This window comes from Taudactylus pleione, unplaced genomic scaffold, assembly GCF_031769625.1.
Source record: "Taudactylus pleione unplaced genomic scaffold, aTauple2 ptg000019l, whole genome shotgun sequence".
Classification (NCBI taxonomy): Eukaryota; Metazoa; Chordata; class Amphibia; order Anura; family Myobatrachidae; genus Taudactylus; species Taudactylus pleione.
This window is the reverse complement of record NW_028284421.1, coordinates 13,708,003-13,852,181: the sequence shown is the minus strand read 5'-3', so window position 1 is coordinate 13,852,181 and position 144,179 is coordinate 13,708,003. Positions and strand designations below refer to the sequence as shown.

The window sequence follows — 144,179 nt, the reverse complement described above, 5'->3', positions numbered from 1 at the left end:
CATTTTATACCAAATTGGATCACAATGCATCCTCCCTATATCAAAAGGAGTTTAAGCATATAATGGCATTGAATGATAATATAATTTTGAAGGAAGAATGGAGGTTTCTATTTGTGAATTATCCTATCACTCCTACCTTTTCTCACTTACCCAAAATACACAAGTCCCTCACTGCACCTCCTGGGCGCCCCAACATTTCAGGTGTTGGTTCCCTCACAAGCAATTTGTCACACTATATTGCATTTTATTTGCAACCTTTAGTTTTATCACTTAGATGACATATTAAAGACTCCACTTTCCTACTCAATTTTATCAATTTTATCAAAGATTTCTATTGGAAATCCAGTTATGGATTTCTAACATTAGATGTGGAATTTTGTATATGAACATTCCACACAAAAAGGGATTGTGTGTTATTAAAGACACATTAAGAACAAAAAGTGACTTTTCAATAGCACATCAAAAATTTCTGACAGATGGTATATGGTTTATTTTGATACATAATCACTTTCTTTTTGATGACACTCATTTTTTACATGTGATGGGTATGGCCATGGGGACAAGGTTCATGCCCAGCTACACCAATCTATACATGGGTGACTTTGAGGATCACCACATGTGGGGCGATGGCTTTGGTGCGAACCTTGTCTTCTATGGCCGATACATTGATGATTTATTTATTATTTGGAATGGGGATGAAACTCAAGCTCTTTCATCTGTTGATTCCCTTAACACAAATCTTTATAATTTAAAATTCACTCATCACTTTCACCGTACCTCTATTTCCTTTTTGGATCTAAATCTATATATAGATGATAACACCTTAGTTTCATCTACTTTTCGTAAAAAAGTGGATACTAACAATTTTTTCACTACAACAGCGCACACTATAAGCCATGGAGGGATAACATTCCGAAAGGACAATTAATGAGATTGAAATGCAATTGTAGTTTAGATACTACTTTCATGAGTCAATAGCAAGAAATGATAACTAACTTCTCTTAAAGAGGTTATCCCAAAGCTCTGTTAGAGAAAGTGTTTTCTGATGTTAGACAGATGAAAAGATCGGATCCTTTCAAACCACTTGAAACTATCAAAAATTATAAGTATGAATTTTCAAATTCAACTAATAAAGTAGATTTCATACCATATATAAGCAAATACAATAAGTCATATTTTCAAATTAAAAACCTCATTAAATAGAACTATTCTTTGCTCAAAAAAGATCCCATTTTAAAAGATATAATTGCAGAGCAACCAGTTGTCATTTTCAAGAAGAACCAAAATTTAAAGAGCATATTAGCTCCTAGTTTTCTCAAACCCACTACTACACCATTATCCGGACTGACCACTCCTTGGCTTTCCAATGCTCCTGTTGTTTTTTTTAGATGTGGCAGTACGTGATGTGTTATGTGCCCTCATGTTCTCAACAAAACCAAATAAATGCATTTTAGTTTCTCTAACAAAAAGTATAATATAAAAGAGCTCATTAACAGCAGAACCAATTAATGTGATATATTGTTTGAGCTGTAGCTGTAAACTAAATTACATTGGTAGAACTATTAGAAATGTAAAAATTTGTTTTGGTGAACATAGAAGAAACATCGTAAATAGGTTAATGACACATAGCGTTTCTCACCATTTTGCATTTCATCACAATGGGAATAATAATTGTTTGACCATAATAGGTATAGAACACATCAAGCCTACAAACAGGGGAGGAGATCGTTACAAGCAGCTTTGCAAAAGAGAAGTGTTTTGGATCCATGAATTCAATTCTTTACTTCCAGAAGGTCTCAATGAGACTGTGGATCTAAACTAAGTTCTTTGATTTCCAGCAATTTAACCACAAACATGTTTGCAGTTGCTTGTCTGATCTAGATTACCACATTCAACATTGCGCTTATATCCATACTTTCTCTATGGATTCATGAAGTAGTTCCATTAGCACCTACACCACTATCGACGACAGATCTCTGGCGAGTTCATTCAGTGTGGGGAAGATGGTCTACCATCAGGATTTATATAATATATTGAAGTTGGTTCAATGGTCTATAAATAGGGAAGAACTATAGACATCCAACTGACCCAGATTGAGCATTCAGTTATTGGGGATAGTAGTTAAAACCCATATACATAATTGACAACATCATAATTTGAAGTCTTTTAACTAAAAAATGTTTTATGGGGTTATATGTGCATGTATGTTAAACTGGCAAATGTGATATAGGGGTGTATGCTTATACATATACATATATTATTTTTTTAGTAGTTATATAGTTATTTATACATAAATATGTGGGGTTACGATGCAGCCCTCGAGTGGTTTTGAGGTTTTGTATGTATATAGTCAGTATTGCAAAAGTTATGTGTCACTATATTTGAATTTCATCCAGTAGTCCCAATTTTGGTGTTCTTGTTAGGATACAATATTTCTAATAAGATTATGATTATATTTGCATTTCATCCAGAAGTTTTCTTTGTACTGATAATATTTTTGGTAAAATATATCATCATTTATGAAATTAGGGTTTTATAATATTATCATATACAGTACTTTATTTCATTTATCAAGTATATTAGGTTATAATCATTATAATACTACATTTTTGCATTAAAATATCCACCAACTACTGTTTTTAATTAATTTTACATTGATATTATTTATTTTTTCTTTATTCATTAAGAATTTTATTATTTTTCTATTAATTTCTCAATAAATTAAGTTCATAAAGAACAATTATAAACATAATATATCATTAAAGATAATATAATTATCAATCTATTTGAATGTGCCTTCCTTATTTGACATATTTAAAATATTTTCCATATATTTAATATAATTCATTTTACTTTTGTATTATTGCATATTTATATTTATATTTATTGTGTTATAATTAAAATATTGTTTAAAACTTAAAATCTTTATTCCAATTATTTAATTGATTGAATTATTTAATGGTTTGTTAATACGTATAATTTTAAAATATTTTCTGTTGTCACAGTTATAACAATTAACTATAAACATTATGCATCTTTTAATATGTATCATTAAGCAATATGTGTGGTTGAACTGTGTAAAAAATATATTTTTTAAAATACTAAGTATCTCTATGCGTGACTGAATTCAGGTGCTATGAATCTCCTAATAGAATGCAGTATAAAACAGGAAGGAGTATTGCCTTCTAGATACACCCCTCTGAAGAAATCCCTAGCTGGGGAAGAAACGCATTAGAAAGAGACACTTGATTCCTTTTTGTTCTTTTGATCTCTGGAACCAGCGGGACTGCACACTACACCTAGCTGAGCACAGCCACTCTGGACATCTAAATATGCTGTCCCGCTACGAGCGCAACCCAGCACCACAGCTGGCTGCCCTCTTTTAAATCCAACCAACATTGGGATATACACACCTGGATCTGTGTACAGCTATTGCGGTGATGGAGATACGGCTCTCGCCATCTGCATATTGCACACTGGCCCCTCACACAGCCCCCCCTCACAGATCGTACTGTCCACTCACAAAGATCACACTGTGCCCTCACACAGCAGCCCCCCTCACACAGATCACACTGGCCACTCACACAGCCCCCCCTCACAGATCACACTGTCCTTTCACACAGCAGCCCCACTCTCACAAATCACACTGGCCCATCACACAGCAGCCCCCATCACAGATCGTACTCTCCCCTCATGCAGCCTCCCATCACAGATCGCACTCTCCCCTCACACAGATCACACTGTCACCTCACACAGCACCCCCCCCTCACACAGATCACACTGGTCCCTCACACAGCCCCCCCCCCACAAATCACACTGTCCCCTCACACAGATCACACTGTCCGCTCACACAGCAACCCCCCTCACAGATCACACTGGCCGCTCACACAGCAGCCCCCCTCACAGATTGTCCTGTCCCCTCACACAGCAGCCCCCCCTCACACAGATCACACTGTCCCCTCACATAGCAGCCTCACCCTCACAGATCACATTGGCCCGTCACACAGATCACACTGTCCCCTCGCACAGCAGCCCCTCCATTACAGATCACACTGGCCCCTCACACAACAGACCCCCCTCTCAGATCGCACTGGCTCCTCACAAAGCAGTCCCTCTTCCCTCCCAGATCACACTGAACCTTCACACAGACCCCTCACACTGCAGCCCCCCCTCTCAAAGATCACCCTGGCCCCTCACACAGCAGCCCCCTCCCCCTCACAGATCTCACTGGCCCCTCACACAGCAGCCTCCCCCCTCACATATCACACTGTCTCCCTTACAAAAATCACCCTATCCCTCGCACAGCCCACCCCCTCATAGATTGCACTGTATCCCCCTGACACCTCTAGCACTAACCTGCTTTCATACGGTCTTCTCTGGATGTGACTCCGCCCCTGTGAGTGGCCCCACCCCCATCCCACCAAGTGTCTGCAGTCAAGCTCAGGCAAGGCCAGGGGTCCGAGATCTTCTTTATCAGTAGTACAGGTGGCATCTGGTTGCTGGAGGCCCCGAGAGATAGCCTGTCAGCCTGTACCTACAGCTGCCCCTGGCTGGGAAGCAAACCCCCTTGCGGGGGACTAAGCCCCGCCCCATAAGAAAGGGGCATGATCTAAAATCAGTGGGCCACACCGGGGAAATACCGAATCCCTGGTGGCCCGGTCTGAGCCCGTATATATATATATACATACTGTATATTAAGCTTATGCGAGCGGCCAAAAAGATGGTCGCGATGGTCAAGACCATCGCGACCATCGGGCTTGCGACGAGACCCTGCGGTAGGGTCTCGTGGCCACAAGCCCTGGAGTGATTTTGGCTAGTGATGTCAGTGGGGCCGGACCCAGACGGTAGGGGTTCCCATGGGAACGCCTCCATCTGGCAGCCACGCCCCCAGCATGCCCACCAAAGGGGGCGTGCTGTCACTCACCATCAACAGCACTCCCCCTTTGGTGCGAGACCCGTAGCGACAGCTTGACTGTCGCTATGCGGGTCTCGCGCATGCGCATTTGGCTCCCTCCGTCGTGCGCATGCGCATTTGGGTACCATCGACCCGCTTGCGAGCGTCCTGCGCTCGCGAGCGGGTCTGAATGAGACCCACAGCCCCTATGGACAACAGCAGTACCAGCACAACAACCCCCACCCTCCCTCTTCACTGTCCACAGCCAGAGTGAAAAATGGTACCGACACGGGGACCTTTTATAGAGTCCAAAACCCGTGAGAATCCGACAGCGCGAGGATGAAGTTTTGCCTTGTTCCCTTAACCGTCTGGCAGGTAAACCCGAGCCGGACTCGTTTCTCGTCTCTGATAGAGGGGACTCGGGGGGGTTCGGATTTCTTAAATCTGAACCCATTCATGCCTAATATATATATATATATATATATATATATAGTTGATATATCTACAGTGTGATAAATAACAAAACGTGAAAACAAGTATAAATACACACTCCTGTATTTATTTCAGGTGGCAGCTGTTACCCAAGCGATATAGGGCTGTGGTTAACCAGCCCTTAGTAGGAAATGTGTGACGATGTATTTGGGTGTTAGCGCCTATTAGTGTTGAACATATATATCTGGAATGTTCATTAATACCTAAAACATATATTAGGTATGAACAAACCAAAAATTGTTACGCATAATGGTGCCTTGTATACAATTGTGAGTGTTTCTAAAAGACAGTGTTAAAGTGCTTCATTACAAAATATTTAGTGTATAAGGATAAACACAATTAAATTAGCTGTATATAAAGTGTCAAGTTAAGAAAAAGAAAATATATATATTCAATAAATATAAAGTGCCAGAGTGCCATGTACCAAAGGATTAATCCAAATAAATTTCTATTTGTTTAAAAACAACTCATTTATTACAATTATTTCACAAAAATACTTAATACATCATACACATAAAAATTACAAAATAATACAAATGGATGGATAAAAAAAAAAGTAAAGAAGGAAATACTATGTTATATAGAACCGTATCTAATCAGTACTGTGAGTACTTAGAGAATTAATTAAACCATTTTTCCATGCAATAAACAACCAATGTTTTTTTTTTAAATATGCTTTTATCTTATTCTCATCAAGTTCATCTTAGGTAGGCAAGGTTAACTCCCAATATATATTATATAGCATACTTGCCGACATTATTGGGGAGATTTCCGGGAGCAGCAGGAGGGGACCTGCTGCTCTCCTCTTCAGGGGGCGGGGCCAGATGATAAACGACATTAAGCCCCACCCCTTTACAGAAAACACTCGTGATTCGCGGGTCCATGAGGAGGGGGCGGGGCTAAATTACGTGATTTGTGCCATTTATCCCTGCCCCTTCCCTACGGACCCGAGAATGCCAGGTAAAATCTCCCCATCCTGCTCACTTCACTAGGAAGTGGGAGGGATGCGGGAGATATGGTTACTCTTCCGGGGGTGCGGGGGGGTTACCCGAAAAATCGGGAGCCTCCCGTGATTCCCGGGAAAGTAGGCATGTATGATATATAGTCATATTGGACTTGAGGAGCCTGTGCAAATTCCAATAAAAAAACATTTTGTCTCCATGGTTCATAAACAATTCCTAAAAGTATATTTATCCCATCTAGTAATTTTTGGCTTGAGGAGCCTGCACACTACACACGCCGAGTGTCAAGCATCTGACTTTTCCTTTATTGCTCTTCTCCCTGATATCACATTGAGATAATATATACCTCAGTTACTTTCTAGGTGACTAAGCTATACAATATTGAATACACAATCCAAATTCATCCCATAGTTTTGTGTGATGCCGGAACGAACAGATAAAAATTCAGAAAAAAAATGTTTTGTCTCCATAGTTCATATACAGTCCCAAGGAGTACTTCTCTCCCCAAAAAAATTTATGTAAAGACACAACCATTACAACTTTATAATAAATATAAAGTTGTGAGTTTTATTTTACTTCATTATATAGTAATGTTATATTTAACAGTTATCTAATGAACAAGGCCACAAATATTATGCAGCGCTTTACAGAGAATGTTTAGTCATAAGCCACCTAGAAGTTCAGGGCCGTAAATCCAACATAGAGCTTTTCAAGTGACAGAACCAACCCACATAGTTTAGTCAAAATAAAAACCAATGCACAAGATTTTGCTGAAAATGAGGCCACATCTTTTTTAATTCAAATCAATATAATTTACTTCTCAGGGTTGCCAGGAAAGCATGTAATAGAGTCCGAAAACATGCAAACTTGCATATTTTTCATACTCAACAAGCTGTCACGATTTAAACTCTCATCCAGATGTTTTCTCATTTTTAAAAAAACAACTCGACTAATGTATTAGTGTGAGAGTTTACTGTTAAACTCTCACATTTTCTAAACTCTCATCCTATTACATTTGGCCCTAGATTTTGTCGATTTTGGCTTTATTGGTTGAAATTGAATAATAATTATTTCTCATGGTGGCTAAGAATGGAACAGCCAAACCTCCACCAAAACAAAAGGGGAAGGGGGGAGGGGGGGAGGTGGACAGGGCAATCCCTGCAACAGATGCAACCTGGGTTGCCAGAGAACCACACCCCTTACTTGGCCAGTACTTCCCCCATACTTAAGACAGTGACCCATCTTTAATATTGTATCTGTCACTCTGAATCAAAAGATTAATTTCTGGCAAACAGTTCTTGTGCCCAATCTGGTGGCCAAAGGGCAGTGCCTTTCCCACAAAACCAGGTTCATAGAACACAGACTGCCACCCTGTGCTACATCACCCCTGAAAGACAATCAAAAGAAAAATGGATAAAGCACAAATCAATCATTCTACAATATGTGCACGTCTGTATGAATCAGAGTTTCTGTCTATGCAACTTAGTGTTCCTGCCATACAAGCTCCTGGATGAGCTGCACATCCCTTTTCAAGGCCCATTCTAGGCCCCAGGAATGGAGGATTGGCTTCCCAGTGTCTGCTGGGAGTTCTTTCCCCAAGTCCTGATTGACAAGAACTGACCTGCGCTCAGCCCTACTCTTACCTCTGCAGGGTCTCATGGCTCACGTCCCCAAACCATGTGGTCTCCGGCTGATATGGCTGGCTCTCCATCTGAGGCTTGTAGTATGTTGGACACATTAGAGGAGCTCCACTCTGTTGACCTGCAACACCATCAATCTGCTGTTGATCCTTGCAGGAAGGCCTGCTCAGATGCTTGGTTTTGTGGGCTGCTGTGCACCTTTCTCTGATCCTCAAGTCTAGTGGCCATCTTGGATTTGCCATCCCTTCTACCTCCAAAGCTGCAATTTCCTCCTAGACTCGGCCAGTGTCCCAACCATGCTGAGATCAGGTAACAGCTTTTCTCCCTTCATCTACCTCAGTCCTGCCTATATCCTGTAATATTTTGGCTTCATCACCCTCTCCTATAGAATTAATATCCTTTCTTTTCTAAATTGCCCTGATTGAGCTCATCCCCTCTTCAACTGGAGCTCTTTCCTCTGGACTTGGGACCTGCTTTGTGGGATTTGCAGCCTTACTGACACTTGAGGAGGATGTGTGCCTTCTTGGCTCCCACTGCAAGTGCTTCTCAAAAGTGACTATAAGCAGTGTCTTTATAATTTCCTCAATCCTATATTTGTAAAATGTACACCAGTCAGCTCTACTGCCAGTCGCACTCCATCAGAAATCCTGGCCAGCTGTGTTTGTTGTGTCTTACTCCCGGGATTGAGCTGAAGCTGAGATCAGTGCTCCTGTCCATAGGCTGGAACATCACTTTTTTTGACAACCACAAAGAGCCACAGAACACATCTTGGGGAATACGGGAGGGACCTCCTTTTCAGCCACACATGCAGTCCACTATCTTCTCTGTGTTCATCCAAGTGTTCATTTCTACTCAATCTCCTTCCCAGTCCTAAACTCCAATCTTCACAGCCAGGGGTGGAGCGGAGACTCCTCTCCACTTGGGGACATGTAACAACAGCACCACCCTCCCTACACTGTAACAACTGAGGTGCCTCATTATGAGGGGATGTGGCCAACACCTGCAACATATCATCCACTCGCTCTCCTGACATTAGTCCCCAGAAAGACAGAAAGATGTAACCAGTGGTTTATCTGGGGGGGGGGGGTTGGGGGTGATATCAGTAACTTCAAGATCTTTCACTTCTTTAAAACCCTTCCCTCCAAAACTGATCTTCAGAAGCTTGAAACAGTGACTGAACTCACAAATGATCCTATTACAAGCTTTTGTAACCCAATTATTTGATAGAATATTTGGTTTGAAAGAGGCCAAGGAAGACACAGATGACCAGATCCAACATTTACAAGAACTAGTGATGTCCCAGTCAATGGGATTCATATCCTTCCATTCGAGATTAGAAGACCTTAGAAAAAGGTGCTGTAGAAATAATCTAAAGTTTGGGCATCCCTGAAGATGTTCCCCCACAGAACAATATCTGTAATGAAGTGATGGTGAATGATCTTGATACTGTGATCCTCTGTGATAGAGCATGTACAGCCTTAAGCTCTGGATTAATGTACCAAGGGACATCATATGCAGACAAGGCCAGACGACTGGATCAATTTGATTTTGAAGGACACAAAATACTGATTTTTCAGGATCTGGTATATCTTTAACTAAGCAACAATACTTCTTAAAGTGTCTCTTGGATGAACTAAAGAAGAAAATATCAGATACAGATGGGGTTTTCCCTTTTGCCTTCAAGTATCGCAAGATGATTTTGAAGATGCCCCTTGGAGCAGACTCTTTCTGTGCCTCTCACAACATTCCCAAAGTGGATCTCGCACTGTATATACCTCCCATGTCTCAAAGTGGAAAGTGGCATACAATTTCTAGATCTGGTCAACCCACCACCAGAACCCATCATCAATCTAACTTGGAGGAGCTGAGAAACCCTTCCTGGTTACTATAATTTGTTCTTTTACCTGTGTGGGCGGACTGCTGGTCTGGTTGGTAGGTTCGCTTATTAATGTGTGGAGTGTTCCCTACAGTAAAACTAGGTGGAGTGTTCCCTGCAGTAAAACTTGCTAAAACTAGGTGTAATACCATGTTTCTAATATTCAGTATTCATCATTCATGTGATATGTACTTTTTTATGTACTTTTGGCACTTTTATTACATAAACATGCCCATCTCACAATATTAAAAAATCATTACCAAAACACCTTAACAATGCTGCCAAAACAGTGATCCTGATGCATTAGGGAGACACTAGAGCTTACCCTTCTTGACTGATTCTGTTGGATTGATCAGTATATGGAGATGGTAGATATTGCACTTTCCGCGTTAGATAGGAATTGTGAGTTCATTGCAACATAGTTTTACTGGTTAGAGTTTCAAGATTTGGATGGGATGTAGTACAAAATGTCTACATTCAGAATGTTGAGATTCAGAATGTCGACACCAGAATGTTGACATGATCTGAATGTTGACATTCAAAATGTCTACATGGATGTTATGTCGACATGCGTGTGTCATCGTGCACAATGTCAACATGGTTATAGTGTCAACATGGTCATAATGTTGACAGTCAGCATAATGCTTTTCTACTGTTATAACCAACCCTAATCCTAAAACTAACCCTAAACTTAATTATAACCACTGCCTACCCATAAAGCTAACTATAAACCTAGACTGGTAATGTTGGCGGCATTGTGACTGTCAACATTTGCAATGCTGACATAATGACCATGTTGATATTATGTCAATGTCAACATATTAACTATCAACATTTCGAACATGTTGACATTCTGAATGTCGACATAATGACTACATACCTTGTATGATTATATTAGACTGAGAAGAGATGCATGATACCCTTTACCTACCTCCAACCCTTTCCTTTCTTTCCTTTGTCTTATTCGCAAAGTTATACATTTATTATGATAAAACATGCTTCTGACCATCTGTTTTTGCCTCCTCTTTGGTGCTTATGTGTACCTTAATACATATGTAGTCTCTACTATGTTTTTTTACATCCTTTTAATATGTACCATTATTCATTGGTAAACTCACTATGTATTCTTACTTACTTATGGGTTTTTTTTGTGGTAACTAACAAAAAATTGCAGTTGTACCTTCCCTGAGACCCACGCCATTGCCAGGTTATCCAGTATCATCAAAGATTCCATCATTATACAGTATCACTAATGGTATCCTCCATACTGTTGTGCAAGGACTATTTCTTTTATAAGGCTAATGTGTATGCATTTGACATAAAAAAAATTATTTTGGCTGACATCTTATCCCAATTCATGAACGTTCTTTGGAGTGTGTGATGTTAAGAGTTTCTAGCAAATGAGCTTAGGCAACTTAAGACAATACTTCACTTACAGTTACTTACTGCACAGAAGGAATACGGGTACTGTAACAGCTCAAGGCATTATGGGACAGCTAACATATGAAACTAAGGGGTACGAGACTAATTATGAAAGTGCAAGATCTGTAATACTGTACATGGAATAAAGACTCCTAAATAAATGATTTTTTGCAATGGCTGTGGAGGGATATAATAATAGCAAACCAATAGGTAGTAGATACATTATTTTTATTCAAATGTTTATGTTCATTTAAGCTCTCCTTTCATTCTGTAACCTTGTGCAGTGATGTATAACAAGTTGATGAAATGATTTGGGAAGCAATTAGAATCAGCAAATATAGCAGAAAATTTGTTGAATCTTGATTAGCAATTTAGTGATTTTCCTTTATCCCATGAGCTTTATAGTGCTCAAAGCAAATTACTACATGAAGAAGTTTACATGATGCTGGATCACAGGAGGATTTTTGTGTAATTTGAGCTGGTATATGTCACTGAACACTTGTGTGAAAGTGATGACAGACTGGATTTAAGACAGTCTACCACTGTACAGAACTTCCAAGGAACACAAGACTAACAATGTACACTGTATGCCTCCCATTAATGAAGTACAGTAATTTTACCAGGAAAGCAGAATATCTGTTACAGGGATAGGCACTGTTTATCCCTGGAAATGCTTCAGTCATTGACAGTATAATCCATCCCTGATTATTGGATAATATTATTTGAGTGTTATGTGACTGTATAACATTGCACTGTCACAGTACTCCTATTGTATAAAATACTCCACTTACAAAAGCCTTCCTCCTGCCTTTCTCATATGAAGAAGTGTCTATGTTGTAGGAAACATATTTGGTAGACATACACTGACATATAGTCATAAGTATCATTGGTGCAAGGGGTGCAGCTGCTATGGGGCACAGAGCTGAGGGGGGCCCATCTTCCTTGTCAAAGTTACATGTGCTATATACATTTTCACCATTGGGTGGTACAGTACATAGCTATGGAGCCTTTAAATACCTAGTCACTCCCCTGCACTCACGTCTCATCATGAGTAAAGCCTACATAATAATACCTGCAATTTGATCATAAATCCACTTTCCTGGGACATACTTTTACATAATCCTTAAAAATGTATAAATATGCTCCAAAATGGGTTAGAAAGATGGGCATAACATACATGTGTAGACAACTATTAACATACTCTTCAAACAAAATCAAACAAAAAGTACAAGGAGGATCTGAACTTCTTTCTTGTCTGTCAACAGATTGGGTGGATTTAGTATATTATATATTATATACACTGATGTGCCAAAAGGCATGGGATAGATGCCTAGTATTGTGTTGAACTCCCTCTAGCCCAGCTAAGTGCATCAACTCGACGTGACAATGATTCCAAATGTGGATGGTAGACCTCTGGAGAGATGTTGATCCATGCTATCTGTACAGTTTCCAACAGCTCCCTGATATTTGTAGGTGTAGGATCTTGGGTGCGAATGGACCTCTCCACTACATCCTATAAATGCTCTATTGGCTTCATGTCGGACGAACATGGTGGCCACACCTTTCGTCTGAACTCTCCAGAATGCTCCTCTAACCAATTCTGGTCAACTTGGGACTGATGACATGGTGCATTATCCTGCTGGAATATTCTATCATTGTGGAGGTACATGAAGTCCATGAGGGGCTGCATATGGTTATCCAACAATGCAACGTAGCAGTTACCGGTCAATAACCAGTGGACCCAACCCATGACACGTGAACACAGACCCACTCCATTGTGGAAACACCACCAGCCTGCACAGTGCCATGTTTACAATTGAGGTCCAAGGCCTCTTGGGGTCTGTGCCACACTAACTGGGTGTGGTGCAAGGTGGCTGGGTAGCTGGCTGGATTGCTACGCTGAGGGTATCTGAATGGCTGAGCCATGTGAAGATGTTGGATCACTGAGGTGGTATGAGTGGCTAGCCACAGGCTGATGGTGCTGCTCCGAAGTAGACTAAGCAGCAAGGCCACGGGTGATGTTGCAGCACTGAGGTGGTATGGGTGGTTGAGCTGCAGGCTGATGTTGCTGCACTGAGAAGATATGAGCGGCAGTGCCACAGATGGATGTCGCTGCACCTGAGGCAGGGCCAAAGTCTAATGCTGTTGCTCCGAGGGTACTGTGCAGCTGGCAGCGACTGCAATGATAACCAAGACTAGAACACCAGGAAAAAGGTTTGCAGGTTCAAGGCAGAGTTTCTGGAAGGCAGAGATTCAGGCAGGCAGAGATTCTTCACAAGCATGAACATGACAGGGTTCTTACACACAAGGTATAAGCTATAATCGGCAGTAAGGCTCAGTCCTCACTGCCTAATAACTGGAACTGCAGCCTATCAGGGAGCCTGCTTGGCCAAGCCTCCCTGAACAATTAGTGGTTGCAGCAGCTGGGCGGAAGCCATAGGTGCTGCAAGTGCCGGGACCCGCCTGCATTGCGGCAGGTGACGTAGCCACCCAGCTTCCCAGTTGCTTTGCAACTAGCGCCCCCTTCAGGCCTTGTTGCCGGAAGCCGTGGTGTCCCGGTTACTTAGCATAATGTCTTCAGTGTGTCTTGGACCTTTGGGGGATGTGTGCCTCCCCACTCTTGCACTGAAACTTGTGTGGTTTACCTACATCTTTGAATTAACTTTTTGTAAGCAGATTCACTTAAATACATTTATGGAATTGTTATCAATAAAATACCTTTATTACGTTTAACTCATGGCCTTTGGATTATGGTTGGCTGTTTTCGGTATGAGGGTCTGATTACAGGATTCAAGTTCCTGGATATTGTATTTTACGAGGGATTTATTGGTTGGACTCATTTCATCTCTATGATTCCAAGAAAATTGCCTTTTTAAAGAACTATTGATGGTGTCTATTTTCTTAAAAACTATATTCATTTAATACCTTTTTTTGGGTTTCTAATGTGGCCATTTCCATAATCTAAGTGTGAGCACTCCTTTGTTTTTTGAAAGCTGTATATTATATATACTGTACAGGATGTGGTCATAATACTGACCGCGGGGATTCCTGCATTCAGAATGCCGTCGCCGGAATCCCAACACCTGTCAGAATCCTGGCGCTGGCATCACGACCTCCAGCATCCCGACCGCCAGCATCCTGAAGCTAAGTAGAAGGATTAGGGAGAGGGTTAGGGGTTAGGGTTAGGCACTAGGGGAAGGGTTGGGGTTAGGCACTAAGGTGGTGGACTAGGTTTATTGTGCGGGGAGTGGGAGGTTAGGTTTAGGCACTAGGGGGGAGGTTAGGTTTAGGCACTGGGAAGTGAGGGTTAGGGGTAGGAAGAGGGGGAGGTTTAGGATACCGACCGACAGGTGTCGGTATCCTAGCCCTGTCGGGGGGATACGGTCTAAAGATCTACAGTAAAAAGGTAGACAATGTCTAGATAGACACCATATGTTAGACAGTCAATAGGTCGACAGGGACAAAAGGTCGACAGTGACATAAGGATGACACACTAAAGGTCGACATGTAAGAATGTCGATGTGTACGAATGGTCGGCAGGGACAAATGTCGACATGAAAATTGTTGCTGAAAAAATGGTTGAAACTTTTTTGTTTTTTTAGGGTTAGGGTTAGGTTTAGGGTTGTTGTTAGGGTTAGACACTTACTGGAGGGTTAGGGTTACGCACTTAATGGAGGGTTAGGGTTAGGCACTAGAAGGGACGGTTAGGGTCAGGCACCAGCCCCGATGGCTAGGGTTAGGCACCAGGAGGGAGGGTTAGGGTTAGGCACCAAGAAAAAAAAAAAAGTGTCGGTAAATTTTGTGTCGACCATTTAAAGGTCAACTTTTTGAACCTGCCGACCATTTGTACTTGTCGACCTTCTTATATGTCGACATTTAGTGTGTCAACCTTTTGTCCCTGTTGACGTTTTGTCCGTGTCGACCTATTGACTGTCTATCTAGACATTGTCTACCTTTGTACTGTAGTTTTTTTTTCCACATCCCACTCTCGGGATACCAGCATTGGGATTCTGACCACCGGGATCCCGAGCGCCTGCATCCTGTACCCAACCCTACTGTACATATATAATTTTTAACAACACTAGGCTTATGGCCACTGAAAAGATATGTCTACTAAAAGGCACATCTAGACATTTTTCACTAAGATTCATCTATATGGTCCTTGTTTAACTTGTACTTGCACACCAGGTCCATTACTGTACTGGACACGCATGGAAACACCCCCAATCCAACTCTCCAGACCGCACAAAGGCAGATACTGGTTTGTAACTTTCACAAAGATTCCTACAAAAGTATATTTCTTGGGTTACAATAATAAAACAAAAACGCATACAAATACTAGCTATATTAAAGATATTATTTAGAGAATTATCAGTTTCATTGTTGCATAACTCCAATATCAGTATAGTATATCAGTATATTAAACTGAAATAATTTCTTAGTTTCCTTTGTAACTGAATACAGGACCTCATTCAGAGTCGGTCATTGCGGCCGCTCGGTCGTAAGGGAAAAGGAGCCGTATATGCAAATGAAGCGCTCGCAAGTTGCATCGTTAAGATGGGATCGTTAGCTGGACGAGCGAGGGGAGGATGCGGCCGTAAGACTAAAAACACGCCCCCTTCTCATTCGCAATACACACCATCTCCGGGCATATAATGATTAATCGAGACCATCGGGAGCCATCGGAGCCGGTCGTAGAGCTTAAGGTTGGCCATACCCTCTCTTAAGCACTACGATCAAGTCAGTATAAAAACCTCCCATGTCACATGTGCCATGACACTACTTAGTTAATTATGCACTCACATAAAACGCTGCTTGCATAGTCAGGCACACCTGTGTTCGGCTTTCTCCACTCCCCCGTTCACAAGCACCTTCCCCTGTTACCACCCACAAACGGCTCAATCTGTCACTCAAACTAACGACCTGGCTGTGTTCAAGGAGAGAGCAATTTCTGATCGTAACAGCTAGTTTGTGCACGCGCATTGCGAATTTTACGCATGCGCAGTTTAGCGAACATCGATGGAGTACGACTGAGCGGCCGCAACGACCGACTCTGAATGAGGTCCACAGTGTGCATGTGCAGTGAGCGTGGCTCTGGGGCAAGGTTCTATGGGCCTGAATCAGAGATGCATGCTAATGCAATCGCAGTCTAAAAAGTATGCTAATGGTTGCAAAGCTTACCCTAGCATAAAGATGGCCACTGCTGCCTTCTCATCATATACGTACGACGTTGCTTACCTGCGTAACTACTGGTAACATAGACGCACATCGAGCAGCTATCTGACCTGCCGCAACTTGGGGAGCTCTTCTGACACGCAGAGCTGCGTATGCACTTGCAGTGGCTAATTTATGCACGCCCATTTAACGGCGTTCAAACGGACAAACACGTCTGCGTTTTTCAGACCACATCCAACCACCCCCAAACGCTGACAACCTGTCACTCACTCTGCGATGGATTCCTCTGTGCATCGTAGCCACAATGCGACCACTGTGCACGCGCAGTGTGGCTTAAACATATGCGCAATGGCAAACAATCACTCGATCTGCGCACGTAATCGCCTTTGCGTCCAGTTCAGATTTAGGCCCTATATCTTTTGAGAAAAAAGCAAGGCCTGGCTTATTATTCACTAATTTACAGACTCAATGGCTGAAAATGTAGAGTGACAGCAGAAGCAATCCATTTGCACAGCTGCTAAATATATGGACACAGAATACAAAGTAAGTATTGGACATCCTCTCATCTCCATGTAAGTTCTTGTACACATTGATGCTTAGTGGCAGGCTGATCCCTGCTATATTCACATGGTGGTGAACTCTGCAAAGATACAGGAGAAACCACACTTCTAACCAAGAACACTGGAGAATGGACCCATTGTGCACGACAGAACCTCCTGTGCGTACAAGACCTTATAGGCTTGTTATTTACAGATAATGTGCCATTGTTATCAATGTTTAGTAATAGATGCAGACAATGTAAGTTTTGTAAAGAATAACTTTCCATTTGCTGCAGACTAACAGATCAGCCTTTCTGCTAGGATCATACACATTATTGTTATCCTCAGCTGTCATATCAGCTAGTGCCAAATGCCTAGCCAACTACATGTGGCTCAAGGTGCTTTTGATGCTTTTTGGGAGGTGGGACAGAGGCTCATGTAGGGTTGAACGCATTTTACGCCAAAAACATAGACATAAATTGCGTCCATAAAAACTATGCAATTTGCATAATATCAGGAGTCACAGATCTGCGACTACATATTTTATAAAATGCATGTTTTATTGTAATTAATGCAAATAGCATAACATATGCTAATAGCATAAGGTATACTATTAGTGTATCCTACGGCTGATTGGTAATATGGCTGAAGAGGCTCAGGACAGTTTTTTTTTATTAGTTATTTATTTATTTTCCAGGTAATGTAAGGTCCATGCTTATCATGATCACCATCATTAGTGCAGAGGGGAGGGAAGTAGATCCACCATCTAAGAAGTGTATAGTCTACCCTGCATGCGATGTAAGGTGTGTTATTATAGCGTTCCCTTACTGTATTCGGGTTTTGTAAGCACCGTCCTTCCCACACAGAGAGGAGGAACAGGGAGCTCTATCTCAGTTTATTGTATATACTAAGACATTGGGCCTGATTCAGAGCCGGACGCTATTTGCGGACGGTCGTTCAGGAAAAGGGGGTGGCTATTCAAATGAACCGTTCGCTCTTTGCGGTCTGTTCACGTCTCCATGTCTGAACGAGCGAACAAATCTTGCGGTCGTTTTTTGGATAACTACGCCCCCTGGCCGTTCGCATCCTACGTCATGTCCGCTATTTATTAGATTAATCGAGTACATCGACCAGCGTATGAACTGCTCGCTATTCTTGTGGTTGGTTTTTCCTACCACAATCTTGCGAGCAGTTCTGACTATAAAATAACCCAGTGACGTGGTCAATGACGCTGCTGTATTAATTATGCACACCCATAAAATGCCGGTTTTGACCTTTAAGCACGCCTGCGTTCGGATCTCCACTCCCCGTTTTCAAGCACCTTCCCCTGTTACCACCCACATACGCCTCATCCTGTCACTCAAAGTAGCAGGCATTCGCTATACAGCGAACAAACGTTTTTCGGCCGCACTGATTGGTTCGCGCATGCGTATTATGATCCGTACGCATGCGCAGAAGTGCGAACATCGCTCGAAACGAGCGTACTGCCACTTACGAGCGGCTCTGAATCAGGCCCATACTCCATTATACTGCACTTGTGTAGTACAGAACAGCACATTTTAGTGCTCCAGTGTTGAATATGTCAAATACTGCATGAGCCCCACAGGTTATATATGCTTTTGACACAATACTAGGTTGTCTATGTACTAAGCAGTGATAAGTGACAGAGTGAAAAGTGATAAGTCTGTGATAAATCACCAGCCAATCAGCTCCCAACTGTCATTTTTCAAACACAGCCTGTGAGATGACAGTTGGAAGCTGATTGGCTGGCACTTATCACAGACTTATCACTTTTCACTCTGTCACTTATCACTGCTTAGTACATAGACCCCTAGATATACATTCGTATGTAATTATTTACATATTTATTAGTAGGCAACATTTATCTTTTCCAAACACATGCTCTCTGCTGTGAACTATTTGATATTTATATGCTAATTCCCTGTTTTTGTGGCTCTCATACGTCCATACATACTTGCCAACTCTCCCTGATTGTCAGGGAGACTCCCTGACATAGCAGCAATCTCCTTGACTCCCTGAAGAGTCTAGCAATCCCTGATTGTACCTTACCTCATACATGCCTAGTCTCCCGATTTGGTCGGGAGCCTCCCGAAAATCGGGTGCTGCTCCCGGCCCCCCGGAAAAGTAGGCATGCCTCCTGGCCCCTCCAGTCGCCCCCCCCCCCCCCCGCAATACCTACCCAAACACCCGAAGCGGGGAGGCTGATGACGTGATTCTCACTGAATCGCGTCATCATGACCCCGCCCCTGCTACACAATGCCGTAAATCTCAGCATTGTGTAGAGGGGGCGGGGCCAAAATTATGCAAGTACGTGGCTATGCCCCTAGCCCCACCCCTAAATGGCATGTAATGTCCAGCCACGCCCCCTTTTGCCAGCCCCCACCCCCTGCTAAGCCGACCTGGCTGCTCCCTCCCGGAAGGGGCAGGCAGGATATCGGCAAGTATGCCGCAAGTATGCGAAAAATTAAATCAGTGGTATATACATTCAAATGGTATAATCAGTGCCATTTCCCTGCACTGGTTGTAAGGCACAATGATCTCAATGCATTTCCATATAAGGTTTCTCTTGCCCACTTTATATGGACCCACTTGTAAAACACAATACACGAGCAAGCCCTGAAAAGTATCAGTGTGTTTTCATCAACAAGTAGATCTTACTAACAGTTTTGGGGATCATTTAGATTTGTATGTAAGTCAGTTTTATGGCACGGGTGTGGATTGAAAGATCTACAGTAAAAAGGTAGACAATGTCTAGATAGATGCCACATGTTAGACAGTCAGTAGGTCGACAGGGACAAAAAGTCGACTCACTAAATGTCGATAAGACGGTCGACAAGTACAAATGGTTGACATGGTCAAAAGGTCGTCATGCGCATGGTCGACACAAAAAATGTTGAAATTTTTCTTTTCTAACCCTAATCTTCACCCTAACCCTCCCCTTGGTGCTTAACCCTAACCCTCCCTCCTAGTGCCTAAGCCTAACCATCGGGGTAGGTGCCTGACCCTAACCGTCCCTTCTAGTGCCTAACCCGACAGGGTCGACACAACCACGGTCTACACATTTTTTAGGCACTTACCGGAGGGTTAAGGTTAGGCATTTCCTCCGAGGGTTAGGGTTAAGATTAGGGTGAAGATTAGCGCTAGAAAACAAAAAAATAAACATGTCGACTATTTCTGTGTCGACCATTTGTGTGTCAACCTAATTAACCTGTCGACCTGTCCCTGTCGACCTTCTTGCTAGTCGATCTTTAATGTGTCAACCTTCAGACTCTGTCGACCTATTGCCTGTCTAACTTGTCTCGACTACCTAAACATTGTCTACCTTTTTATCCACACCCCTCCGGTAAGTGCCTAACCCTAACCCTCTCTCCTGGTGCCTAACCGTCGGGGTAAGTGCCTAACCCTAACCGTCGGGTTTAGTCCCTAACCATCGGGATAAGTGCCTAACTCTCTGGTAAGTGGAGGGGCGTTTTAAGAGAGGAGGGGGTCCGCGTGCAGCCTCCGTTTGGGCTTCCGTCTCTCTGTCGGCACACTGAGCACAGTAGATTGGGTGGGTCTCCGGGAAAATGGCGCCCGCGGCTATATTCCAGAGGACATTTTTTCAGCGCATGTGCAGGTCACCGGGAAATTGGTTGTTGCCATTTTCCCAGTGATTTTTTGCTGCTTTGCAGCACTGGCCCGACACTGCAGAGAAGCACATAGGAATCTGCGGAGAGGTAAGTATTTATTAATAATGGGTGTAGAGTGTGCGGGTTGGGCCTCCCTGGACCCAGGGGCCCGTGTGCACCGCACACTCTGCAACCATTATAAAGACGCCTATGGGTAAGTGCCTAACCCTAAACCTAATACTTACCTTAAAAAAAATGTCTTGACCATTTTTGTGTAGATCATTTTCATGTCGACCTTTTGTCCCTGTAGACCTTTTGTCCCTGTCGACCTATTGACTGTCTAACATCTGGTGTTTATCTAGACATTGTCTACCTTTTTACTGTAGAACTTTAGACCGGATCCCTTATGGCACGCCTCTCAGATGTAGCAGTACACGTCCACTAACGCTGCGCTCATAGGTTGTGCTTTCACAATCTCCCTGAAATGCTTTCTCAAAAGTAGGCAAGAACAGTATGCATATGTCTCTGTGACAACATACAAAGCCCTTTCGACATGGCATTTAAGATACTATAAAGAAGCTTTGTCCAGTGCAGTTGTTAATGTTGTGATGTCACATGACTAATTGATGATTGTGCAGAGTTTTCCAATTGACTAATGCACACATGATACAGCGTAGTGGGCTACAACAAAAAAATAATGTTGTGCCATTGTTCTTTTGGCATGACAAGCACAGTGGTGAGTCTGTTAAAGTGGCAGGAAGACTTTGGGGCCTATTCATGATGTTAATTATCAGGGTCCGAACAGACCCAAATAATTAACATTCTGATTCGCCACGGCTACAGGAGCAATTCATCATTGCCCCGGCGTGGTGACAGCTGACCCGATAACAGCTGTCCCTGTGAGCCGCTTCGTTGTCGGAGCAGTGACGGGATTGCGCATGCGTGACCTACAGGCAGAGGCGGATTTATGCCTCATGGGGCCCTAAGCAAGACCGATTTGGGGCCCCACTTCCTCAAACAATCCATAACACTATATTTTCATTTATGATTTATTCCCTTTACATTATTTGTCGTCTTTCCTCCTTATACTCAGCTTTTTGAAAATGTTTCCAATTCACCAAGCCCTAGTTTAGCAATTGTAGAGGATTAGATAGTAATCACTGTAAGATTTTTTTAGGGCAGGGGTGCTGAACACACAGGAGGACACATCTGTGCACACCAAAGCAGAACCATAACTATACATTTTAGTGCCCTGTGTACATAAAGAGCATTGGTGCCCCATCCACAATTGAAGAAGGCAGAGCGTGCGCCAAAACCATGCGCCGAAACCCCCCCAAAAACACAGGTGTGATCTCGCTGGGAAGGGGCGTGACCACACAATAGCACCACCAATTAAAAATATGCCACACATTAGTGCCCCTAACATTACACCATGCAGTAGTGCCCCTTATTCACGTTACACCACATAGTAGTGCCCATTCATGTTATGCCCCCAACGGCGGCAAAATGTCTCCTTTTTGGGAAATGGAGGCTGTCGCAGCCCTCTCCCCGCTCACAGACACAAGCAGACTGTCAGTCACTGACAGTCAGCTGACGCTCTGCATACGATCATGCAGGACCTGTGCACTGCTGAATGAGGGCCTCTGACAAAGAGTGAAAGCTACAAAGTGTTTCCAAGTGGCATTTTTAAGAAGCTTTTCACTTTTAAATCATAATTTATAATGAAAGTACAACAACACAGCTTTTTGCTGCTAGAGTTACCAATGACAAAGGCAGACAAAATCCAATACAAATTGTCTTTGCAATGATATCCCCATTACACAACTGAATCCTCATTACACGACTGAAGCAGCTGTCCGGCCACCACACTAGAGTGTGCCCAGAGTCTACTGCGCATGTACAGATTGCCGGGGAAATGCCATGGCCTCCATTTTCCCAGCGATTTCCTCACTGCGCATGCGCAAAACTACGGAAAATGGCTGCAGTGGCCATTTTCAGGCGTTTTGAGCAGTGCTGAGACCCCGACACGGGACCTACTCCCAGTGACTGCATGCTGAACAATAAAGATTATTACCCAGCAAGTAGGATGGTCACATCTTACATAGTTCTTGGTAAGACCCGTTCTCCGCCCAAATACACTACCACTAACCATACTCCTGCTCCCATCACACACTAAACCAGCCTTACCCTGCTCCAGCTCCAAGCCCCAACTACACTACCCCTAACCTTACTCCCACTCCCTCTACACACTACACTACCATTAACCCAGCTCTGTCTCCCTCCACACACACTACCACTAACCATGCTCCCTCTTCCAGCTCGCAGTACACTACCCCTAACTCTGCTCCCGCTCTCTACACACACTATAATGCCCCTAAACCTGCTCCTGCTTCCCGCTCACACGACACTACCCCTAACCCTGCTCCCGCTCTCTGCACACACTATACTACCCCTAACCCTGCTCCTGCTTCCCGCTCACATGACACTACCCCTGACCCTGCTCCCACTCTCTGCACACACTATACTACCCCTAACTCTGCTCCTGCTTCCTGCTCACATGGCACTACCCCTAACCCTGCTCCTGCTCTCTGCACACACTATACTACCCTTAACTCTGCTCCTGCTTCCCACTCACACGACACTACTCCTAACCCTGCTCCCGCTCTCTACACTACCCCTAACCCTGCTCCCCCTCCCTGCACACACTACACCTAACCCTACTCCCCCTCCCTCCACACACTACACTACCCCTAACCATGTTCCCGCTCCCTGATCACACAATACACCTACTCCTGCTATTCTATTTTAATACCTGCCCCTCCTCATGTCCGACCCCCGTTTAATCAGTGGAAGTACAGTATGTTGAGGTTGAGGCGGAAGAAGTAACATAAGAAGTGTGTGAGGTCTTGAAATTAGGTTACACCAACAACCTGTTAACGGAGCTGGGTTAGAAAGCACATCAAAGAGGGATATATGTGCCAGAGGATAGTTTCAGTTAGTCTAGGCTAGGCTGTCCCCCCCTAACAGCCACCCTCGCAGGGTGTGGGGGGGTGCGAGGGGGGTATTTGCGAGAGGGGGGGCAGCAGTGAGAGGGGGGCAGCACTTGCCTTCCTTTCATTACTTTCCCTGTCTGTAACCAGGAGGAGGGGAGAGGGGCGGCCGCGGGGGGGCGGCCACGACGGAGGGGTGGCGATGACACAGGACTTACTTTCTATTTCCACAATGTACCCTCTCTGGACACACGCACCTTGTCTACTAGGTTCTAGCTTACATCTCGGCTCCTCCTCTCCTGGACAGAGCGGCATCTGGCTGCTGTCCAATGTGCTAACAGTCAGCCGGTGCCGGTAATATATAACGCAAGCCTCCATTAGATAGCCCTGTCAGCGGGGCCCCTGGGATCCGCTGGGCCCTAAGCGGCCACCTGTGAGGCCTAGCAGTAAATCAGCCCCTGCCTACAGGTCATGCATGCGCACAAGAGCCGTACAGGGGAAGGCGGAAGGAGCCGGACAGGGGCAGAGGGATCCGAAAGGATCCCATCCCAACCTGGACCTTCTTCCCATGGGGAAGGAGCGGGTTGCGATGCCAGAGCAGGAGCATTCGCCATCTGAAGATGGCGAAGCTCCCGCAGTCAAGCTCCGAAAATATGAAATATTCGGAGCTTGATGAATTCTGTCCCCATACTAGTGTATGGGGACAGTGGGCCATTCCGCAAGAGGAAGGTAAGTGGGAGATGTCTGTGATATCTCCTTCTTTACAATCTTGATGAATGGCCCTATAACTTAATTTTTACAATTGCAGGTGAAAATGTGCATTTTCATCTGCTTTTGTGAAAATTAAGTGATGATGAATAGGCCCCTTAGAAAGGATGGATTGTGAAATAAGTGTTGATTTCTTTATGCGTGGCAAAATGGTTTATAATGGTTATAATGTTAGGCTACTTACCGGCCCCTGTCAGGATCCTGAACATCGGGATACCGCTGTCGATCCTAATGACTGCCGGCATCCCGACCGCCGGTCAATTATATATATTCCGTATACTGTTATAGCAGCATAAGTCAGAGTACATAAACCAATAATTTCATAATCAAAACATACATTTAACAATTTCAAAAAAGATATTCCCTTTTTCACTTTACTATGATGAGCTATTTAATAAGTTAGTGAGTTATGAATGAGAAGTATATTGAGAGAGGGGAGTGGAGGTGGATCAATGTCTAAATAGGCTGTGCTTTGACATGGTGCACTGGGCTTAAAAGCCCACCAGATCAAATATAATGCTAGTCGGTCATGTCTAGTCGGTCATGTCCAAGTGTCAGGTCTAAATTAAAGCACAGAATTCACATTGTTGTCTGGTTGGAATTAAAATATATCTTGTAAAAATGTATCCAACAGAAATTTGGATATTTTTATGTCTTACAATTTTTTTCATATGAATAACTATTATTTTTGTTCACTATAATATACATTTTAATTATGTTATAGGATGCTATTTCCATAAACTGGCACAACTTCTGCGAGAAAGCTTGTAGATTTAATGTGCCAATAATTTACAAGCTAAACCCTGGTTTTGCGTTTTAAATTATTGCTTTTTAAGTCCGCTCAGGTTCTCGGAAATTGCACCTTATAACACATACTCCTGTGATTTTATGCAAGTTTTAAGTTGTATTACGTTTTTTTTTTTTATTTGAAATAACTGTTGAATTTAAATGAGATTTGAGGAACCTTGAATTCAGCTGCTGCACATCTACATAACGTCCGCAGTTAATTAATACATTTCCTGTGCTGAGTAAAGGTTGGCATCACATGACTGAGAGTTTTTTACTCCACTTTTAAAAGGCAGTATCGAATTGATCCAAATTGGAATCATTCATTTATGCAGTATGAGTAAAACACAGTGTATGGCACTTTTTAAAGGTGTCCAAATCACTTAATACTGCAGAAATTCTCTAATATTGAAATGATCTATATATGAGCACACTATGTTACTCAGAGTGCTCTGAGTGCTCATTATAAGTTGTGAGATATAAAAGTGCTAAAAGTTTCCAGCTGCAATTAAAATTTTATAAAAATTAGTTATGATCATATGATTCAAATCTGATGCTGGGAAAAGTACACATACGCCATGAAACACTGTATGGTTACTAAGTGGACTCTTTATTAAAGTATACTTGCAGCATATCCACCCGTTTTCAGAGGATACCTTCAAATATTAAGTATCCCAAGATGTAACAAGGCTCCCGCAGTCCCTCCATTTCCGACAGCAGCCGCAGCTCCTATGGGTTTCTGTGGGGTCTGCTGTGCTGACAGATTTACCGAGCTAGAAAATGCTTTGCCCTGTTCGCTAATGCCATCTTCAGATGGCATTAGCCTTTAGTAGTCTCTGAGCTACCTTTCGTAAGATTTTTCAGGAGAGGGATCCGACTCTGCTGAGGGGGCAAAGCAGAAAGTAATGTGATTGCAATGCGTTCACATTACTTCTCACTGAATGCCAGAATGGGTTCCTAACAGGGCTCCTGTCCCGGCGGCTCGGAAATGATATATCTTGGCGAATAAGGATTCCTTATTGTCGCAAATTACGGAGATAAGGAAATCTTATTGTTGGGGCTGGCCGCAAATAATAATAAATATGCACTTATTTTTTTTTAGAAGTTTGGACCGTCCTTTCCAAGAGTAATGATCGAAAGGCAACCAAACAGTACATACAAAAAGTTTGGTGCTTTTTGTTCATTTTCTGAGTTGTAGGGTTTTTATTTAAATTTAATAAGTAATATTTTTATCCTTAATATGAGTACGAATATGAGCATTAATGAAGAGCACAGCCATAGTATTTTTCAACTATAACTGTATGATGTAAGAAAGTTAAGTTTTTGCATCTATTTTGTCTGGTATGTTTCCTGCACCTTTCAAAAAATTATATTAGCCATACTATAGGGTATAGCAAACTAGGTTACACTAGAGGAAGTAACAACCAAAAAGAAGGTGATCTTAGATTAATCTGCTTGTGAATAATGAATAGGAACAGTGCGTTCTCAGGTTTAAGCTGTACAGTGGCACGTCAGCATGTTAATATATAAAGGAGGGTGATGTGGACACTTAAAACTTTAGATGGACGGATTGTTAGGAGATTTCAGTATTTCATGCAGAAATCTCGCTGAAGTTTCAAAATAGTTTTTAGCAAGGATTAGCTGTAATTAATGCAGGGTGACCTCCTTTCTCCATATAAAAGAATGGGTAGATTAATGAGGACCCCTGAAAGGGCTCATTATGCCCAATTGTCTCAATTATGCAAATAAAGTTGAATTTTTTTAAGCAGGGGTAGCAAAGTTTCAGATTAGAAGTTCCAGAGTTCCTTCTGCAAAGTAGGCATTTTTCCAGTTCCTATAGTCACACAGAAGGTTTAACAAATTGGAGATTTGGGCATTATCAAAGTAGATTTGTTGTGCCTTGTTCCACCATGAGATGAAAATACCCTCTGGGCAGGGAGATGGATCATGGGACTGCTAAAGGATTACCTTCAAAGGCAGTCATGAGATTGGCTTGGACAAAGAGGCTGCTCACATGCTTATCATATGAGATTCTCTTCTTAAAGTGGTGGCACCCCTTCTTCTCAGTGCTTCTCATCATCTTCCAGAAGGAGACCAACAAGGCAAGACACAACAGCCTGCCCTTCCAGGACTCCCCAGGTACTGTAGCAAGATATATGCAGACTTCTAGCCCACATCAGGAGGCACTCCAGCTGCCTTCAATCACTGGGGTTAACCTTCTGAAACTTTATGACTAAGTCATATAGATTATAGTGATGCTCTGAATAGCTTCTATATTGTATTTTATTCAGCATGAAGCATGTACAAGTTTTGAACTTCAAAAGGTTGCTCTGGAACATCTAAATTAAACTTTGCTACCCCTGCTTAAAAATGTAAGATTGTTTTAAATACAAAAAGTAAAAAAAAATGGTGTACTTTTGTATGTGCTAATGGTAAGCATCTTCAGACCAAATCAGTCATTTCAGTGTCTTTTATTACTCACTAATATGTCACAAACTTTCTTGTATGATGTTGCTGATAAAACTAAGTGGGCAAGTATAAAAGCTGGGAAAGACTAAAGAAACTGCAGAGTAACTAATGGATATACTACTTTTTTGAAAGGGTAGTGGATGTTTGGAGCAGCTTCCAGAAAATTTAACAGACTATGGGGCATATGTATCAAAGCTTGATGTGAGATAAAATTGTGAGATATATATCACCAACCAATCATCTTCTAAGTTACATTTTGCAGGCTGTGTTTAAGAAATGATAGTTTGGAGCTCATTGGTTGGTGATATATATTTCACAATTTTATCTCACATCAAGCTTTGATACATATGCCCCTATGACCCCGTAAGATTAATATTTATCTGAACCTAAAATAACGCTAAATGTCAGTGGGAGTAAATACTACCTGCACTTACTTAGCATGGATCATGCATACCACAGTACTGTATGTGACTTGCATCTAGGCATTATATTTACTGTCACAAATCAACATTTTTTTTATAATACCTGAGATGTTTTGGCTGGCTACTGTCATGTACAATATATATTACATACATGATATCTGTCTTCTGGAAACATTACATATTGTATTAAGCTGACAAAAAAAGTTTCAATTTGCAACACTTTCAAATGCACTGTTATCAGCTGTGATGAAGCATGAATAGTAGCGATTCAAACATTTAAACAGCACTAACATTCCCTCAAGAATCAGCCCACAGCTATGGATGCTATTACAACTTACACATTCCTATGTAGCTCTATCTATCCTGCAAGCCATTACATTGTTGTACACTGCAGTCCAACCTGTCCAGTATGCTGTATTTCTTATGTAACTATCAGTGTGCTTCAGGTCCCTGACAGAATCACTCATATAATTGTCAGGCACTTTGTTGGTAGACAGATACATTTTCGTAGATCATGAAAAGTGATTTTTAGGTTGTTATAAAATGTCCTTGCTCCATAAAACTTCAATATACCTGTCAGTAAACTAAGATGAATGATAAAGACGCTAATAAAACCTGGAATGCTATAATCCACAATATATATAATTAATGGTCTGGTTAATAGGGTTTAATTTATTGACCTTGAAAGGGAATTGCTGTCAACTGCTGAAAATTAATGCTGTAATTAGTTCCACCATATAACATGGTAACCAGGGGAACTACGCAGTATTGGCTATGGCTAATACATAGAGGTTTGTTTATGCTTAATGTAAAACAGTGTTAGTATTTTACCAGCTGCTTAATTCCATTTCTATTCAAGTTATTTTCAAAAATAGCTTATATGTATTAACAACGCATTACCCCCAAATTTACTGGCATGTGTTATTTTAGCCACTAACAGCAGTGAATGACAAGGCCTGTGTTATTCTCACTGGAGATGAAAGCAGCCTTTCAGTCAGCATCCAGTCACATGAATGATTATGCTCCATACAGGCACAGTCATGTGATTGCTATATTATGTGATTAGTATACAGTATGTTTCTCATCAGTGAGGGCAGATGCAGTTCACTGTCCAATAACAACTATAAGCTCTAAAATGTTTCATGGAAATATAGGGGTCTATTCATCATCCCTTCATTTCTACAAAAGTGGGTGAAAATTAAAAATGATGGTTCAGGGCCATTCAGTAAGCATGTAATGCTGGAAATATCATTGATAACTCCTGGTTACAATTCTCCCCCGATAATTTCCACAGTCCCCATACTATAGTATGGGGACATAGAAATTATGTAATTCATCAAGTTCCGAAAAAGCTTTTTTTTTAGAACTGAGTGTTACTGTACGCCATTCTGAGATGGCATACTGTTGCAGATAGTTTTATAAGCTGCCGTTTAAAGCTTGTGCAGCAGAGGGATCTTTTCAGATCCCTCCAGCTGTTTCTACTTACCTTCGGTGTCTCAGGGCTGTCACTGGAACCCTCCAGGTTCCCCAAGTAGGTTCTCCTGCACTTGTGCAGGGAGGGGGTAAGGGGGTACTGTGACAGACACCACCGACGGCGGGAGAAGTGGTTACAGGTGGCAGGGAGGAAGGAGGTGGTTGCACAGAGCAGCAGCTGCGGGCTGGGGGGAAGGGGAGTTTGGGTCAGACAATGGCAGGCGTGGGGGTTGGTGGTTACAGGTGGCGGTGGTAAGATGGTAACGCAGAGTAGTGGCCGCGCGGGGGGAGGGGGGTAAAGGGACGGACACTGATAGCAGCTGGGGGGAGGTGGAAAATGACAGTGGTGGGGTTAGCTTGGGAACATACAGCGGTGGTGGGGGAGTTGCAATTCTGAGCGGAGGGTGTCTGTTGTTACAGATAGCGGCGGGATTAGCGAGGGGGGGGACAGACACAGTGTGAGGAAATCCTTATGGATACCTCAGCTGTAGGAGGAAAAGTATCACAATCCCGAAAACCTGACAGCACAAAAAGAGCAGTGATACTTTTGTTAATGAGGCATGATGAATGCTTTTGAAAGGTTTTTCACACTCGCAGCAAGTTTAAAACATAATTATCACTAGTGATAATTATGTAATGATGAATAGGCCCCACACTGTATTTATGTCCATAGGGTCATCACAAGTTGCATCCAGCTTTGTACCAGTGGCTGTTTTATGTCAGGTGTACATTTACTCAGGTACACTTACACCCAAACAGGTCATAAGTATAAAATGTTTTTTAACAATTGCTTTGATAGTGAAAAAAAACGCATTTGGGTCCTCTCCGTGAAGGGGATTTAGACATTACAATGATTGATAATAATAATGAGTGTAGGACACTTGGGTTCTCTCTGCAATGAGTTCGTAAAGTACACAAGTACCTTTTGTGACTATAGGGGGAAATGTACTACGCCATGGTGAGAGATAAAGTGGATGGAGATAATGGGGCAGATGTATGAAGCTCTGAAAGTGATAAAGTGGATAGTGATAAACGACCAGCCACTCAGCTCCTAACTGTCATGTTAAAGGCTGTGTTTGAAAATGACAGTTGGGAGTGGCTGGTCGTTTATCACTCTCCACTTTATCATTTTCCAGAGCTTAATACATCTGTCCCAAAGTACCAATCAATCAGCTCCATACTGTCACTTTACAGGCAGTAGGCTAGATGTATAAATCATGTATTTGATAAATGCAACATCAAAGCTGATTGGTTGCCATGAGCAACTTCTCCACTGGCACACTTCTCCACGCTTTTCACTGCTTCATATATCTACCCCAAAGTTTGAAAAATGACAGGGGCTGGTTGGTTGGTACTTTGTCTCTCTCCAAGGCTTAGTACATCTATCCCTAATGGCACTGTACAGTGCACTCTTAAATGATAAATATACATATTTATCCCTTTGCATTGCCTTTTTACAAGGAATATACACCACATAATTAATATGCAGTTTACATTTCATTGTTCCCAAATTTGGGAATAAACAGGGAGCAATCAGGCAGCATGTGAAGGTTTGGTGATGGGGGATGGCCGTGCGAACGCAGGCGTGCCAGTGAGTTTCAACACTGTTGCATGGATGTGCATAAATTATCCACTGCGCTACCAGACGCTGCCTGAGTACTCAAGTTAGCAATTCCTAAGTGAGGTCTGGGCTTCCTTAACTGTGCATCTGGGACTAATGTTACTTGATATTACTGATTGTTTCGCTATGTTGTCCGCTAGTGTACAGATGTGAGTAAGGGGAAGTGGGTGTCCTTATGTCAGGTTGCGTTCGCAATGCGAATGCAAACATTTATAGATCACTGTTCATATTAGCAACGCAGTTGCGTGCGTATAAGCAGAATAACGATCCATGCTGAATCGGGCCCTCAGTCGTAATGAGGCATTCTCACATAGGCCCAGATCAATGAGTATTTTTCCAATTACTCCCAATGGTCACTCATTAAATAATTTTTAATTGTTATTTAACAAATTGGATTAAGAGTGGCTATTTTCAGTGTGTGATTTCATCTCTTGTTTCTGTGGCACTGTATACAGAAATTTATAAATATTAGCATGTGGCTATTCCAGGATGTAGTTTAAATCACGGCTGTTGGGATGCTGGGGCTCAGAATGCCGGCACCGGAATCCGGGCGCCAATCAGAATCCTGGAGCCAGCATCCTGACGGTAAGTAGTAGGTTTGGGGGGGGGGGTTAGGGTTAGGCACAAGGGGGGGAGGGTTAGGCACAAGAGTGGGAGGGTTAGGTTTAGGCTGCGGGGGGGGAGGGTTAAGTTTAGGCTGCTGAAAGGGAGGGTTAGGGGTAGGGGTAGCGTTAGGTTACTTACTGACAGGTGTCAGTTTCCTAACCCTGTCAGGATGCCGGCGTTGGGATTCTGACTGCAGGGATCCCGAGCGCCAGGGAACGTACCCATCCCTGCTATTGCACATACAAAGTCTACATAACATACACATTTTATAAAAATAAGTGACAGTAGTATTTAAGTTATACTGCTATTATTTGTTTTTCTCTCACAGCTTCGCCTTACCACTGCAGTTACCCGTCATATAATCCTTTCTCAATTCCTCAGCTCAACGGTTTTCAGAAAATGTTCACTTTTATTTGCACAGGGATAAATTAAGATCCCAAATTACTGTAATTTATCTGAGTACGGTATGTTGTCAGGGCTTGTAACATTGATCTCTGCTTTGTGCAATATTGAAAGACTGTAAATGTTATTGTATGTATGTATGTATGTATGTATGTATGTATGTATGGGATGCGTATCATTAGACATTTGGTTCAGTAGTTCTGCGGGACATTTTATTTTTAATTTACTATTTCTGATTTGCACAATTTTGCCAGAATTGTTTTATTTTATTTTACACTATCTTTGTTTTTATTTATTTATTCAATAGGTCAGCTGCAGATTATTCTGCAGCTGACATTCAATATTCCAGCACCTATAGTTTAATCACTTGGGGCCAAATGTAATAGGTTGGCATATGTGTCAAAACTTGATGTGAAATAAAATTGTGAAATATATATCACCAACCAATCAGCTCCAAACTATCATTTCTTAAACACAGCCTGCAAAATGCAAGTTAGAAGCTGATTGGTTGGTGATATATATCTCACAATTTAATCTCACATCAAGCTTTGATACATATGCCCCTTAGTGTATTGACTGAAGATTTGGTGGGAGAACATTAGTGGGCAGAAGCTGTTTTACGACATATAGCTGAGGCCCTATAGTAAATATTTTGAACTAAGGGCCTGATTCAGAGATGTACGCTAATGCAATCGCAACTACGATCTCTCACAAATCGCTATTGCGAAAATAGGCTAATTACTCTCCAGCCACCCAATGCTTAGAGGGCCTGATTAAGAGTTGAACGCTCTGAATCAGTGCCCTCCTACCTGAAAATGGAGCGGCCTCCTGGCCGCTCGCATAGCTGTGGGTGACCACCTACAGCATACGCGAGCGGCCAAAAAGATGGTCGCGATGGTCTTTGACTATCGCGACCATCGGGCTTGCGACGAGACCCTGCGGTAGGGTCTCACTGTCGCAAGCCCAGGAGTGATTTTGGCTCTATCAGAGCCAAAATCACTCCCACTTACATCACTAGTGATGTCAGTGGGGCCGGACCCAGACGGTAGGCGTTCCCATGGGAACGCCTCTATCTGGCAGCCACGCCCCCGGCACGCCCACCAAACGGGGCATGCTGTCAATCAACATCGACAGCACGCCCCCTTTGGTGCAAGACCCGGAGCGACGGAGAGCCCGTCGCTATCCGGGTCTCGCGCATGCGCACGACAGAGCTCTCTCCGTCGTGCGCATGCGCAGTGGGGCAACATCGACCCGCTTGCGAGCATCCTTTGCTCGCGAGCGGGTCTGAATGACCCCCAGAGACCTCACATCTCACATCCATCACTCACACACAAAACTGGAAACAATGAAAACATTGACATCCCGCAAGACTATTTCAGAACAAATGACCCAGGGGCAATGGGGTAGATCAGAGTGGTGGCACTGGGGGAAAGGTGGGTGGACCCTTTTAGGGGGCTCCTTGCCGTGCGGTTCTGGACCAGCACGTTGTCCCTGCTGGACCTTTGGTCAACAGTCTTGACACCCGGCAGTGTGGTGGTGGAAGTCCTTGGGGTGGATGGGGTAGCGGCGTCCCGGAAATGTACAACTTACCGACCGGTAGGTGCCTGGGTAGGCGTTGCGATATGGGAGGATGGTGGTGATGATCGGCAGTCTTTTGTAGTTCAGAACGCCAGGTGACTGTGTTCGCTGGCTGCTCCTCGTATGCTGTGGCTCCTGGTGTGGATGTGCCCGTGCCAATGAATCTGGCACTCCGTTTGTTGTGCTGGCAGGCTGGTGGTGTCTGGGTCAGTGATGTAGCCGGACCCGGGCTGGGTCTGTGGATCAGAAGGCTGCAGCGGACTGGCGGCTCCATGGTGTGGGATGCACGCCTAATTCTACCCCATTGCCCCTGGGTCATTTGTTCTCAAGCAGCATTGTGCCTACTTAATAAAGCCTTTCACCCAGCACCATTGCTTCAGCCTCCCTGTTACACATCTCACTGATTATATACCAACACTACACACTCCTTCACCCACTAGAGAGCACACCTTACCCAACTTCTACCAGTCTATATCTCAGGTAGGATCAGGTACTCCTACCATAGGTACAGCACTCTCACACTCCCCACCCCCATCCCTTAAGATACACAAACACTTCCTCTCCTGACCCCTCCCCACCCTCCTCCCCCCACTCCTCTCCTACAGTCACACCAGTGAGCGCGGTTCACCCACCTTTATCCCGCAAGACTAGTCAAGTCCCCTGGAATGGCTGCTGGTACCCCGGCAAACCCCGCGCCAGCCACAAAAGAGGGCAGTCTGGTGGTGCGATGACGCGATTCACACTGAATCGTGTCATCATAGCCCCTCCCCCTGCCTTATAATGCCCCCACTCCACCTACTTGAACCGCCCCCACCCTCCCTTCTGGACGGGCCTGCCAGCTCCCTCCCAGATCCCACACAAGAATTGTCGGCAAGTATGCCCCATTACCTTTTCCAAATACTGACTACCTGCAAGTGAGTCCTCTGTGTGAGCGTAATCACAATTCAGTTGCTGCTCGTACCCAGCGCGGCTTACACGCATGTGCAATAGCAAACACTCGCTCAAACTGCGTAAATATCTGTATTGTGTCCATCTCTGAATCAGGCCCTCAGACAACTACAACTTTATATGAATAATATTATATATATATATTGCCCTGCAAGTGTAAAGATAAATGTTAAAAATAATAAATAATGGGAACAATGTACCCATTACTTTCAAGTATAAGTAGTATAAGGCTACTACGAGCCACTCAGCAGCTTCTAAGTCATGTGACATCACAAGCCACAGATCCCAGATCTCTGTGGTGACTCTAATACTCCTTTAACTTACAGTTAGGGTGTACATTATTCTCATATATATTTTCTTTACAAAATATATGTGTGTGAAATATGTTGTATATGAAATGAGCTTCAAACATCTGTCTTGTGTTCCATAAAATGTCCAGTTTGTGATGATTTGTTTACCAGAAATGTAATTCAGTTTGTTTTTCCTTTTTTTTTCTTTTAGGGTCAAAAGGCTTGGATAGAAAAGACATTTTCCAAAAGAGAATGCATCTACATAGTTGCCAACAGCAAAGACAGCAACAGGTGCATACTATTCTGCTTATTCTATAATAATAATAATTATGAAATAAACGTTATGATCGTTGACATTCTGTATAGAATGCTCACATTGTCTGTAGGATATAGCTGCCCTCTTTCTCCCCCACTGCTCTGGTCAGAGGCTACGTGGCACATGAAGCCACACTTTGTAATAACTTGGTGACACAAGTCATTTAATCTTCTTCCAGCAATCAATGTATTGAGACTCTACTGTATTAGTGGCCTAGAAGCAGGTTAATGAGAATATTAATAATTAGACCACTGCATTACATGAACATGAAGATATATGAAATATGTTGATTCTATTTCCTGTAAATAACATATCGAATGTAAGCAATCAGAGGCGGTTGAACTACATTATCCAGCAGGCTTTACTAATCAGGATAGCTCAGCAACATCTGTAGAGTCATATGCAGCTGAAAGCTATTATTATTATTATACATGAACTCACAAAGGCACAGTATTGTACATACATGTGATCGAATACTTGTGTAATTCTGACATACTACTTTCAGATGTTATTGTGGTCAGCTTATTACTCAGCACATCCCAGTTCCACAAAATGCTACAGCTAACAAGAATGGAGAAGAGAGCAAGCAACTGGAAGCTGTGCCTGAGAAGTGGTCCATTAGCAAACACACACAGCTGAGTCCCACAGATGCATTTGGCATTCTGGAGTTCCAGGGGGGTGGACACTCAAACAAGGCCATGGTAAGACTGGGTAATATCTGTGCTGGAAATGTTTCACATGGACACAGTCAGCATGAAAATATAGTGCTTGGCAATGTTTACTGTCTGAAATGACAATTAATATACGTGTCAGCAAAAATGGCATATTATTAATGCTACAAAATATATAACTGCAGTCTGTAAGCTACTGAGAAATAAAAAAAGAAGCAAAACAGAAACTTGCACTGCAGTGCTAATGTCTAATGCTGGTGTTAATAAAATAAATTCTGATATTTAACTTGTACACTCCCAGGGCCAATGCTGCCATTCCTCAAAATATTTATATTCTATGTAAATGCTCCAAAGATTGCACAAATGGTATAAATCTGGCAAAATATTATATATACATTCAACTCTGGAAAAGATTGAAATCATACTATACTGTAAGAAAGACAGTGCAGGTACTTTTTCAGAGCTAAAAGCGGCCATGTATCTTACTATTTCAGTCCACATATTAGGTTTAGAGGGGTCTGGGCATCTGTAATTCCCTCCTGTTCCTGCCTATGATTCCTCTTTATGTTAAAATACAAAAGAGACACTTGAGGTGTTGTCCATATACAGCCATGCCGTGGTTAATTTTCCATGTGAACTACTGTAGCTCTACAAAATATATCAATGGTTTACAAACAGTGGGCCTGATTCAGAGCCGCTCGTAAGCGGCCGCTCGTTCGATCCGAGCGATGTTCGCACATCTGCGCATGCGTATGGGTCGTAATGCGCATGCGCCAACCAGTTAGTGTGGTCGGAAAACGTGTGTTCGCAAAATTGCGAGTGCCTGCTAATTTGAGTGACAGGATGAGGCGTTTGTGGGTGGTAACAGGGGAAGGTGCTTGAAAACGGGGAGTGTAGATCCGAATGCAGGCGTGCCAAATGGTCAAAACGGGCGTTTTAAGGGTGTGCATAATTAACAAAGCAGCGTCATCGGCCACGTCACTTGGTTGTCTCTTAGCCTGAACTGCTCGCAGTGATTGCGGTAGGAAAATCCAACCACAAGCACTGCGAGCAGTTCAGACGCCTTTCGATGTATTCGATTAATCTAATAAATAGCGGAGATGTATGATGTGAGCGGCCAGGGGGCGTCTTTTCAAAATAGCGAGCGCATGTTTCGTTCGCTCGCTCAGACATAGAGGCGTCAACAGACCGCAAAGAGCGAGCACTCAATTTAAATAGCCGGCCCCTTTTTCTGAACGAGCGAGCGCAAATAGCGTCCGGCTCTGAATCACTGAGTTTGTATTGAAAGTGTAGAAATAGGCAAAGCAAATTTGTAGACCATACATAAAGTTAAAATGAAAACAACTGACAAATATTTTATATATTTGTTTTAAAGATAATCCAAAAGGGTTGGGCAAACACTGTTGTTTCTTGTATATACTTACCTACTTTTGAAAAAGCATTTCAGGGTGATTGTGAAAGCAACACCTATGAGTGAAAGTGTTTTAGTGACGTATATTGCTCCTCCTCAGAGGTGTATCTTAAAATTCAACTGGAAACAAGTCCCAAGGCAGTTACATAGTTTGGCACAGATCTACTTGTTGATGAAAATACACTGATAAGTAGATCCATATAAGTGGGCACGAGAAACCTTATTTAAAAATGCATGTTGCCATAGGGATCATTGTGTCTTATAACCGATGCGGGGAAATGGTACTGGTAATCCCATTTGAATATATATATCTGTGATTAACTTTTTTCCATGTAAATAACAGCTACATAATGGGGTAAGGTGCAATCAGGGAGATTGCTAGACTCTTCAGGGAGTCAGGGAAATTGCTACTATTTCAGGGAGTCTCCCTGACATTCATGGAGAGTTGGCAAGTATGTCCTTGTACAGTAGTTGGTATGCCAGCTTGCATAATTGATCTGCTTAAACCAACTTGAATGTATTAGTTTATATATGCCCTTTTGCAATTTTAGCTAAGCACAGGACATTAACTCTCTGACTTCTTATGTGTGTCTGATGTGCACATATAGCAGAGCTTTAATCTGTGTTTTACTTTATAAATGAAGATCACACACTGACATGACAGCCTGTAGCTGGACCTCTGCTGAGTGACAGTTACAAGGTCCATTGTGGCTCCCAGGAATCATGAAGTGTTGTTCCATTCCCCTCTGTGCTAAGCATGAATTTACATGCAGGGTAAAAAGACCCTATTATATTTATGGGGGATCTGAATCAGGCCTACTATATACATTTTAAATAAGAGCTCCATGCAAAATGAGTCTAAGAGTAATTGTTGTACTAGGTACTATAAGATCTTACACCGATTAGATCTTTTCATTCTGAAAATATTGATGAACAGTGAAGTCTTGTGATTCCTCAAGGTCTCCCCAATTTGGAGAAGAGAAAAAAATAGGGGGGGATTCCTTCCTTTATTCCGTGACCTATAATGACCTCAAATGTTTCTTTATCCAAAATGTAACATTTTAGCAAAATTCATAGACACTTTCAACAACATTTGAGACATTTGGTTTTATAGAAACTACAAATTTAACGGAGATAAATGTCAGTACATTATTCCAAAAACTACTTCACACTATATCAATCAATCTACTGTTAGCTTTTATAACTCCTGTTCCTAACATCACATTTGGCTGAAGACTAGGGGGGAAATTTACTGAAGTGAGAGTTTTTAGATGTGGGTTTTAGAAGAGATGTTGCCTATAGTAACCAATCAGATTCTACTTCACATTTAACTAGCACCTTCTAGAAGATAATACTGTAGCTAGAGTTTGATTGGTTGTTATGGGCAACATCTCTTCTAAAACTCACTTCTAAAAACTCTCACTTTAGTAAATTTACCTCTAGTTGTCTATCTGACTAAGCTGTTTCTGTGAAAAAGAATTACTATTACTTAGAGATGAGCAGTTCGGTTCTACTCTGTCATGTTCGATCTGAAAAACTGCATCTTATTGGCTATCCGGCTCTCACATGGTTTGGATAGGCAATTAGATAAATCCAAACTTGCTCTAATTTGGCAAAAAGAACTGAGTAGTACCGAACCACTCATCTCTACTACACTATATAGACAAAGTGATTGGACACTGACAGCAAATAGATCAACAATATTTTATTGATGTCAGTACTTTGTAGGTCCACCACGTGCAATGATTACTGCAGACACCATTCTTGGCAAACTGTCCACAAGTTCCTGGACAACAGCAGGCAGTATGTTTTGCCATTCTGACTAAAGTACAGTGACCAACTGTGACATTGAAGAAGGTTGAGTCGGCCTAGAAGGCACCCGTACCTCCAATTCATCCCAGAGGTTCCTAATGGGGTTAAGATCTGGACTCTGAGCTGGCCAGTCCATCCGGGTTACCGAATTTTCTGTATACCAGTACAGCGTCACCCTGGAAACAAGACAGGTGGCATTGTCTTACTGATTTATTTATTTATTAACAGTTTCTTATATAGCGCAGCATATTCCATTGTGCTTTACAATTGTAAACATTAATAGAACAAAACTGGGTAATAACAGACAGATATATAGATAGGAATGCCCTGCTTGCAAGCTTACAATCTATAGGGAAACAGGCATTGATACACAAGGATAGGTGCTATATATTGCATTTTGGTCCAGCCAGAATGCACAGTTTCTTGGTGGGCAGCATGATCCATTTACACCGGAATGTCGGCCAAATGTCATGAGGATGTGAGTGAAAGATGATGTGTGAGGTTGTGTGTGGACTGTGAAAGGGGATGTAATTACATATGGAGGCTATGAAGGTTATGTGGGTGGTTCTGGGATCTGATAAGCTTGCCTGAAGAGGTGAGTTTTCAGGGATCGCTTGAAGGATTGGAGACTAGAGGAAAGTCACATTGTGCGTGGTAAGGCATTCCATAGAGTGGGTGCAGCCCGAAGAAAGTCCTGTAACCATGAATGGGAGCAAATAATGCGTGGGGATGAGAGACGCAGATCTTGTGCTAAGCGGAGAGGTCGGGTAGGGAGATATTTTGAAATGAGTGAAGAAGTGTATGTTGGTGTGGTTTGGTTAATAGCCTTATGTGTAAGTAAGAGTATTTTGTATTGAATATGGTAGAAAACCAGCAACCAATGGAGGGACTGATAGAGCGGGGCAGCAGACGATTAACGTTTGGCAAGGAAGATAAGCCTTGCAGCTGCATTCATAATTGATTGTAATGGAGATAGCCTGTTTTTGGGAAGACCAGTAAGGAGGCTATTGCAATTGTCAATACGGGAAATAATAAGTGCATGGATTAGAGTTTTTGCAGTGTCTTGTGTGAAATATGGTCGAATTTTGGATATGTTTTTTAGATGTATGTAACATGATTTTGAGACAGATTGAGGGCCTCATTCAGAGGCGGTCATAGGATGCAAGCGGACGCTCAGAAACAGGGCGGCCGCTTGCATGTCGGTCGTTAGGCTGTGGGTTAACACCCACAGCTCTAACAACCGCTAAGGGAGATGGTCGCGATGGTCAAGACCATCGTGACCATCGGGGCTTATGACGAGACCCTAGGGTAGGGTCTCGTCAACCTCAAGCCTCAGGGAGCTTCCTGCTCAAACAGTGGGGACACCCACAAAATGCCAAGCGTTCCGAAAGGAACGCCTCCGTTTTGCTGGGCACGCCCCCTGCCCGCCCAGCAAACGGAGCAAGCTGTCAATCAACATCGACAGCTCGCTCCGTCTGCTTCGAGCCCGCTAACGACGGGTGATCCGTCGTTAGCGGGGGCTCGCGCATGCGCACGACGGAGCAGTCTCCGTCATGTGCATGCCCTGTGGACCAACATCGAGTCGGTTGCGGGTGCTCAGCACTCGCGACCGACTCTGAATAAGGTCCTGAATGTGGGGAACAAAGGACAGTTCAGAGTCAAGGATGACACCAAGGCAGCGAGCTTGTGGGGCAGAGTGGATTGTACAGTTATCAACAGTGATAGAGAGATCAGGTTGGTAACTGTTATTGGCTGGTGGAAATATAATTAATTCTGTTTTAGAAATATTAAGTTTCAGGTGGCGAGATGACATCCAAGATGAAATTGCAGAAAGACATTCAGTGACACGAACCAGTACAGATGGTGATAAATCTGGGGAAGATAGGTAGATTTGAGTATCATCTGCATACAGATGGTACTAAAATCCAAAAGAGCTGATTAGTTTGCCAAGAGAGGAGGTATAGATTGAGAATAACAGAGGCCCTAAGACAGAGAATTGTGGTACTCCAACTGATAGAGGTAGTGAAGAGGAGGCAGAATCAGAAAAACGAACAGTAAAAGAGCAATCAGATAGGTAGGAAGAGAACCAAGAAAGAGCTGTATCCTTAAGACCTGGGGATTGTAGTGTCTGTATGAGAAGAGAGTGGTCAACAGTGTCAAAAGCAGCAGAGAGATCTAGAAGAATTAGGAGAGAGTAATGGCCTTTAGCCTTGGCAGTGACCAGATCATTTACTACCTTAGTCAGTGCTGTCTCTGTGGAGTGTTGGGAACGGAAGCCGGACTGAAGTGGGTCCAATAAGTTATGTGAGTTAAGAAAGTGTGTGAGGCGGGTGTAGACAAGTCTCTCAAGTAGCTTGGAGGGGCATGAGAGCTGGGAGATAGGACGGTAATTTGAGAGTGTGTTGGGGTCAGAGTTTTGTTTTTTCACAATAGGAGTAATCACTGCATGCTTGAACAGTGATGGGAAGTTGCCAGTAGAGAGAGAGTGATTACAGATTTTAGTTTGGGTTGGAATAAGCACAGGAGACAGAGCTTTACTGATTTGTGAGGGTAAAGGATCTACAGTAGAGGTAATAGAGTAGGAGGATGAGAAGAGGGAAGATACTTCATCTTCGTTTGTGAGATCAAATGAAGAGAATGTGCCAGAGAATTCAGGTAGGGAATTGAGCAAGTCACTAGCTGAAGAAGAGCATACCATTAAATTTCGGATTTCATCAGTCTTGTCCCTAAAATAGGATGTAAAATCTTGCGCACAGATAGTAGCAGGTGGTTTGGGTGAAGGAGGGGTAAGAAGCAGTTTAAATGTATTAAAAAGTCGCTTGGGGTTAGAGGCTTGAGCAGAGATAAGAGATTGGAAATATGTTTGTTTGGCAGTGTCCAGAGCAGCACGATAAGAGTTGTAGATAGACTTATATGTGAGGAAGTCAGTCACTTTACATGAGAGTTTTTGTAGATGCCTTGTTAGGTTAGAATGCCACGGTTGACGTCTAACTCTACGTGGTGTGTGAGTGTGTGATGGGTAGCTGGAGCTACTTCATCAAGAACTTTTTCTAGAATCTGGTTTAGGTGTGATGCCGCAGTCTCAGGAGAAGTGAATGTAGAAATTGGTGAGAGTTGTTGTTGTAGAGAGGTAGATAGTTGTTGAAAGTTAATAGCATCAATATTTCTGCGGGTTTTAGGTTTAGGTTTGGTTAATTTCAAGGACGTTGATGTAATGGAGGAGAGTGTGCAGGTGATAAGGTTGTGATCTGAGAGAGGTAAAGGAACATTAGTGAAATCAGAAACTGAGCATAGTCGAGTGAATACAAGATCAAGGCAGTGGCCCTCCAGATGAGTAGCGGAGTCAGTCCATTGGGAGAGACCAAGAGATGAGGTTAGAGAGAGTAGTCTGGAGGCATGAGGAGATTGTGGACTGTCAATGGGGATATTGAAATAACCCATAACGATGGTGGAGATGTCTGATGATAGGAAGTGAGGGAGCCAGGCAGAAAAATGTTCCAGAAATTGTTGAGGTGGCCCAAGTGGGTGATAGATAACAGCAACTCGCACAGCGAAAGGGGTGAAAGTCCTGATACAGTGTATTTCAAATGATGTAAATGTGAGTGAAGGTACCTGTGGGAGAACTGTGTATGTAACAGATTGGGAGAGTAATATTCCTACCCCACCTCCTTTACAATTACCAGGCCTGGAGGTGTGTGAGAAGTGTAGGTTACCATATGAAAGTGCAGCAGGAGAGCCAGTGTCTGATTGTGTGAGCCATGTTTCTGTTATTGCCAGAAGGTTGAGGTTAGTTGAAATAAAGAGGTCATGGATGGATGTTAGTTTGTTGCAGACAGAGCGTGCATTCCATAAGGCACATTTTAGTGACTTGGAGGGTGAAGGGAGGCATGCAATGTTTATGAGGTTAGCTGGATTTATAGCTCGTTGTGGGTGTGGCATGTGTGTTGGACCTGGATTTGGTGATATGCCACCAGCTAATAGAAGCAGAAGGAGAGATATATAAATATATTGGTGGGATTTGTATGATAGATTTTTATGGCGACAGGTTGTGGATGTCATTGTCAATGTGTATAGATAATGTGTATAGATTGTCTTACTGATAAAAACATTTGTTATTCCCATGGAACTGCAACTGCATGGGTCTCTCGACTAAGTATTCTTATCGAAACCGCCACATTAGTGGCCATTTGGAACTCGTGGTGTGCAATGGTATGCATTTTGCTTGTGCGGGGGTGCCCAATCACTTTTTTTACATAGTATATTAACTCTGTTGTTGGTCTATCTTTACTTTCATGAATTTTATCCATAATGCTTGTACCTTCCTGTGAATTAATTTATAAGCTAATTATGCTTTTACAGTACATCCGCGTATCGTACGATACAAAACCTGACTCTTTGCTTCACCTCATGGTCAAAGAATGGCAGCTTGAGCTCCCTAAACTACTAATCTCTGTACACGGAGGACTCCAGAACTTTGAAATGCAGCCAAAACTGAAACAAGTGTTTGGGAAAGGACTCATCAAAGCAGCCATGACCACTGGGGCCTGGATATTCACCGGCGGTGTCAGTACAGGTGAGAACTTTGCTAAGTGAAGTTTCATTGGTGTGGAAGGATCCCTGGTTGAGAGCCCTGAGAGCTCCTTCCGCCGGATGTTGGGGCTCTTGACCTCTTGTATAGGTCACGCATGAGCACTAGCGTCACTTCTCCAAAGGAACAGTGAAAAGATTCACTGCTCCGGAGCAGTGAAGCTGCTCACGGGACAGCTGATTTTTGGATCAGCTGTCACCACGCCGGAGCAATGCTGAATTGCTCTGGGTTCCGAGGTGTGTTAGACTTAGAATGTTACTTATTGGGGTCAGACCCCGATAATTAACATCATGAATAGACCCTTAAATGATGTAAAATTATGGATTGCTATTAGTCAAACTTTACATTGTATAATGGAAATGGAATTAATTTACCAAATCTTGTGTAGGATTACATTTGCAAATGTAATCACAGTATGCAATTTATTATTCTCTCTTCTCTCTAATCCGGTGGTATTAATCCCCTGCCTTCTATAATTTATTACAGGTGTAATTCGCCATGTGGGCGATGCCTTGAAAGATCATTCTTCCAAGTCCAGAGGACGAATATGTGCCATAGGAATTGCACCTTGGGGTATAGTAGAAAACAAGGAGGATCTTTTAGGAAAAGATGTAAGATATTTAATGGCAATCTTATAGGGCCTGATTCAGAGTTGTACACTATGCCGATGTTTTCACAGTTGAGCAATAACCGTCTGTCTGTGCATGTGTCTGAGTCACATTGAGCATGCATCAAGGTATATTACCGTAGTCGTTTGCAGCGACTATTTTTTTGTATGTGATTGATAGTCAGGGAGTGTATGGGGGTGATAATGGGGGGTGTCGGTTAAAAATGCAGGCATGCTGCAACCGCTTCAGGTGTTTACCACATCCTGTGTATGCAATCCAATAGAAATATGGCTCCAGCGGCGGCTATTCTGCGTGACCATAGAGTTACTCAGAACCTCTGACATTGAATGATCTGCAACTAGTGCTGCGTCTTTCTGCAACCAGTGCTGTGTCTTTGTATGCAAATGCTTAGACTTGCAAAGACGCTGGTGTCGTCTAAATACATATATTTTCGGCTGTGACATTTGCATATTTTCGTACAGCAGTTGCATACAGAATCGCAGCTGCAGTGACAATACCGTACATCTCTGACTCAGGCCCATAGTTCTGCTTTCCAACATATCGGAGCCTTGTTGATGAGTGTGTTTGAGCAGCGGGCTCAATTCAGACCCGCTTTCTAGATGCGTTCGCACGCACCCAGCGCATGCAAATCCAGCAAAGGTAGGCGATTGCACAGCAAGGCATTAGCACGCCCACTATGTTTTGGCACGCCCACTAATGCACGTCATCTCCAGGAAGTGTATGCAATCATCGGTAACATTGAGTACCATGAGAAGCGAACGCAGCGCTTGTGGTTAACCATACCCTGCCAAAAGCACTGTGAGTGCTTCAGTGAGAAATACAATCAAGTGACGTGTACTATGACACTCTGTAATAATTATGCACGCCTCTTAAATGGCGTTAAGACGCTCCAACACGCCTGCATCCGCACCACCACTCCCCTGTTTCCATCGACCAACCCTTGTTACCACCCACAAACGGCTCGTCCTGTCACTCAGTCTAGCGAGCTATCTATGCGTAGCGAGCAAATGCTTCCCGATCGCATGGACTAATTCGCGCACGCACTCTGTGATGCATATACATGCGCACATTGCGAACCATCAGCAGCTATGAGCGAACGCAGCCTAGCGAGCGGGTCTGAATCGCTATACATCACTTATATGGGACAGGGCTTTTCTTGTCATATTTCTATCAGCAATAGTAAGAGAAAGTTACTTTATTTACAGTTATTTCATTCAATGTGAGCTGTTAAAAATATGATAAACTTAAACAATGTTATTGTTAGCTAATAAATGTTTGGATTGGAAATACTGATAATTTGTTCATGTACATTTTATTAACAGGTCACAAAACCTTACCAAACAATGTCTAATCCCCTGAGTAAACTATCTGTACTGAACAACACTCACACGCACTTCATCCTAGCGGATAACGGCACACTAGGAAAATATGGAGCAGAAGTAAAGTTGCGACGCCAGCTAGAAAAGCACATATCTCTTCAGAAAATTAATACCAGTAAGTTTAATCCAATGTGTTGTCAACGTCAATATAATTAGTTGTTTTCCTGTTTTGATCTCTGGATTTGTTTGACCTTCAGTAGCAAACAACAGATTTAAAGATGTCTTGTAAAGGGGCTTTGTATTTGATACATAATATGAGCATCAGTCTATAGTTTCCTTCCTGCCAGTAGGAATCTTTTTGCAGGTTGTCTTTTATCACCTGACAATTTCTGTCTGTGGTTCTAGTTTTCATTTGACAGTATAGGAGATCAGCACAACTAGTGGTGATGTCAGCTCTTGTTAAAAGTCAACAACACATGTTATAACTAGTAATGGCATGTGATTCCTGGCTAAGCGCACAAAGATGACTTCAAATAACCATACACTATGTAGCAGGAGGTGCTTTGCTTCTTGCATACGTGTTCCAAATGAGTGAGTAGATGTGTTCCATTTAAAAATAAATCATTGTCTGTGAAAAAGAAGAGCTTACTCAAGTTTATGTTCCATGCTGAAACTTGTGTATTGTAAGGAGCGGCATTATTCCTACTTTACAATAATTATATGAGAAATGACCTAGAATAATATGAATTGTAAATAAACATTGCCCTTTGTGCAGTCCCAGAAATCATTCATGACTTGGAATATCATTATAACTCACCATAGGCAGGGCAGACCACCCACTATTGTAATTAACCTCCCCCTGGAGCGTTACGCCCTTAACCCTGGTGCTTCTTACCTTAATAAACAGAGGTGGGGTGGCATCCTTGGCTCCGTAGATAGGGATGGTGGCATCTGGCTTTGCCATCATAGCCAATGGCCACAATCTCAATATTGACATTTTAGGAGAATCAACTGACAGCTTCACATATAAGAAGCTTCTGACTACTTCTCCGTCATGCCAGTGGCTGGAGCTCCTTGTGAGGATGCCTTATAGTAGCCATTCTAAACACTGTATAAGTGACATTATTATTATTTGAATATAATTATTAACATTTATTTATATAGCGTCAGCATATTCTGTTGTTCTTTACAATTGGTAAGTAAACAGTAATAAAATGAGACTGGGTAATAACAATCTAATGGATATTTGGCTTTGAGGTGTCCCCTAATTATTGGTACTCTAGGATCGCCTAATAGAAGCCCCAGCCCTGACAGTGGAGTAACATTTCTCGTATGTGGTACTACTGTATATGTAAGAATAACTTTTTCACCTTTAATGAAACTTCAGTTTACTGTTGTTTACAAATTATTTACAATTTATGGTCATTGGAAATATATCAGGTAATATTGTATTTCCATGTTATACCTGCATAGAGGGCTCTCTGATAATGTGGCACATGGGTTTCCCTTTGTCATCCTATGCCTGGAAATAAAGGTGAGGCAGGGACAGCAAAGGGATGCTCAGCTGTCATCTTTTGCAACCATATCACAGTCATATTAGGCGGAGGAACTTCCTGAAGAGTTGAGTATGAAACTCTGCAAATATGGAATTATTCTGTTTGTTTGATAATTGATTGTTAATCATTAATAGGCTTAAGACGCTCATTTTTGTATGATAATGCATTTTTGCATTTGACTTTAACTATCAGTCTGGACACTAATGCTTTCATTGGTTAAAATGGATATACTACTGTGTAACGGTAACATGCATTCTCAGCAGGCTATGTGTACACTAATATCTATACAGGCTTGTAACTTATGTAGCTTTACTGGAAATTTAAGTATCGGGTTTTTTTAGTAGAAATATTGACTGGGTGTGCTTTGTTCTTGTTGTAGGGCTGGGTCAAGGTGTACCTGTGGTAGCTCTCATTGTAGAAGGTGGTCCCAACGTAATTTCCATTGTTTTGGAATGCCTGCGAGAAGAACCCCCAATCCCAGTAGTTATCTGCGACGGAAGTGGCCGAGCCTCTGACATCCTGTCTTTTGCACACAAATACTCAGAGGAAGCAGGGTAGGACGTCATGTTACATATAAGGCTTTTTGGTGTCTATGTAATTTCCATATGTTCTACTCTAAACTACAGTTTACTTTTTTGTTTTACTAGTTAAAGGATTGCACCTTATTTTCTATCAATAATTATTATTATTTGAGCCTGGCTGACATGAGAAAACTCTTCATTCACAAACAATATTGTGTTACTTCCAATTAGAAACTGAACACTAGACAATGGCCCATATTCAATTAGCCGCGATAAGTCAGTTTCTGCAGAAAAGTATCATGAGTGACGTCATTGCGCAATGTGAAAAGTTTGCTCCATATGCAATTCCAAAGACTTTTCACCGGTGCGGAAACTCAATGCATTGGAATCGGCGAAAAAGATTCGCCTATGAATAGCAGTCGAAAAAAGTGCAGAATTGGGGTTTTGGGGTGCAAATCTGCACCCTTGGGACTCTCCCCCAAAGGTAAACTGTCAAAAAAAAGATTAAAAAATACTATAGATAACCCCAAAAAAGTACTTTTTCACATTCAAAACCAGCGAAGTCGGCGAAAAGTCCTGCATGCAAAAAGTGTGGGACTTTTCGCCGGGAATTGAATATGGCCCAATATTTTTTGTAAAGTTTTATCAAATACATGGAGCTCTTTCTGCAGATGCCCAATTCTGTCATTCTATACTTGTAGATGCAAACTGTGCCCAATTGTGTAACGTGAACGATTTAAAAGTGTCATAGACGGAATTAATAATAGTCAGCGTCCGTAATCATAGAGATCACCTTATGCATGCAATGTGGTAATGTTAGTTCTAATCTAATAATAGAAGTGTCATTATTAGCTCTGGGTACTGTCCTTGCAATTACTGAAGAATTTGATCACCACTATAGAGTGCTTATAATTTTGTTAGGACTATTACACCTTGTAATGTTTTTGTTAGATCTCTGGTTGCTTTTATGACCGAGGCCAGTCCTGCTGTTAGCAGGGTACACACTAGACAATATATTGTTCGTACAGCCGATTAACGATATATCGTCCCAACCATTTGCAAAGTGATTACACACAATATATTTGTGAATTACATCTTTCACAGATATATCGCATTGACTATGCTGCACGGCAGATGCAATATATCGTACAGGCATAGGGGCTGATTCAGACCTGCTCGCAAGCGGGCCGATGTTTGCCCCCTGCACATGTGCCGCCTCCGGCATGTGTGCATGCGCGAGACCCGGCCAGCGGGGTGCTCCGTTGCTACGGATCTTCTCGCACCGAAACGGGGCAGCTGTCGATTGTGATTGACAGCTCGCCCCATTTTGGAGGCGGGCAGGGGGGGTGGCTACACAAGTGGAGGCGTTCCCGAAGGAACGCCTGCCGTTTGTGGGAGGCACCACTGACATCACCAGTGATGTCAGTGGTGAGCTTCCTGCTCTATTTAGACAGTACCACAAGGGTCTAGTCGCAAGCCGCGATGGTCGCGACCATCACCTGGCCGCTCGCAAAAGCTGTGGGTGGTCATCGACATCTTAGCGAATGGCCAGGAGGCCGGCTCCATTAAAATAAAAAGCGCCCTGATTCAGAATGAGCGCTCTGAAAGAGCGTCCGTCTCTGAATCAGGGCCTTAATGTTCACATATTAATGTGTGTACAGTAGACCAAGTGACTGAACGCTATGTTGGTCGCAGGAACCACTGAAAGTTACATCAAAACTGGTTCTTCTGACCAGACATAAGGAATCCAAAACCAAACCAAAACATTTGAGGGTGATTTTACCAAAACCAAAACACGATGATGAATTAGAAGAACCAAAACCAAAAGAATTGGATCCACATACATCTCTACTTTACACATTTGAGTATAAGCAGGGTACCTCCTTATCTGAGTACATGAGAATAAAATGTTTTTTTCTTTAGTAAATCTTAACAAATGTTAAAATCAGAATTTTAAAGTTTATTAATTAGCAATTATCTATAGTCTTGTTTACTGCTAAAATTTATTTGTGATACCATATGCTGTTTTAGATATTTGTTTATATACATTTATAATATTTATAATTATTTGGCAGCTTGGGCGCACTTGTCAATTTTGATGAATACATTTTATCATGTATTGTTATTACAATTGGCGCTAGGTACTTTTTTTTCAATATAGGTTGAGTCTCCGATATCCAAATTGGGACCAGGGGTATTTTGGATAACGGAATATTCCGTATTTTGGAATATTTGCATATCATAATGAAATATCTTGGGAATGGGACCCAAATATACACACACAATGCATTTGTGTTATATACACCTTATACACACGGCCTGCAGGTAATTGTATACAATATTCTCAATAATTTCGTGGCTCAAACAAAGTTTGTGTACATACATAAAATTCAGTTATGTTTCTTATACACCTTATACGCACAGTCTGAAGGTAATTTATATAATATTTTTAATAATTTGTGCCTTAGACAAAGTTTGTGCACATTGAACCATCAAAAATCAAAGGTTTCATTATCTCAGTCATGCCAAAATTATTCCGCATTTCAGAATATTCCGTATTTCTGAATATTTGGATATGGGAGGCTCAACCTGTATAATATATATATATATATATATATATATATATATATATATATATTTATATAATTTTCAATTCAATTTTTTTTTTGCGCCATATGAGTTTTTTCTTTTTATGTTTCTTGCTTTGTCTATTTTTTGTGGTGTATATTTTTTAGGATAATCAGTGAATCTCTTCGTGATCAGCTTCTCGTTACCATTCAGAAAACATTTAACTACAGTCGGAACCAGGCTCACCAGCTCTTGGTTGTCCTGATGGAATGCATGAAGAAAAAGGAACTGGTAAGAACAAATTACTGTTGAAACAGTCTGTGGACTACAGTACTTGTCCCAAACACTTTAGGGTAAAAAGATTCCCCAATAAGATCACCACTGGCTGGCATGCAACACATTCAAGACATTGTGAGCTCTAGTTGAATAAGGGAGAACAACAGGCTATCTATACATATAGAATACTATATAGGGGTTTAATGGTTTTCGTAGACAAATTACATAGAAACATAGAATTTGACGGCAGATAAGAACCACTTGGCCCAGCTAGTCTGCCCCATTTTTACCCATATGGTAAACTCAACTCAGGTCAGCCAAGAGAGGGCAGGAGCAGGTACTAAATACCCGTGTTTGTAGGTGGGGCCTGGCAGAGGCCCAGGTCCGATGCCGCCTCCGTCCGCCCTCTTGTTGTCAGAAGTAGCAGCCTCTCTCCCCAGCCAGAACACACTGCTGTGTGCTGGGCTGCAGTTGGGTCAGGGAGACTGCCGCCACTGAGTAGCAGTCTCCTCTGCCTGTGTGGGTGTGTAGGGGGGCAATCACATTGATCTCCCCCCTAGATTTTCTCTTGGCTGAGGGGCTCACAGCACCCCCCTGTTTTTTTATATCCAGTTTCAGTGCATGTCCTCTTGTTCTACTACTTCTCTTTATTTGAAGAATGTCTCCCTCCTGTGCCTAAGTTATTATATTTTTGTTGCCAAAAAGACAAATTGATTATATTCATTTTAAACTTTCCATTGGCAAACATTACTATGAAATCAATAATATTTTTTAAATATACATATTTCAAAGGACCAACACATGCTTTAAACATACTGTACTATAAACATACTTGCAATAGTTAAAAACTGTATTATGTACTGATTGCCATGTCTTAAAGTGTGATTATATGCCATATACCTCATATGAACATTTAGACAACCTTCTTGATGATCTTTTTTTCTTCTTTTAGCTTAATTTTTAAACTTAGGTTTAACCATTACTACAATGGTATTTTTATATTCATTTGTTTTTCATGGTGCCTAATCTAAGTAATGTTTCAGTACTTCTGGAAACCTTCTGCGCAGCCATTAGTTACATTTTATCAATTTGATCTGGATCCTAATATTTTAAACCCTCATTTTCTAAGTAGGACATGTGTCAAGTGCGGGCCAGTATGGAATCGCATGGTGACATCATTTTCTTATTAGCTGGAGCCATAAAGCAGATCTCCAGGCAGTTGTGTTTGGAGGGTTCAAAATGGGGTCATCTGGATTTTAGGAGCGATCAGGCCATGTTAAGGGTGTAATGGAAGCCTCACTGTTCTGCTTGCCATGAAGTGGGTAAATGATTAAGTTTTATTAAAAACCTTAAGAAAAATTAGTTTATATTATATTTTGTTTGATTCTCAACAACATAATAAGAATACATTTTTTTATTACATAGATTCATTCTCAGTTAAACTATACTGTGGAGGTTGTGTTTATGGCCTTCCTGAAATACTGTATAGATTTTGTTATACTTTCTGTGTTGTAGCTTGGTTTATAGGATAACAAATAGTACATCTCTGCTTCTTCCTCCAATAAAGATTATTATGTTTGGTTTGTCCCGTCTCTGTGACTGGTCAATGTGTCATTACTGAGTACATTCCACTTCCATCAATGTCTATCTGATCATGGGACAGCGCCTAATTAGCAAACAACTGTGGTACTAATGGATTTGTAAAGCAGTCATATAGAAGGAATTCTACAAAGGGGCAGCTGTATGTTGTCTTTGCAGTAAGAAATGCTTGCATTAGTTCATCCTTTGGATTTTTAACCATTTCCTAAGACAATGTTCCCCTTATAAGTCAGCTGAAGCCTGAAACAAATCTAAGAATTGGAATACAGGACAAATTGTATGTCTCCTAACAGATTTCCCACTGTGTGCTACTGACAATCACATTATCGTGTTAAAATAAATCTGTTGCATTACACATTGTTAAAACCATTTCTGTTGTAATTATATATAGCTTGGCTAAAAAAAATGCTATTTATTTATTTATTTATTTGTGTGTCCAACTATGGCAGGTTCTTATACATATGTGTCTGTTAAAGGCTCCCAGCTATAGTATCAGCAGCAGATTCCATACAGCTTAATTAACGTTTTGCAAACACTACCAACTGGCTACATTAAGTTTTCATTTTGCAGGTAGAGGGCCTGCTTCAGAGCTGTGGGCGTGCATGAAAAGTGCTGAAAACCCCTACGGCATATGTATTCCCCTGAGAATTTGCACTGCCTACTTTTGCATAAGGAGGCGCTGGTATTAGAACCGGCGAGGCAAAACCATGGGTGTTCCTGGGCAGTCTGGAAGGTGAATGCAAAAAAAATCTGGACCTGATTCTGACCTGCTCGCTAGCAAACGATCCCTCGTTGCTGATGATGTTTTCAAATGTGCGCATGCATATAGTTTGCAGTGCACATGCGCAAACTGGTACGAGCGTTCGGGATGCGCTTGCTCGCCCTACAAAGACAGCCCAGTGGAATGAGTGACAGGAGAAGCCGTTTGTGGTTGGTAACAGGGGCAGTGGGTGGTAACAGGTGGTAATGGGGGAGTGGAGTTGCAGACGCAGGTGTGCCTGAGTGTTTCAACGCCGTTTCTGATGCGTGCATAATTAACAGGCAGCATCATAGTACACGTCACCTGGTTGAATTATACACTGAATTGCTCGCAGTGCTTGCGGTAGGGTACAGTCAACTGCAAGCGCTGTTTTCAGATCCAATGGAACCCGATGAACCGATAGTTGTATATACTTCCTGGAGATGACGTACACTAGTGGGCGGCTAAAGACAGACTAGTGGGCATCTGAAAACACAAAGTGATTGCTCGCCAATACATAGTGGGCCTGCTTATGCCTTGCCGTGCGAGCGCCTGCCTTGACATCACTTAGCTGAATTTCCATACGCTGGGAGCGAGCGGCCGCATCTAGCGACCAGGTCTGAATCAGGCCCACTGTCTCATGCACGTTACGGGAGTGTCACAGGCGTGTCAGTGAACATTGCTGCGTTCCCAAGAACAGAGCATCAGCTGAGCCACATGAGCCATATTTAGCCAGAGTTTAGAAGAAGACACTGCACCAGCCATAGGTTTGTGCAAGTGTCTATGGTGAACACGATGATGCACATATGGTGGAGTGTTTGGAACTAATGGCGGAGTTACACCATCGACAGGGATTGAAAGTAAGCATCTCAGGACTTGCACTGTCTGGCACACACTAGTACATAAATATATTACAGCAGCTGCGACGCCACTAAAAAATTGCAAACACGGCTGTAACTGCATCCACCTCTGTATCAGGCCCAGAGATGTACCTGTAACTGCCTAGAGGTTTTAAATGGCTTCTCCTCAATTGCTAAAAAAAAATCTTGTCTGCTAGTGCCCTAGGAGCTATATTTATTCAGTGGTTTTTCAAAGCTGATGATTTGTAACAGTTTTGCGAATGAAATTTAAAAAAGCAAGAACATTGAATCATTTGTCTACTCTCCTGGGACATGCGGGAGGCTCCCGATTTTTTGGGTAAAGAGTAGGCACTTCTCTCACATTCCTGCATCTCCTCTTCAGGCAACTCCCGGAGAGGAAGAACTAAAAGTCAGTAAGTACAGTATGCATTGCATGCAAAACTATATTATTGCCATTATAAACCCTGCATGCAAAATAGCCAAAAATTGGTGGTTTTGGAAACTCAACGCATAATAATTATAGCCCCAGGTATTCATAGCATTATAAGTATTAAGACAAAACTCTGCTTCCAAATAAAATTCTGCACTATTTGGGGCTCATCTGTGTAGGTATAGCCTTCAGTGGTCAACATCACATTTTCATATAATGGTGATTTAAAACAAATATGATTCAGAGATTTACATAAATCCGATATTTATGTCAGTAGCACAGGGGGGGTTTCTGAGTACCTAGAAACTCCCACTGACAGACCCAAAAAATTTTTTCAGAGACAGAGACCTTGGGACAAATGTAATAGGGTGAGAGTTTAGAAAATGTGAGAATTTAGCAGTAAACTATCACATAGGTGGAGTTTTATCTTCAAAATGGAAAAACATCTGGATGAGATTTTAATTTGTGAAAGTTTTTTGAGTCTGAAAACATGCGAGTTTGCTCTGTTGCTTTGTTCTCAGACTCTATTACATTGGCCGAGTTTAAAAAGTGTGAGAAAACTGTCACATTTTCTAAACTCTCATCCTATTACATTTGGCCCCTTGTCTGTGTCTGTGCATCAGCTGCCGGTCACCCACCATGATCGGAGCTGCCTGACCACTGTCTTTTTAGCAGTCAGTGATTCCGCATCAGGTGCTTTCATATCACCTGACGCGGAAGCGCTGACAGCTGAACCGGCAGTGCACCGCAATTTACAATACAGTCCTCATAGAGGGAACATGGGAGAGGAAGGATCACGGCCGCTCAGCAGCACAGCACCGAGGAGGTCCGCAGCTAGGAGCAGAGCCCATGGGTGTGTGCATGTAAATATGCTATGTGTATGTATGCTCTGTGCGTGTTTGTAAGTATGCTGTGTGTGTATGCTACAGTATGTGTATGTATGCTCTTTGTGCATGTGTTTGTAGGTGTATGCTGTGTGTGTCTCACATATATATATATATATATATATGTGTGTGTGTGTGTGTGTGTGTGTGTGTGTGTGTGTGTGTGTGTGTGTGTGTGTGTGTGTGTGTAGGAGACCTCCCACAATAAATCCTGCATTTGCCAATGTACGTAAATCTCAGATGATTGCAGATCTGAGCATGTGCAGTACTGTTTCTGAGATGTCCGTCTCAGTGCCCTGTGCCTGGATGTAACTTCACTAGCCCCAGCAGTGTGATTTACCCGGACAACCTGAGTAACCTGAGGGTGACTCAGATGTCCAATGTCCACGCAGTTGATCAGATGCTGCATCTTTGGATGCAGCAGTGGATCAGAGAAACCTTTTTCATAAGACTCCACTGCGACATTCACATATTGCCATACAGCTACTATGTACAAAGACACAGTGGCTACCACAATAAGGTCCATCTCTGGATTAGCCCCATGCTGTCTGAGGAATGATAAATATATGTTCCCACACTCAGGGGCATATTCAATTAGCAGCAGGAGTTCACCGATGACTAATTGCCGGCCAAAAGGCCCGCAGCGCAGGGAATAGCTATTCAATCAAATAGCTTTTTCCCCGCGTCTTTAATCGGGACTCACAAGCATAAACACATTGATTCCGCGAAAACTGCAGAATCAGTGTGTTTCTCCCTCGCTCGCACCTCATGGACACTGGGGTCCGTAACAAGATTGATGGTATGATGTAAATATATGTACAGTATATAACCACAGACAGTACACTGGGCCCTGGGTGTACAGGATGTTAAGTAATGCCCCTTTCACACATGCAGCAAAACCCGTTTTTTGCACGTGAATGTGCATCAACCCAGGTTTTTGCTATGTGTGAACGCAAACTAAGTCCCGGGTTCATGACCCTGCTCTGTGCCAGAGATGGACTGAGACCTGGAAAATTCACGGGTTGATAGACCATGGAAGTGGTATGAGCTGCACAGCAGTGGTGCTGGTGGCAGTTAGTCCACAAGTGGTACAGCTTTACCAGGTTAGGTTTATTTCACCAGGTAGAACAAAAAGGTGGCATAAAATCACAGGAATGAACATGTACAATAACAATGCTGGAACAGCCTGGAGCATAAGGGTATTGCTGGGCATTGTAGTGTGCTGAACTACAGGATGGTGTATGCCCCAGTGGTTAGTGGTGCTATGCCCTTTAGTAATAGTAATGGTGGTATAGGGTAATTGTGATACTCCATTAGGCTCTATATGGCTCTTATGGCTGGGTGTATCAGAGGGCACATAGAGTCTCCTGGAACGGTGAGTAGGGAAGATGCGCCAACAGGGCTTGCATGCACAGTAGCACGTGTTGGATGTCGGGCCTCCTGGTGAGTCACGGCGAATCCTAGAGAACGTTGGCTCTGATGCTCTAGATCTGAGGCAGCACAGAGCGCTCCTCATCCAACCCACCTCCCTCGCTCAAGACTGCCTGTCATCATAATACAATACAGTGAGCATCACAGTATATCAGATGTCCCACCTGCAATTACAAAGGAAGGCTTAAGCAACATGGCTCAGTGAAAACACATTCCTCCCAGAAAACACATCATAATGCAGATTGAATAGACTGTCATCATCCCAACAATATCCATAGACTATGTATAAAGAGAAATGTGGGTTTATAAATACAGTGTAGTAAATGGCAGTGTTTCCTAAACTGGGTGCCATGGCTTCAACAGACTATGCAGCACTTTACAGATAATGTTTATTCACAACAGCCTTTGCCCTAGTGGATATTACAGTCTAAGGGCTGTATTTACCAATCATCTTTTTACTAAAATAATTTGAAATGGGTGTTTTCACAGCCTTTTCACATTTCTTTTTGTTTCACCTAAATATATGATAGGGGAATTGGAGTAGTATTCACACCCTTTTCACAAGCACAGCCCGGAGTTGGCTTCAGTGATCAGGCTGTGTGTCTGATAAACCGCTTCGCTGATCATAGTGAAATAAAAAAAAATTGAAAAAAAAAAAAACACCTGCACCCAGACAAGTGGTCGGTGATTTGGTTAGCGGCTCGATGACCCAGTCATCTGACCTATAAACTGAGATGATGTGCTGCATCCACGGCCTGCAACAGAAATCGGGGCCCGGCACACTCATGTTTTTTGCGGTCCCCTATCCCCTCCCAGTAGGTACTGTACATGCAGGTTGGCCATTGGCAATCGGCCCTGTCTATCAGTCTCATACCCAACTGTGTCTCTCAGCCTTATCCTTGCCTGTGTTGCACCAGCCTCAACCCTCGTCTCTCCAGCCTCATCTTCACCTGTGTCACTCCAGCACCATCCCTGTCTGCAGCCTCATCCATCTGTGTCTCCCTATCTCCAGCCATCCACTCATCTCCCCTGTGTCTCTCAGCTTCATTTATTCCACTGTGCCTCTCTGCTTTGTTCTCCACCTTGTGTCTATCAGTTTCATTCCCCACCCTGTGTCGCTCAGCTTCATTCCCCAGCCCATGTGTCCATCATCTTCACTACCCAGCCCCTGTGTCTGTGTCTCTCAGCCAGAGCTATAACTAGATGTTTTGGTGCCCTGTGCCAGAGAGAGCATTGGCGCCCCCTCCCCCATTTTTAAATAAAAACATTCAGCTCAGCAGGATGGCCCTACTGCTGCTTCTTATGGCTTACTGTGATCACTGGTCCTGTATATGCTGGAATTAATACACACAATACACTTTGTATGGCGCATATTAAAGCCGGTTAAGTGCTAATTATGCCCTCTTCATAGATTGGCCACACTCGCTCTAAAAGCAGACATTTGGAAACCCCCCTCTAGAAATCCTGCGTTTGCCCCTGCTGGCCACTTGAGCTCGGCTCCTCTCTGATCCAGCATCATAACGTCACGTGCGCTGTGCTATACTCCCTCTCTCTGCCTGTGCCCTGGGCCTGCAGTACTTACAGCAGTGGCAGAGGCAAAGGGGACACATGAACTGACTTTTCATGGGGGCCAGTGCTCCTCGGTATCTTGGGGCCCAGTACAAGTATCCTTTTTGTACCCACTTGTCGACGGGCCTGGCTGCATCCTCAGTTTACTGCATCAGACGACCGGGGCACAGCAATCAGATGACCAGATTCAAATATTGCATTGCAAATCCTGGCAATTTGATCACTTCTCAGATGCGGATTGTGATAAATAGAGCCCTAACGGGCTGATTCAGAGATACATGCAACTTGGCCATAATTATAACTGCACTGCGTGCATGCCTCCCGTGTATTACTTATCCGAGCTACATTGTCCAACGCAGCATCGGATAATATGCATAACATTGGCCTGCTAAGGTGCCCCATGGCATCAAGCAGCCGGCCGCCGCAGATGTGAGGAGGGGGCCATGAAATCTTCATCAGCTGAAGGAGATCCTGGCCTCTCTCCCCCCCCTCCCAATGGCAGCGACATGCCTCCGTTTCAGGAAAAGGAGGGTGATGCCGCCCTCTCCCCGCCCACAAATGGCAGCAGACTGTCAATCACTAACAGTCTGCTGCCAATCTGCAAGCAGGATCGCATACCCGTTCTACACATGTGCAGAACGGGTCATGCACCTGCGCAGATTCCTGTACATCGGGAATCTGCGTTCAGCAGTTCACTAGCATGCATTGCTGAATCAGGCCCTGTGTATATTCACCAGAAACTAATGCATGTGTCAAGGGCCGGACTGGGACTAAAAATAAGCCCTGGCATTTAAAGAACACACAGGCCAACCTTGGCATCAGCATCTGGCTCCTGGCATAGACTCCTCCCATTACTATTCCTGACTCCTCCCACTTCTTAGTCTATGCTCTTACAAATATAATTAATATTAGAACAACATACAAGTATACATCATTCTCTGTATTAAAATACAGACAACAGAGCTCATCCTGCCAGTGGCATCCCTCTCCACGGTATCTCCCGGTGCAGGAAGGGATGCTGTGTGCGCAGCTTAGCCGTGCACCGTCAAAAAGGGGGCATGGCCATGCGTGAAGGGGGTGTGTCCATGCGGACTGAACCCCCCGTGCTTATTATTTGGGTGGTAAAATGGGGGGCCCTGTGTGTGCAGTGCCGGCCAGCTGGCTCCCTCACAGTGTCAGGAACAGAGTGCTGCACTTAATGCTATAGTGCAGCACCCAGCTCCTATCACTGAGGGGGAGTCTGCACCTTAGTGTCACACCTCGGCGAGTGACACCCCAGTGCAGCCCGCACCCACCTTGTGACACCACTGCATAATGTAGGGGATTCAAACATGTGCCATAGTCACACATTTGAATATTTGGTTGGTTCTCTTAGGTAAATGTGGTACTTCATTGGTGTAGGTCACACATAAAGAAAAGGGAAGACATTTTCCCAATTGACCAAGCCCTAGTTTAACAGTTGTAGAGGATTAGATAGTGTTTAGATAGGGATTTTTAGGGCAGAGGATGACACATCTGTACACACCAAAGCAGAGTCATAACTACACACTTTGGTGCTCTGTATACATAAAGAGCATTGGTGTCCCCCTACACACCTTAAGGAGAGGAAGAGAGCGCCATAGGCGTGCTTAAAAAAAACAAGTTGTACTGTAGTCTCGTTGGGAAAGGGTGTGACCACACAATAGTACCCCCAATTCAAATTATGCCACACAGTTGTGCCCCTTACACATTATGCCACACACCGTAATGGCCCTTACAACATAGGCGAAATTAGACATTTGGTAATGGGTAGTCCTAGCAGGGCTGCCAAGACATTGGGCAGACCCAGGTATGGTGGGAGTGCATGACTACATGGAAAGGCATGGCAACTTCCTCTCATTTACAGCATGATTATAGTGTGAGCTGCTGTGAAGCAGAGGTGTGAGTTGAGATGTCTGCGGTTGCTGCATATTGGAGACATTGGTTACACCTCTTCTGTACTCCCATGTCCTAAAGAGACTTGGGTACTTTGTACCTATCCTCCTGGGTCCCAGTTCCAACCCATCACCAGAACTTTTGTTTCCTTGACAGTTTCCACCTTGTCTCATGACCATTGCAAAGTTTGCTGCTTCAGTGTTTTCAGACCTTTTTGTCAGATGTTACTATGGTATACTGAAGTAAAATTCTAAGCATTTCATAAGTGTCAAAGGCTTTTATTGACAATTACATTAAGTTTATGCAAATAGTCAATATTTGCAGTGTTGACCCTTCTTTTTCAAGACCTCTGCAATTCGCCCTGGCGTGCTGTCAATCATCTTCTGGGCCACATACTGACTGATGGCCGCCCATTATTGCCTAATCAATGCTTAGAGTTTGTCAGAATTTGTGGGGTTTTGTTTGTCCACCCACCTCTTGAAGATTGACCACAAGTTCTCAATGGAATTAAGGTCTGGGGAGTTTCCTGGCCATGGACCCAAAATTTTGATGTTTTGTTCCCCGAGCCACTTAGTTATCACTTTTGCCTTATGGCAAGGTGTTCCATCATGCTGGAAAAGGCATTGTTCGTCACCAAACTGTTCTTGGATGGTTGGGAGTAGTTGCTCTTGGACGATGTTTTGGTACCATTCTTTATTCATGGCTGTGTACTTAGACAAAATTGTGAGTGAGCCCACTCCCTTGGCTGAGATGCAACCCCACACATGAATGGTCTCAGGATGCTTTACTGTCTTTTTGCGTCTATTATACACACCAGTGCTTGCACTTTTATTTGTTTATAGATAGAAGAAGCATTCCAAACATTGGAAGTATTTATTTTATTGTACACAGGAATATATTGCCATCTGAACATTAAAAACAAATATTATCGCAATGTTACCAAAGCATTTAAATATTATAATACCATCAGAATATGTCTATATTAAACAGTATAGTGCCATCTAAGCATTTATTTTTAGCATTACATGATTTTACATGGTAGACTCACATATGTTCGCATAGAAGCTTATGTATAAATATATTAATGATTATGTATTTCAACTAACTAAAAAAACAGGATGCCCAATTGCCCACACACATTCATTCATAATGCGCATACACCCCAAATTCATTACTGAGTGATGTTCGCCATGTGCAAAGGGGTTCCAGTATCGGCACCTACCTGCAGGTTGGTGCTGCTATGATCATCAGGTGGAGAGTGCTTCTGTGATCACGGTGGGGTACCCTCGGGGGACTGTTATGATCGAGGAGGGGACACTCGCAAGGGGTGGGGGGCAGTTGTGGAGGGGGCGCTCCTGTGTTCGCGGGGGTGTGTGCACCTGTGATGTGCAGCACCCAGGAAACCAATAGCTCCGCCTCCAGCAGAGCAAGTGCTGCTTTAGAGACACTAGCGCCCACCTCTCCCTCTGGCCATTACATTGCATTTACACTATGTGGCGGCATTTGCCAGAATTACCAGGTGGCCAGTCCGGCCCTGCATGTGTTCATATTTACTTTTTTGCAGCTAAAATTCAATCACTCAGTTGATGACGTACTGTGCAGAGGTAATGCCTAACTTAGATGCGGTGGTATTTTTATCAACATAGAAAATACTGATTAAAAATGTCCTTTAAAAATGTCAGTCACGAAAAGAAAGTGTTTTTTTTATGATTTTATGCCTTAAGCTGCATACACACACAACGATTTTTTTAATGATTATCGTTAAACGATATCGTTTAACGATAATTGTTTGCAAAAATCGTTTACTTTCTGAGTCAAACGATGAACGATTATCGTTCATGCGCGTTCACGTTTGTAGTTTGTAGTTTGTAGTTCAGTCAGACTTGTCAACTCAACGATTTTCATTAAGGGAATATGCAAAAATCGTTTGCAGTTCATAAAAATCGTTAATGACATTTAGTAAATGAACAACTTTAGTAAACGATTTTAGTAAATTTTTTCAAGGGAAAAAATCGTTTACTAAAATCGTTCATTAAAAAAATCGTTGTGTGTGTATGCAGCTTTAGAGTAGGAGATTGTCATTTATCAATGGTAAAGTAATAGAATTTCAAGTTAATGTTTTTCTCTATTTTATTGATAAATACTTGTCCACATCCACTACCTAAAATAAATGCTAGGTGTTATATTACACTATCTATTGCTGCATTCACCCATGTAGCCAGGTACAGGCTAGCTAGGCTAAAGCTAAGTGCTAACTGCTTGCATTTCTGTCTGGAGAGACAGAACAAGGGTGAGCAGGGGCAAGCAAACATTGGGCTTGATTTAGAGAAGGGCGGTAATGCAATCGCAACTGCATTCTCATGGATCGCAGCTACTGAAATATGCTAAAGCCGAACCAAAGCATAGCCGAGCATAGGGCCGCCCACTGCTGCCTTCCATCCGACAACGTGCAACAGCGCAAACATCGGTGCCATCGACACACAGCAGGCAGTCATGCAACATTTAAGGCAAGTCTGACCAGCCGCAAACACTGCAGCGCTCCTGACACACAGAGATGTCTCATGCTGCACAAGAGATCGCAATGACTAATTTATGCATGCCCATGAAACGGCATTTAAACGGTCAGACATACCAGCGTTCTTCTAACTACCACCCGTTACCACCCCCAAACGCTGACTACCTGCCACTCACTTTACGAATGGTTTCTCTGTATGGACGTAGTTGCAAAACAAAAACTGTGCATGCACATTAGCAAACAGTTGCTCATTCTGAGTTAATATTGGAATTGCGACCGTCTCTGAATCAGGCCTATAGTACATATGGGGTATTGCAACACAGTTATATATGGACCGCAGCATGGACTCATCGATATGGATGCTGTAGGGTTGGGGCAGTGATACACAATTATGATGATAACTAGCAGCTACTTAATGGCAAATCACAAATAGACTCTTCAAGCTTTCGATAGCTTTTTGGCTATATCAACTTGCAGTAGTCTATTTGCATCCATTCAATGGCAAAACTGTATCTTGTTTCATCAAATTATTATAGAAATGGCAAAACTGTATCTTGTTTCATCAAATTATTATATTGCTTACAAGTAAGGTCTGTTCACTTACACAAGCTTTATCAAGCACCTCTCTACTATAAAAAGAAGCAGTCTTGTGTTTTGTACATTGGCAAGAACTTTGCATTTGAGTGAAATATTAAATAATATCACACTATGGGCCTAATTCACGCAATGCTGATATCAACACAAATGGTCGATGTTCTTCCACGAAGTTGCATAGTGCATGCAACCCACGGTGTAAACGTACAGATGCACAGCTTGACTGAGGGCCTGATTCAGAGCTACTCGCTGTTTGCGAGCGCTCGCTCTGAATTAGGGCAGGGATTTTTTTTTTCTCCTGCCCGCTCGCTAAGCTGTGGATGCCCACCCACAGCTTGTGCGAGCGGGCTGGAGATGGTCGCGATTATTGCGACCATCGGGCTTGCGAGGAGACCCTGTGGTAGGGTCTCAGCTCTCACAAGCCCGAGTGGACTTCCCGCTCTAATAGAGCAGGAAGTCCACTACTGACATCATGAGTGATGTCAGTAGGGCTGCCCACAAACGCCAGGCTTTCCTAAGGGAACGCCTGTGTTTGTGCAGCCATCCCCCCTCTAGCTAACCCGGTGGACAACAACAATCACAGACTGGGTGTAGTGCACTCCCTCTCACGCTACTCCTGTACTCAGTGGCTTAGCTAAAATAAGAGCCTGGCTAAATGATTACGTAAGAATTGTAAATAATGACACCAGTGTTAAGTAATCACGTTTGTATCACAAGAGAGTCACAAGCAGTGGCGGATTTTACCTAAGGTCTGCAGCCAGCCCTGTATAATCCACCACCCCCAGTGATAGCCTGGCAGTGACTGCTAATCACATGCCAGATAGGCAGTCCCAGGGTAGGTGTTTTCTCCCCTGGCACTGCCAATCCAGACTGCGATAGCAGAAAGCGCTTCCAATGGGAAGCCGCTTCCCTGCCATTATAGCAGCCCTATCTTGCTTCTAGGGGTCGGGCCAATGTCGGGACTCAAGATCCTGCGTATGCGCACATTTACAGATGCCACCGCGGAGTTCAAGTCAAATTTATATATTAGATCATGGGTTCTAAACTCCAATCCTCAACTATCATCTAGAGGTCATGTTTTCAGTTTCTGTCTGTAGCAACAGGTGGAATAATTACTTGCCGAACAAAATAAATGAACTGACCTGTGTAAAATTAAATAAATCCTGAAAACATGACCTGTTGTAGGATTGGAGTCCAGATCTCAAGTTCTAGATTATTACTTATCATTAAGAAAGACAAAATAGCTGTTCTTTATAATATTTCAAGATAGTTAAATTGTACTGTATATTTTCATTATAGATAACTGTTTTTCGTATGGGGTCAGAAGGTCAACAAGATATTGAAATGGCTATATTGACAGCTCTTCTAAAAGGTAAGTGACGTGTGTAGTTCTTTCTACAGAAAGAGCACCTATAGCCTAAATGCTTTAGAGACAGTCATTGCTGCAATTCCAAATATGGGTGGTCCCTCCCGGGTACCCTTCTCTGTACCTGATGTTGAGAACAATATTGTGTTGCCCAGTTTACTTCAGTACAGTTAGGTAGAGTATATCTATTCATCTCTATGGACAATAATTGAGTCTTATTTGCTATATGGGACAAGCTGGCCAGAAAGAGGTTAAGGCAGGTTATCTATTAATTTGCTGCATTTTTATCATGAATATTGTCACCGTCTTTAGGCAACAACTAAACTTTAACAACTTAAATATTGATAAGGTAATTATGTATCAACCTAAGTAATGTTCATGACTAGTATCCTGAAGGCTAATTAGAAATCTGTATGGCTGATGTAAAGGGCTGTTGACCAAGGTCCCAAATTAAGACTGTCCTAGTATATGAATATAAATGTGTTTGAAATCTGATTTTTGTTTTTTGTTCAATTATCAAAGCGAGAAATTCACACCAGATTTTCAAATTCATCTGAACTTTATTTGTACAGCATTGCTTAGTACTTGACAATGACAATAATATTTAAATTATATTCATTCAGGTACAAATGCCTCTGCTCCTGACCAGCTAAGTTTAGCATTAGCATGGAACCGTGTTGACATTGCACGCAGCCAAATTTTTGTTTTTGGACACCAATGGCCGGTAAGATCTCTCTTGTTAAATTAAGTTTGTGAATTCAATTAGCAAATAACATACATAGGGCCTGATTCACTACCGATCGCAATTGTGAATGCAATAGCGATTACGCACGCAGTTCCACTGCGATAGTATGCTAACCCATTGCGATCGCTATGCTGCCGCAGCACAACAAAAGGACGCCCGCTTTGCCTTACACACATCCATAATGTTTAGCAAGACTGCAAAACTATCGGTACATCTGAGTACTGTCACAGCCTCACACACACTAAGCTCTGACTTTACTCAGGAATTGCTAACTTCTTTGCACGCTATGAGTGCTCAGGCTGCGTATGGCATTGCAGTGGATTATTTATGCACGCCCATTCAACAGCATTCAAACACACTGGCACACCTGCATTTCCCCGACCACCCCCCCCGTCACCTCCAACAAACGGCAACTCCTGTCAGTCACTCTGCGATGGGTCTTCGTAGTCACTCTAATCACAGTCCCAATCACAGTGGCCCGTTCTCGCACTGCGATGCGTACGCATGTGCAGTACACAACAATCGTCCATTTGTGTGCGTAATCGCAGTTGCGATCAGTGCTGAATCAGGCCCCTAGTTAGGTTTGTATTCTCATTGTTAATGAAAACAGCATTCCAAATTTTATTTAAAAAGTATGTGACTCTTGATTTAGTGACTGGTTTACTCTTCATTACCATTGAGGTCCTTTACGACCTTTAGCTGTTAATCAATCCCACAAAAAGATTTGTTGCTGTTAAGCCCAGTCCTCTTATGTAATTTAAGTATGATATTATTTTACTAAGTCTGGTCAGCATCAGCTTATGGATGGATATCCTAAAGAATGTACTAATATAATTCAAAATGTATTATTTCACTAATGTACAGCTGTTTATATTCCAAAGGAGTATTAGAATGCACTGGATTGGTTTTATAAGGTCATAAGCCGTATTCAATTTGAGCCGAGCCGCGATACTTTTTCACGTCCTGGACTTTTTGCCTACTTCGCCTATTTTGTAGGCGGAAAAGTGTCTTCCGCGTGCACACTTTACCCTGTATTCAATTTGAAAGTACGCAGAAACGGGACCCGGCGAAACTTGAATTGGCGGAAAGTACTGTCAGATTTGGACAAATCACCTTGACACCCCCCAAAAGATGCTCTGGCATAGGGGTTCACTATGGTACCCCCCGATTTGGCTTGTTGAAGGTATTTGGTGTTTTTAAACGGGCTCAATAGCTGCTAAATAGCATTTTTCTATACGTGGTGCAGAATAATATTCAGGAGTATTTTTTCCAGAAAATAACTTATCCCAACAAATTTGGGGTACTTGAAAATGGGGGTCAGCATATTTAAAAGTTGCTAAAGTGAAGTTGAAAAAACCTGAAAAATCCAATTTTTTTGCCCCCTTTTTCGAAGACATTTTTTGGGGTGTGTTTAAGTGTTTTTTTTGTTATTTTACACAGTTACCTTTGGGGGACTGTCTGAAGGCTGCAGGGGGGTTCCCGCAATGTTGCACCCCAAAACCCTGATGCTGCACTTTTCTCCGCCTGCTATTCATAGGTGAAATTTTCGCATAGGCGGAAAGTCTTTCAAATTGAATACAGGGTAAAAGCAAAACAGGCAAAAATGATGTCATCGGCGAAAAAGTATCGTGGATCGGGACTTTTTGCCTCAAATTGAATACGGGCCTATGTGTATAGTAGTTATATAACTGCTGACTTAGATTCTCGGTGTTGGGAGAGGATCTAATATTGCTGTGCAAAGTTTCTGGGGAGTTTTTACTCTTTTATGTTAGCATGATTTTTGTTTGGGACAATCCCTGGATACATCAATTATCTCTATTTGTATATTATCCACCCAAACAGGGAATTATACTTCGAAGAGTCTCTACTAATGGATTTGTGAACTTTTCCATCTTAAAACACATCATCTATTTTTTTGTATCGTAAATGATTAGAAATCTCTTTTGTAAGGATCTGATTCACATCCACAAACTAATGTAATGAAAAGCAGACAATGTTCTGGAAGTTGTAATGTAAGGACAGATAGAGAGCCGAGTGTTTGTAACTTTGCTGTATTCTTTCTGTCCCAGCTTTGTACTGTAGGTTATTAGTCCTTCTAAATGCTGAAAAATGACTTGATTACAAGGAGAGTAGAAACTCCATACAAAACAGTTTATATAAAAAGTTGGTGAGAACAAAGAATAAAACATCTGCATGTGATTCATTTGTTTAAACACTCTCACGACTACCAGTAGATTTAAACTCAATAGTTAACTTCTAACCCTTGCATACATAATAAATAATTAAAAAAACAGCTTTAATTGTAGCCATTAGATGCATTAGAGTCACATTAAAAAACTACAAGTAATTACTGGAAAAAATTAATTTGACCTCTCTCTTAAGATAAGAGGAAGGGCAAAACGGGATGCAGTCAGTTACCGCCCGGCCGGGATGCCCGCCATCCGAATCCCGACAATGGAAGCCCGACCCGGGACTAAAGATAGACCTCAAAATCCCTTTAGCTTCTAGCTGTTAGCTGCGGAGGAGGGGGTTAGGTTTAGGCATTCCTCGAGTGGATTTAGGGTTAGGCACCCCCCGGGGAGGGTTAGAGTGCGGGAAGTGGGGTTAGGGTTAGGCACCACCAGGGGGACTTAGGGTTAGGCACCACCGGGGGGAGGTTAGGGTTAGGCACCACTCAGGGAGGGTTAGGGGGGGACAGGGGATGGTTAGGGTACTTTCCAGACCAGGTCGGGATGTAGACAGTTCGGGCATCTGGTGTCTGTATTTCATCATGCATTACATACCGATTCCAGGCAAAACACCAACTGTTAGCATATAGGAGACAATTTGTACCAGCCAATTTAAGTACGCCATCTGCAGTTGAATTGCTGATAGTAACATTTGTAGCTTATGAGATAAGGGGCCTGATTCGGAGGTGCACGCAATTCAAACGCAATACCAATGTTCATGTAGTTGAGCAAATATTTGCAACTGTGCATGCGCGAAATGTCCTGAAAATTGCTATGATGCATGTGTTACACAGAGTCTATGCACAAAGATGCTGTTGCAATCAAGACAGACAGAATCAGATATGGGGCAGCAAAGTCATGGGTGTTACTTGGTGGTGACTGGGAGGTGGCCTGAAGTGGGCTCAAACATCTAGATGTCATGGGCATGTTATGGCAGTGTCGCTCAGGCCCGGTGACAGGGGGGTAATATCGGGACAACTGTACTGGACCCTGGGACTTCGAGGGGTCCCGGTCACTCAGGAGTCCACAGAGCCTGACCACTGTCACCTGCCTTGCCTGCTTGTCAGAGCCGGATTAAGTGAGGTGCGCAGGGGGCAAGTTACCCCCGGCATCCCTGTTTTGGGGCCCCCTCCCCAATCTTTTAATCAGCTGCAGTGCAGAGTAGGACTTCACTGACAGATGTAGAACAGGAGGGAGGTGGTGTCCAAGCATGGGGCAAGGCTGCGCTACACTGTTCAATCAATGCCTGCAGCATGAGAGAGAGCAGGGGAGGAGACCTGATTATCCAGCAGCCAACTTATAGTGGTAAGGTAGCTCAGGGAAGGTGCACTCTATGTATGTATGTATGTATGTATGTTTGTATGTATGTATAACAATGTATGTATGTATGTGTGTGATGGGTTGAGTATGGGATGCTGGTGCTCAGGATCCCAGCGGTCAGAATCCTGATGTCGGCATACGATACCGACACCTGCCAGTAAGTACCCTAACCCTACACCTATCTTTCCTCCCCGCAGTTTAAATTTAACCCTCCCCTCGCAGTTTAAACCTAACCTTCCCCCCTGTAGCCTAACCCTAATCCTCCCCCTAGTGCCTAACCCCTACTCCTAACCCTCCCTGCGGTGAGGCATTGTAGGTAGGAAATGCTCTCACCTGCTGTACATGTAAGGGAGGGGGAAGCCTAGCAGCTGAGGAAGCGATATACATGCATCCTGTGTGACATGAATTGGGGGTGTGATGTGTGATCACGCTCCTTTTTTATGGGGAAGCAGTCGGGAAGCCGACGGACAGAATCCCGACCGCCGGCTTCCTGACTGTCTATTCCCGGCAAGGGTTAAATGACAGGCGTCGGGCGCAGACAGCCGCAGGGGGAGGGTTAGGTTAGGGGCTCCCGGTGGGGACTTAGGGTTACTCACCCCCCCGGATGGTTAGGTTTAGGCAGCGGGGAAGGGGGGGTTAGGTTTAGGCACTTAGAGGGGGGATTAGGGTTAGGCACTGGTGGGTGGTTAGGGCTAGGCACCCCTAAGGGAGGGTTAGAGTTAGGGGGAGGGAAAGATTAGGGTTACTTACCTTAATCACCGTTCGGGATTTTCACCCATGTCGGGCTGCCGCTGTCGGGATTTGAACCGCCGGCCATGCGGCGGTAAATCATATGACCATGCAACATGGTTCCCCCAGTCTTAAGTGCCCCGGGCCCCCAAAGCCTTAATCCAGCTCTGCTGCTTGTGCTGCTGCAGTGAATACTGGGCTGGACAGACATGGGGGGCTTGTGCTGGCTGGAGTCAGAAATACACTGAGGGGGTGCTGATGTGTCAGAAAGAAATGGGTGTGTGTGCTGGTGCAAAAGGGCAAAGGAATGGGTTTGGGTGCTGGTGCCAAAGAGCCACAGTGACTTTGGAGTGTTGCTGGTGCCAAAGGGACATGGTTGATGTAGAGGAGGGGGAGACTGGTGCACTGCTGCACAGAGAGGGTGAAAAAGGCTGGGGATGGAGAGACAGAGATTGGGATGAGGCTGGTAATGGCAAGACAGACAGGAGGATGAGGCTGGTAATGGCAAGACAGACAGGAGGATGAGGCTGGAGAGACAGATGGGGATGGTTCTGAAGACACTGTCATGGGTCTGGAGAAACACAGAATGAGCCAATGGGCGACATTCCTGTACCTTCCAGGGAGGGATGATGGCCCCAAAAAGGTGAGTGTACCGGGACCCAAGATTTTTGTTGCCAGTCCTGTTGTACCGAGCGCGTCAGTGAAAGTGTCTGTTCTCTCAGATTCAGAGCCGTAGCCACAGAGGCCATGTTCAGATGGAGAAACTGCACCTGCCATAGGGCTGCTGCAACTGTAGATGGTGCATGTGATGGTGCGCCAATAGTGACATATCAAGAATCACCGGTTGGGTTGCAGAGTGCAGAGAAGCTAAAAGTGTGCATTTCAGGACTTGCTTATTCAGGTGCAGGCTACTACACCAGGGGAATGCAGCCCCAATTAGAAAATTAAATATACCATATTTCTTGAGTTACATTTCTTAATAAGAATATCATAACAATATAATTAGATATACTGAATTACACCATATTTTCTTATCTACATTATGATGCCAGCCTTTAGGAAGCCTTACAGCAGCAGATGGCTCCGCTCACGATAAAGAAAAGAGATCACCTGTAGCCCAAACTAAAGCACCCAGGGGAAAGAGCAAAGGTAAAAAGAAAGGAAAAGGCAAAGACGAGCCAGAGGAAGAGACTGATCCAAGGAAGATTGAGCTTCTGAACTGGGTATTATTTTTTTCGACACTCTTAGCATCACCACTCTACCTCCCATCACAGTTCCATGTTTTGTGCTTACTAAAAGCTGTGCACAGAATTCTCAACTACAATGTTTTGTATTTATTTGTTTAAAACCAACTCTTTAGAGAGAGAATATCTTAGTCATTCACACCAGTCCCTGCCTCATTGGAGCTTACATAATATAATACCTACCACATGTACAAACATATACACACACAGGTTAATTTTTTGTCAGAATCCAATTAACCTACCAGTATGTTTTTGTGTGGGAAGAAATTGTAGCTTCCGGAGGAAGCCCACACAAGCATGAAGAACATACAAACTCCCAAAATAGAGGGCTTTGCTTGGATTTGAACCCAAAATCTCAGTGCTGTGAGGCAGTAAATTTAACCAGCGGCTCCTCCCTGTCATTGCCGGGGGGACTGCACCTTTCTTTACCTGTGTAGCTTGTGCACATGTGCGGGATCACAAACCCACATATGAGCACAAATTAATAAGCAGCCCAGACTTCTAGAGACTGCATCAGCTACAGCTCCTAGAAGCCAGATAGGGCTGCAATTATAGCAGGGGAGTGGCTTCCCATTGGAAGAGCTCTTTGCTAATTGCAGTCTGAACCAGCAGTTCCAAGAGGAGAAAGCACCTTCCCCATGGGACTGCCTGTCCGGCGGTGATAACCAGAGAGCGCTTCCAATGGAAAGCCACTGCCAGGCAGCCAGTCACTGGGGAGCCAGATTTTACTGTTGCAGCATCTACGGTAGGTAAAATACTTCACTGATGCTAACTGCTAAAGCATCTGCATGCCGCCCAATATAAATATGAACTTTAGTAGCACCTCTAATGTTGCCACTGGAATTTAGACATTCATTAAGTACATCATTCACTATATTTACAGTCAGCTAAGGTTTCGTGCATTGTTTATCTCAAGAATGATGCTTCTACATTTCATGCAATGATGGTGCAAATATGTTCATGATACAGTCATTGCATTACACTAGGGTCATTCCATGGAATGCACGGTATTCTAAGTTCAAGTCGAATTTAAATTCTGTAAATATCTCTGAGATGATGACAGTGTCAGGTCAGTTAGCTCTGTGATGTGGTGTTGGAAGGAGTTCTGGAAAAACCAAACTGATTGGAGAATATTCCATATGTAACACTTAAGGCCAGATTCTGCTAGAAAATCTAAGGGATTCCAAATCCCAAAGCAGAAAGTGGTGAATATCTCATTGTGCAATTCAGAGAATTTTGCTCATCTCAACATTTGTCCCAAGAGAAGAAATAATTATTTCAAAATAAAATATCTGTAACATTTTTATATTTTTATGTGCTTTTTCTGAGAGAGTTCAAAAATGATTATAATTATTCTAGATATGTAAATTGTTTTTCAAAGGTCAACTCCCTAGAGCAAGCCATGATGGATGCCCTGGTTTTAGATCGAGTGGATTTTGTAAAACTTTTGATTGAGAATGGTGTCAACATGCAGAGATTTCTCACTATACCTCGCTTAGAAGAGCTTTATAATACAGTAAGTAGATGGGTAATGATGAATGATGGTGAAATATAATAGTAACAAGAAAAAAGACAGGGATGAGTCCGCACTAGTGAAAAGTTAAATAGTAATCAGAGAGTAATCAGCAAAAAATTATTATAAGAACCAACATGCAGGTAGGTTACTTGGATAATTCTACACGATTAATGGTTGGTGGTGCACCCATAGACTTTGTGCAGAACACATGAAGAAAAGTACCTATGCTAGAAGCAGAGGTGGGGGGAAAGACAAATAACGTCTATATTGGGACACTCTTAAATGAAATGTGAAAGGCCATGTAGTAATAATAAGAAGGGGTTAAAACTTAACCTTTAATAAAGAACCTTAAGAGAAAAGACATAAACAGAGACACTACAAATATACATATAGATAGTCAATTATATAGTATTCTAGATAAATAAGAGTGAAATAAGCAAATTTATCATAACAATATATCCAGTAAGATTAAGTAACAATTGACGTACACACTTTCACATATAAACATATAAGTCATCTAATCAGAAGAGATGACAATCAGACTCATGGTACCCAAAGGCATACCAGTACGTTTTAGTCACATGAGAACATCTACTGTGACACATGTAGTGACTCTGAAAATATCACAATATATCATATAGCGTCACAAAAGGACATCTATTGTGACATATGTATTGATTCTGTAACATAACAAAATCAAAAAAATATATATCATAAGGCGAAAATTTATTTATCTGATGCTGCCCTCGATAGACAAATTATATTAATCAATTAGAATGGTACCACACACTAAAGTAGTATGGAGAGTGCTGATTATAGGGATCATCCAGTTATCTATGTTCCCTTAATATATATTAATGACATATACCAAAAAAAGAAGAAGAAAGTGAGACCTGGGATGGAATTACGCCCATACACTTCTGCTGTCACCTGTCTATATCAGACAGGAGATGAGAGAGTGTGTCTGATGCGTCATTCCCAGGTGAAGAGTAAGGCAACGCTTCTGCTTTCTGGGACAACTATATATCAGTCTCCTCTGATACAAAAAGCATTGCAGAGGGAGTAATAAGAAAATAACCCAGATGAGAGAGCCTGTTGGAGGGATACAAAAGATAAGGAGATGTGTATTATGGTGAATTCAGTCTATAGTCAATGATGGTAAATAGAAGTATTTAGTATACCGCAAAGTAAAATTAAATACTGATATAAATCTGGTGCTGGAAATGTCATTGATACACATATATACAGACAGAATCAAAAAATTGGGTCATCTCATGCCAAACGTGAGTGAGATGAGAGAAGGAAAAAAGTAAGTCCTGTGATCACACAGAGGCCGAGCCCACTCTAAAGTCCCCAGTCAAACTCTAACGGAGTCCTCCCTCCAACAAGCTCTCTCATCTGGGTTATTTTCTTATTACTCCCTCTGCAATGCTTTTTGTATCAGAGGAGACTGATATATAAATGTCCCAGAAAGCAGAAGCGTTGCCTTATGGTGCATACACACGATCAGATTTTTCCTTCAGATATGAACGATAACGATTTAAAAATCGTTCAGTCGTTCATATCTGAAGGAAAATCGTTCATATCTGACATGCCTGAACGATGGACGATCAACGATGCGCGTTCCCGTTTGTCAGATAACGATATCTGACATCTGATGGGTTTGCAGTCAGACTTGGACGATTCCATTCATTTTAATGCAGTCAAAAATCGTTCAATCGTTCAAATCGTTCAAATCGTTCAAAACTTTGGTAAAATCGTTCAAATCGTTCAAATCGTTTAATCGTTCAGTCGTTCATCTGACAAATTTGACAAGTCTGACAAATCTGACCGTGTGTACGCTCCATTACTCTTCACCTGGGAATGACGCATCAGACACACTCTCTCATCTCCTGTCTGATATAGACAGGTGACAGCAGAAGTGTATGGGCGTAATTCCATCCCAGGTCTCACTTTCTTCTTCTTTTTTTGGTATATGTCATTAATATGTATTAAGGGAACATAGATAACTGGATGATCCCTATAATCAGCACTCTCCATACTACTTTAGTTTGTGGTACCATTCTAATTGATTAATATAATTTGTCTATCGAGGGCAGCATCAGATAAATAAATTTTCGCCTTATGATATATATTTTTTTGATTTTGTTATGTTACAGAATCAATACATATGTCACAATAGATGTCCTTTTGTGACGCTATATGATATATTGTGATATTTTCAGAGTCACTACATGTGTCACAGTAGATGTTCTCATGTGACTAAAACGTACTGGTATGCCTTTGGGTACCATGAGTCTGATTGTCATCTCTTCTGATTAGATGACTTATATGTTTATATGTGAAAGTGTGTACGTCAATTGTTACTTAATCTTACTGGATATATTGTTATGATAAATTTGCTTATTTCACTCTTATTTGTCTAGAATACTATATAATTGACTATCTATATGTATATTTGTAGTGTCTCTGTTTATGTCTTTTCTCTTAAGGTTCTTTATTAAAGGTTAAGTTTTAACCCCTTCTTATTATTACTACATGGCCTTTCACATTTCATTTAAGAGTGCCCCAATATAGACGTTATTTGTCTTTCCCCCCACCTCTGCTTCTAGCATAGGTACTTTTCTTCATGAAATATAAATGTAGTCTGAGATTGGGCAGGGGATGGAGGGTTCCCATAGGAAGGAGCGGGGATCCGCAAACTAAAGCCACCTGAAGATGGCACATGTTCCAAGGCAGGCTTAAATAGGAGTTACCATTTGAATTCAGTGTCATGATGACATCAGTGATCACATGCCCTCTAGTATTTATTGCCAGGAGAGTTATAACAACTAGCAGGACGCCGGACATAGAGAGTAGACTGAGGTACCAAGATGACGATGGACAGAGAGAGCCTGCAGCATAAAGGGACCTGAAACATGCTTCTCCTAAATGCCCCACCACCTTGTCTCTAAGCAAACTATACTATTCCACTGGAGTCTACTGTCTCTCTTCACCCGCCTCTAGAATGTGAGCTATCACAGGCAGGGGTCTCTCTCATGTTTGTTATCTGTCTACCTCAAATGTCCTTTTTTATGTCTGATGCTGAATTTTTTTGTATTTCATGAGATTTGGGACCTGATTCTGAGTCGCTTGGATGTCGCATTCAGTTGGACTATGTTTTAATTCTGCACATGTGTCCCAGATGCACAGCCAGTGGTAAAATAAATATCTTACCAGTACGCTGTACTCTTCTTGGCCCATGGTCACAAAATGAGCATGGCCACGCGTCAAGAGGGAATGTGGACATGCGGCACGAGTGCATGTCCATGCGTCACACCCTGGTTTCTCGTCACTCTGTGGCATGCCCAACACTCCAGCAGCTAATGACAGTGGTAAGGTAGTCAGGGGGTATGGCACATTCACTACTAATTACTTAATAGTACACTGTACCAGCCTGTACCACCTTACTTGTACCACTTTTACTTGTACCACTGGAAACTAATACTATAATGTATATGCAACATGTCTTATTATACAAGTAAATGTAAGTCCTAACTACTGTATATTTTATATTTTAGAGATTGGGCCCTACAAATACTCTCCATTATCTTGTAAGAGATGTAAAAAAGGTAAAGGATTTATTTAGATATCATAACGGATAAATATGCATGAAAAGTACTTGTGTATCATGCACAACAAGTGTGTCTTTATGCTTTATATTGCATTACAATATGACAGCCATCTCCCTTATCAGTTATTAGGGATTCAGTTATTCTTATTAGTTACAGAGTAAGGCTGGGTACACACTTGTCCAATCCTCAGGGGATACAACGGCAGATCAGACTGTTTACACAATCCTACTGCAAACCTGGTTGCAGATTCTCCATCAAATCTATGCCTACACACCTGTCCAATTTTTCAGCACACCTCCAGTCTGTATCTGCTGACACCATCTGCTGAAAGGATTGTATCAGTGTACACATCCTTCCAATCTTTGACAGACCGACTGCCACCCACAGGGATGAACTGGGAGAAGAATTAGACAAACCAGTTGCATGAGCATACACACTTCTAAATTGGTCTAGTGATTGGCGATCTAGTTGTCTCATTTTTCAGCAGGTTTAAAAATCTTTTGACAAGACCAGACAACCAGGATTGGATGAAACCAGAGGTCTTGTAAGCGTACACGCTCTGTCTGACCAACTGGTTGGCCTGTAGTTGTTTGTATGAGAATTGTGCAGCACGCAAATTACAGATAGCAGAGGGATTATACAGTATATCAAGTGACAGTATATATAGCAATGTTTATATACATACACTACCAGTCAAAAGTTTAAGTACAGCATCATTCTTCCAGTTTTTATTGAAATTCACACAGTTTAATGTCTAAATGTTCTCTGAAATTACACCATAGAACAAAAAAACAATTGGAGATTACAAAGAAAACATAGAATCATTTTGTTTAACAAAATTTAATGTACATTTTTAGCTCATCAGAGTAGTCTCCTTATTCAAATATGACTGCCATACACACCTGTGCGTTCTTTCTACAGTGGAAATCAAATATTGTTCCGTTCTTCCCAACACTGTTGCAGAAGGTCCCACAAATGTTGCTCTTGTAGGCTGCATTGCTTTTACCTTTCTGTCCAGTTCATTTTAATCCAGAGGGGTTAAAGTCTGGAGACTTTGTTGGACATTTCGGATATGAATCCTACCATCTTGTTCTTTTCCTTGAATGTAGTTCTGACGTAGCCTGGAGATATGGTTTAGGTCATTATCTTGCTGTAGGATGAACCCTTGAGCAACTAGACATAGACCAGAGGGTACTGCATAGCGCTGCTGAATGTTGTGTTAGCCCTTTTGGTTCAGGGTGCTAATTGCCAACTTGGGATACAGCAGGTTGGTGCTTCCTACAGTTGTGTCCACATACATCTAGCCTCCTTGCACATTAAACAGCCCTTCTAGTCATGCATGGTGTGACGTGACTTGGTAGTGTCTTATTCGCAAAGCGAGTGCAAATGGGACGCACAAGCAGCTTCTGCTAATTAAAATAATATGCGGCATGCCTATATTCTGTGTGAGACTGGGGCTATATCTGCATGCAAAATGCCACGTTACAGTGTCACAGCCGCTGACACTTCAACGTAGCATTTTGCATACAGATATTACCCCAGTCACACACAGAATATAGGGAATCGGTATGATATCCCGGTGGCCGCATGGCCGGGAGTCCGAATCCCAGCAGCGGCAGCCCGACAAAACAGCAGAGCCCGGCAGCGGAAGCCCGACAGCGCTGGAAATCCCGATCGTCCTAAGGTAAGTATCTACTAACCTTACCTAACCCCCCTAACCCTAATCCTCCCTTAGGGGTGCCTAACCCTAACCTCCCCCCTGTGCCTAACCCTAATCCCCCCTCTAAGTGCCTAACCCTAACCACCCCCTTCCCCACTGCCTAAACCTAAGTCCCCCGGGGGGTGCCTAACCCTAACCTCCCTCCGGGGGTGCCTAACCCTAACCCACCCTCCCCGTAGCCTAACCCTCCTGGGGGGTGCCTAACCCTAACCTCCCTCCGGGGGTGCCTAACCCACCCTCTCCGTAGCCTAACCCTCCCGGGGGGTGCCTAACCTAAGTCCCACCCGGGAGCCGTAAACCTAACCCTCCCCCCCCGCGGCTGTCCGCTGGCGGCGCCTGGCATCCCTTCTATCGGTATGCCGGGCGCCGATCTCCCGGTGTCGGAAAAATGACAGGCGTCTAGATTTAGATGCCTGTCATTTAACCCTCGCCGGGATAATGCAGTCGGGAAGCCGGCTGTCGGGCTTACATCAGCCGGCTTCCCGATTGCATCCCAAATATAGACATGCTGCATATCATTCTACAGTATTCACATCACATTACGAATGAGATACATTTTAAGCGAAATAGTCGCATGAAAAGATGCTCAGCACTACCGATTAACACGGTGCTTACGTGTTATGTGTAATGCGACTTGTAGCGCATGGAGGATAGATGTATGTAGACACACCTGTAACTTCATACAGTATGTCCAATCATATGTTTAGTCTGCCTACTTCCATGAGCAGTTTTAAAAAAAGAGTCCCAAACCATGACGCTTCTTCCTCAATGTTTGACAACTGGTGTCACAGGGGATTATTTACTAAGATTCCCAGAGTGCTGAAGCTCGAAATTTAAAAGGGAAATGCTTTTTAGACATAGTCTTATTCTGGGTTCCATACAGGGGTATAACAGTAGCCATAGCAGCTCATGCTGTTGTTATGGGGCTCAGAGGCATTCAGTCCTCTAATGAGAATGAATGTATGTATGTATGTATGTATGTATGTATGTATGTATGTAATGTATGTATATAACTATATATGTGAGAATGTATGTATGTATATATGTGGGAATGTATGTATGTATGTATATATGTGGGAATGTATGTATGTACAGTATGTGAAGATGGTCATTTTCCATGGCATCCTTCATGCATTGTTTAATGTACATTCATTCTAATATGTTTCTCATTATCCATCTAAATATGTTCTGATTCCTTTCCATTGTTCATCTTCATCGCATCATTGCCATGCAGAGACTGACTAGGGGATTCGGATGGGTTAACATGGAGGTGAATCTCTTCAATGTAAATGATGATATAATCGCATATAGTAACTATACAGTGTACATGTCAAATTAATTATCTCACGCTACCATTTAACAGATGTAAGATGCTGGAGTGTTGCTGAATGATTTCATTTGTAGTATTATGCTGTCATAGTGAGCTTCTAATGCCCCTAAGTTTTTTTGTTTCAGTATTAAAGCAACCCACAAATGCCCCTTTGTATTCTCTGGCTTAAAAACTTTACACAGTTGTACAGTTTTCCTAGCAATAAACAAAAGTCTTTATTTAGTGGAACTAGCCTGAACATGTTAGTATATCTTTGTTTATTTAAAAACATAATTTAGACCTTGCTGTGAACTGCCATATTTCTATGTCCACCCCACACCCTAAATCGCTGTCACCTAGGAATGGCCATTGATGACGGAAGACCAATGGTTCAATGGCTTAGAATGTGACAATATTTTGTTTAGCACCACTCCCCATGCAGCGCTTAGCCGCCGTCCCCTTTCCCGATTGGCCCACCATACATGACATAGCTCCACTCCCTAAGGTGCCATTTAGCCACCACCTCCCTTCTCTGATTGTCTCACCATGTCCAACAAGCAGTTATGGTCATTGGTTTCCTGATGATCGTTTCTTGCCATCTATATTAAGCATCAATGGCACCACCAATGGTGAACCTTTGTTGGCCACCCTAGTGCCAGCAGACATGGTTCTTATAGCAGCCTAAACCTAATGTACCTGTTTAAATATCACAGGTATTTATCATAAATCAGAGAAGATTGTCATGTTAACCTAAATTGCTTTTGTTACTAGTAAAGACAGTATCAAAAAAACAGTATAAAAAACAACATATTATAAAAAATATTGCTTCTGTTGCACTGTTGCTTCTATAAAATGCTATGTACTATAGATATAGGCCCTGATTCAGAGCCGGACGCTCTGACCAGAGCGCTCGCTCTGAATCAGGGCCCACCTCCATTAATATGGAGCGTCCTCCTGGACGCTCGTATAGCTGTGGGTCACCACCCACAGCATATACGAGCGTGCAGGATGATGGTCGCGATGGTCTTGACCATCGTGACCATCGAAACTGCGAGCAAAAGCCTGCGGTTGGGTTTTTCAACCGCAAGGCCAGGAGTGATTTTGGCTCTATCAGAGCCAAAATCACTCCCACTGACATCACTAGTGATGTCAGTGGGGCCGGCTTCAGACGGTAGGCGTTCCCTTGGGAACGCCTACGTCTGGCAGGCACGCCCCCGGCACGCCCACCAAAGGGGGCGTGCTGTCAGTCACCATCGACAGCACGCCCCCTTTGATGAGACACTCCGAGCGAAGGAAAGTCCTTCGCTCGTCGGGTCTCGCGCATGCGCACGACGGAGCTCCCTCCGTCGTGTGCATGCGCAGTGGGGACCATCGACCCACTTGCGAGCGGACAGCCGCTCGCGAGTGGGTCTGAATGAGGGCCATAGTGAATAGAGGTATTTACAATATAGAATTTTTTATACTGTTTATGGCTGAACTACTTATAAAGCCTTATTGTTGGTGTTGATTGTCTGGAGTATCTACTGTATATTTGAATGCCGGTCCCACAGCAGGGATGTCGGGCGTAAGTTCTGACACTGCGCTGCTCGACATGGTTCAGTCGCTCTAATGTATAGGGTAGATGTCCACAAATCTTCCAAAAATGTTTTAGGGGAAATTCTCAAGAGATGTTAATTGAAACAAGTACTGGGGCTTTCTCCTATTTCAAAGACACTAATAGTAAATTTATGTGATGTTTAATAAATACAAAACCCCACCAGTAACCCATTACTTATTTATTGATCAAGCTATCCAAAATAAAGCTAGCATGAGCAACAAAATAAGGTTTTGATCAATAGTGTGATACAATATTACTTGACATGATTTTAATAGCTCCCAGTCAACAGATGTTGAATTTGAATTCTATTCTATCCTACAATATATCACTTTCACTTGTAATAATGGATTGTAATCTGAGTTGCACATCAATGCTTGTAATATTGTATGTCTATACAAAACAGTGATAAGTCTTTAGTACACTGTGCTCAGGTCCATATTAACAACAGGAATAGAACAGAACTGTAGCTCCTAACCTCTGTCACAAAATAGACCCCTACATTTTTTTCGCTATTATTAATATATATTTTTTGGGCTGGAATGTAATATTTTAAATTATTCATCTAGCAACGGTGGATGTTAACTGTTAGCTTAAAGGATTTTTAGGAGGAGTACAAAGGTTATTACCCTGATGAATTCACATGTAAAACGGATGGCTGGATCTTGCTTCATAAACACTTCATGTTATTACTATCTAGATGATATGGCAGCAACCAAATGGACTTTTTTTTATAAACAGTGACTTGGTAAAGGCTAATGAGGTGGTACTGTGTTGTTAGGATGGTAGCATCTGATTGGTCATAATATAAATCTCTACACAAACATGTTATTTAGTTAGATTTTCTATATATGATTAGTAAGTTGTCAGACAGTATTGCACAAATTATGCAATATACTGTAGATAGATAGATAGATAGATAGATAGATAGATAGATAGATAGATAGATGGATAGATGGATAGATGTTATTGGTCCAGTTTGTCATACTTAACAAGCATGTATTTTGTACAGGGTAACCTTCCGCCAGATTATCATGTCAGCTTGATTGACATTGGCCTTGTGCTTGAGTACCTCATGGGTGGAGCTTATCGTTGTCACTACACCAGGAAGACTTTCAGGACCCTATACAATAATCTGTTTGGACCAAAAAGGGTAAGATTAACATTTCAAGTAAAGATCTGTAATAGAATGCTAACTAGTTGAAATACCACAAATATTTGTACACATGTAATATGATTATTTCAGAAATCATGACATAAATTACTGATGTTACATGTGATTTTGTAAGGACTTAATATAATGGGAATATACTTATATGTCCAAAGCAACATCTGTATAATTTAAATAAATGCTCTACAACTGCAATAATATTAATATATAATATTTATTAAACAAACTTCTAGTTGCCACATATAAGTTTATGACTTAGATTTGATGCACTAATATCATGCATTATAATGACAGTGTTATCAATGTATAATGACCTACATCAGCTTAATAAGGGGCAATAACGAAATGTTAATGTTCTTCCATGCAGCCGAAAGCTCTCAAGCTTTTAGGAATGGAGGTAAGTTTCTCTTTCACTATCATTATAATTAAGTATATGTGACTTTCTAATATTTCAAATATTAGATTAAAACATACTTATTTCTCTTGTTAATTAACATTGTATTTATTTATTTATTTATTTATTTATTTTAATTCATGTTAAATTATTATTATGTATCATATTTCCAGAGCAGGCACAATAGTATGATTGAATTAATTCAACTTGTAGTTTATTCAATATTTTTGTTACTATGAAGAAAATGTTGATTTCTAAAGAATCCAGACACTGATTATGCTAATTGTTATAATAGATGATCTCTTTTTGTGTGATTTGAAACTTTTCCCAATGTTTCTCCCTAGGATCCTGCATCATTGTCATCATTCCCAGCCTCTCGTCCCATTCCTGGTTCCTGTAGCAAAGGCCTCCCCTCATTGTTCCTTCTTAAGTGGTGTTATAGTTGTAGAACATCTGTAGGCTTTGCTGTCCTAAGAAGATATTGCCATTATTGAGATGATGACTTCTGTTCAATGACACAAGGTTTTGTGTTAAGTAGAATAAACACACTCTTTTGACAGAATTACAATATTATCAGTATATTATTAAACATTTTCATTGAATAATTTGTAAAGGAATAATAGAGTATTTTATAACATGTTCATCCTGAGCACCAAACCACCTGATTTGGGTTCAATAAGGCTGCCCATGTGGGTAATTTAATTAGACAGATACAGTTGCTTCGTATGCAGGCCAAAACATCTCATCACGTGGGGCCCACTTTGTGCAGTTGGCTGCTGACTGTACACACATCACTAATGCAGTAATCAGTTCACTCACTTAGTTTCCAACAGTCCCAATACCTATCTGGTTGGTCCCAATGAGATGTGTATTGAATTTCCTGAAGTGTACGTCCTACACATGACACAGCATGACTCAGTTTGGTTCTAAACAAACCGGTCATCCGAATCATTGCATAATTGTCCAGTTCAAGACACTGACCTCTATATGCAAATGTTTTGCATATTAAAAATTAATTGCACATAATTGCAACTGACTTTTTCACAAAATAATTGATAACTCATGGAAACCACATCAGTTTGTTTTACAGTTGTTTCTGACAATTAATGGATAACTTCAAATTGATTTCTATAGGATGATGAGCCCCCTAGTAAAGGAAAGAAAAAGAAGAAGAAAAAGGAGGAGGAAATCGACATTGATGTGGATGATCCAGAGGTTAGCCGGTTCCAGTACCCTTTCCATGAGCTGATGGTTTGGGCTGTGCTCATGAAAAGGCAAAAGATGGCTCTCTTTCTGTGGCAGCGAGGCGAGGAGACCATGGCCAAAGCACTGGTAGCATGCAAGCTCTACAAGTCTATGGCTCACGAGTCCTCAGAGAGTGAGCTTGTAGATGACATTTCCCAAGACTTGGACAACAACTCAAAGTTAGTGTTTGATATCAATATATATACTTATTTGTGGTCATCAGATTATATGTTATTATATATTTAGAGAAGTAATGGTCATCCACAGTCAGACACAAAGAGCCAGAAAATATCTCTACTGTAGGTAGACAAGGTTACCTTTTATATGTGTGTATGCTATATATATATACCGAGTGTAGGAAGCTGGCACCCATTCTTCTATAGCTTGCATCTTGCCACGGTGCCACAAAACCAAGAATCAAAATACACCAGCATATAAAGTAGTGGCACTCTGTGGACTGATATAGATAACTAGTGACAAATCACCAGGTCACCGGAGCTATCCTTAGAATAGAATAAATATATATATATATATATATATATTATATACTGTATACACATTATAAACACACACATACATACTGTATACACATAAACACACACATTCATACTGTATACACATTATGAACACACACATACATACGAATACTGTATACACATTATAAACACACGCATACTTACTGTATACACATTATAAACACACACATACATACTGTATACACATTATGAACACACACACATATACTGTATACACATTATAAACACACACATACATACTATATACACATTATAAACACACACATACTGTATACATATTATAAACACACACACACACTGTATACACATTATAAACATACACATACATACTGTATACACATAAACACATACACATACTGTATACACATTCTAAACATACACATACATACTGTATACACATTATAAACACACACATACATACTGAATACACATTATGAACACACACACACATATACTGTATACACATTATAAACACATACACACTATATACACATTATAAACACACACATACTGTATACACATTATAAACACACACACTGTATACACATGATAAACATACACATACATACTGTATACACATAAACACACACACATTCTGTATACACATTCTAAACATACACATACATACTGTATACACATTATAAACATACACATACATACTGTTTACACATTATAAACACACAAACATACTTAATACACATTATAAACATACACATACATACTGTATACTAGGGGTGTGCACCGGCCACTTTTCGTGTTTTGTGTTTTGGTTTTGGATCTGGATCTTTCTTCGTGTTTTGGATCTGGATTGGTTTTGCCAAAACCACCCTTCCGTGTTTTGGGTTCTGGGTTTTGTGTTTTGGATCTGTATTTTTTTGAAAAAAAGCATAAAAACAGCTAAAATCACAGAATTTGTAGGGTTTTCTGCCCCTATGCTATTATTAACCTCAATAACCTTAATTTCCACTCATTTCCAGTCTATTCTGAACACCTCACACCTCACAATAGTGTTTTTATGTCCAAAAGGTTGCACCGAGGTAGCTGGATGACTATGCTAAGCGACACGAGTGGGCGGCACAAACACGTGACCCATCTAGGCGTGATACTGCAGTGGCAGACAGGATGGCAGTTTGAAAAACTAGGCCCCAAACTGTACATAGTGCAAAGAAAAAAAAGAGGTGCAAGATGGAATTGTCCTTGGGCCCTCCCACCCACCCTTATGTTGTATAAACAGGACATGCACACTTTAACAAACCAATCATTTCAGCGCCAGGGTCTGCCACACAACTGTGGCTGAAATGATTGGTTCGTTTGGGCCCCCACAAAACAAGCTGGCAATTAATGTGTCCCTGCACAAACTGGCTCTACGGAGGCAAGATGTCATCCTCATCCTCCTCATCCACCGATTCCTCACCCTCTTCAGTGTGTACATCCTCATCCTCACAAAGTATTAACTCGTCCCCACTTGAATCCACCACCACAGGTCCCTCTGTACGTTCTGGAGGCTGGTCTCCCTGGAAGAGCTGATAATTCATTTTGATGAACATCATCTTCTCCACATTCTGTGGAAGCAACCTCCTACGCCTTTCACTGACAAGGTTCCCGGCTGCACTAAACACTCTTTCGGAGTACACACTGGAGGGGGGCAACTCAGGTAAAATAGAGCCAGTTTGTACAGGGCTTCCAAATTGCCTCTTTTTCCTGCCAGTACAGGTATGGACTGTCTGACATGCCTACTTGGATGCTGTCACCGATGTAATCCTCCACCATTCTGTCAATGGTGACAGTATCATATGCAGTGACAGTAGACATGTCAGAAATTGTTGCCAGGTCCTTCAGTCCGGACCAGATGTCCAAACTTGGTCCTGCCTGCCCTGCATCACCGCCAGCGGGTTGCTTAGGATACCTAAGTTTTTTCCTGGCAGCCCCAGTTGCGGGAGAAAATGAAGAAGGAGCTGTTGACGTGTCACGTTCCGCTTCTGCTGACAGTGTGTTCACCAGCAGGTCTTTGCACCTCTGCAGGCTTGTGTCGGCCGGAAAGAGAGACACCACATAGGCTTTAAACCTAGGATCGAGCACGGTGGCCAAAATGTAGTGGTCTGATTTCAACAGATTGACCACCCTGGAATCCTGGCAAAGCAAATGAAGGGCTTCATCCACAAGTCCCACATGCCGAGCGGAATCGCTCCATCTTAGCTCCTCCTTCACTTTCTCCAGCTGCTTCTGCAAAAGCCTGATGAGGGGAATGACCTGACTCAAGCTGGCAGTGTCTGAACTGACTTCACGTGTGGCAAGTTCGAAGGGCTGGAGAACCTTGCACAACACGGAAATCATTCTCCACTGCGCTTGAGTCAGGTGCATACCCCCTCCTTTGCCTATGTCATAGGTGGATATATAGGCTTGAATGGCCTTTTGCTGCTCCTCCATCCTCTGAAGCATATAGAGGGTTGAGTTCCACCGCGTCACAACCTCTTGCTTCAGGTGATGGCGGGGCAGGTTCAAGAGTGTTTGCTGGCGCTCCAGTCTTCGGCACGCAGTCGCTGAATGGCGAAAGTGGCCTGAAATTTTTCGGGCCACCCAAAGCGTCTCCTGCACGCCCCTGTCGCTTTTCAGAAAATTCTGTACCACCAAGTTTATTGTGTGAGCAAAACATGGGACGTGCTGGAATTTGCCCAGATGTAATGCCCGCACAATATTGGTGGCGTTGTCAGATATCACAAATCCCCAGGAGAGTCTAAGTGGGGTAAGCCACTGGGCGATGATTTCCCTCAGTTTCTCTAAGAGGTTGTCGGCGGTGTGCCTCTTACTGAAACCGGTGATACACAGCGTAGCCTGCCTTGGAACGAGCTGGCGTTTCTGAGATGCTGCGACTGGTGACGCTGCTGCTGTTGCTGCGTAAGGTGATACATCTACCCAGTGGGCTGTCACAGTCATATAGTCCTTAGTCTGCCCTGTTCCACTTGTCCACATGTCCGTGGTTAAGTGGACATTGGGTACAACGGCATTTTTCAGGACACTGAGGACACTTTTTCTGATGTTTCTGTACAGTCTCGGTATCGCCTGCCTAGTGAAGTGGAATCTAGACGGGATTTGGAACCGGGCAGGGCCGGATTACCAATGGGGCGGGTGGAGCTACAGCTCCAAGCCCACCCTTTAAAATAGGCCCACAACAACCCCTGCAGTGCAGACACTGTTGTGAAGATTTTTATTTTTTCCCTGTCACCGTCTCAAACATTAATCTCCCGGCCACCTGGGCAGAAGCATTAGGCATTCACACACAAACGTCCCCTCCCTAATGCCAGCCCCCCCCCCCTCTGTATGAAGCCCCATGAGCCGAGCGAAGCTCCGCCCCCAAATCGGCTGAAGCTCCGCCCCCAAAACACCATCGAAGCTCCGTTCCCAGATTTGTTCTAAATTGCACCTCCTGTCTGGGAGTGGGACCGGCAGTGAAGGTAGGAGGCTGCAGGGCAAAGTGCTATCTCTGCTCTCGCTGATTGGGACAGGCTTGTCCCGGCAGTGACATATTTGTGAGTGGAGTCCTTGACACGCCTTTAACAGGGCTCTCTGAGTCTGAGGAAGGAAGAGCCCGCACTAAGCCAAAGAGGAGCTGGGAGGATAACAGGAGGGAGCGGAACATATGTGCCCGAATATAAGAACAGCTCAAGGGACCCATAAAATGAGTGTGTGTGCAAGGAGGAGTGGGAGAAGGTGAGCAGAAACAGTGCCTGCTGGCTGGTATTTGTTCAGTCCTGGGGTTGCAGGGAGAAGTGGTACCTACTGGGGCAGAATCCAGTGAGTGCTTTTTATCTATGTAATTTTTAATTAAAATACTCTCCATTACAGCCTGATTCCTGCCTAAAGGGTACACTGGGCCTGATTCATACCTGCTCGCTAGGCTGCGTTCGCACGCAGCTGGCCGATTTTTGCCGTTTTTGGGTGGTGACGGGGTAGGTCAATGAAATGCTGGTGTGGATGTGCGAACAAAGGCGTGCCAGTGCATTCTAATGGCGTTTCAGGGACGTGAATAATTAAGACGCAGTGTCATAGTACACGTCACCTGGCTGTTTCACACTGCAGCGATTGCAGTGCTTGAGGTAGGATAGGGGCAACCACAAGTTCTGCGTGCGGGTGGGATGGTACTCGATGTTACTGATAAATGCATACACTTCCTGGAGATGACGTGTGTAACGAAGGGAAAGTGAGTGTCTTACATACAGTCAGCGATCGCATGCTAAGACATAGTGGGCATAATAATGTCTTACCATGCGATCGCAGGTTTTGCATACTTTAGCTGCTGACGGCTGCGTGCGAACGCATCTTGCGAGCGGGACTGAATTGGGCCCACTATGCGATATGTCATTCAGCGAACTACATATTTCATAGTGCATACGTGGGTGTGTACAAACGATATGTCTGTGAATTACATTGTTCACAGACATATCAGGTCAGACCTGCAGCACAGCCAAAGGTACATCTACTTTTGTGTACAGCTAACCCACCGACCACCCATACACTGGCCTCAGGAACCGCCAACACTGGCATCACAATTAGATGGGCAAATTTAAATGCCTGTCCAGTTGTGATATCTTTCCAGACATCGATTTACTCATTGATAAGTGCGTATCACTTATAAAATCGGCCACTTGGTCAGCGGGACTACCGGTAGGCCGCTGGGTTGCTTAAGTATGTACAGTACTCATCTTAATGTATCTTATTTGATGTATATGTGGCCTACTATTAGCTAAAATGATAGCCACACACTCTTTTATGGTGGTCATGCCCACTGTAGTGGCTTGACGTGGAAACTCCCCTCTAGAAATCCTGCGTTTGTCCCTGTAATGATAGATCTGCCCGCAGCTTGTTGTTCGATTTATCCCACTGCAGGGGCCATGGTGTGTAGCTGTGTATGGCAGTCACTTGGATGCTTGGTGCATTATATGGTGTGACCTGATGTTCTCTATATTATACAGCAGTCACTGCGATACTGTTTTATATGGCAGTCACTGTAATGCACTCTATTGTATTGTGGTCACTGCGATTTTCTTTATATTATATTATATGGCAGCCACTGCAATGCTCTCTGTATTGAATGACGTTTACCAAGATGCTTTCTGTATTATACGACGGTGACTGCATTACATGGTGGTCACTGCAATGTATAATGGTTACTGCAATGCTCTCTGTATTATGTGGTGATCACAGCGATGCTCTCTACATTATCTGGTGGTCAAAGTAATGTTCTCTGTATGATATGACAGTCACTGCGATACTCTATGTATTATATGGTGGTCACTGCGATGCTCTCTGTGTTATATGCCAGTCATTGTAAAATACTCTCTGCAGTATATGGCAGTAACTGTAATGTTCTCTGCATAATATTGTGGTCACTGTGGTGCTCTCTGCATTATGTGGCAGTCACTGCGATGTTCTCTTCATTATATGGCGGTCACTGTAATGCTCTGTGATGTATAGGCAGCAATACTTAGCCGTTGTGTTTTGCAATAGTTGAGCCTCCATGCTCCATTTGAATTGGGTAGATACCCCAGAATACATGCAGCAGGCGCTGGCAACCTAAAATAACGGTACTAAAAATGTGATTTTACATTTTAGTTTTGACAGTGCTGTCAACTCTGTTATCTAGCCAAAGGTGTGTACTATCTATCTTAGCTTCACCCCTGCATGTATGTATACACATACAAAAAAATATTCGCTACACAAAAAACCCTTAAACTTTTTCTTGTTGCAACTTGAAGGTAGGCACTAAACATGCCCTCCATGGAGTTAGCCACACCTACTGCACATGCCACACTACCTCTGTAGACCACACCCACACCACACAGGTCACGCCCCCACATCACTAGTGACACCGCCACAGCGATTATCACACCCCCATCAGCATCATACAATAGGCCCTTCATAAATTTCAGCTCCAGGCCCATGTGGACATTAATCTGGCACTGGAACCGGGGACACACTACCTCCAGCAATTGTCTAAATCCCACTGCACTAATGGCGGATACCGGACGCACGTCTAACACCAACATAGCAGTCAAGGCCTCAGTTATACGTTTTGCTTCAGGATGACTGCTGTCGTACTTCATCCTCCTCGCTAAGGACTGTTGGAGGGTCAATTGTTTAGTAAAAGTAGTGGTGTTCCTACTTCCTCTCTGGGATGATGAACGACTCCCAGCAGCAGCAACAGCAGCAGCGGCAGCAGGAGGCGTAGCAATGCAGGATCCTCCGGAGGAATCCGGGATAGGAGAGTCAGTCATGCCAGTGACATGGCCTGCAGGACTACTTCCGATCCTGACTAAGGAGGAAATTGACGAGGAGGGAGTTGACGGTGTGGTTTGCAGGTGCTTGGATACAACAGGACAACGGGATTTAGGTGTCCCTGGACTGCTTACGGTCTTAGCCAAAGTTTCTGAAGTTGACAGTAACTTATTATGAACGCGCTGCAGGTGCCGTATAAGGGAGGATGTTCCTAGGTGGTTAACGTCCCTACCCCTACTTATTCCACCTTTACATAAGGTACATATGGCAAGACAGTTGTTGTCCGGATTTGGATAGAAATATTGCCAGACCAAAGAGGTGGAATGTTTGGTCTTCTGCCCAGGCATGACCGTGATGGGCTTTTTCATCCCATGGACAACAACTGTCTCCCCCGGAGCCTGATTTAAACAAACCACATCACCATCAGAATCCTCCTCGCCAACTTCCTCCTCAGCCCCAGCTACACCAGTATCCTCATCCTGTTGTACTTCAACAGTGACATCTTCAATTTGCATATCAGCAAGTGGACTGTGGGTGCTCCTTTCAGCACTTGCAGGGGGCGTGCAAATGGTGGAAAGAGCCACCTCTTCCCATCCAGTGCTGGGAAGGTCAGGCAACGCAACCACCACCACACTTGGACTCTCCTTGGGGATTTGTGATATCTTCTTAGAAAGCACAGTTCTTCGCTGTGCTTTTGCCAGCTTAACTCTTTTGATTTTTTTAGTGGGAGGAGGGCTTCCATCGTCATGTGAAGCTGAACAACTAGTCATGAACATACTAGGGATCGACCTTAGCCGTTCCTTTCCACTCCGTGTCGTAAATGGCATATTGGCAAGTTTACGTTTCTCTTCAGCTGATTTAAATGTTTTTTTCAAGGTCATTTTCCTGAACTTTGTCATTTGGGATTGTATGTGCCCTCTATCATGACATTGGGCATCGGCCTTGGCAGACGACGTTGATGGCATGTTATCGTCTATGTCATGACTAGTGGCAGCAGCTTCAGCACTAGGAGGAAGTGGTTCTTGATCTTTCTCTATTTTATTTTTATCAGAGAAAGTTTGGTCCTCCATTTATGTTATATCGATTTGATATATACGTGCGGCTAAACACAGAAAATATTTTTTTATTTTTGCTGGAGAGTAGTGCACTTTGTGGGTTACACCAGCCTTTAAGAAATGAGCCAGCCGGCTCTTTACTTATGGGACACAGGCGCACGCTTGGCGCTGCTCCTTTGTTGATGCACGTGCGGCTACTGCGCACACAATTCACAAACACAGAAAATATTTTTTTTTTTGGTTTGGACTGGAGTGTACTTTGGGGGTTACAGCACCCTTTAATGGTCAAGCCAGCCAGACCTTTACTTATGACACAGGCGCACGCTTGGCACTACTTTGTTGATGCACGTGCAGCTACTGCGCACACAATTCACAAACACAGAAAATAATTTTTTTTTTGGTTTGGACTGGAGTGTACTTTGGGGGTTACAGCACCCTTTAATGGTCAAGCCAGCCGGACCTTTACTTATGACACAGGCGCACGCTTGGCACTACTTTGTTGATGCACGTGCGGCTACTGCGCACACAATTCACAAACACAGAAAATTATTTTTTTTTTGGTTTGGACTGGAGTGTACTTTGGGGGTTACAGCACCCTTTAACGGTCAAGCCAGCCGGCCCTTTACTTATGACACAGGCGCACGCTTGGCACTACTTTGTTGATGCACGTGCGGCTACTGCGCACACAATTCACAAACACAGAAAATATATTATTTTTTTAGCACTTGGGGGAGCACCCCTGATGGACAGCACCCCCTGGACAACACTACAGCAGGGCCGAAACTAGGATATCTTGCACCCGGTGCAAGGAGGAAATTTTGCGCCCCCTCCCTTCCTGTACCTGGAGTTTGTCCTTGCTCCTCAATAAGGCAGTGCACTACTCAGACGTCCCTGGTATAGTGATTTACATAATTCCATACACAATAATGCCCATTACACATTATGCCACACACTGTAATGCCTATTACCAAAGTGCCACTTACATATTTGCCCGACACCATTTTATGCCCCACAGTGATGCTTCTAATTACTTTAAAACTACTTGCTCATTGCCATGGGGTTTCATGCTTGTTGCCATGGGGTTTCATGCTTGTTGCCATGGGGTTTCATGCTCGTTGCCAGGGGTTTCATGCTCGTTGCCAGGGGTTACATGCTCGTTGCCAGGGGGTTTCATGCTTGTTGTCAGGGATTTATGCTTGTTACCAGGGGTTCCATGCTCGTTGCCAGGAGTTACATGCTTGTTGCCATGGGGTTTATGCTCGTTGCCAGGGGGTTTCATACTTGTTGTCAGGGGATTTATGCTTGTTACCAGGGGTCCCATGATCGTTGCCAGGGGTTTCTTGCTTGTTGCCAGGAGTTACATGCTCGTTGCCATGGGGTTTATGCTCCTTTCCAGGGGGGTTTATGCTCGTTGCCAGGGGATTTGAAGGGAGAAGATGCAGCTCTCAGCATCTTCTCCCTGCAGCGCCAGCGTTCCCGGCACTTCCGGGATCGCTGTGTGTATTGCGCTCTGCTAACAGACACTAGAGGTCCAGTAGGACCTCTAGCATCTGTCTCTTCCTTGGCGGCGGCCATTTTTGGATGGCCGTTTTCAGCAGAGTCCATGCGGACGGCTAGTCCGCATGGAATCTGCTGAAAACGGCCATCCAAAAATGTCCGCCGCCAAGGAAGAGACAGACACTAGAGGTCCAGTAAGGACCTCTAGCATTAGTCTTCTCTTTGGCGGCGGCCATTTTCGGATGGCCGAGTCAGCTTTTTCACCCCTCCGCAATCCCCACCTGGTGCATGTACACCTCTAGCCCCCCCCCTAGTTGCGCCCCTGACTACAGCACCCCTTTAGGACTGGGACACTGCACAGGACTTTGGAGTGGACAAGCCCCTATGGAGAACTGACTGCACAACACAGTCCAGCCAGCCCCTATGGACTTTGAAGTAGTGGACACAGCCCCTATTAACAACAGCAGCACAGCACAACACAGCCAGCCCCTATGGACTTTGAAGTAGTGGACAACAGCAGCACTACACTACACTACACTACACAGCCCAGCCAGCCCTAACTCCCACCCTCCCTCTTCACTGTCCACAGCCGAGTGAGAAAATGGCGCCGACGCGGGTACCTTATATAGGATCCAAAACCCGCGAGACTCGGAAGGCGGGATGATGATGTTTTGCCTCGATTTCAGATCCGAGTCAGGCGGGAAAAGTCGAGCCTGACTCGGATCGGACTCGGATCGGGGTGCTCGGGGGGGTTCGGATTTCAGAAATCCGAACCCGCTCACCTCTACTGTATACACATTATAAACACACACACGTACTGTATACACATTATAAACACACACACATACTTAATACACATTATAAACATACACATACATACTGTATACACATTAAAAACATACACATACATACTGTATAAACACACACACATACTGTATACACATTATAAACATACACATACATACTGTATACACATTATAAACACACACACATACTGTATACACATTATAAACACACACACATACTTGATACACATTATAAACATACACATACATACTGTATATACACATTATAAACACACACATACATACTGTATATACATTATAAGCACACACATACATACTATTGAAAATATAACATCATGTAAAATATCTTTTTAAGACAACAATCAAAACGAGACTGTACTGATAAATTTGATATGTGACACATACGCAGCATGTACATCTGAGTGCAAATGGGTCTGAAGTTGTATACGAAGTGAATGATGCAGCGGCCTTTTTCACGCCAAGTTCCGTTATGCTTCATCTGCGACTTTGTACATATTTAAAACTAATTCCTGTGCAGTTAATGTGGCAGGCCGGCATCTCTAGTACAGATTGAGTGGTCTTGTGCTGTATCTGCGGTGCGAATAAGATGCAAATTTAAAGAAAAGGTTGCTATGCTACACTGCAGCTCACTTGTGCCAGTTATCTTATGCCGCATGTCGCCCTGAGGCTAAGTGTATGTAGAGTTTTTTTGAAAGTGCCAAGATTTCGGCAAGTTAGCTGTCAGAATTAAAACGCCAATTTTTACTAAGGGACCACCCATCTGCTTTTGCCTTAATTAACATTGCCGCTTTAAATCCCCCTGTTAATTCACAGAAAGCTTGCTACTTTATTACATTTGGCCCTTGGATATTTATTTAATGAAGTGCGATTTGTCATACTGTAATCACTGATTTTCTGTGATTTTTATTTCCTCAGTATTTAAAGTGGAAAATCTTTTAAAGACAAAACCCAGCATTTTTATATTCCTTTCAGAAATATAAAATAGTGGCTGCTGAGATCAACTAAAGATCTTTCACAGGAGCTTGAAATGGGAGGGGTTTACTCTAGACTACAGAAATAAAGAAATATATATTTTTTATTTTCCTATCACAATGTTATATTGTCTTAGCTTACAGGTGCTTATGTTGTTATTGCTGCTTGTCCAATGATTAACCAACAAATGTGACACAAATATGTAAATAAAATTTGCTATGCATCATAAAAAGAGAAACAAAATCGATGTTTGTACAATCTAGTTTTAAGCGGTATTACTAAATTTCACTGTCATTCTCTTTGCTTTACATTAGGGATTTTGGTCAGTTGGCCGTGGAATTGCTGGACCAGTCCTACAAACATGATGAGCAGGTTGCCATGAAACTTTTGACTTATGAGCTAAAGAACTGGAGTAATTCCACATGTCTAAAGTTAGCAGTGGCTGCCAAACATCGGGATTTTATAGCACATACATGCAGCCAGATGCTACTAACTGACATGTGGATGGGACGTCTCCGTATGAGGAAGAATCCAGGTCTTAAGGTACTGAGTGGATTATGTACAAGTAGACATGAGGGTCAATGGTTTGAAAGTGTATCCATTAGATACATACAATGGAGATAGCCATTAAGTGGACTGAACTAATATTCATGAGAAGTTACTAGGAACAAGCACCTCATTATTATTTATTTATTAACAGTTTCTTATATAGCGCAACATATTCCGTTGCCTTACAACCTCGTGACTAGAAGTAGGAATATTAGCCAGGTAGTACCTCAGTGCCGCCACTGTCTCTAAACAAAAATGATAGGGCTGCATCAGGATTTCAGCCATAAAATGGGCAAATCTTCTATGTGTAGGTGCCAGGCTTACTTTTCATATTTATTCTCGTACTAAGTATAAACTCAGAGGTGGAGGATGTACTGAGCCTTGGAGAAAGATAAAGTGGAGACAGATAAAGTTCCAACCAATGACAGAAGCTGATAAAAGCTGGCCCAAAACAATCATTGATTCCAATCAACACCGGATGGGATTTCTCAGATGTTGATCTTAGTGGCATAAAAATTCACAGATGCATCTGACCATGCCTGTAATTATTATTCAACCCAGCTAATTGGAGATCACTGGATCTCTATTTGGCCCCAATGCAGAGTGAATAGACCTAGCTGTGTACGGTCACTTTAACTCAGAGGTTCCCAAACTCGGCCCTTACAGTACACGTTTTAAGGATATCTATGCTTGAGCACAAGTGATTTAATAGGTAACTCAGTCAATTTGATTTAAGCATTTGGACTCAAGCAGGGAGGTCCTTAAAACATGGACTGTAATGGGTGAGTTTGGGAACCACTGCTTTAACTCCTAAGGATGCAAAAAATCAACCAAAACAGAAAAATATAGTTAATTAGGAAAGAATACCAAGGCCTTCAGCTTAGTCATAGCAAGCGATAGAAAACGGAATTGATTCTGTTTGAATTTTTTGCTTAGTAACAATTAATGTCCCCTTTTTGCTGAATGCAGGTAATATTAGGGATTCTTCTACCTCCGACCATTTTGTTTCTGGAGTTCAGGTCTCAGGACGACCTTTCATTCCACACGTCAAAGGAATATGAGGAAGGAAAAGAGAAAGAAGATGACAATATGGTAAGGAATTAGTCAGATTGGTATTCTTTGTAAACTATATGAAACAACTATGAGTATTCTTCCAAAGATCATCACTGATTTGTATAAAATGAACCTGCAGGTCAAACAAGACATTTTTTTTAAACCTTACGCTGACATGGAATTTACTTACAGAATGCTTTGATTTAATAAAACAGTAATTTCTGCCACTAAATATTTGGTTTAGGAGTGCTAAGATCCTAAGACAATGAATATCTAAATAACCTAACTCTATCTAATTCTGTATATTCTAAAATATTTAATATACAGTACAGTATACAAGTATTTCTGTTTATTTATTAGCATGTTTTTCTGCTATAGTAGATATAGATCAGGTGCAGGGTTTAGTTTACTTAAACTGTACAAGTACTGAGAGAAAAGGTGGTCAAGGACCAGCTATTACTTGTCTATAAGCATAAAAACTGCATACTTCGTACTAGTGGGCAGTCATTGTTCTTGCCTCTAAAAGTGATGTTCTCTCAAAACAAAATCGAGCCAGTGAGTAGAGCCAATGTATGCTTTATAACATCATATATAAAGAGTGGAGTCAATTGATATAACATATATTCCTTTTTGATTAATCCCTGCCATTTTGTTCTTATTGCATCTGTTAGGCTTTTATGGGTAGCAAAGATTTTCCTTTGAATTGACCATTTATTTAATTGATAGACATACCTGTTAGTGCTCTATGTATGAGTGTTACCTTGCCTACATTTGTAGAACCATTATATTAAGCCTTCATTTATTGAATTTTACTTTCTTGAATGTTTTTGGATATGTAAGAAAAGGGGCCAAATGTAATAGGGTGAGAGTTTAGAAAATATGAGAGAAAACTGTCACATTTTAAACTCAGCCCATGTAATAAAGTCACAGAACAGGCAAACTCGCATGTTTTTCAGACTAAAAAAACTCAAGATTTAAACTCTCATCCAGGTGTTTCCTGTTTTGAAAATACAACTCGATGTATTAGTGTGAGAGTTTTACTGCTAATCTCTCACATGTTCTATACTCTCAACCTATTACATTTGGTCCTAGGTGTCTATGATTACAGATGAGGATTAAGATGTTCATTTTGTCCATAATAGGATGGGAATGCTGATACTAACTCTAGGAAAGGAGATGAGGAGAATGGGAATAGGAAACAAAGAAGTATTCCGATTGGCACAAAGATTTACGAGTTCTACAATGCTCCAATTGTTAAGTTCTGGTTTTATACAGTAAGTACATTAGACTTCCATCATTCTTATTACAGATCAGGAGAATTGGTCCCAATATCCTATTGACCAGAAATAATTTAGCATATTTACAGTTACAGGGATTCAGTCAGAACAATCATTTCATACAGATGAAGGTTTGAATAAACCTGGATAGTAATGTCTTATCACAGAGCATATACCATGCTCACCTGCACTTTAACCTGTGAGTTGGCTATGTGGGATATGTAGTAGATAGGTAAGGAAAAGTATGCACAAGGGGTGCAGTTGTATTGGGCTTGCAGATCAGGGGGCATAACTAGGGGTTTTGGCACCCAGTGCAAATTGAAAAATGCCCCCCACCCATTTATTGTGTCAGCCCCAGGGTAGAGGAATGGATGTCGCCAGGCCCGGATTTCCCACAAGGCAACCTAGGCACTCGCCTAGGGCCCCACGAGTCCCAAGGGGCCCGTGGATGGGCCCCTTTTGACTCGTGGGGCCCTAGACGGGCCCCTTTTCCCCAAGAAATCTGGCTGGTCAAAATGCTCCCAGAGGAGCACTGTTCGAGTACTGCATGACATCAAGATGTCACGAGGACCCGCTTATAGAGTCCCACTGCGGCACCACTGTCTGAATTGTAACAGAGTGACTGTGCATAAGAGGGAGGACGAGGGTCACCGGATCCTCTGACCAGCCCCATCTAGCTCCAGCCCACCCCCAGCACAGCAGCCTCTGCCACTGACTGCCAGGCTTGCAGCTTGCCACCAGCAGCATGCATCGGTGGCACCCAGCAAGGAGCAGAGGGACAGGCCAAGGCAGAGTCTGACTGAGTGAGACAGTGACTAAGGATCCAGATCTCATTGAATCACAGCAGCCAGGTAGGTAGGGTCAAGTGCTGTGCTATTCTCAACTACTCTAATATAGATTGAATTATGTAGGATTTATTTTTTATGGTAGATGGGGTCTGGGAAGTGGACAGGACTGCCTTATATTACAAGCATATAGTAATATACATTATTATGATCATGATATTATTAGTATTATTAGTACATCAATCCAGGATGATGCTATTTTCATGTTAGGTATTTAATATATACTATACTATAATGCAGTCCTGTCCACTCCCCACCTACCATTACAAAAATAAATCCTATAGTGTACTTTAAAATAAAAGGGGGGGGGGGTGTAATGGTGATGACTCATCCCCATCATTGCACACAGTCACACACAATACTGGGCATGGCCACACCACAACCCCCGCTGCAGATGCCACCTCGCAGCTACCTTCTAATCCTTAGCACTTCTCAGGCTTATGTGATGTATTCAATGGATAATGAGGAGTATAACCTTAGGATATTAGGTTTAGTTTGGGTTTTGGCATTAGGGATAAGGTATTAGGGTTGGTGTATCAGTTTGGGTTAGGGTATTAGGGTCAGGTTAGGTGTTTGAGTTGGGGTATTAGAGATGGGTTGGGGTAGGGTTTAGCGGTTAGGGTATTAGGGTTAGAGGTTATGGTTAGGGTCAGGTTTGAGTTTAGGGTTGAGTTAGGGTCAGGATTAGGGTAGAGATGCTTTGCATGAATCAGGAATGCAAATAAAGTGCTATGGATTGTTTGAGGCAGGGGGGCCCCAAAATGGTATCTTGCCTAGGGCCCCATGAGGTCTAAATCCTGCTCTGGATGCCGCGCGTATGCACGTAGCATCCATTCGGTGCAAGGAGAAGGCTGGGGGCAGCCCAGCTACTGAAGGCGTGCTGGGCTCGCCCCAGCCTGATGTTAAATGGGAGGCATGCCATACGGACATGCCCCCAATTAGCATAATTTAGGGGCCGTGGTTTATAGTACTTAGGCCACCCCCCTTTTTGGACGTAGGGTAAGGAGGCGTCGGAGTCCCTCTCTGCACAGGGTGCGGCTCTTCCTCGAGCCAGGCGTGCAGTCTGCGAGTCGTGATTGGCTCACAGTTGGTGCCGAAACCAAATTGCCACGCTTCTCAATGGCCCCCAGTCCGTGAGCGTGCAGCTCGTGGCTGGTGCCAGATGTCACCTCCTGTCCCAGCGGCAGCCGCTGCTCTGCTGGGTACACATCTCACCAGGCTGCAGGACTTCCGGTGCTGGGATCACACACTTGATCCAAGCACTGGTTGCTACAGTGGAACACATCTCCACACTGTACATTGCCCTGGCCGGTGGGGTCCCCTCTGCTGGCTCCCACAGCACGTGTCCTGCTCGCCTGCCCTCGTTATGCCACTGTTGCAGATAAATATTCTCATCAAATGTAATGGTCTGCCTCCTACAAAACAAAATGTGTCATACAAAGGGGTATATTTATTATAATGTATATTACGGCAATAAGGATTCTTTTTACACTTAAAAAAGCGTTAGTATATGGGCTCCGATAAGAGCCCATCCCGGCTTGCGGTAAGAAGTAAAGTGCTCACATATCACTTAACTTGCACCTCTGGGCAACGGGCAGCAAATGCTCATATGTGGTTTTCCCGATGCGCATGCGCAATGTGTAAAAGGACGAGATGTGCATTTAAATCACCTGCAATATCCCTCTCCAGCAAGGCTGCTCCTTTGCAGTTAATGGGCTAAGGCCATCTGAAGATCACAAAAGCTTTGCATTTACGATTACCCATACAGTGTACTTACTGCCTTGCCCTACCGTACATGCTGTCACATAACAACACAATCCTCTCACACAAAAACAGATTTAAGGCAAGTTACTTTTGACTCAAATACATTTTATTGATATGTTTATTAGTCAAAAACTACTAATATTTTCTACAAATTCAATTTGTATTATATTATATCATATTATATTATATTGTTATTATATCTCACAGTAGTGGGGCATTATCCCATATATTTTTTGATCCAATTCATAATATTGAAGCAATGTATCTATTTGAGATCCTTTCTTAAGTCAGATCAGAGTTAACTTGATACCAGTGGTAAACAATCTGACCTTTCGGTAATGCTTTCCAAATCATATTAAGGGGGATTACACAAGCACAGAATAATCTATGTTATTATCATGCATCTCTTTGCACAGAGACCCTATATACATTTTGCCACCAACCGGCATTTTTTCCAAGGTTTAAACATTTTCCTTATAGGTTGACAGAATGAACACTACAAGTAAATTAACATTTTAAAATTTTAAAGTATCAAAAGAAGCATTCATTTTCTAAGATAATCATGACAAGTGTCTCATTGTATGCTTTGAAACCTTCTGGTGTCTGATGGATTCTTATTGGATCCTGAAGTCCCATGACTAGGTTGCCAATGTATTTCTGTTTCTGGTTTGAATGAGTCTGAGCTGCTTTGCTCTCAAAATACACTGCCTAATTTGTACTATAAACACTATAAAATAACAATGTACAGTGTATATACCTCAATGCATGTGGGTAAAGGCTTTAATAGGTTTAGAATTGTATACCCTGTGGTGAAAAACTACATGGATAGCGTTGCAGGCCTGGCAGCAGGGAGGTAGAAAGGAGACACTTATACCTGGACTTGTGTCCCCCTTGCCTGTTGCCTCTGCTGTATTCAGCAGGGCACAGTCAGAGACAGAGTGAGAGAGGGAGGCCCGGCAGCAGCAGCTCGGTACAATAAAGTTTTTTTGGTGCTGGTGCAGTGCGCATGACGTCACGCCACTAGGTCAGAGAAGAGCCAGTCCCGACGAGCCTTTAGAGAAGAGGAACAGCAGGCAGCAGATAAGTGTTGGCTAGGGTAGAAAGACACATTTCAGGTGGTGGTTAGGGGAGCTGAAATGATGCGGTTCAGACGGTGGTTGGGGGGGCTGGAGCTGAAGTGGCAGTGGCAGATGGAGATGAAGACACAGGGCTGGGGCTGTAAGACACAGGGGCTTGGGCTCTGAGACACCGGGTGGGGTTAGGCTATGAGACACGAGGTGGGCGGATGAGGCTGTGAGACACAGGGGCTGGGGTGAGACTTAGAGACGCAGGAGCTAGGTTTGAGGCTGAGATACACAGGGGCTGGGGTGAGGCTGAAAGACACAGGGTCTGAGGGACAGGCTAAGAGGCACAGGGGCTGTGGTGATGCTGAGAGACACAGAGGCTGGGGTGAGGCTGAGAGACACAGGGTGGGGCAGTGAAACTAAGAGAGGGGTGGGAAATGAAGCTGAGAGATGGGTGAGGAATGAAGATGAGCGAAATGGGTTGGATGATAATGATTCCGAGAGACACAGGGGAGATGAGTGGATGGTTGGAGATAGAGAGACATAGGGGGAAGAGGCTGGAGACACATGTATGGTGCTGGACAGGGCCGGTTTTATGACTACGCATGGTACGCGCCCGCGTAAGACGCCACACAGTGAAGGGCGCCGCGGCCGCGACCATGCTGATTTATTAATTCACTAATTTAGCCAGCAGAGGAGAGGGCTGACCGCGGGCAGACTGTGTCACTATCACACAGCTGCCCCGCGGTTCTACTGGGCGGCCGTCTGATGGTGAGTATGCGGCGTGACGTCATGACGTCACGCCGCAAGGTCGCAGGTCGCACGCTAGGGCGGGAGCGCGTTGTTCACCGAGTGCTGAAGGGGAGCGCGGTGGTAAAGGCTAGAGCGGGACTCGGGAGAACAGTGCTGAACAAGGCTGGGACCTGGAGCGCGGTGGGTGGTGAAGGCTAGGGGGGGACTCGGGAGCGCGGTGCTGAAGGCTGGGACGGGAGCCGCGGCCCGTGCTTGGATAGGTGTCAGACAGTCGGGACTTGGGAGTAGTTACATTGGCGCCACAGCGCCAGCGCCCATCTTACTTAAATCATTGTTCTGTGGGCTGGAGCGGCAGAACTGCCCTCCTGGGCCTCCAGGCGCCGTCACCAGGATTCGGGCAGGGTATCTAACCACATCCCTACTGGCCCAGTGCTACCTGGCTGGTAAGTTTATATAAAACTGTCAGTGTATCAGTGTCTGTGTCTGTGACAGACTGACAGTGACAGTGTCAGTGTGTGTGTTGCACTCCCAGAAAATTACTCTCATCAAGTGATGAGGTACTGGCCTGGCCCTGGGGCAGGGCTTAAACCTGCATATGGTGTTGACTTATAGATTATATATCTATAAGTGTATATATAATATATTACCAAATATAAGTTGACCCCCTAGGCTATCATATAGCTATATCTATCCATAGGGCTTAAACATGGTAATGGTGTGGTTTTATAGATAAATAGCTATAGAAATATATGCTAGCTATATCTATAAAATCACACCATTGGCATGTTTAAGCCCTATAGATAGATATAGCTATATGATAGGTGGCTAGAGGCATATTCAACATAGATATATCTACATCTGTAGATTTAGCTGTAGTGAGGCCATGCCCCATCTGGGATATAACAAAAATGCGAGATAAACACTGGTGTGACAAACTCAGCCGCCCTTACTGCACCTGCAGGCAACACTCGGCTGCCATGACAAGTCCTATTGGCTATGTTAATTGTGGCCATAAAATAGTTTCTATCACTTAAATAAGCATTGATCGATGTTTGCTACCTACATATATTTATGATGAACCCCATAATGCCTACAGGATTAAATATGTTTATGCAACTTAAAGACATACTCATAGATATAGCTTTACCTACAGCAGTCAGCTGTACAGCTATATCTGTTGATACTGTAGCCTATAGCTATATACACATTTATATCTACAGCTATAGCTATATCTATCTACAGATATATCCAGGACCAGATTAACGTCTGTGGGGGCCCCTATCAATATGAAAAAAAATATATATATTTGTATATATATATATATATATATATATATATATATACACAAATACACACAAACTGAGTGTATATTGCAAATATATTTACTTATGGAAAACAAAGAGACTTGGATATTTGGAGTGGCCATGTCCATTTTGAGATATATATAGCTATATATTTATGGACTCATGTGTGTAAATATATATATATATATACATACAAACACTCAGTATTTAAGTGTGTGTGTGTGTGTAATGTATATATTATATATATATAATATATATATGTATATATTTCCTGAAATTTGATTGGGAGAGAGGGGAAGCGAGCTACCTAGCTGTCAGTTCCCTAGTTCAGCTCATTACTCTGTTACAATAGTCGCACAGCTGTGCTCCACTTTTTGGGGAATTCTGAGGACGAGCCACAGAGGAACTGAGTATAATGGTGCCTTTGGGCGTCCGACTCTGCTCTTCTCTGTGTTGCAGCTTTGTCTCTGGTTCGACCAGATACTGTGTCGCAGATAACGTCTTCATCTCACGAGACTCTGACTGTGGTGTGGTGAAGCTCCTCGGCTAAGCACCTGTAGAGGACCAGAGCGGAGACAGCTAAATGCTGTACTCTGATTTTATATATTATATGTGGGGAGTATGGGGAAATTTGGGGAGATGTATTATTGTGCAGCTATAATGCTTCCTGCTTCACCTCTTTAACGAGGAAAGCAGGAAGTACCAACGATCAGATCTAATTACATCTCATCAGCCGAAGCAAGGGAGTGATAACTCCCCCCTCTGGCGTTCCCAGCTAGAGGACACAGGGCATCAGCCTAGTGCAAATACACTGTGTCTCAGTCCTGGTTGGCTCCACTGAGCATGCATACCGCGATGGCTGCAGCTGGTGGAACAGTCAGGCTGACCGTTCATACTTAGCCCAGTCTATCGGCACTGCTATCTTGTAAATAGCAGCACCGATAATGACATAGCGTCTCTATCATTTACCGGCCAGTACCCCAATCATACATGGGGCAGAACCGGTATCAGCGCACATAACATGTGCTGATGCCACTGTGGCGATTCATACATATGCCCCAGTCTGTGGGGACCCCAGGTAAGTGTTTTTTTTTATTTTTATTACGTTTATCTCTACTGGGGGGGCTACTACTGGGGGCACTACAAGGGGGGCTACTACCGGGGGCACTACAAAGGGGGGCTACTACTGGGGGCACTACAAGGGTGGATTACTGCTGGGGGCACTATAAGGGGGGCTACTACTGGGGCACTACTACTAGGGGCACTGCATAAGGGGTACCACTACTGGGGGCCCTATATTAGGGGCTTACTACCGGGGGCACTGTAAAAGGGGCACTGCAAAGGGGGGCGCCAAAAAATATACTCGCTTACCAAAAACTTTGGGCTAAGGCCAGCCCTGGTGCTGGAGCAACACAGGCGAGAATGAGGCTGCAGAGACATGGGTTGAGGCTGGTGCAACACAGGCAGGGAAGAGGCTGGAGAGACATGGAGGGATATGATTGAAAGACACAGTTGGGGATGAGGCTGAAGAGACAGTTGGGGATTAGCCAATGGCCGACCTGCATGTATCTACTGGGAGTGGATAAGGGGCACCAAAACCATGAGTGTGCGGGGGCCCCAAGATTTCTGTTGTCAGCCCTGTAGCCTTGGATAAGGTAAGAGTGTGGTGTTCATTTACTTTACTGGATATCATGATCAGTTTTTTTTTTCAGTAAATGAAGAAAGTGTTCAATGATTGTGTTTTTACAGTTTATTGTTGTTTATTCCTTAAAACCAAGGCTACTTTATGTTTATTTATACCAAATGGAAAAAACATAACATAGGAAAATTCAATTGTTTTTGTACGCCCATCAGGCATGGATGCATGATTTCTGCTCGCACCTTCCTGAGGTAGCGAGCAGAAATCGTAGAAAGTCCCTCTTTTTTACACCAAAAATGTTGTGTGCGTGTGCTAAGCAAGACTTTAGATGGGTTTAGCTGCTTTATGCAGCTAAATCTGGTCTATTTGGGAGCAACATGTGCGAAAAATTAAAACAGTTGAATATCACCCCATCAGTTTAGACAGGTGATTGGGCGCACAAAAACAACTGAATTTTCCCTTGTGAATTCAGGTGAGAACTCTAATGAAGAGAATATAAATGGAGGTCAACACATGGTCAAAACTTTATATTAACAACTATGTTATTGTAGAATATAAGGGAGAGTTTTATCCAGGAAAAGTGAAATATAAAATCCATAACTAAGTGGAAGTGAGCACCATGACCATGTCGGGTTTGACTTGTTGGAAATGGCCTGAGAAAGAGGAACGAATGTGGTACGACAGTAACATGGTGAAGGAAAAAATAATTGTTCCAGATATTACTGGTTCAAGGGATATGGATTATAAAGTGTTCCAGAAAAACTTAAATATAGGCAAAAAAGATGTTTAACAGCATGTAAACATCAAATTTTCTTTTTCTTCAATTATTATTAATCTACTTGTAGTATCTTGTACTTCGATTTAACATACCATTGAAGTAAATTGACCTGTTGCCTTTGTTATATTAAAGTAAGTTGCATTGTTCATGCACTGGTCTTGCATGTTCATTTGCTGGCTTTGTGTGTTCAGTTACTAGTCATTTCTGCAGCTCTCCTGTTTCTTGGTTGTAAAATTCTATTACTGCAATCTTTAAACCACAATTTCTTTAAAAAGTAGATATAATAATAATGATGGTACATAAATCAAACTACAATCTGTTGTGTTAGCTACATACATCGTCATCTTAAACAAGAGAATTTCCTCAAATGTTCATTCACTGGACGATTTACCCTAAAACAATATCTTTCCTCTTAATGTGTATATAATATTTAGCCCTAATTTAATATAATAAAATTTAATAAGAATATTACTTGTGCATTTAAAAAAAAAGTTACATGTAAATATAATTAAAAAAAACAATAGATTCAATGAATGTATATAATCAATTTTACCAATATTTACCATGATGAGTATTACATTGGAAGAATACAAAAATATTATTTTATTTTCCAGATTTCGTACTTAGGATATTTGCTGTTATTTAATTATATAATTTTGGTGAAGATGGAGCGATGGCCTTCATTGCAGGAATGGATTGTCATTTCCTACATCCTAACTCTTGGACTAGAGAAAGTGAGAGAGGTGAGAACTCTTTTATTGTTTTTCTTTAATAAAAAGAATTTCACCTAAAGGGCATATTTATCACTTATGAATTGTAAATTTTTTATTGCTGTCATCTGAAGATGGCCTTAGCTGCAGGGACCAAGCATTTCAAAGCTTGATAAATCTGGCAGCCTGTGGATGCTTTTGCTGTTGGAAATGGAGGGACCACGGTAAATATCGACGATATCTGCTGTGGTCCCTCCATGTTAAATCTAGGGGAAACGTAATATTTGCGGGTACTGGTTTTCAGGGGAATTTCCACAAATATTATTTGATATATAGGCCAGTGGTTCCCAAACTGTGCGCCGCGGCACCCTGGAGTGCCTCAGGACACTTGTAGGGGAGCCTCAGGCTGGTGGTCCAGCACCAAATCAAATTATTTATGGTCAATGTAATGTAAATATGTGGACAAGCAGAAGCACAAACCTGTCCACCACCACATAACTGCACCTAAGGATGACAGGTCAGCACAATTTACTTCACTTTACTACTTCACTGTATTTTTTTCTGAATTTCTTAATTACATACTTTTGGCTTAGGGGTGCCGTGAAAACAATGCTGATGCACTAGGGCGCCGTGATTCAAAAAAGTTTTGGAACCACTGATATAGACCTTTAAGTGAGAAAAAAACAATATTACAACAAAAAGATACACTGCTTATAAAAAAAGTATGACAAAAAGTTTGTCTTAAAATTATTTTACATACAAACATGCCTTTGTCAAAAGGTTCACAGTCCGCACAGGATATGAGAAATAAGTTTTAAGTTGATTATGGGGAACAGAGGAAACTAATCACCGTACAGATCAAAAAGATCTGTATATGAGGATAATCGGATAATATGTATGCTATAGCCACCCAAATAATTCAAAGTAACTGTTAGTATTCACTGATAGATAATGGTGGTGGTGCTACCCAGAGTTGTAATATAGTTGAGAAAAAGGAGGTATTGGCTGCTGAAGGAACCAAGTACAGAACTCTGTAAAGGGTGCACTATTATAGCTGAGAATAAGTAATTGTAGTTAACACATAACTTTTAATGAATTGAAAAAAGTCATTTAAAAACGACTAACATAGACATCAGAAAAGATGTATAATAAGGGTGAATGAAGAGTGTCAGAGAGTAAGGGAAGAACGGAAACTAGATTAAGACAACCCAGAATTCTTAGTGAAGGCGAAATATAGAGAAAAGTTTATATCACAGAAAACAACATAAAACATGTACGACAATCATAAAAAACACCAGGTATTAGCATAATAGGAATAATTACTCAATTGTATACCTTATGATATCAAATTGAGGCACAAAATACAATAAAATTAGTAACAAAGAAAAAAAGTAAAAGGAAGGGGATAGAAGATCTGCATATGGACTCTGCTGTTCCTCCTCTTGCTGATCGCAGAGAAGGCGTGAGAGATCCAATAGTGCAGTCACCCCTAGAAACAACAGTAAACAATGGTTACCTTCTTCAACCCTAATTTCTGCTTTTAATTGTCTTGCCAAAGGTTATTGGACAAATAATGAGAGAATTATTAGGCTGGTATCGGAACCACTGAGAGGGTATAGTATCAGAAGATAAATACAATGTACCACAAAAAATATCAAGATCAGTGCTTTGCTTTTGTAGTATCAACCCAAATTATACTTTGGGGCTTTTTTGCTTTTGTTTTTTTAAATGTGATACTCTACCCAAAATTACAAAAAAATATGTGTGGGTTTTCAAAACAGCAAAAAGCAGGATTCTACACATAGGTTTTCATAATAAAACTACAATTGAAAATATTAATGTGTTTTAGGTTTTATTTTTTTACTAGTTTGAATTAGAGATGAGCTGTTCGGATTCTGTGGAATCCGAACCGCTCCGAACATTGGGGATCCGAGTCCACCCGAACCCTGTTCGGGTGTTCACTGCCTGACTCGGATCCCCGTTCGGGGCCGAACGGCGGCCGCCTGATGTCGGATTCTCACTAGAGAATCCGACATCAGGTCTCCTATTGTGTAGGGCAGAGCGCTGTGATAGCGCTCTACCCTACACAGATACAAACACACAGCCGCCAGCGGCAGCTGTGTGTTTGTTACAGCAGCCAATGAGAGTCACACAGACTCTCATTGGCTGCTGCACGGAGGGATCCGGCTGGAGCTCACACATGAGCTCCGTCTTCCGGCTCCCTCCGCAGTGTGTGACAGGCTCAGCAGAGCCGACGGCGCGGGAGCGGGGAATCAGGAATCAGGTAAGTTTTTTTTTTTTTTTAACTTGTGAAAGTTGTGAAAGGACCGGGGGCGCTACTGAGGGGGGTCTGCTACTGGGGGGGTCTGCTACTGGGGGGGGCTGCTACTGGGGGGGCTATACTACTGGGGGGGTCTGCTACTGGGGGGGCTATACAACTGGGTGGGTCTGCTACTGGGCGTCCATACTACTGAGGGGCCTGCTACTGGGGGGGGCTATACTACTGGGGGGGGTCCGCTACTGGGGGGGCCATACTACTGAGGGGCCTGCTACTGGGGGGGCCATACTACTGTGGGGGCATACTACTGGGGGGCTTACTACTACTGGGGGGCCATACAACAGGGGGGGCCATACTACAGGGGGGCTACTACTGGGGCAGCCTACTACTGAGGGGGGCCTGCTACTGGGGCAGCCTACTACTGGGGGGGCCATACTACTGGGGGGGCCATACTACTGGGGGGGCTGCTAATGGGGGCATACTACTGGGGGGGGCTGCTAATGGGGGGCATACTACTGGGGGGGCCTGCTAATGGGGGGCATACTACTGGGTGGCATGCTAATGGGGGGCATACTACTGGGGGGCCTGCTAATGGGGGGCATACTACTGGGTGGCATGCTAATGGGGGGCATACTACTGGGGGGCATACTACTGGGGGCACTGTATAGGGGACCCTACTACTAAGGGGACTGCATAGGGGGCACCACTGCTGGGGGCATTGTGTAAGGGACACCGCTACTGTGGGCATTGTGTAAAAGGGGCACTACTGTGGGCATTGTGTAAAAGGGGCACTACTGTGTGTCGTAACATAAATAAGAGACACTACTTTATGGTGTAATGTGAATCAGGCCCTATGTGCGGTGTAATGTGAATAAGATTGTGCACTGTGACTCTTTGGGCCGTAGCCCACTATGTAAACAAGTACTGTGACTCTGCTGGCCGTACCCACTGGGTGGGTGCACTACTTTTCATTTCTGCCACTGCTGTGTGGCAATGTGTCATAGATGTGCTTTATACTGTGGTGTCTGTGTCATTGTGCCGCTGCTTTGTCGCTTAGTAACCAGTCAGCTCACTGCAACCTTTGGCCAATAATGTTGAAAACAATATTATAAGCTGTGATATGGTCTAAATTGACTGGAAATTAATGTTATTGAGGTTAATAATACTCTAGGAAGAAAAAAAAGACCAATTTATGTGATTTTAGCTTTTTTGTCAATTTTTGTAAAAAAAATCCAAATCCAAATCCAAATCCAAAGCCAGTCACCGCAGTTTGGCAAATCCAAATCCAAATCCAAAGCCGGACGACGAATTAGAACCAAATCCAAATCCGGCAAAAATGGTCCGGCGCACATCCCTAGTTTGAATGACATACATAAAATGTGCACAATAACATGGTAACCCAACAAGGCACACCAATTTGAAAAGTAGACAACCTAATGCATCAAGTTCAGTGAGTCTCTGTCAGCCGGGATTGGAGAGATCTGGACTCTATAACCTACCCCATTCCTGGAAAGTTTAATTTTCTGTGTAAGTAGTCTTGTGATCACCACATAATACTAGTAGGGATAATCCTCTTTCAAATGAGGTATTGACATAGAACATCTAACCCCCATCCATGGCTGCTTAATGCTTTCTTTAATGCAGGGTGTTAATGTCTGGTGATCATGTCATCCATGTGGGGCACCAGTGTAGTAAAAATTGGTTTGAGCTCATTTCCCTTTAAATTGGACAGCCTAGAAAAAGGTTAGATGTGAATTCTTAGGCTGTCGGCAGTGGGTAGCACTTTAATTTCCAGATCTCTTCTTATAGGAAACAGTCACAGAAGGAGAAAGAGACTGATAATGACAGTTGTTGCAGAAAAAGAGAGGTGAAATGCATCTGCCACTCAGAACTACAGCTTTTATTTTACATAAATTATACTGTTTTGCACTGTTTAATTTGGTACAATAGTGATTTAAATGAACTATTGGTGCAGTGTAATTATGTTTTAGGTTTGAATTAACATTATGCTACTTTGTCTTTATCTGCAGATTTTAATGTCTGAACCAGGAAAACTAAGCCAGAAAGTGAAGGTTTGGTTACAAGAATATTGGAATATCACTGATCTTGTGGCTATTTCAGTGTTTATAATTGGAGCAATTCTTCGACTGCAGAATCAGCCATATATGGGTTATGGTAGAGTTATTTACTGTGTTGATATCATCTTTTGGTATATTCGAGTCCTGGATATTTTTGGAGTCAACAAATACCTTGGACCATATGTCATGATGATTGGAAAAATGGTAATTGCATGCAAAGATTAATTAAAGCAAGTGACTTTAGGCCTTTATTATTTACACTATAGATGGTAGTGTAATACTGCATTATAGAGTATTGTCATACATGGAACAGCAAGAAAAGGTGAATTCAGCATTTTAATTTCCTTTGGCCATGGGCTAAGAAAGCTTAGAACTAAGAGAACTAAGTTTTTGTAATTTGCATAAGTCTTGGCATAGGTCTAGTGATTCGGTCTTCAAGTTCTACTTTGCTTTACTGCTCTGAGGTACGGCCATCCCGCACTGTATTTGTAAATTGCATTTAGAGGAATTTATAGTCTATACACAAAGATGGAATGATGATGGTCAATTCATTGTGAATTCTGGGGTGAAAAATAATTAATTGGGGAACTCAAATTCTACTGGGGACACTCAAGGTCAAATAAAAGTGAAACGCGTAGAATGGTCCTAGCAGTCTCCAGAATAGTTATGATAATTTTACTCATTTATAGATTTTATAGTCAACATTCCCCATCAATGCCCTTTACTAATATATTGGTTCATGATAACAATTGTGTCCATCTACCTCATGGTGAATAAACTATTATAACATTACATTGTTTTTTGTTTTTTTTTGTGTTTGATTAGTTTTTTTATGTGTGGATCTCTACTGTACATTGTCCACTTATTACAAGCACATGCATCATGTGAAGGCTTTTTTCATTTTGTTATTTTGTAGATGATTGACATGCTGTATTTCGTGATCATCATGCTGGTGGTATTAATGAGCTTTGGAGTGGCTCGGCAGGCCATTTTGCATCCTGATGAGGAGCCATCATGGAGGCTGGCCCGCAACATCTTTTACATGCCATACTGGATGATATACGGAGAGGTGTTTGCAGACCAGATAGACCGTAAGACTAGAGTTCATAGTAAGATTTTGTTTCCTGTTTCACAGGCAGATGATCAATCTAAATGAACAGATTACCTGCTTTCATTTGAAATACATAACCTGCAATGTGCATATTTTATTTATTGACATCTGCATCTTAGCTTGAAATGAAATATTTTAGATAAATGACTGCACCTGATTTTGCAGCTATGGGGCCTCATTCCCAAAGTGCAAAACAGTGAAGGCGCAGCACAAAACCTTTTTTAGTCAATCGATGCTCCTTAATTTGCTGAAGTGCAATTGGTCCAAGTGCCATGGGTCTATAGGGCAAGGTGTTGTCATTTGTGGAGGAGCGGAATTTTACACAGGCAGAGTGTTAATTGCAAAGTATTGAGTAGACCAGCAGTGTACCTAGTTTTGTGGAGCAGTGTTGAAACCTTACATGCAATGAAGAAATGGATAGAGAACAAGTTGAGGGACATTCCTGGCTGTGTCAAGGGACACATGACCAATCTGCAAAGACACTTAAAATTGCACCTTCATTTTGTTGGAAACCTTTCTAAACTTTTAATGGCACCCATGATGCGACTCTTTACTCAGTAACGACAGTCACCTTGCTCTGTTAACTCACGCAGCCTTACATATAACTGGATGCACATGCACAGATTGAGGATCTTGGCTGGTCCAAAACAGGTTTTATGCTTGGGAAAATATGTCCAATTAAAAAATTGACTATCAATGCATCTCAATAAACCAATAACAGGACATGGAAAGTTGAAAGTAGAACCTGTCCTTAGTTCCTCCATTTCCGGTCCATTGTGCACTTTATTAAGAAACTTGTATGCTCTGTCAATCCATTTTTACATACAGGTTCATGGACTTTATGGGACAGTCCATTACTCCTGAATTCATCTTTCAAAATGAATGAGAGCTTGATATACAACTTGCTGTCGGCAGAAGCCCTAATTGTTCTATTTGTACCTCCCTGCTGTGGTTGGTGGAATATGTTGTTCCTGAGCTTTGGATCCAGAAATATTGTTTTTAATAATGTGTAGGAAATATGCTGTTGGACAATGACAAAAACACCAACCTAACAAGTGCTATAAGCCATGGGTCATTATTAGCAGGCATCACTTGTTCAATTGAGTGCTGCTGATTTCCAAGATATATGTAATCGTTTCAGTCCTCGCAGCCATGGGATATTATCTAAAAGACTCTGGGATGAAATATCTGTCACTGGGTTCATACGTCTGCAATGGATTGACCCAGTTCCCTGTTCTGCAGGCGTCGGGGGAATTGGGGAAATTCAACATGCTGGAAAACTTCAATTCACCGATCCCAACAAAAAAATGCTCAGGACCAGCAAGCCAAGCATTTTAACATGCTGTTTTTCCCCGATCCGCCAATGGATCGCCGATCAATGATGACCACTGACCGTCGGATCAGCAGAATGGAGAATTTGGGCTGTAGTTGTATGGCTCACATTAGAAGACATTTGTGCATGAGTTGGATGCATCTGCAGCCTCTGTTCTGTATGGCTGAGGCAGCCTGCATACTAGTTTATGCCAATGTGAGAATCCGCCTCTGTATACTAAAAATCTGTGTGACGGCAGGTGGAAGCTTATCCCGCCCACAGTTCTTATGTCTGCAGCCACAGCTGTCATCATTAGTATCAGGACTTACACCAGCCCCATGCCCCATGGTGGGTGGGTCCCATCGCTATTCACACTCTACGATTGAGTAAGGAAATTGGCTTAGACATCCATGACACTTCCATGAGTCAGAAGAGTTCTGTGTCGTCTGTCTACAGATGGATCAATGTGTACATTCTACTGCAGTAATGGTGCGTACACACTGGGCGATTAAAGTGGACGACTGAACGATAACGATATCGTTATCGTTCAGTCGTCCACTTTATCGTCCATTTTTAACACAAAAAAGATGAACGATGACGACGACGCGCGTTCCCGCGGGTCGTTCGTCATCCTCGTTCATCGGGCTGACATGCAGGCCAACCTGACGACCTCGTCAGGTTGCTGCATGTCAAGGAATGGGTGAGAGAGCCCGGCGCTGAACGATATCGCTAATGATATCGTTCAGCGGCTGTGCTCAATGTCATGAACGACATTGAGCACAGCCTGCCGGGGACACACTAGACGATATCGCTCAGGGAGCATATCGTCTAGTGTGTATGCACCATTAGTCCACGTGTGGATACCTGATCCGACGCATGCGCAGAAGCCAATTTCTTTCTTTGGTGCATACTGAAATCCACAAGAGTACTGCGCAATGATACTGGCCAGCTACTCAGATTCAGCCCTTGTACAGTATGTCAACTGTAGGGTTTTCATGTGGTTGCTTATAAAAAATACTTCAGCTACTGTAGAGGTATAAATGGTGAATTTTGGAGAAGTGCCTTGAATGTTCAAGATTTTGCCTTCATCAAATAATCTCTAAATTGTATGGGACTGCTTTATAAGATATGTCTGCATATTGAGATTCATTTAAATAAATGGTGTTATCAAGTTATAGAACCATAATGAATTTGAATAAGCCTGTATACAGTATATTTTATGCAAACGTACACTTGTACTAAAAATATTTAAATGTTACACTGACTCTAGTAGACATTAATTATGTAAATGTTATTAGGTTTACTTTCTTTCTTGGATAACATGGTGCAAACCCTTATGTGGCAATCATCATCCGCATAACAGTCAGTGGAACAGCGTAAAGCAAATCTTATAATAAATTAAATAAATGTTTTGATCTGTAGCTTTATAAAACAAATCACACTGCCCTGTTTTCCATAAACAAGATAGGCAATAAATTAAGCAATGTAGGCATGCTCACGAATATCTTGAGTAGTTTGTTTTATGTAGAGTTATGTTTACTAACAAATCGTACACCTTAAATATTTAACAATGGAAAGCCCAATGTGGATGTCCCAAGTTCTTAGAGTTGTCTTAGTAAAAATATTACAGAAGATTAAGCTTGATCATCTGCCAGACATCTATTTTACTGTAGATGCTTCCTCCACACATAAGTTTCAATTCTTTTCTATTTACAAATTCTCTAATAATGGATGACTTTGTGAAATTAAGTTGTAGTGCTTATAGCGAATTCACAAACTGTCATGGTGCGTACACATGGTACGATTTTAATGAATTATATGAACTATATTGATCAATGATAAATCGTTTATATCGTTAATTTTTAAGCAGCGAATGATAAACGAATGACTAACGATGCGCGTTCCCACATGGACGATAACAATGGTCGCCCATACATGGAGGCCACCTTGGACGATTTCAACATGATTTGCATGTTAAGAGATGACTTCACTGAAATATCTATCATGGATATCTATCAGTGTGTACACCCAAAATCGTTTGCCCTGCACTACAGAAAGTTGAAGGGAAATCTATCAGCGATATCGTTGGTTGTGCAGGTTGTACCGTATGTGTGCACCTTAACATGTTCATAAAAACATGAGACATAGAGGGTACTTGGGTCAGAATTTTTAGAAATAGTGTGATTCCCGTGATTTTGGCTACCTATTTAAAGCGTCAGTAATTTAAATGGCAAACCCAACCTGGTTTGTCTTTGAAATTATTGCTGCCATTACCCTATTACATAACCCCCATACTGTCTATAATTCACAATAAATTGATGCATTCTTATGAAGATCTCTTCAGTCCCCAAATTGTCTGCCTCCACTGTTGGTAAATAACACCAGGCAGAGGCTGCTCTGTTTCCTCTGTTGTGTTCCTAACCTTTGAAAAACATAATCTTAAGTATACTGCCTGTGCTAATGCTCCGAGGACTGAGGATTAAAGGCAAACAAAGGGGGGTTTCCAGTTGGCTGGAAACCCCCTCCCCAGTCCACACCATGGACCACAATAAAAATAGTAATATAATAGAATTTCACTAATACCATATGTTTTTCTCAGTATCACAAATGAAATAATCAGCACCACCTGTGGATCTTTTAAAATGAGTCAGCCAGCAACATCTGCGCACCAGTTAGGAGATCTGGAAAACATGCACTATTAGGGGTGTACTGCCATAGACCATCAATAGGGTTAAATATTAATACTGTATAATACACTATCCAGTGCATAACGAGACCAATATGTACATATATGTCCAGGGCAGTGCTAGGTTCTTCTGCTGCTCCCCCAGACTCCTGGTTTGCTCCCAATGCCCTGGAATGATGCCCACATGTGAAATAAAAACATTCAGCTCAGACAGGATTGCCCTACTGCCACATCTAATTGCATACTGTGATCACTGGTCCTGTATATGCTGGAATTATGACACACAATACACTTTGTATGACGCATATTAAAGCACCTTAAGTGCTAATTATGCCCTTTTTATGAATGGCCACACTCACTCTAAAATCAAACATTTGGAATCCCCCCTCCCCTCTATAAACTCTGCGTTTGCCACTGGGGAGTAAAGGGGGTGTTACACATGTGATTTGAACGCTGGCTCTTTTTCATCTGAAAAGGTATTCGTAATTCATAGCAGTCACATTGCTTGGTGCTAATGCATTGTAATACTAGAAAATGTTTTTCCGCTGTCACATGTGATTGATTTAGCTCTGAAAACCTTACATGCAGCATGGAATGTTCTGAGCGCTGTGAATGCTAATACTTTGCCATTATTCAAGTCGTCTGTGTGACACCAAAAGGCCCCATCACCAATTATTTTAGCTCTTCTGAACATATTTATATTCAAATGATTTTTACATACATCAGGAGCAGATTGCCATTTTGGTGCAGGAAAACACAGCAGAGAAGACTGAGATGTATTTGGTTACTGTACAAACTACAGATCAGCATCATTAAAGAATTGTTATTAGTGTGATAGCATGCCCAGGATAATAGTGATGCAATAGTTGTTGATAGATCGTTACTGGAGGTCATTGTTTTCGGTGGCTGTTACTTCTCTCGTGCTGACAGTGATCGGGTCCTGTTTCCCTCATCTCACAGAAGACGGGGGAGCAAGTGCGCTGTTATTTGCCACTTCATTTATAATCATTCTGGATAAAGTCCAACATCTGAGTAGATAGGCTGTACTTCTAATAATATAAATCTTGTTTGCCCAGACCTGCATTTAGATTATACAAAGCCTATCTCTGTTCTATTTCCCCATTGAATCCATTAATGATTTCTGTTGACACTTATAACAATTATTTTTATTGTGTATTAAATATTAATCCTTTGGCCATGGAGCAAACCAAACCATAGCTCATACATTAGAGGTTATCCAGTGAGTAATATCATTGTTTACTTATGCACATTAGCATCTGGAAAGATCTTTTCTGATGAAAATGTGTTTTGTGCAGCATTAACACTTTGTTTTTGCTGAGAACAAGTCTTACTAGTCCATGGCATCAAAGTGGTGAAGTCGTTCTCAATCTCTGCTAGCAAATATTTTTTATATTACCTCTTGGCTGAAAGGAAACCTTCATAAATTGTGTTGTCCCGCAGTCAGTGTCATGAAGGATTTGTTGTGCTTATATATATTTAAGCTATTAAGAACATCATAATTGATATTTCATACCTGCTAACATTTTCATTTAGAATACTTTGATAAATTGATCCACTAAAACCCCTCCTTGCTCCACCCTTAACATGCCCATTTTAAACAAGGCCACACTTTTGCTTCCAAATATCAGAACTGTAGGTAGGCATGGTATAGTCACTGGTATTGGCTTATAATGCATGGACTCTAGCCTATTGATTCTTGCTTTTTAATTCTTTATGCTTTTAATCTTGTTCATCTCTATTACTTTTTCCCTTTTCTTCCTTCCATGCATTCTGCTGTTTTACTGATCAGTGTACGCAATGGAGATAAATCGTAAGTTGGACAGCTTTTATTATAGAGATAAAACTGATGCATAGAAATAGATATTTATGTTTTCTGGTAAACCTTGTACACACAAGTAAGGCGCCAATCTTACAGGCATGATTTTATTCTTGCAAGCCGCACAATTGTATTCAACAACTAATTTTTAACCAGTTTTTAACCAGTTGCCCATACAGTGTAAGAGAGAAACGTCCACTGTCCACTTGTTTCCTAGTGGCTGTACACTACATAATAAAATATTGTGCACAAACTTGCTCAATGTTCTTTAAGAAGCATATAGTAGAAATGGAGAGCAAATATGTTGTATTATGTTTCAGCTCCTTGTGGCGATAACCTGTATGATGATGATGGAAAACGTCTTCCCCCTTGTATACCTGGGGCTTGGCTCACTCCAGCCATAATGGCGTGTTATTTACTTGTGGCAAACATCCTATTAGTAAACCTGTTAATAGCAGTGTTCAAGTAAGTTTCCAATTAATATATTATTAAAACAATGCATGTACTTGAAGTATGCTTTGCTACACTCCAGTAGCTCATTAGTAAGGACACTAACTGTATCATATTGAATTTGGACTCATGATTCATTTCCCAATGCTGGGTCTGTGAGACCTTGGACATGGTTGTGTATCTCTATATGTGCCATAGGTCTCATAAACTATATTGTAATCTGAAGTGAAAAGTTAGGGGGGAATTATCTTACCTGTGAGTGCCTCTGGAATGGCTTTCAGCTGCTTTGCGGGATATGTCTTCAGAGGCTGATTTCTACTCTCAGCTTATGAAGCTGCGAGCCTACTGTAATTGTGCTTATAAGCTCCGCATCACATGTATAATTCAGTCGCTTCAAAGTGAAGGACTTGACTAAAACTTAGTCAAGTCCCAGAGCCAGGAACTAAGAGCAGAAGGCAAGACTAGGGTAACTTATGGAGAGCGTACACAGGCATCGGGTAGTCACAAGCCCCCCAGAGGTTAAAATCTGTGAGTGACTGAGACGGGTAGCACCCACCCTTCGACCGGTGCCCCTGGCTAGTGCCACCCTGGTCAATCAGTAGTTAAGGCCCTAATCATAAACTCAATTTCTACACAAAGCTGATATAATTTCTTAAATGAGAGCCAACTAGAGGAAACAGTTGCAACGTATACAATCAGGGGAACAACACTCAATTGCTGAGTCACTTACTACAACTTTTTGAAGATCACAGAAAAGCAGAATGGTGACCGTCAGAGTGCATTGTTTTTATATAACACAACTAAAATGGCATATTTCTGTTTGCCTGACTGTTATTACATTTTGTATATAAGAGGACATATACAATGGCTTTATTTCCCAAGATATAAGGAGATAAATCACAAAGAAAACAGCAGCTGTGAGCAAGTTTAAAATTCAGCGATAATTATTTTGGTTTTCTTTGGAAGCCATAAAGTTCCTAAACAAGATAATCTCTCCTGATGGATGATACTCATATTCTTTATATCAGAGTACAGCCAACTGTCAAACCATATAGTTTTTCCTAGAATTTACTTGGCGACCCACAGAAAACAGATAGTTACTGTTTAAGAGAAAGCAGATGGTAATGTTACTGTAAGCTTATTAAGATAGCAAAGCACAGCCCAGCTAAGCCTAATACTTCTAATGAAGCCATTTCAGAAGGCAGCAAACACACGACACATTCATGTAGAATTCTGCCATCTGCTGCCTTCTCAGGTTTAAAACCATTGAAATATATGCTAAACAAAAAAACATAAAATAATATGTTTGCTTAGAAGTGGAAACGCTAGTTAAAATGTTTACTTTATAAAAGAAAGTGATTAAATAAATTAAAAAAAGAAGCTAGTACACCAAGATGTATTGTAATGTTATGATCTGTAAATTAAAAACAATGGAACTTTGTTTATTACTTAATAGAAAGCACCATCTAACTTCCGAGCAACCCTATGGTGTCTCAGAATGTCCATCTCAAGTAAGACGCCAGGGCCAGTCCAACTTGACTAGGGCACGCCCAAAAAATGGTGGCGACTGGTGACACACCCACGTTTTTGTAATCACCCCTGGTTACCTCCCCCAAACGGTCACTACATGTCACTCACTTTGTGAATAAATCCTCACTGCACCCAGTGTTTCTAATCAATATCTGAGCTTGCGCAGAGTGACTGTGATGCATGCTCCACTGCATCTGACATTGCGATCACCTCTGATTCAGGCCCTGAGTCTTGTGTGACCTGGTTGTACATCCTGACATCTGATATCTACAGTAGATCAATTGAAATAAACCTTCCACGTACTTGGCTAAATTGGTCACGGATTTGGTCTTTCGGTAATCTGGCATTAGAGTAATGTGTACTTCTAAAGGCTCATACACACTAGGCGATAAAGAGAATGATATGGACGATAACGATATGAGCCTTAAAATTTGCCAATAGCGGATTTAGAAATGAGAATGTGTGATCAAGCTGCCAGTACTTGGGAGGGGCAATTATCATAGCTGCTCAACATACTTGCCGACTTATCTCACCGGGATAAACTCACCGGGATAAGACCAGAGAGGAGATGCAGGTGGCAACTGATAAGAACGGGGCCGGACTATTTGCATAATTTAGGCCCAACATGACTTAATTATAGAATAACATGCGTCATATTGGTCCTGCGCCCTCCAGACAGACCCGCAGTTTACAGTATTATTCTCTTTATCCTGCCCACTTCACTAGAAATTGGGCAGGATGCGTGAAGACCACCTACTTTTCCAGGAGTCCGAGTGACTTCCCAAAAATTCCAAAGTTTCCTGGGTGTTCCGGGGGGAAATGTAAGAAGCTCAGAAGCGGTATCAGCACACGTTATGTGCGCTGACACCGCTTCTACCTGATGTATGATCGGGGGTTTGGCGGTAAATGACAGGGGTGTCCCTGTCATTATCTGCGCTGCTATCTACAAGATAGCAGTTCCAATATCCTGTGCCATGTATGAACAGTCAGATCGCCTGAACCGTTCGGCCCGCTATTGCTGTCGCTATTGACAGCTACAGCCTGATGCTGCCCTATCCCCACAGGAATGTCTCTGCTGCGGCGGCTGCTGGCTCCAGGCTGCACGCGGGGAGCTCGCAATACATGCTAGATCCCGCGCATGCTCAATGGAGCCGGCTGGGACTGAGACACAGCGCATCAGCGCTAGGCTGATGCACTGCGGTCTCTAGCGGGGAGCACCGGAGGGGGGAGTTATGAGATGTTTATACATCTCATTGGTAGTGCTTCCTGAAGCAGGAAGCGATATAACGGCACGTTAAGTGCCGCTATAATACATCTACCCCCCGGTACAGTAGGTAAGTATGATTATTTCAGACACATTTTATGTTTTCTGTAGTCAGTACAATAAAACTTGCACAAATAGTATTCATAAGATGTTTTAAGTAGTTCTACTCTATTAAACTAGGGAGTAGATTTATTTAAACTACAAAACACAGAAAAGAGGACGCGTTGCCCAGAGAAACCAATTAGACCCCACCAATTCTAAGCTCATGTACAGTTGCATGCAGTGGCAGCTCCCAAGTTGGGGCTGCAGCGCAGTCCAAAATTCAAATAGCGGAGCCACACCAACTGCCACCCAAAACACTGCCGCCCATCGCCATCCGGGACTCACTGGCAGTTGGTGGTGTTCCCCTATTTGAATTTTGGACTGCGCTGCAGCCCCACCACTAGAACCGCCACTCGTTGCATGTATGTGTTTTTCTCCCCACACTGCACATGGAAAATACTTACACATATGTCCTAAATACAACTCCTTATATATGGGGAGCTGGATATCAATTTATTGGCTTACACAGTTGCTCGTAAGGGACAGGTTTATTTAAAAACACAAACGTTTTTGTGTTTTTAATCCTGATAGGTCTGTATAAATAAACATATGCACTTAAGTGTTGGTTTTTTTATGTTTGTGGCCTTTCCTGTCTACATTAGGAGCACAAGTGCTTCCAACTATAAGGCAAGCTTTTTAATTATTTTAATTATTTCGCTAGTCTTATTGAGATCAAGGAAACCTCAGCAGTAATGGTTATGGCAGCTACATTATACATGTACTGTAATAATATGCTGATCTTTCATTACAGCAATACCTTTTTTGAAGTAAAATCAATTTCAAACCAAGTGTGGAAGTTCCAGCGTTACCAACTTATCATGACTTTCCATGACCGGCCTGTTTTGCCACCTCCAATGATCATCTTCAGCCACCTGTACATTATTTTGAAACGCATTTGTTGTTGCTGCAAAAAGATGCAGGAAGGGGACCAGGATGAGCGAGACAGGGGTCTGAGTAAGTTAGGAGTTTATTTTGTTCTATAAATTCATTGTACACACGTGGGATCTTCTTCAGACTGAAAATTGTTGGCACACAATGGAGCAGTATTTTGTGTTGTACTAATGTTCATGAAAATACAGGTAATACATTTACAGGGTACTACCAGTAACATCACTAAGAATGCAGCTGATCAAATCACTGGGTGCCAATAACCAGGGCCATCTCTTCCATTGGGCTTGTTTGGCGTTGCCCAAGGACCCGAAGCTTGTTGGGGGCCCGCCACTCTGCAGCCGTGGCCAGTTGGTAAATTTGTGATTTAGGACGTCGGTGCACTATATTCTGATCTAACATCACTGAGAGTACATCCTAGCAGTTCATGGGTAGTGTACAGTATCATCACTGAGAGTACATCCTAGCAGTTCATGGGTAGTGTACAGTAAAATCACTGAGAGTACATCCTAGCAGTTCATGGGTAAGTGTACAGTAACATCACTGAGAGTACATCCTAGCAGTTCATGGGTAGTGTACAGTAACATCACTGAGAGTACATCTTAGCAGTTCATGGGTAAGTGTACAGTAACATCACTGAGAGTACATCCTAGCAGTTCATGGGTAGTGTAAAGTAACATCACTGAGAGTACATCCTAGCAGTACATGGGTAGTGTACAGTAACATCACGGAGTACATCCTAGCAGTTCATGGGTAGTGTACAGTAACATCACTGAGAGTACATCTTAGCAGTTCATGGGTAAGTGTACAGTAACATCGCTGAGAGTACATCCTAGCAGTTCATGGGTAAGTGTAAAGTAACATCACTGAGAGTACATCCTAGCAGTTCATGGGTAGTGTACAGTAACATCACGGAGTACATCCTAGCAGTTCATGGGTAAGAGTACAGTAACATCACTGAGAGTACATCCTAGCAGTTCATGGGTAAGTGTACAGTAACGTCACTGAGAGTACATCCTAGCAGTTCATGGGTAAGAGTACAGTAACATCACTGAGATTACATCCTAGCAGTTCATGGGTAAGAGTACAGTAACATCACTGAGAGTACATCCTAGCAGTTCATGGGTAAGAGTACAGTAACATCACTGAGAGTACATCCTAGCAGTTCATGGGTAAGAGTACAGTAACATCACTGAGAGTACATCCTAGCAGTTCATGGGTAAGAGTACAGTAACATCACTGAGAGTACATCCTAGAAGTTCATGGGTAAGAGTACAGTAACATCACTGAGAGTACATCCTAGCAGTTCATGGGTAAGTGTACAGTAACATCACTGAGAGTACATCCTAGAAGTTCATGGGTAAGAGTACAGTAACATCACTGAGAGTACATCCTAGAAGTTCATGGGTAAGAGTACAGTAACATCACTGAGAGTACATCCTAGCAGTTCATGGGTAAGAGTACAGTAACATCACTGAGAGTACATCCTAGAAGTTCATGGGTAAGAGTACAGTAACATCACTGAGAGTACATCCTAGCAGTTCATGGGTAAGAGTACAGTAACATCACTGAGAGTACATCCTAGAAGCTCATGGGTAAGAGTACAGTAACATCACTGAGAGTACATTCTAGAAGTTCATGGGTAAGAGTACAGTAACATCACTGAGAGTACATCCTAGAAGTTCATGGGTAAGAGTACAGTAACATCACTGAGAGTACATCCTAGCAGTTCATTGAGGAGGAGCAAATTGTCAGTGAAATCTTACAGAAATCTAGCTTTGTGGTGGAATATAAAACTCTAGCAATACGTTATTTGGGTTATTCTTTTACTTTACCATCCCGCACAGTGGGCCTGATTCAGACCCGTTCGCTATATGCGTGCGCTTGCAAGTGGCCCGATGTTCTGCATACGCGCATGCTTCGTTCTGCGTGTGCGCGAACTACTCATTGCGATCGCATACCGCTTGCTCACCCTGCAAAGACAGCCTGGTGCAATGAGTGACAGGAAAGGCCGTTTGTGGGTGGTAACAGGTGCAGTCCAGTAAAAACGGGGGGTTGGAGATGTGAACGCAGGCGTGCCTGAGTGTTTCAATGCCGTTTCAGAGGCATGCATAATTAACAGGCAGCGTCATAGTACACGTCACTTGGCTTTTTTTTACACTGAAATGCTCGCAGAGCTTACGGTAGGGTAAGGCTACCACAAGCACTGCGTTCGCATCGGATGGCCCTCGATGTACCAATGTTTTCATACACTTCCTGGAGATGAGGTGTGCCAGTGGGCGTCTCTACATACGCTAAGGGGTGTCTGCATATGTAGAGCGATCGCTCGCACAGCCAAAGTGGGTGTGCTTATGCCTTGGCGAGCGATCGCAAACCATGACGTCAATTTGGAAAATTTACATACGCTCAATGCGAGCATACGCATCTAGCGACCGGGTCTGAATACTGAGCTGGAAAGATTAGGGTCAGTTCATTCCTCTGTGTTGTGTGATTAGGGTAGGAAGGGGTACTCTGAAGACCAAATTCTGCTGCCAATCTGTGCAAAATTTTGTGAAACAGTTTTAAAAGTTTTGCTCAACTTTTTTGTAAATCATGAGCATTAATGAATATGCACCTACTATTAGCCTAGAGATTTCATAGGCTACATTCTCATGTATATTCATCAGATTCATAAAATGTCCATCGCTACTCTGTGCATGCAATGGTGCACTTTATGTAAGAGGAATTTTATCCTATAAAGCACATAAATAAAAGCACTCAGTCATACACTGTCCCATTTCTACCAGAGTGTGTGACATGGAATGATGCAGTGACTTTGCTCTCTAATATTGCAGAACTATTTCTAAATGATGAAGAGTTGAAGAAACTGTATGAGTTTGAAGAGCAATGTGTGGAGGAATATTTCCAAGAGAAGGAAGATGAGCAGCAGTCTTCTAATGATGAACGCATTCGGGTTACTTCAGAAAGGTATTCTCAATGCAAAGCAGTAAAGACTCAGGGCCTGATTCTTTGAGGATCGTAACTGCAAAACTGCACGCAGGCAGACCCGTTCTGCACACGCCTGTGCAGATTCTCAAACATCGGCCCTCAATACATTATGCCTGAGTAAAATGAGTTTCAGGTTATATTGCTCTAGATCAGTGTTTCTCTAACTGCAATCCACAGAAATAGAAAGTCCTGCAAAGGGGTCTCAGGAGTTCTGTGAGGTGAATGAATATGTGTAATGAAGTAAGCTAAATATTGCCAGTATTAAATTTGTCAGTAATCTTTCTGCCACTGACTATCACCAATGCTTCACTCCAGGAGATTCTTTGTATCATCCCTGAGAACTCATCATCAAATGCCATGTCCTGCCACACCCTGGCTTTTCAGCAGTTAGGAGAGCCTGCTATGGAGAGAGGGGGTCATTCAGAGTTGGTCGCAAGCGCTGAGCACTCGCAACCGACTCGATGTTGCCCCACTGGGCATGCGCAGGATGGAGCCGGCTCAGTCGTGCGCATGCGCGAGACCCGGCTAGCGACGGGCGCAGCTCGCAGCAGACGGGGCAAGCTGTCGATGGTGAGTGACAGTTCGCCATGTTTAGGAGGCGGGCAGGGGGCGTGCCTGCCCAAACGAAGGCGTTCCCGCCGCAACGCTTGTCATTTGGGGGCGGCCCCACTGACATCATTGCTGATGTCAGTGGGGAGCTTCCTGCTCGATCAGAGCAGGAAGCTCCCTGGGGCTTACGAGTGCCCAGACCCAACCTTAGGGTCTGGTCGTAAGCCCCGATGGTCGCGATGGTCTTGACCATCGTGACCATCACCCATGTCAGTCGCTAGAGCTGTGCGATCGACAAGGAGGCGGTCGTTCAGGATGCAAGCGGCTGCCATGATTCAGTGCGACCACTTGCAACTAACGACCGCCTCTGAATGAGGTCCAGAGTTTTTACATACCTGTTTTTGCAAACATTTTGTCATAGAGTAAGTATTTCCAGACAGCAGTAACAATCATGCAAAGTTCGAGCTTTGGAGGGAGATGGGATATGTACAGGTAGGGGTTCCTTAGTAAGTTGTGTAGCTTTTCAAGGGTTCCATGTGCTAAAAAAGATTTATAAATACTTCTATAGATGTTTTTGCATTATTTAAACTCAAAAAAGAACAATTAATATCTGCATTAACTCAGAGCTATAACTTCCTCCAGTGCCAGATTATGTCCACATGGGCCTGGAGCTGACATTTATGAAAGGCCTATTGTGTGCCGTGCAAGAGGTGTGATCAGCACTGTAGTTTTCCTACTGTAGGTGTGCAGGGGTGATGTGGTAGCGCACTATGTCACTGCACTATCTCCCCACACTGCAGATCCCCATCCCTGTGCACTACCTCCCTGCACAGTAGATCCCTCTCCCAGTGCTACAATAGCTAAAGCCATCTTCAGATGGCATCAGCTACCAGGGCAGATAAGCTCCGGAATACACTGCATTCTGGAGCTTTGGAAAATTTGGCCAGAATGCAGCCCCCATAGGTTTTTTTTATTGGCTGCTTTTGCGGTCGAAAACAGGAGACCGCAGCAGATATCTCCAATATCTGCTGTGGTCTCCTGTAGATACATTTGGGGGACACTTATTATTTTGCAGGTCCACCATGAAATTTTTTTGGGGGGGAAATATCTCGCAAATAATAATTGATAAATAGATAAATAAATATCACTACCTTCCCACACAATACCAGTAGTGGTCCCCCCCTTTGCAGTGTCTCCAGTAGTCCCCCCTATACATTGCCCCCAGTAGTGATCCCCCTATGCAGTGCCCCTTATATGGTGGCCCAGTAGTGGTCCCCCCTATGCAGTGCTCCCAGTAGTGCCCCTTATACAGTGCCCCCAGTAGTGGACCCCCCTATGCAGTCCCTTTATACAGTGCCCCCCTATGCAGTGCCCCCAGTGGTGGTCCCCCTATGCAGTGCCCCCAGTAGTGCCCCCTTATGCAGTGCCCCTTATACAGTGGCCCCAGTAGTGGTCTCCCCTATGTAGTGCCCCCAGTAGTGCCCCTTATACAGTTCCCCCAGTAGTAGTCCCCCCTAAGCAGTACCCCCAGTAGTGGTCCCCCCTATGCAGTGCCACTTATGCAGTTGCCCCAGTAGTACCCTCTATGTAGTGCCCCCAGTAGTGGTCCCCCTTATGCAGTGCCCCCAATAGTGGTCCCCCCTATGCAGTGCCTCCAGTATTGGTCCCCCTTATGCTGTGCCCCTTATACATTGTTCCTAGTAGAGATCCACCCTATGCAGTGCCCCTAGAACAAAGACACACACAAAAGAAAACAACACTTACCTGAATCCCTGCTCCTGCGGCCGCCGCCATCTGCTCCTCCGTCCTCCTGCTCGGCACTATGGGAGAGATGTATGGGAGAGATGTCATAACAACATGACATCTCTCCCATCATCCACTGCAGGAGCAGGAAAGCAGAGCTCAAGAGTGAGCTCCAGCCTGGCTCCAGCCATGAGGGCAGCAGCCAATGAGAGTCTGTCCGACTCTCATTGGCTGCTAAAACAAACACACTGCCACTGGGTTGTACGACTGTACAACCTGACACCAGCATGTTTGTTATTGTGTAGTGCGGACCGTGCTACACTGACTTGTCTCCAGTAGTGCTCCTTATACAGTGCCGCCAGTAGTAGTCCCCCTATGCAGCGCCCTTATACAGTGCCCCCAGTAGTTGTCCGCCCTATGCAGTGCCCCCAGTAGTGGCCCTTATACAGTGCCTCCAGTAGTGGTCCCCCTATGCAGGGCTCCTAGTAGTGCCCTTTTTACAGTGTCCCCAGTAGTAGTGGTCCCCCCTATGCAGTGACCCTTACACATTGCCCCTGTTGTGGTTCCCCCTATGCAGTGCCCCTTATACAGGGCCCCCATTAGACCCCCCCTATGTATTGCCCCTTATACAGGGCCCCCATTAGTGCCCACCCTATGCAGTGGCCCCAGTGGTGGTCCCACTATGCAGTGCCCCTTATACAGTGCCCCCAGTAGTGCCCCCCTATGCAGTGCCCCTTATAAAGTGGCCCCAGTAGAGGTCTCCCCTATGTAGAGCCCCCAGTAGTGCCCATATACAGTGCCCCCAGTAGTAGTCCCACCTATGCAGTTCCCATAGTGGTCCCCCTATCCAGTACCCCCAGTAGTGGTCCCCCCCTATGCAGTGCCCCTTATGCAGTTGCCCAAGTAGTACCCCCTATGCAGTGCCCCCAGTAGTGGTCCCCCCTAAGCAGTGCCCCCAGTAGTGGTCCCTCCTAAGCAGTGCCCCCAGTAGTGGTCCCCCCTATGCAGTGCCTCCAGTAGTGTTCCCCCTTATACACTGTTCCTAGTAGAGATCCACCCTATGCAGTGCCCTTTACATATATAGAACAAAGACACACAAAAGAAAACAACACTTACCTGAATCCCCGCTCCTGCGCCCGTCCTCCTGCTCGGCACTATGGGAGAGATGTCATAACATCATGACATCTCTCCCATCACCCACTGCAGGAGAAGGAAGGCAGAGCTCATGAGTGAGCTCCAGCCATGAGGGCACCAGCCAATAAGAGTCTGTCTGACTCTCATTGGCTGCTAAAACAAACACACTGCTACCGGGTTCTACGAATGTACAACCTGGCGTCGGCATGTTTGTTACTGTGTAGTGCAGACCGTGCTACACTGACTTGAAAACACTGTCCTGGACACACACACCCCTACGCGTGCCGCTGGTCTGACCCCCCCCCTTCCTAATTATGCCACTGGCTGGTAGCACCTGGTTTAGGAATTGGTGGCTGTATTCATAAGTGCCATCAGAAATTGTGGGGCCCAGTGTACAAGTAACAGACAGGACCCGCTTATCCTCCACCACTCTGGCCTGCTTTCAAAAATAGAAGTATTAATAGTTTATTTTTATCAATTAACAAAATGCAAAGTGAATGAACAGAAGAGAAATCTAAATCAAATCAATATTTTGTGTGACCACCGATTGCCTTCAAAACAGCATCAGTTCTTGTACAAAATCAGGGAGTTTGAAGGATTATAGTCAGGTGTATGTTTAACCAATCATACCAAACAGGTGACAATGATCATCATATTCATATGTAGATTGAAACACTGTCACAGAAACAGCTGTGTAGGAGGCTTAAATCTCGGTGAAGAACAGCCAAACTCTGCTACAAAGGTGAGGTTGTGGAAGACGGTTTCATGTCACAGGTCATACATCAAGGCAAGACTGAGCATAGCAACAAGACACAAGGTAGTTAGAAATGCATCAGCAAGGTCTCTCCCAGGCAAAGATTTCAAAGTAGACTGGGGTTTCAAGATGTGTTGTTCAAGCTCTTTTGAAGAAGGACAAAAAAACGGGCAACGTTGAGGACCGTAGATGTAGTGGTTGGCCAAGGAAACTTAGTGCATCAGATGAAAGAGACATCATGCTTACTTCCCTTCAAAATTGGAAGCTGTCCAGCATTGCCATCAGCTCAGAACTGGCAGAAACAAATGGGACCCAGGTACACCCATCTACTGAATAGAAGTCTGGTGAAAAGTGGTCTTCATGGAAGAATTGCGGCCAAAAGCCTTACCTTTGACGTGGAAACAAGGCCAAGCAACTCAACTATGCAGGAAAACATAGGAACTGAGGTGCAGAACAATGGCAGCAGGTGCTCTGGACTGATGAGTCAACATTTAAAATATTTGGCTGTAACAGAAGGCAGTTTGTTAACCGAAGGGCTGGAGAGCGGTACAATAATGAGTGTCAACAGTGAAGCATGGTGGAAGTTCCTTGCAAGTTTGGGGCTGCATTTCAGCAAATGGAGTTGGGAATTTGGTCAGGATTAATTGTGTCCTCAATGCCGAGATATACCGGTAGGTAATTATCCATCATGCGATACCATCAGGGAGGTGTCTGATTGGCTTCAAATTTATTCTGCAGCAGGACAATGACCCCAAACCCCAAGTCAATGTCATTAAGACTTATCTTCAGTGTAAAGGAGAGCTGGAAGTGATGTTATGGCCCCCACAGAACCCTGTTCTCATAATCTTCAAGTCTGTCTGAGATTACATGAAGAGACAGAAAGATTTGAGCAAGCCTACATCCACAGAAGGTCTGTGGTTAGCTCTCCAAGATGTTTGGAACAACTTCCCTGCCGAATTGCTTTAAAATCTGTGTGCAAGTGTACCTAGAAGAATTGATGCTGTTTTAAGGCAAAGGGCTCTATTTACTACAATCCGCATTTTGAATGCAGATTGTAGTGTGATATTACCGACTGAATTCGCAATGCGAATTCAGGCAATATCACAGGGATCTACTAAAAATCCCTTGCAGGGACAGAGCTTGCGATGAAGCTCTGTCCCTGCGAATCCCCTCCGCACCCATATCACGGTATTATCGCAAAAAATACTGTGACAAGTGCCGACACATGTGCCGACCATCGCTAAGCCCTGCTCCCATCGTTAGCCCTGCCCCCCATGATTGCGAAACCCCTGTGACCCCCCCTTCCTATATTACACTTACCTGCAGTTATCAGTGCTCTGGTGATGTCCTCCTTGGCTCCGGTCAGCTGACATCCCATCCTGCACTAGGACCCAGTCAGGTGACGACCGAGCCCCAGTGCAGGCTGGGAGACCAGCTGACTGGAGGGGAGACATCACCGGAGCCCCGATCACCGGTCCCTGGACTCAGGTAAGTTTTTTTTTTACAATTTTTTTTTTTTTTACAGTGTATCAGCATGTGGTCTGTTTAGACCACACAACTGATCACTGGGGCCGGCTACGGGCTCTGCTCTGGCCGTTAGAACAGAGCAGGAGTCCAGTGACTGGGGAAGACCCTGGATAACGCCACCTCCAGGTGGCGTTATTATCACAGGGCTTTCCCTGGTATTTTTTCACAATTTATTTTTAGTAACTGTGGCCAGATCACATTTCCTATTACAATTATAGGAAATGCGATCTGCTTACTAAAAATAAGTGATAATTAGGGCTTGGAGTAGAATTTTACGAATTCTACTCCAATTGCCCTTTAATAACTTTAGGTGATACTTAAATAATGTGAAAAGGATGTGAAAACACCCTTTTTCACTTTATTTTAGTAAAATAATGTTAATAAATAGAGCCCAAAGGGTGGTCACACCAAATATTGATTTCAAAATAAACTATTAACACTTCTATTTTTTAAAGCATTCGTACTGTGCAGCATTTTTTCCAAACCTGCCTAAAACTTTTGCATAGTACTGTATATATACATATTCCAAAGAAAGACTGTGCTCAGTGCCACATATATTAACACTGGGGCGGTGCTCCACTCAAGACCAAAATAGTCCTAATGTATGTAACTATCACAGAGGGCACTCACAAAGCTTCATTGTAGCAAAGTCGATGTTTCGATCCTTTGTCAAGACAAATTAATGGGAGACAACAGTTCAAACCACCTATGGACTCCTGTGGTTTGGACTGTTGTCTTCCATTAATCTGTCTTGACAAAGGTCCTCAATGGATCAAAACATTGACTGTCATTAGCTGTACTTGTGAGTAATAAATATACCTAATGACTTTTCTACTATGAAGCTTGCTGAGTGCCCTCTGTGATAGCTATATACAGTCAGGTGCATAAATATTGGGACATTGACAGAATTTTCATATTTTGGCCTCTATTCGCCACCACAATGGCTTTGAAATGAAACAAACAAGATGTGCTTTAACTGCAGACTTTCAGATTTAATTTGAGGGTAATTACATCCAAATCAGGTGAACAGTGTAGGAATTACAACGGTTTCTATATGTGCCTCCCACTTTTTAAGGGGCCAAAAGTAATGGGACAAACTAAACAATCCTAAATCTAACTTTCACTTTTTAATACTTTGTTGCAAATCCTTTGCAGGCAATTACAGCATGAAGTCTGGAACGCATAGACATCACCAGATGCTGGGTTTTATCCCTGGTGATGCTCTGCCAGGCCTCTGCTTGTTCTTGGGGCATTTTCCCTTCCGTTTTGTCTTCATCTAGTGAAATGCATGCTCAATCGGATTCAGGTCAGGGGATTGACTTGGCCATTGCATAACATTCCAGTTTTTAGCCTTAAAAAACTCTTTGGTTGCTTTTGCAGTATGCTTCGGGTCATTGTCCATCTGCACTGTGAAGCGCCGTCCAATGAGTTCTGAAGCATTTGACTGAATATGAGCATATAATATTGCCCGAAACACTTCAGAATTCATTCTGCTGGTTTTGTCAGCAGTCACATCATCAGTAAATACAAGGGAACCAGTTCCATTGGCAGCCATACATGTCCACGCCATGACACTACCACCACCATGCTTCACTGATGAGGTGGTATGTTTTGGATCATGAGCAGTTCCTTTCCTTTTCCATACTCTTCTCTTCCCATCACTCTGGTACAAGTTGATCTTTGTCTCATCTGTCCATAGGATGTTGTTCCAGAACTGTAATGGCTTTTTCAGATGTTGTTTGGCAAACTCTAATCTGGCTTCCTGTTTTTGAGGCTCACCAATGGTTTACATCTTGTGGTGAACCCTCTATATTCACTCTTGTGAAGTCTTCTCTTGATTGTTGACACATATACACCTACCTCCTGGAGAGTGTTCTTGATTTGGCCAACTGTTGTGAAGGGATTTTTCTTCAACAGGGAAATAATTCTTCTGTCATCCACCACAGTTGTTTTCCATGGTCTTCCGGGTCTTTTGGTGTTGCTGACTTCTCTGGTGCGTTCTTTCTTTTTAAGAATGTTCCAAACAGTTGATTTGGCCACACCTAATGTTTTTGTTATCTCTCCAATGGGTTTGTTTTGATTTTTCAGCCTAATGATGGCTTGCTTCACTGATAGTGACAGCTCTTTGGATCCCATATTGAGAGTCGACAGCAACTGATTCCAAATGCAAATGTCACACCTAGAATCAACTCCAGACCTTTTACCTGCTTAATTGATAATGAAATAACGAGGGAATAGCCCACACCTGTCCATGAAATAGCTTTTGAGTTGATAGTCCCATTACTTTTGGCCCCTTAAAAAGTGGGAGGCACATATAGAAACCGTTGTAATTCCTACACCGTTCACCTGATTTGGATGTAATTACCCTCAAATTAAATCTGAAAGACTGCAGTTAAAGCACATCTTGTTTGTTTCATTTCAAAGCCATTGTGGTGGTGAATAGAGGCCAAAATATGAAAATTCTGTCAGTGTCCCAATATTTATGCACCTGACTGTGTATATATATATATATATATATATATATATATATATATGCATATGTGTAACATATGTAGAACACCTATACTTTAAGAATCCTCCAAGAAAATGGATTTGGACACCAATCCTCTTATACCACATTCATGGACTTCACTTGAAAGTTCCTTGTCATTCAATTACATTCTACTTTATTTTAAATCACACATATCTGAGCAGTCATACCTAGGACTTGAACTCAGCACCTCTCACATTGGGGCAGATGTATGAAGCTCTGGGAAGTGGAGAGCGATAAACAACCAACCACTCAGCTCCCAACTGTCATTTTTCTAACACAGCCTGTAACATGACAGTTAGGAGCCCCATCTGCCCCATTGACAGCTACAAGTGAGAATAATTATAAACAGAAAATTTACAGGCACCACCAAACAGTGCCCCCTGTCCTGCGATGCACTGTGCCGCGTCACATGTTACACCACCCTAGTTACTGCCCTGACTGCGCTACATCAACGCACTACATCACCGCACTAAGGGCCTGATTCAGAGCCGGATGCTCTGAACGAGCACTCGCTCTGAATCAGGGCGTTTTTTGATTTTTTTTGTGCGGCCTCCTGGCCGCTCGCATAGCTGTGGGTGACCCAGAGAGCTTCTGGCTCTAATAGAGCCGGAAGCTCTCCCACTGACATCACTGGTGATGTCATTGGGGCCTTCCCCAAATGGCAGGCATTCCTTCAGGAACGCCTCCGTTTGGCCAGCCACCCCCCCTGCCCGCCTGCCAAACGGGGCGTGCTGTCAACCACCATCGACAGCTCGCCCCCTTTGGTGCAGGACCCAGAGCGACGAAGCACCCATCGCTAGCCGGGTCTCGCGCATGCGCACGACAGAGCCGGCTCCGTCATGCGCATGCGCAGTGGGCAAACATCGACCCAGTTGCGAGCGCTCAGCGCTCGCGACGGGGTCTGAATCAGACCCTTACTCCCCACACTATATTATTGCACTATTCACACACTGCATCACCATGTTAACTCCCTGCACTACATCACTGCGCCACATCACTGCACTACATCACCGCATTAAATCACTGCACTACATCACAACACTATAAGGGAGATGCACTAAGCCTTGGAGAGTGATAAAGTGGAGAGTTATAAAGCACCAACCAATCAGCTCCTAACTCATTTTTCAAACACAGCCTGTAAACTGACATTTAGGAACTGATTGGTTGGTACTTTATCATCCTTCACTTTATCACTCTCCAAGGCTTTGTGCATCACTGTATTACATCACTGCGCCACCTGCCCGCATGACATCACTGTGCTACCTACCCACACAACATTTCTGCACTATTTGAATGCACTACCTCCCCACATTACCTACCCCCCTTACAAAACCGCATATAGATATACCGAAGATATAATGGGTAGGTATTATTAACTATACAGACTATAATACATTTTGTGACAACTGAACATTTTTTCTAATTAGCTACGGTAGAACAAGATAGCAGGATTAGTTAATGCAGGGCTTATTAACTACAATATGTTTCACAGAAAATATTCTATAAAACATAAATACTTTCATTTTTCTTAATTACTTTGGTAGCTTGTTATTAGATATAATTTAAAATAGTTACATGTATTTGTATACTATCAACATATAGTATATCATATGACCGGGAAGGTATGTACAATCCAGTCTGGTACCAGCAACTACTCAGTTCAAATATTTTTACATTATTATGTATTAGCTGCCCAAAAGTCTTACCCCCATATAATGCAACTGTTGCTGAGTTGCCTGTCATTGTCTGCCTCAGCCACGTCCTCATGGCGACTGCATAGGGATGGCCGTCGACCATCAATGTTTCCAAAACATCGATGGTTGCTGGCCGATGTCAACTACTTTTGCCATCGACGGCAGAGAACTAATGGTTCTCTGCCATCAATGGATAAGAAGGAGACAATTTTTTTTTAATTAGTGGCAGGATGGAGCTTAGCCCCGACCCTAGGTACCCACTAAGCCTTCTCCCCATTTTTCATTGGCCCGCGGCTGACATGCCTGCAGCAGCGGTGACCATCGAGGGGGTGCAAACCATCGATTGTTCACCATAGGTGGTTTGTGTGCCATCGATGGTAATCACCGATGGGCCCATCGATGGTAACCATCAACGGCTACCCCACCGATGGTCATCACTACGACTTCGTCCTCCACAGACAGTGGAGGATGGCGGTGCCGATGTACTGTGCGCTGCTGCTCCTCCTTCTGCTGCATGATGTTATGACATCACATAGAGGCTTATCTACAGCTTGCCAAGCTGAGTGTTGACAGCAGCAGTACAGCCCTGCGGAGAGGAAGGGGGTGACATTAGAGTGTGCCAGTGCACTCAGCAATGTGGTTGGGAAACGGCAATAGGGAAGGTGAGAGGTGGGCGCAGTGAAATTGCTGGTGACTGGTCCTGCTGTGGGCATGGAGCTGCAGCCCATTTTTAACCCGGCCCTACTTCCTACCACATTATTTGCTTCTCGGAGTAAGTTAGATGTATGTGGAAACAAAATGTGATAACTTCCAGCCTGGGACAATAAGTAACACAATAAGTAACACATTAATAATAAGTAACATTGTGTTGGTATTACACTGAACTATTCTTTGTTCAATTTTGTAGAGTTGAAAACATGTCCATGCGTTTGGAAGAAGTCAATGAACGTGAACACTTCATGAAAGCTTCTCTTCAGACAGTTGATCTTCGGCTTTCTCAGCTGGAAGAACTTTCTGGAAGAATGGTCAATGCTCTTGAAAAGCTTGTGGGAATTGACAAATCAGAACTGATTCACGTACGCTCACGGGCCTCCTCTGACTGTGACGCAGCCTACCTCCTTAGGCAAGGCAGTGTAAACAGCTCTGATGGCAACAGTGTATACAAATACCATGGTGAGGCCGATGAATTAACCTGTGACGACAGTACAAGTTCAATGTCACCTGCATTGGGGCAGCGTAGAAAAGCTTATTCTTTTGGGACAAAAACAGAGAAATGTGAAGAAGATCAAAAGGCACAACTGGTGCCCCGGCAAACAAGTCTACGCTATGCTTCAAGCACCAATGCTGTTGCAGCAAAAGACTTTAATAAGGTTACCTTAGGGATCGTTTCACAAACAACAAGACCAATTTCCTGTATAGATATTTTGACTCCAGAGAGTGATAAACATAACGAAAGCAGTGAAAAGGCTGATGAGCAAGCTGTCATACAAAGGGATGTTCTCATGAATGGCCAATCAGTCACAGGTTCTGATTTTTCAAACTCTCATTTAACAGTAGAACGAACAAAACTAGAAGCTACAATATCTTATCCTTTAGATAAATCAAAAGCTGTGCGTTATTATCCGGGTCAGTCTTTTAACACTTGTCAAACAATGATGACGAAATCTAGAAGTTTTATTTTCACTCAAGGTGGAAAATTAGTTGGAGGAGTTAACAATTGGACAACAGAGTATAGCACAATTATGGACCCGATGTGTCCCACCGCAGTAGAAGATTGGGCAAACCAATGGAGCTACCAAGGAGATGTTTCACCCAAGCAAACTCCAGAGCCTCCTAATATTGTCTCAGAAGCTGAGAAACAGGCTGAGCTGAAGCCATTGCTGACTGATACAGAAGATGACAGTGACGTTGGAGAAATAGGAAACAGTGCCTCCTACCCTTGCACACTTTTCACCGAAGGGACAGAAACAGACTACTTGCTCTCTGTGAAGTCAGACAAAACTTGTGGCTTTGCTTCTCCTAGGTCAAAGAGTTTACACACTCATTCAAGAAAATCACGGTCCTTAATGGATAAGTTAGAGAGACCTGGACATGCTAGCAGTGTCATGAATATTGTAGTGGCCTGCGGTAGTGCAACAGAGGACGCAAAAACGAAGAAAGAAAATGCATCCACAGAAACAGAGTGTTAATGTTAAATTACATTTTGTATACTGAGAAGTAAAAATAGGGGAATGTCTGTCGCCAAAAAACCTTTGTTATGTTATAAATTACATCATAAACAATTACCATCAAAATAATTTTATCAAGACAATATAATTATATATAATATTAATGCTTTAGGGCTATCATGGCTGAGAAGTGGGAATGCCTCAATTTCAATTTGGTTATGACTGTATGCAAACCTATCTGATGGAAGAATTAGGAAGTATTTTACAGTTTATAATATTTGTTTTCATGTGCTGACATTATTGTATTGGTTTCGGGTGGAGAAAATCGACATAACAGTACAGATGTCTCCTTACTTAGCTTTGCTGAAACCACGTGTATGACCCCCTCCATGTCACACCATGGTGATGTATACGCATGCTATGTTATCGCCCTCTCAAACAGCAATGTATAGCGGAACCAAAGGGTAGCCAGTGCTCCATAAGTAACCTGCGAGTTCTTGCAATTGCAAGCTCTCACAAAAGATGACTGTTTGGGAACATTTGCAGGGAAAAATTTTATTTATATATATATATATATATATATATATATTTACCTTAGCAAAAGAGTAGCAGAATATTAGCAAATAAATGTTATACTAGTTAATGTTGCTGTCTATTCATAAGACTAACAATGCAGCTAAACATAGAAAGTCATATTGTTGTACATATAATACAATGCTCTATGATATTAAGGGCCTTATTTATCAACGAGTTTTATCATACACAACGTGTGATAAAACTCGTTGCATATGATAATGGTGCTCCAACCAATCAGCTCCCAACTGTCCTCTGTTTAAAAAAATGACAGTTGGGAGCTGATTGGCTGGAGCACCATTATCATATGCAAAGAGTTTTATCACTCGTATATATGACTTGCTGATAAATAAGCCCCTAAATATGTGACAAACAACAAAAAAAACAAATATTTGACAATATTTGTATTTGCTAATATTCTGCTAAATTGTTTTGGCACTATGTTAAATACAGAGCTGTAAATAGACATTTTAGTGCCCTGCCCATCCTCTCCCTTCTCATTTTTGTTAGCAGGCATCATGGGTGCTTGTCAAAAACTCTAGTTCCGAGGTTCCCAAACGCGGTCCTCAAGGCTCCCCAACAGTTCACGTTTTAGAGATATCCATGGTTGAGCACAGATGACTTACGTAACCACCTGTGTTCAACCATAGATATCTCTAAAACCTGAAATGTTGGGGAGCCTTGAGGACCGCATTTGGGAACCTCTGCCCTAGTTACAAATGCACAGTTTAGAGTTAGACACGACCTGTGTTTATTAAAAATATTTTAGGGACAAGGTCCTTTAATACTGCAGCCAAAGGTTGCAAATGGTGCTCTCTTAGCTCCCAACTGTCTGCTCAGGGCCGTAAAAAAGGGTATGCACCATTGCTGCCCCACAGCACCTGCATCTGGCTAGGAGGGTACCTGGAACGGAACCTACAGCCAGTAGCTCTGCTGCAGAGCTGCCTGGAGTGTTCTCTGTACGCTCTGGGCACGCACCCAGTCTTAGAGCCTCCTGGAGTGTCCTTAGGACGCTCTGGCCTTGCTGTACTTCCTGGTGCCAGCACAGAGCGAATTGCTGCACTGCAGTTGGTGCATTAACCACAACCAAATCTTAAATTGTCTTGTAAATTGGAGGTGTCATTACCAGTCATTGGGCATGCTTCAGAGTTGTACGCAAATCCAATGGTTTGCATACAACTCAGATGGTGGCCGACATGTTGCGGCTATTTGGGGACACGGTCGGCGATGGTCACTGTTTCACAAAACTGGGGCATGTCGCCTTTGTTTTGTAGGCATGTCGAAGCCAGGATCTGTATCTTCCAATGCAGATTTCCTTTCCTCAACAGAGGAGATCCTGGGGCCATTTTAGATAAGTTTATGCTTACTCAGATGGCCAATGGCTGCCTGATGGTGATCCTCTGCTGTTTCTTCGGATGCAGCACTCGGATCTGCAATAACAGCAGTGAGCATCTTTAGCCTTCAGACACCTCTTGCGGCATTAGCATTTTTCTGCATCGCTGCTTCATACAAAGTCACCAGCAGATGGGGCTAACAGGAGCTATATAAAAAAACACCCAGAATTTAATGGTTACAGATACTGGTGGAGGAGTTTGGTGGTGGCAGTAACTACTCTCAGAGAGTGACTGGTGGTAGAGAACCACTAATAGGAATGTTCAGTAATGGTAACAGCATGTAACTGATGGTAAGGTATCCATAAAAAAAACACAGTTTGTCACTGGTTTATTTTTTCATATTTTTATAATTTACTACACTTTAATAAATATTAAATAGGAACTGTCGCTACACCTGTTACAAAAAGTTAATAAGGCAAAATTTTATTCTAAATTACATTCACTTCTGTACCCTCTATTCCACATCAACTCTGTACATCAATGACAAGCGCTGACATACTGTAGTGCTGCTAGGCAAGCTATTAGTATACTCATCTTTTCTGCCCTTCTAATATGTGAACTGTGGGATATTTATTTGTATATATTTGAACAGAAATTTTTTTTCAAACCAGTCCCTGCAAATTAGACATAGGGCTATACTTTTTGCTCCACTTAGGAGCTTTTCTGGGGATAAAGTATCGGGCGTGGGCCCGCTTTATCCTCGTATTCAATTTGGAACCGGCGAAAACAGGAGCCTGCGGAAAGGTAAGTATCGGGAAAAATAGGGGAGTTTTCGGGAATTCATCTTGGGACCCCCCTAACGTTGTAATGACATGGGGGATCACTGTGGGTATCCCCGTTTTTTCCCTGCTGAATGTAATTATGGTTTTTAAATAGCCGCAGCAGGTGTTTTTTTGCAGCTATGAAGAACTGATGAAGAAAAGCATTTACATTTTTTTTGTCAAAAATTAGTTATTCCTATCAAATTTGGGGTACATAAAAATGGGGGTGAGCATATTTTTAAGTCCCTAAAGTTAATTTTAAAAATTCTGCAAAAATGCTCCTGCCGCTACTCTGCGCAATAAAGAAAACACCTGCCGCATACTTGGGGACCCCACCAGAATTAATTTAGTTAGTTTGGCATTTTGTTGCCCTATTTTTTTTTTCCACCGCCAAATTTAAAGTTAATTTTTTGGGGTGTCCAGATTTTTTTTTTAAACATTTTTTGACACAGTTTTTTTTTAAATGATACTCCCAGGGGTGCAGACTAATTTTTTTTTTAGCCTGCACCCCTAAACCACAATTCTGCACTTTTTTTCACCATGTGAAACATGATGAAAACTTTTCCCCATTTATTTTAAAAGACCTTTCACACCACCAAAAAAGTCTTTGAAATTGAATACGGGGATAATTGAAACATGCGAAAATGACGTCATCGGCGATAAATTATGGCCTATTTCGACTTTTCGCTGCCTAATTGAATATGGCTCATAATTGACTATTTTGTGCTGTAGCATGTAATACATTACAATATGTACAAAAACTCTTAGTATAATTATGTTTATGGGAAAATGCCCATTAATCAACCAAAACTAAGGGCAGAGAAAAAGGTTATATTTTTTTTGTTTGCAGTAGACTGCAGTGTGCGCTATAGCATCAGTGGTCCTGGTGCAACCACACTTACATCTTCTATCCAACAACCTCCATCCCACCCCCGAATGCCAAGTTGCCATCATCTCTAGTGCTGTACTTAACTACTTACAAGCTTCCTATTGGCTCCTCATCACTAAGCTGCATAAAAAGGGGAGACAGCAGGCGGGGGCAGGAAGCTGGGCACCTCTCCAGCGACTCAGTACTGGTGACCGTGGCATAAGGCAAGGGCACTGGCCGCACTGCCTTCATTACAGTTCTGGTTAAATATAGAGCAGTGGTATGGCCAGTGCCCATGTGAATACGTGCAAAATCTTAATGCGCAGTGTTGTCCTTAACAAAGCACACCATCACATGCCACTCTAATGTATATGTGTTGTGCTGAGAGCAAAGCTAAGTAAGGACACTTCTGTAGTTCATAAGATTTATTACTTCCCACTTTACACCTACTGTAAGCTCATAACACTGAGGGGGAGATTCAATTAGCATCGGAACCTTGTGCCCATCTGCGGCTTTGCAAATCCAAGTATTTAAAAAAAAAATGCACCATTAGACGCAGATCCTTCGATAATCGGACTTCTGAGTAGCCCTATAGTCCCGCAGAATGACTGCGTATACTGAGACGCGGGAACCATGTTATCTGCATACTGAATCACAGATGGAGGCTCCGACCCACCCTGAAAGACATGCCTGCGCTTTTACTGCCAGTCCCCCGTTACCTCCCCCAATCAGTGAATGACTATCACCCTGCCTGAAAATTTTAGCTACGAGCGACTATGATAATGTACTTTGCCACATGCTCCATGCGAATCGGACGCGTGCGCAGATTGACGATTATCATGCAACTGTGTAAACATAGGGATAGCGTACAACTCTGATTCAGGGCCTTTCTTTCCAGCCCATAGATGTGCAAGTACAGTAAACACAAGCAAAGTTTCCATAATGTTTTTACTCGCAATGTGCGCCGCTGAAGGAACCTCACGCTTAATGGACTCTTCCCCCTAAGTGTCACATTGGTTACTTAGTTCCCACTCAGCACGATGGGAATCTGTAGTGCGAGACTGAGAGAAACTCACAGCAGGTGCATGTAAGCCACCAGCACTTCTACAACTGTTACATTACCAGTATACCTTTCCTTTGAATATTATAGGTCAACTGAAGAGATAAATGGGCTATAATAAAACAAATGCTGCGCTCTTAGGGCCTGATTCTAAGTCGGACACTGCTGCATCCGTATGTGCACCTGTTGCCGGCCTTGCAGCTGCTACTTTATGCAAATACCGCTACAAGCGCTTCCCTGTGTACGCCTCTGAATGTGCAAAGACTGAGATGCCCACTTTGAGTCTCTTTAGATGCTCAAATACCACTTTGGGACATCTTTAGATGTAACCATGTGCAAGGACTGAATGTGCAAGGACTGAGATGCCCACTTTGAGCCTCTTTAGATTCTCAAATACCACTTTGGGGCATCTTTAGATGTAACCATCCCCATCAGAGTATGACCTCCAATGTGAGCGATTATGCGTCTGAGTTCGCAACCATGCAACGCATCCACGACACTCCCATAAGACGGACCATCTCTATCTGTCAGCATAGCCACCTCCCTGTCACCTCCTAGGAATGCCCCGATACATTTTCAAGATATTTCTGAGACCGTGCATCTTAATCGGTACCGCAATTCTGTGCCCTCTATGTGCAGCCCAGTAGAAAGAAAATAGCTCAACTGTGTCTGTCATCAACATTGCGTCTGCCTCAGAATCAGGCCCTGCACTGCAGTATAATTCTCCATGCGTGCTGCAGGTACACTAATTTATTTTATATAAATAAGCTGCAGTAGGCTTAATTTACAGTAAATATAACAATGCAATCAATACATCTAGGAAATAGGAATACAGTGCAATAAACTACTTTACAAGACAAATAATTGAATGCGTTATGGTAACCAAACGCACTCCAAAATTGCAGATAATATTGAAAAAATGGTCCAGTATGTGGCCCCAGAGACCACAATGCCCAATAATAGGATCACTATTGGGCATGTTGGTAAATGGTGGTCAGAATATGATGGCTCTTGTCCTGTGTGTGGCCATCTTCCCAGGGACGTCACAAATGACCTGGTCAATTTGGTCACTCATATGTAAAGTTTGGTAGGGGGCCCACAATACCAGTCCAACCTCCCAATGTCCCCTCTCTGCTCTGGGGACATTGAGAGTGTGGACCAGATTTGCTGAACCCTCCTCACCTCTGGGCCCTACAGCAGCTGCATCAATGGTTTAGTTCGATCATTGATTGCAATTTATTACTACAGTACTGTGACTCCGTTCACGTGTGCTATTAAAAAAATCTCCAAATGGCCTTATCAAAATGCCTAGAGCTATGAGTAGGATGGTAGTCGTGCATGTCCCTGTCAAGTAAGGGATCACCAGTTTACCAAAGGGGCAAAAATATTATTCAAAGTCAGATTTTATAGGCAGTCATTTGTAAAATGACCCCAGTACGTTAAATTTTATTTATTTACTCCTGAGGCAAGTTTTAAGACTAGCATTTTCATCACTGCCCAATAGAAACTTGGGTGAACCTGTAATTAATTATGCTTGGCTCTTCCCTCTATAACATGCGATTTGTCCATCTTATCAGTATTTAAAAAGGAAAGCACATGAATAACGTGTTTTCAGGAAGAACATTTAATGTTTTCCGACGTGTCAGTTTCACCTTTACATGGTGTTCTGGTAACAGATCTTTATGCATTTTATGTTAAATAAAACAGGCATTGAATGAAATGCTGCCTTAAATCCTAGAGTCTCTAGGAAACTGTGCTGCTGGCCATTTTGGCACTCAGTAGTTTAATATGTGTGTTAATAAATATGGCAAATTGCAGTCCATTCACTGTTATTACAGTACTTTTATTACTTTTAGTGCACATTCTAAATACATGTAAGTGTGACATACTGCCATCAAGTGCACAATAGTAAAAATGACTTTCAAGTTATTGAACTGCTTTGCAATGGACAATATTATTAAAATGAATCGTATAAACATTAATGCTTGTTTCTGTGGTTTTGATAAAAGACGTTCACTCTCTTCACTTGTCGTCTATATGTTTATATAGAGAAAAAAAGGAGTATGAATTTGAATAAGGAGTAAAATTTCAGGTAAAATAAATGTTGCTTATACTGTATGTTCCTTAACACCGATCAGGCCCTCTCATCCATAATGGCCCAGATGTATAATGACTAGGGGTGTGCACCGGCCACTTTTCGTGTTTTGTGTTTTGGTTTTGGATCTGGATCTTTCTTCGTGTTTTGGATCTGGATTGGTTTTGCCAAAACCACCCTTCCGTGTTTTGGGTTCTGGGTTTTGTGTTTTGGATCTGTATTTTTTTTTTAAAAAGCATAAAAACAGCTAAAATCACAGAATTTGTAGGTTTTTCTGCTCCTATGCTATTATTAACCTCAATAACCTTAATTTCCACTCATTTCCAGTCTATTCTGAACACCTCACACCTCACAATAGTGTTTTTATGTCCAAAACGTTGCACCGAGGTAGCTGGATGACTATGCTAAGCGACACGAGTGGGCGGCACAAACACGTGACCCATCTAGGCGTGAAACTGCAGTGGCAGACAGGATGGCAGTTTGAAAAACTAGGCCCCAAACTGTACATAATGCAAAGAAAAAAAAGA

The 144,179-nt window shown here is 42.8% G+C and overlaps 1 protein-coding gene across 1 annotated transcript; it reads left to right on the top strand.

Moving 5' to 3' along the window:
* Positions 1-27,246: 27,246 nt before the first annotated feature.
* On the top strand, positions 27,247-137,012 carry TRPM1 (transient receptor potential cation channel subfamily M member 1). The gene is made up of 26 exons (XM_088445553.1): positions 27,247-27,312; positions 35,194-35,273; positions 35,804-35,999; positions 43,552-43,765; positions 44,267-44,391; positions 45,732-45,903; positions 47,664-47,838; positions 50,541-50,664; positions 64,484-64,556; positions 65,174-65,274; positions 70,625-70,795; positions 72,198-72,332; positions 75,893-75,943; positions 81,582-81,722; positions 82,108-82,137; positions 83,269-83,558; positions 94,854-95,082; positions 96,058-96,180; positions 97,284-97,415; positions 106,180-106,308; positions 110,584-110,835; positions 111,548-111,722; positions 117,898-118,042; positions 121,675-121,877; positions 124,646-124,778; positions 135,641-137,012. The coding sequence occupies exons 3-26, from the start codon at positions 35,997-35,999 to the stop codon at positions 136,920-136,922; spliced, it is 4,608 nt and encodes a 1,535-aa protein (XP_088301679.1). The 5' UTR covers positions 27,247-27,312; positions 35,194-35,273; positions 35,804-35,996; the 3' UTR covers positions 136,923-137,012.
* Positions 137,013-144,179: the final 7,167 nt, after the last annotated feature.

Coding starts and splice junctions, on each gene's coding strand:
- TRPM1 (XM_088445553.1), top strand. Junction 44,392..45,731: donor AGGATCTTTTAGGAAAAGAT/GTAAGATATTTA, acceptor TTTTATTAACAG/GTCACAAAACCTTACCAAAC. Junction 64,557..65,173: donor ATTGACAGCTCTTCTAAAAG/GTAAGTGACGTG, acceptor ATATTCATTCAG/GTACAAATGCCTCTGCTCCT.